At 46.4% G+C, this 118,029-nt stretch overlaps 2 protein-coding genes across 4 annotated transcripts in view; one reads left to right on the top strand and one right to left on the bottom strand.

Annotated features, from left to right (window-relative positions):
* The window catches only part of LOC146020938 (anterior gradient protein 2-like), a 27,440-nt gene extending 9,506 nt beyond the window's left edge, over positions 1–17,934 (top strand). Inside the window, exons 2-8 of one of the 2 annotated variants that reach the window (XM_083154592.1) lie at positions 10,044–10,214; positions 10,449–10,512; positions 12,411–12,463; positions 13,436–13,512; positions 14,487–14,550; positions 15,609–15,692; positions 17,064–17,934. In XM_083154592.1, coding sequence (XP_083010718.1) covers positions 10,049–10,214; positions 10,449–10,512; positions 12,411–12,463; positions 13,436–13,512; positions 14,487–14,550; positions 15,609–15,692; positions 17,064–17,113 — 558 coding nt within the window. In that variant the 5' untranslated portion in view covers positions 10,044–10,048 and the 3' untranslated portion in view covers positions 17,114–17,934. Of the gene's footprint in view, positions 1–10,043; positions 10,215–10,448; positions 10,513–12,410; positions 12,464–13,435; positions 13,513–14,486; positions 14,793–15,608; positions 15,693–17,063 lie in introns of those variants that run through there. The other variant, XM_083154591.1, reaches the window with a different exon arrangement.
* A 6,794-nt stretch (positions 17,935–24,728) lies between these two features.
* USP40 (ubiquitin specific peptidase 40) lies at positions 24,729–99,299 on the bottom strand. Of its 2 annotated transcripts, none has more exons than XM_083154588.1 (32): positions 99,145–99,299; positions 94,995–95,220; positions 90,547–90,614; positions 84,171–84,281; positions 77,198–77,362; positions 76,132–76,278; positions 75,031–75,174; positions 73,743–73,871; positions 66,325–66,411; positions 64,551–64,661; positions 63,295–63,568; positions 63,124–63,205; positions 45,759–45,930; positions 43,748–43,832; positions 40,475–40,545; positions 39,207–39,526; positions 38,810–38,936; positions 38,654–38,711; positions 38,120–38,170; positions 35,047–35,135; positions 34,381–34,467; positions 33,965–34,001; positions 33,296–33,363; positions 32,280–32,354; positions 31,795–31,900; positions 30,387–30,481; positions 28,588–28,706; positions 28,340–28,405; positions 28,009–28,219; positions 27,679–27,774; positions 27,497–27,591; positions 24,729–26,237 (listed from the first exon to the last, which is right to left on the bottom strand). In XM_083154588.1, the coding sequence occupies exons 2-32, from the start codon at positions 95,197–95,199 to the stop codon at positions 26,150–26,152; spliced, it is 3,639 nt and encodes a 1,212-aa protein (XP_083010714.1). In that variant the 5' UTR covers positions 95,200–95,220; positions 99,145–99,299; the 3' UTR covers positions 24,729–26,149. The 2 variants fall into 2 exon arrangements, with proteins under 2 accessions (XP_083010714.1, XP_083010715.1); XM_083154589.1 differs by having other exon boundaries at positions 66,325–66,408; positions 99,145–99,298.
* Positions 99,300–118,029: the final 18,730 nt, after the last annotated feature.

Here is a 118,029-nt window from a genome sequence, read left to right as displayed (position 1 = left end):
TCCCCCTGCAGCGCAAATCCCCACCTTTGCATGCGAGAGGATGTGTACACTTACACATTTCCTCGCACGCGGCGAAACAGAGGAGAAATCATTCGATGGTCGCCGACCATCGAATGATTTCTGCAGCCTTCGGTCTGAAAAGTAAGTCAATACTTATATGCAGATAGCCGCTGATCTCCATTTTCGGGGTGGGAGCTGTTGTCATGTGACATCAGCCGCACCACCCTGAGCAGGCATCGACACTCCTCCGTTTCCAAGGGAACAACCAGCATTTGCATGGGGACGCCCATAAACCGCTGGGCGTTCCCCTGCTCCAGCCCACTTCCCTCCCCTGAGTGAATGCCCTGGTGAGTGTGATACTCGCTGACGGTGTTCGAACAGGGGGTTTTCACATGCGCATATTCGCTTATGCTTCATAAACGGGGCAGAATTCGCACCTAACCAAATGGGTCTGAATCAGGACCAATGTGTGATGAAAATATAAATACCATTATAAAGACAATTTTCTAGATGAATTATATAATAACATAGTGAGAAACATATACCCTAGGGACAGAAAGTATCTGCTTACAGAGTATCATATTATCAGCGTGACAATCGTTACCTACTAGTGCAAACAAAGATTAACAACTGACACAAGAGATGTGTAAGAAAATGATTTTACTTACCTACAGTACTTTTGGTTAGCATACAACCGGAAAACATTGGGCGGTATTCAATGACGCTGGCGTGGGGGGGGGGGGGGGGTGGGTGGGGGGGGGATTTGGGGTGTCTGCAGCGAGGTGGCTTGTTTTTGGCCATCCTCCCCCTTTAACCCCCGCGCCGGCCACTCACCCTATTCAACGTTCCGGGGGAATCCTCGTTGATTCCCCCGAACGGCGAGGTTCGCAGCTAATGCAGGGAGCCGTTTCCACCCTGCTGTACAAACCCAGAATTTCATACCTTACAATCCACTGGGGCGTGGAGGTAAAGTATAACAGTGTGCCGAGCACAGCGAGCCATGCGAGGGGACGCAGTACACTGATACAGTGTCCATGTCGACTTTGAAATTTGGGACAAAAAAAATGATAAACTGATGTCAACCTTTTGACTGTCGACCTTCCCATTGTTGTCCTAATGTGCCAACATTCCAACCCTGTTGACCTTACCATGTTGACCTAATACCCAGTCAACGTTTAGTGGTCAGCCTAATGTATGTCAACCGTCATACAGTCGACCCTAGGACCCATACCTGTTCAAGGCCACTGTTGCGATTGGGACAGACGGTGTGAGCCATAATGCTGAGGAAAAGTGATGGGCGTTCCTGAGCAGTGACTGGGAGGGGACTAGAAAAGAACGTACCAATGGCCCATTCAGGGGGCGTGTTAAGGGAGTGTTGCGGGCATGTCAATGCAAACAGCACCGCCATGTGGGCATCTCAGTTCTTGCACATTTGGGTGCACAAATGTACCTAAGGGGAAGAGTTTGTAGAGGCATGTGCGCAAAGATGCGGACAACCGCCAATATCCCTGCAGCATCCGACTCAGATCTTCTCACACATAAAAATGATTTAAAAAAATTAAAACACTTTGCATCTAAGGTATGGCTGGACAATAGGCCTCCCTCCAGCTGCAGTTGAACTACACATCCCAGTATTTCCTACCATTGATTTAACATGCCCTAATAGCAAAATTGTGGCAGATGTCAAGTCCCACTGCAGCTTATTTCCCCATCCGTGATCTAAGGTCTTATAGAAATTATTCCCATGCATTACTAACTATAAAGCAGTGGTTCCCAAACTCAGTCCTCAATGACCACTAATGCTGGGTATACACTGGGCGATATATATCACTGGCAGTGGTGTAGATAGGTGCCACGGTGCAAGAGCATGTTTTGCAACCCCAGCCCTAATTTGTAGTGCGCAGCAAAAAGGGGGTGCAGCCTAACATTATACCACACCGTAATGCCCATTGCACATTTTAGCAAATGGTACTTGTGTAGTTTCACGGCAGCAGCTTATGCTACATTTGAAATTACGTTATTACCATAGCCCAATGGCTGCCTTACTTGTGTAGTTTCACGGCAGCAGCCTAAGCTATGTTTTCAGCTTAGTGTAGGCTGCCGCCGTGAAACTACACAAGTAAGGCAGCCATTGGGCTACGCTGATAACATAGCTGAGGCTGCTGCCGTGAAACTACACAAGTAACTACCATACTGTTGCCAGGAACTGCAGGCGTCCCTGGCAAGCCTAGTGAGTGCCTTTCACACAGCGCTGGCGCCCACATGATCCCCTCTCCTGCGGAGAGGGGATCATGCGGGCGCCGACGGAGAGGCGCTCCATCTGTATGAGACACAGGAGCATCTGATTTACAGCAAGAAAACTGATGTGATCAAGATTGGGCTGATTAGCAGCACATGTGGCTTCCTGATCAAAGTGTTTCCAGGGCAGGAGGTAAATTCTCTTGAAGGTGGAATAGCTGCCCAAGTGATAGGCCGGGGTGAGGGCTATGGTAGGAACCACTGGAGCATTCTGGAGAGGTTTTACTATGCTCTGACACCTGTATTGCATACTTGCATACTTTTCTCCACTCCCCTCCGGGAGAAGCCCAGAGAGGAGTGAAAGGGGGGTGGGATGAGGCTATGGGATGGATCCTATTAACCCCGAAGGGTGCGAGTTGCCATTCTCACGCTGAAAACAGCACCCGAATTAACCCTAACTCGCACCCTTCGCGGGGCTGAATTCACTGAAATTTGCTTGCACCCCCTATGGAGGTGCGAGCACTTTTCAGCAATTTCATCCCGCCGTAAAGGGTGCCATCATCTGCACCCTTCCAGGTTAATAGGATCGACCCCTATGTGTCAGGGGGCGGGGTGAGCTTGACATCAGCAACCCCACCCCCATGACAGTCACCAGCGGCAATTCACAGGTCCACTGATTAGAGGAGGGGCTGAAATGACGCAAAAGGACGTGATTTGCACCATTTTAGCCCCACCCCCTCCCCGTGGACCCGCAAAATTTGGAATTTTATGCAGTGGGGAAGGGGCTACGGGAGTGATGTGGGAGACTTGCCCACCTTCCAGGGGGCTCCAAGGGGGACCTAATTTGCGGGAGCCTCTCGGAATGGCAAGTATGCTGTATTGCAGTGCTGATTTACCTGCTAGAAAATACAATGAACTAGATAAATAACAGCTCATATTTGGTCAGTTGCTATGGGCAACACCTCCTCTATTTCCAAAGTGACCAGTTCTTTACTTGCCATGTGCAAAGCAATGATTACTGCAATGTCCTGGAAACTGACTTGTACAAATAAAATGTCCTTAGGCTTTTGTTAGAATACTTCCAGCACACCTATCTGCCTTTAGGATTCAAATGGAAATATGAGAGAGATTTATGAAAGCTCGGAGAGAGGTAAAGTAACAACAATCAGCTTCTGTCATTTGAAAAATAGAAGGAGCTAATTGTTCGATACCTTATCGTTTTCCCCAAGCTTTAATAAATCTCCCCCCATATTACAGGAAACATTCCTCTATCACAACTCTTCCAATACTTTCCTGAGTAGGTCTCTCCCAGATCACTATGAGAACACTTTTATCAGGGAAGTTTATCTGCATCCTGGTCCCTGAGCTTAAAATGACTGTGTACTTAGTGCCCAGCCAAACGGAGCCGTGTGCTCCGCCCCACAGTGCACCTGTAGCTGTTATAGAATGGGGATAATGGGGTTCTGCTAAATAGGTCTGAGGTCATACATTAATAGGACTGATATGAATGGCAAATATAGCCGGCACAGTGCGGCATAACTGGTGGTGTTTTAGCAATAAATGATGATAAAAAATAATAATTAACGGACTGGACAAAAGGCAGACTACAGAATGTGCATCCTGTATAATGAAAGGCTAACACGGCTCCTCGTCTCTATGGGGGGAATTCAAGGATCCTGCATGCCGAAGGCCACTAGATGACGCCTGGCAGAGCAAGTGTTGCTCCGTTTGGAAGTTTCAGAATTTTGATGGGCTGGTAGATTGTATAATTAACAGGGCAAAAATGTAAATGCTACATTTGCATATAGAAAAAAAAAAATCTCAAATGCATTCATAGTGAATCTGACTGATAATGCTAGTTCTACTGGGTCCACTAATGGCGCATAGCCCATACAGACTATGCTATCCCGGTAGCCGCCGAGGGGAGGGGGCTCCGGGGGTCATGTTGCATTCTGTTTGCAGGTAAAGGCATAGACACCGGGCAATATAATAAATGATATCGCTCAAAAGGGCCAAAATTACTGATATTGTTCAGTATATCGGCCAGAGTGTACACACCTTTACATTATTAGAACGCTGGGCAACTAATTCAGCAAGGCTGAGGGATCATTCACCTCCCAATGGGACTGCCTGCCTTGGGTGACTGACAGTCACAGTGAAGCCAATGCAGTCTCACAGACAGCATCTGGCTTCTCTTAGGCTGAGCACAGTGGCGGATGGGGGGGGGGGGGGAAGCAGCCCATTGGTTAAAAACCTGCCACTGCCATACACACTAGCCGATCCTCGCTTAACGATACCGACCGCGGGTGGTCGATTGTGCTTATGCATTTATTACTTTGTGTTTAACCTTTTTCTATCCACTTATTTAAAATGAATATGTTTGAGCAGCCTATACTATAGACCTGGGGTAGCCAACTCCAGTCCTCGAGAGCTACCTACAGTTAACATTTTCCAGACCTCCTCACAGAACCACAAGTGAAGTAATTAGCTCCACCTGTGGATCTTTTAAAATGTGTTAGTGAGTAATGAGTGCACCTGTGCAGCAGCTAGGTTGTCTGGGAAATGTGCACTGTTGGTAGCTCTTGAGGACTAGAGTTGGCTACCACTGCTATAGACCATATATAGGCCCTTATTCTGGTTGGTGCGGCCGGAGCCGCACACGGTGCTCCGGCCGCACAAACCAATCCCCGCCCACGAGACGGATCGCCACGGCCGTCCGTACACGGACGGCTGGCGATCCGCATAAAAATGGTGGGGCGTACGCCTCCACCATGGTGGGAGCTGCCCCCTGCATTCGATGGTCGTCGACCATCGAAGGCAGGGCCGCACGCCACAGCAGCTCCCGCAAGCTGAGACCACACGGACAATCGTCCGTGTGATAGCTTGTATGGGGGCTGAGAGCTGACATCCGGCGACGTCAGCTTTCCGCCCCCATCAGTGGCGTCATACCCTGATTAGCATGCATACGCCCCGCGTTTGCATGGGAACGCCCATGAAACGCGGGGCGTATACATAGGGAAATGAGGGTATGAAGCCCCTCACGCCCCTATACGCCCCCTTTGCGGCGGACGAAATACGTCTGCGGCGAATGGGGCTGCACATGCGCAGATTGACCTCTGCGCATGTGCAGACTAAAAACATCGGCGGTACGGCCGCACGCGGGCCGTACCGTCCGATTCAGAATAAGGGCCATAGTGTTAAATATTAATAGTGTATTCCATACAGTATCCAGTATATAAAAGACTAACGTTTTACACACTGGCGTAACTAAGCCACCGCAGCCCCCGCCATGGCGGGGAGGCGCAGAGTAACTATGGGCGCCTGGGGGGCTGCGGGGCTATAGTTACATGCTGCGCTGCTGCCCGGCCGCATCTGCGGTCACTGCCCGTCACTCGCTCCCGGCGCCGGCTCCTGCTGATAATGAAAAATGACACTTAGAAAATGGCTGCCCCCCGTATTGCAGACAGTTTTGGCAGCCATTTTCTAAGAGTCACTTTTCATTATCAGCAGGAGCCGGCGCCGGGAGCGAGTGACGGGACAGTGACGCAGATGCGGCCGGGCAGCAGCGCAGCGGTGACTGAGGGAGACAGTGACCGGCAGGTATGAGAATGGGGGGGGGGGGGGGGCGCCGAAAAAATTTGGCGGGGGGGCGCAAAATATATAGTTACGCCACTGGTTTTACACTAATGTCCAGGGTCGTTACTAGGTTCTTCTGCCACTTCCCCAGGCTCCCACACTTGCTCCAATGTGCTGCAGTGGGAGATGTGGAAACCCTCTCCAGAAATCGTGCTTTTGCCACTGAGTGTGGGCGTATTAATCTACTATGGTTATGCAAGCATAGGAACCCACTACTGGGATCAAAGTGATCTTTACTATTAGCAGATTTCAGGGCATTTTCTAAGTAATCTGACTAGATCGCTTTGAAAATGCCTCTACATTGCTCCCTGACTATAGGCCATAGCTATAGCGATGCACGGCATTATCGCCCGGCGATTAATATCCAGCATGCAGATTTATTTATTTATTATTTATTTACAGTTTCTTATATAGCGCAGCATATTCTGTTGCGCTTAACAATTGGAAACAACAGTGATTAAACAAACTGGGTAGATACAAACCGACATGGAGGTAGGAGGGCCCTGCTCGCAAGCTTACAATCTATAGGGATAATAGGAGGGATACATAAGGATAGAATTCCATAGCATGGCAGTCCCATCAGACAGTCCTGATGGGGTGCAAATAGATATAACTGCTATTGGTGGATGTGTGGGGTTCCTGAATATAATAGGCTTGCCTGAAGAGGTGAGTTTTCAGGGAACGCTTGAAAGTTTGGAGGCTAGAGTAGCGTCTTAATGTGCGTGGGAGGGCATTCCATAGGGTGGGTGCTGCCCGACAAAAATCCTGCAAGTGTAAGTGGGAGCGAGTAATGAGTGTGGATGAGAGACGCAGATCTTGTGCAGAGCGGAGAGGTCGATGGGGATATATTTGGAGATAAGCGAAGAGATATTAATCGGTGTAGTCAGAGTAATGGCTTTGTATGTAAGTAGAAGTATTTGATATTGAATGCGGTAGTATACAGGTAACCAATGGAGGGACTGGCAGAGCGGATCAGCAGACGATGAGCGTCTTAAATCTCTTAATCATCTGTCAGGGTCAGTGGTCTCACCGGAGAACACCGGCCCTGACAGATCGCTCAGCACACAGCGCTGACACATCACTGTGTGTGTGTAGGACCCTTACTAATGCCCCTTTTACACCCAAATCCTGGATCCGACCCAGTATTTGGAACACGGTTCCAAGCCAGGTCGGATCTGGGATTTGCACTGTTTACAATGTGGTTCCGCTCCGCAGTGTAAATGGGAGCGACGCTTGGAGATGTCATCATCTCCAAGCGTCGGGACCGCCGATCGTTGCGCTGGGGGCAAACCCAGCACCAAGGTAAGCTGCTGGGCTGCCCCCCGCCTCGGTGCACCCCCCCCCCAGCCCCCGTCCGTGAGGTGAATGGATGCTGCACACAGGCATCCACTCGCCTCTGCTGCTGTCTGCACAGTACAGCAGACAGCAGAGGAGGCTGTTTGCGCCACCCCCCCTCCAACCTCTATACAGGGCGCTGCGGTCCGGAGGTTGGGCTTCCCCCATTGCTGTAAACGGGAGCCGGGTCGGATTACCCGGTGTACCCGTTTACACCCAGGTCCTGCCTGTGCTCTACCCTGGTCAGGACCTGGGTAGAAGTCCCATGTAAAGGGTCACGGGTTAACTCCTTTTACACTGCTGCTGACCCGGATCCACGAGGGAAGAACCCAGTGTTTTTGCGGTGGTGTAAAAGGGGTATTAGAGATGTTAATTCTGGGGTGAAAATCATGAAGGGTTTTAAATAAACCCCACGTGTCTCTAACACTATTGCATATAAGCACAGAACTTATGAATCGCACAATCACTGCTTTCAGCCAATAAGTTTGAGACACATCCAGGACTTAAAGTCAGTGCCGGGTGTGTCCCTTGTCTATCTCAACTAAACAAACGAAAACAACCTAAAGAAAAAGAGAAAGGTGTGATGGGGGCAGTTCTATGCCGGAGCTGATCTTTGGGTTGGGTCAGTCCTACTGCCGGGATCAGGACATCCTGGTTTTAAAGCTGACGTTGATCTCTGGCAGTGCTGGGTATAAATAGGTCCTCACCAGCCAGCTGCAGTACTGATTATCTTGGTGCTCTCCTGACACTGCCAGAAACAGCCAACAGCCGCCAGGTGAGTGACTGCGAGAAACACAAAGGTAACCCAGCTACAGACAGGTACACTGGTTCTCTGATGCCCTTCGCTCATTGTAATTATTGTCTTACATTGCCTACAAAGTGCTGTGTAAACTTGTGCCTTATGCATACAAATATTATAGCAAATATCTGCAGGGCTCAATCAGACAGGTAACTGGGTACCACATGTAATAATGCTGTAGGGCCAGCCAGCCATAGATAACAGGCAATGCCCCCAGTCCTTCCAGATTGGCATTTCATTATGGGTGTTAGAATATAGGATGTAATAGTAAAAACATTATCAGGTTATACCATCCTTTTCTTATGTGGGACAATATTAATTCCATGTTATTTTATACCATCATTTTCTATACAATTTTTTTTTTTTTTTTTTACCGTTTCTCTTTTATTATATGTAGAACTGATTTATTAATGGCTAAGAATACTGATACTTATGACTTTTGCTTATTTTTCAATGCCCTCTCCTGCTTGCTGCCTGTTATCAGTAGTAATAGCCTTTATCGGGGCATTCTGCATTCACTGCAAGTACCACAGTTGTCCGACAATGGCAAATGCCATCTCATGATGGCAATTGCCGGTGGTGCCATAGCGGTAAAAAATTGTTTGAAATTGTGTATATAGTTTTTGATTTGTTGTCAATATAGAAATGGAAATCAGAATCCCTGCAAACCCCAGGCAACTAAGGCCACTGCCAATATAGATAACTATATAGGCAGTGCTGCTTGTCAAACTGGATAGTGCGTACGCACTTAAGCGTAACGGTTTCCGATACCCTTCAGTGACATCACCGGGACCCGGTATACATGTGAATGGGTGGTTACAAAGCCAAAATTGACCTGCATTTTCTGACAATGAGGGGGGTCATTAATGATGCGTGGGAGTGCGCATCATTAATAATATTTTGTATACACACTAGACTTTTAAAAAGTTTGATAGATATGTCCCTTAGGGGCAGAGTCTTAGAGATAGATAAAGCACACAGAGATATAGTACCAGCCAATCCACTCCTAACTGGCATGTTACAAGTTGTGCTTGAAAATTTACAGGAGCTGATTGGTTGGTAGTTTATCCCTCTCCACTTTAAAACTCTCCAAAATGTAGTCCATCTCCCCCCCAATTTGCTGTGGAAAAGGTATAGAAATTGCACTGCCTTGATAAAAAAAAAAAGTTTGTGCTACAGCATATACACCATACCTACCCTCCTGGAATTCCTGAGAGGGCCCCACCCCCTCCCCGAAGAGCCGCAAACCAAGGCATTTAGCGGAAAGGGGTGAGGCTTAAGGGCTGTCATGCCACAAGCCAAGCCCCACCCCTGGAAAAGCTGCAAAGATTCTCCTATCCAGGCTTCTTCCAGAGAGGAGACACGTAAGGTAGGCAATAAGGTGTATCATATACACTGTACAATGGAAACACTTTTTTCCTTGGGTTGTACTTTAGGGGTTATTCAGACCCGACAGCTGCCCTGCTAAATTGCAGTGTCCTGTGATCGGGTATACGCCACCCAGACATAGTGAATCCGTAAGCATGCGTAGTTGTTCAATAATCACCAATCACATGCCTACAATCAGGTCTGAAGAAACCATACTTTCCTACCTTCATTGTCTCCCCTCTGGGAGAAACTTTCTGAAGCTTTTAAGGGGCGGGATCAGGACTTGCCGTCATTAAGCCCCGCCTTATTCTGCTAAATGCCCTGATTCGTGGGTCTTCGGGGAGGGGGTGGTACTAACTTACGCGATTTGCAGTGAGGGTAGGTACTGTAGGTATGAAATAACCCCCTATGTTGGGTGCAGATAACTGCTGTGCCTACATGTGCTTGCCTCTATTGAGCCCAACAAGGAACAGTCAGCAAAGGGGTAAAGTGAAAGGGAGTCCTCAAGAGGAACAGATGTGATATAAAGTTTTAGGAATTATTTTCTTTATATGGACTACACTTCTGCTGCATTCTGTATGAACATTTCATTACTAGGGTAAATTACTGTACTAATCCAACCAAATACAACTGTTGCAAACTGAGTAATATTCTGTCTTCCATTCAGCCACCATGCAGTCCAGCCTGTCCATCTGTTGCCTCCTTCTCCTGTGCTCGGTGCTAGCAGAGGCCGCCACAAGAAAGCCAAAGAAGCAAGCGGCAGCTGACGTCAACACCACAGCTAAACTCGACGCAGAAGCCGACGCAGGTGTCACTCAACCCAAAACCCTTTCCAGAGGTAAGTGGCTTACGTTTATGATGTACGGGAGGCAGTGGCCCTTCCCGCAGTGTAACATGGTTTATTTTATAATGCAGTGTACAAAAACAGTATTACATGGAGAAGTCAATGGGATTTCCCAAGCTTTGTATAATGGACACATTTGCGTGCAATGTTGACAGATGATGTTACGCTGGATCCCGTGACTAAACAAATGAATAATGTCTATTATATGATTCTATCTCTAATCTGCAGGCTGGGGAGACAGCGTTGAGTGGGTTCAGACCTATGAAGAGGCTTTGGCCAAGTCCAGGGAAACGTAAGTATTTATTTACAGGTACTTTTATAGTGCAGAATATTCCGCATTGCAATTGGAAACAACAGTAATAAAACAAACTGGGTAGTAACAGACCAACATGCGCCCTGCTCGCAAGCTTACAAACTATAGGGCTAATAGGAGGGATACATAAGGATAGGATTCCATAGCATGGCAGTCCCACCAGATTACAAGACAGTCCTGATGGGATGCAATTAGATATAAATGCTACTGGAAATTATGTGGGGGTCCTGAATATGATAGGCTTGCCTGAAGAGGTGAGTTTTTAGGGAACGCTTGAAAGTTTGGAGGCTAGAGGTGAGTCTTAATGTACGTGGAAAGGCATTCCATAGGGTGGGAGCAGCCCGAAGAAAGTTCTGTGATTGCAAATGGGATCTAGTAATGAGTGTGGATGACAGATGCGGATTTTGTAAAGAGCGGAGAGGTCTGGTGGGGATATATTTTGAGATAAGCGATAAGATATATGTTGGTGTAGTCAGGTTAATGGCCTTGTATGTGAGTAGAAGTATTTTACTGTATATTGAATACGGTAAAATACAGGCCATCAATGGAGGGACTGGCAAAGCGGATCAGCAGACGTTGAATGTCTAGCCAGGAAGTTCAGCCTCGCCGCTGCATTCAAAATGGATTGTAGCGGTGAGAGTCTATTCTTAGGAAGACCGGTAAGGAGGCTATTGCAATAATCAATGCGTGATATAATGAGTGCATGGATTCGAGTTTTTGCAGTGTCTTGTGTAAGGTACGGACAAATTTTGAATATGTTTTTTAGATGCATGTAACATGATTTAGAGACAGATTGAATGTGGGGAATGAAGGACAGTTCAGAGTCCAGGATGACCCCTAGGCAGCGAGCTTGTGGAGTAGAATTGATTGTTGTGTTCTCAACAGTTATTGAGATATCAGGCTGGTAACTACTCTTGGCTGGTGGGAATAGGAATAATTCTGTTTTGGAAATGTTAATTTTGAGGTGGTGAGAGGACATCCAAGATGAAATTGCAGAAAGACATTCAGAGACACGGAGCAATACTGATGGTGACAATTCAGGGGAGGATAGATATATTTGAGTATCATCAGCGTACAGATAATACTAAAAATCAAAAGAGCTGATTAGTTTGCCAAGAGAGGAGGTATAGACTGAGAAAAGCAGAGGACCTAAGACTGAGCTTTGTGGTACTCCAACTGACAGAGGCAGTGAGGCAGAGTCAGATAAGCAAACACTGAAGGAGCGAGCAGATAGATACAAACCAGGAAATGGCTGTGTTTTGAAGAACTAGGGGGGTTATTCTAGTCCATTCTTTCTGTCAAATTCCTTCTTAGATGGACAAAACCATGTGCACTGCGGGTGGGGCAGATGTAACTTGTGCAGAGAGAATTAGATTTGGGTGGGGTTTTACTTCAAAGTGAGATCTATATTGCAGTGTAAAATAAAGCAGTCAGTATTTTCCCTGCACAGAAACAAAATAACTCACCCAAATCTAATTATCTCTGCACATGTTACATCTGCCATCTAAGAAGGATTTTGTCATAAAGAATGAACTAGAATAAACCCCTAGGTATTGCAGTGTTTGTTGAAGGCAGCAGAAAGATCTATTAGAATAAGTAGTGAGACACTGCCGTTAGATTTAGCAGTGGCCAGATCATTTACTACTTCATAATGCTGCAAAGTTATTGGGTACAGGCTGCAGTCTGCTGAACTGCTGGCATTATCCCTGTGTACCGGACCCACCATTAATTGTTGTTTCCCAGCATTTTGAATGGAAAGTTCCTGCCCACCTAATACTCAGATAGAAGACGACTATTCTGTGCAGCAAGTGTGATCATATTACTTCATGAAATGCAAGCCCTTATTATTCATTGATTTTTTCAATTTCCATTTCCAGAAAGAAGCCTGTTATGGTGATTCATCACCTGGAAGACTGTCCCTTCAGCCAAGGTAATCCAGATAGCATTTGGTCATTAGGTGGCTCGGTTGACAGTCAATAGGTCGACCACTATTGGTCGACAGGAAAAATCTCAACATGCATCTCGACAGGCATTAGGTCGACACAATCAATAGGTCGACATGACATTTTTGTTTTTCCACCAATAGGTAGACACTGTCCACCTAATATACCACCATAACCAATCGAGACATCTCACCTCTAGAAAGTGAAAGCAATTTTTGGCGAGATTACCAATGGAGCATGCTGACGTGGTCAACCATAAAGCATAAGCATTACACGTGTGTTCTTATGTAACTCAAAAAATGATGCAATTCTAATTTTGTACATATTAAGGGCCAGATATACAAAGTCTTGAAAAAGTGATAAAGTGGAGAGTAAAAAAAGTTCCAGACGAGCAGCCCCCAACTGTCATTTGTCAAACAGCCTGTAATATGACAGTTATGAGCTGATTGGCTGATATTTTATCACTCTCCACTTTATCACTTTTCGAGGCTTATGGGGCCTACACACGTGGCAATTTAGATCTCTTAGAAAACGCCCCTGCATCGCTCCGCATATAGGGCTAAAGCAATAGCGATGCGCGGGCTCGCACATGGCTATCGTCCTGGCGAATAATGTCCAGAATGCTTCATTACCGGACAGGGCCAGTGTTCCCACTAGAGAAGTTAGACAAAGGTCAGCACTTACCAATAATCGCAGACACGAATGTACAGTGACAGGATATCCCTACACCAGGCATGTCCAAACTATGGCCCTCCAGTTGTTGTGACACTACAAGTCCCATCATGACTTGTTACACTTTTGCTATTAGGGAATGCTAAAACTATTGCAAGGCATGCTGGGATGTGTAGTTTCACAACAACTGGAGGGCCACAGTTTGGACATGCCTGCCCTACACCATTACACAATGCTATCCTGCACTGATAGATATACAGAACTCTCTCTCCTTCTCCCATATACAGAACTGAAGACAGCATTTTCCTCTGACGCATTTGCACAGAAACTGGCTCGGGAGGACTTTGTGATGCTGAATGTGGTGGTGAGTTTACAGAGACTTCTCTAAAATATGAACTATGCTCACGTGGTGGATGGAGGAATTACAGTGCTTTCCGTTGGTACAGACGTGGGGATGCGGACAGAAAATAGGAGTAAAACATTTATTGAACTCTGTGGCGGAACTTGTGGGTGGTGAGGCCAGGTAGAGAAATATAATTTGGGTCCTCCTGCGCCACCCCAACCCAAGTTCAATGTATGCAACATGATAGTGGGTGACAGGGAGAGGCAGAGTGTGACAGGGTGAGGCAGAGTGTGACTGGGGAAAACAGAGGGTGACAGGAGCAGCAGTGGACCTGGTAGCTCTCAGGGGCCCTGGTGCACTGCACCTGATGCACCAATTGTAGTTCCGTCTCTGATTGAACTGCATAATAAGTAACAATAAGTCAGAAATGGAGGTGACGTCGCACACAGCAAATGTGCCGTGTTAAGGGTTATGGCATACCTCCCAACTGTCCCATTTTTCACGGGAATGTCCCGCTTTTTGGGATGTTCCCGCATACAGCCAGGGGCCGGCAATGTCCCGTGGCCTGTGAACGCGGGGGGGGGGCATTTGAGAGTCCCCACTTTCACTATCTCCCCAGCCCCTCAGACTGAAGAATAGACACTGTGCATCTATTCTGCAGCCTGAGGGGCTGAGGACATAGCCAGCAGCTCAGAGAGCCACTAGCCATGCCCCCACAGCAGCGAAAACGGGGTCCCTCTAACAGGCTGGACAATGTTGGGAGGTATGTTATGGGGCGAGATGTACTAAGCCATGACAAGTTATAAAATGGAGAGCGATAAACCACCAACCAATCAGCTCCTACCTGTCATTTTTCAAACACAGTCTATGACATGACAAGTAGGAACTGATTGGCTGGTGGTTTATCGCTCTCTTTTTTATCACTTTTCAAGCTTAGTACATCTGGCCCATGTTGAGATGCACTAAGTTGCTCATGTACATCTCATTCTTTTCAGCACCCTGTGGCCGATGAGAACCAATCCCCAGATGGACACTACGTACCAAGAGTCATGTTTGTGGGTGAGTCCTTCTTACAAGTAGCCATCTTTGTGGCTTCTACATGCCCCTTTAACTACAATGCTGTTTCTCTTTGTTTCTTCTTATTCTTTTATGTGAAAATCAAAATGGCTGTCCATGGGATCATCAGTAGAAACTAATCAGCTTTGATCGCAAGAACCTCTTGCACCCACATAGATGGGAGTTCTATGAAATATGAGATGGTGCCCATCAACCAATCAGATTCGATTATCTTCTGGAAGGTGTTAAATGTATAGGTAGTAGAATCTGATTGGTTGCTATGTGTAACATCCTATCTCAGTAAATTTACCCCACAGTATAAAGTGTGAGGGGGGTGGTGTGAATGGTCTAAAGCAGCGGTCCACAATAAGAAGGTCAACACTAGAAGATCAACGGTGTATATGTCGGTATGCATTTAGTCTGATATTGAACATGTTGACACAAAAATGACAATAGGTGCTTTTTTTTTGTTCATTTTAGCCTATCGCCCACTCAAAAGTGTTGACATGCTCAATTATGACCTTTTGAATATATTGAACTTTTACCAAGTTGACCGAAAAGGAACACAGTTGACCTAGCACCTGTAGACCAGTGTTTTTCAACCACTGTGCCGTGGCACACTAGTGTGCCTTCAGCTTTTCTCAAGTGTGACCCCAGATCTCAAAATGTCCACACCAGTTTACAGCCACCGCCTCCAACTTCAACTGTTATTTACCGGTCTCTTGTATTCATGTGAGGATGAATGCATTGTAATTTTGTTACCCGTGGGGATGTGTGATTGTTTTTTTTTTTTTTCATATGGGGGCCAATGGGTTTTTGTTTCGCTGTGAGGGCCTACTGTATGTGTTTTTTCCCTGTGGGGGTCTGATGGTGTGCCTGCTGTAGATAGTCTGACTGTAGACCGGTAACATGGATACCAGCTGTGAGAGCGGTGAACTCAAACCAATTGTTTGCATTCAGGGCGGTCTTTTCCCATTGCTTTCAGTGTAAGATAACTATCATGTTTCCTACTGTTGTCATATGCCATCTCTGCCTTTATTAACATGGTGTCTGTTCTACAGATCCATCAATGACTGTACGGACAGACCTAGCTGGAAGATATTCCAACAGAATGTACGCCTATGAAGCTGGAGATATTCCCGAGTGTAAGTATATAAGGAGGGTTGAAGTTAAAGTGAACTAATGGAGCCTACACACGGGGTGATTTCAGGGCATTTCATGCACCTCCATGTGTAGGGGGCCATAGCGATGCCATAGCCTGCCAATTAATATCCAGCATGCTGGATAAATCTACTTAAGCACCGGTCAGGGCCAGTGTTCTCACCGGAGAACACGGTCCCTGACAGATCACTCAGCACACATTGCTATATGCTGAGGGATCTAGCATCATTCAGATCGCTCAGCAAAATCTCTACGTTTGTAGGCCCCATAAGTCCATGCATGGATCTCAAAGTTGACCACTTCATTGTCATTCTGTTCGCATCTGGTGGCAAAAAACTATGGACTCACAGAAAAGTATGTTTCCACTGTGCCATGGCGCTGTTAGTACAGAATGGCAAAGATATGGGCTTTGGTGCAGATTTTTCCTTAAAGTTGTCGCTGTGAATACGACAACTTTAGCAATATGCCCGCACCCCTCCCCAACCCATAAAATGGACCATCTTTGTAAATCTGAATAGCCACCCACCAGTCATCGCCAGGAATATGTGCATCTGAGATTGCAACTGTGACCTTGTACAAACACAATTAGATGTAAAAAAGAGAGAATTGCACAACTACCTGTATATCTGGACCTTCACATAACGTGCAAAGCAGGTCACATCTGTAGCTCTTTACCTAGTGCTGGATTACAACAGGGGGCAGAATAAGAAATAATTGGGTCTGGAGTAAGAATTAAATGTACACTCGGCCCCTTCCCCCTCCAAGACCTCAACTTTAAACAAATTAGTGCCCCTCTCATACAGCCCAGGTACATCCCTGACAGGTGAGGCCTACAGGTGTACAGATGAGCTTGTACCTGTCATTTTTCAAACACAGCCTGTAACATGGCAGTTAGGATCTGATTGGCTGGTCTTTATCACTCATCAACAGTGGTTCTCAACCTCAGTCCCCCCTAACAATTCACGTTTTCCAGGTCTCCACACAGAATTCCAAGTGAAGTAATTAGCCCCACCTGTGGATCTTTTTAACATGTGTCAGTGAATGAGTGCACCTGCTGGGAGACCTGTAAAACGTGAAGTGTTGGGGGGTTCTGAGGACCGAGTTTGAGAACCACTGCTCTACAAGGCTTAGTACATCTGCCCATCTGTGTGCCAACGACCTAACATGAGGAGGAATCATGTCATATTTCATGTTTTAGCTGATCAATTATAGATCTACTATATATATATATATATATATATATATATATATATATATATATATATATATATATATATATAATGTATGTAATTATTGGTTTATGAATGTCATATATCTCTGCTGAAGTCTAAATCGTAATCATGGTTTCTCCATAGTGATCACAAATATGAAGAAAGCCAAAATTCTCTTACACACCGAATTGTGAGTGCCTACTCACGGAGTGAATCCTCCAGTGCAGTAAGGATGACTATGACGCACTGATCAGCACCACCAACAAGACCCAAAGAGTCAACTCCAACCGCTATCATATGACACAGGGTTCTGAACCAGAAGAACTCCGTTACCACCCGCCTTCAGTATAACTAGTCATTCCACCTCTCCTTAAGGACTAGCAGCCATCATTCATGATTACACAGAATACTGCTTGGCTGACCAGTCTGCCTTCTCTTTTACTGATCATTTGGATGTTAATTTGCACACTTCCATTTATGCGTGTAGGTAAATCCAAAGACCCATAGCAAACTGATGAAGCTGAACCTCCTGTTTGTTTGTCTTAGTACTGAGCAAACACGGTAACACCCATTGGTCAATATTAGTATTCCTGCCATAGGACCTCGCCATCCATGCAGACGCTAGCTCTAGGCTAGTAGTAAAGATTAGGCAGCAGATCTGCTCTGTTATCCACTGTATCTACCTATACAAATTCTAAAATGCTCTTTGTGCTACTTGCTCTTACAGCCTGGTAAATGGAGGCTAAATGATCTGTACAGATATTCTGCTTCTATAGGTCAAACAATGCTGAGCCCAATTTGTCCATGCTGCCCACCTCCTGCAGGCAGCAGGGCAGGGGGGCAATACTCAAACTGCGCATGGAAATCTGGGGCATCGTCTACGAGCACCTGGGGATTCCTGCTCACACTTCTTTGCACACCTTCAAATCAACAGGTCACCTCTGTAACTTTATACATTTTATACAAAATATTTACTAATTGTTTGTAACATTAAAGAAAATGTGTTTTATCCAAATATTTTGTGTCTTCCGTTAATTTGCTTGTAGACCGTTACGCAGACTTCATTGGAGGCTGTCTCCATTTAGGGCAGATCTCTACGAGTTGTGGCCAGATCTGCTTGTATTGGGTAAACTTCTTCAGCAATTGGCTTCAGTGCTGCTGGAATTAGGTTGATGATCCTGTTTAGGGTGCCAGTCGGGATCCCGACAGGCATTTACCTGACGTCGGGATCCCAACTGTCAAAACACTGACAGCCGAGTTCCCGACGGCCACCTGCTATTTTCCCTTGCGGGGGTCCACGACCCCAATAGAGGGAGAATAGAATAGGTGGCTCGCACAGCGAGCCCGCAAGGGGCTTAGTTGTGCTCACCATGCTGTCAACGACCGCTGACATCGCTGGGGGGAAAGCCACTGAGTGCACACTGTGCCGCTTTCCCACTTCCCTGTGCCGTCAGAGGGGGAGGAAGGCTTTGCATAGTGCAGTGCTATGCAAAGCCATCCTCAAAGCAGCTCATCTGCTGGTGATACCAGCAGATGAGCGGCTTTCCTGGCGATGATTCGGGAGCACGCAGCAGCACTCACTGCCAGGGCATACACACTGGGCGGCTTTGAGCTGAAAGCCGCTCAAATTTCCGTTTTGAGTGGTTTTCAGCTCAAAGTCGCCCAGTGTGTATTGGCCTTTAAGGCCCCCATACATTAGGCCGACTTGTCCTTAGGTATTTTGAAAATCTAATAGCCGCCACTGCACTGCCTGTCCCGCAGCGCTGCTATTTGTGATCACAAAAAGCCCGGCCAGGTCAGTGTGTGTGCTAATGCTCAGGGACCCGCTGCCCGCCGTGCTGCTCCCGGTCAGTCTGCATGCATATGCCTGTCAGGTGGGCAGGCATATGCATAGCATACAGGAAGGTCGGCCGTGATCTTATGTACTGACCGTCCGACCTCCCTGATCCGGTCTGATGCGCACGGGACCGCGCATCGGATCGGATCAATGTCACACAACTGCGTTATCGGCCCAAAGTGCCGAAATCGGATGAAATCGTCCCAAAATCGCATAGTGTATGGGGGCCTTTACTCTCTCTAACATTCGGTCTTTCCCCCTCACTTGCTTCCCTCACTCTCATTCCCTCTCTTTCCTTGACACCCCCTTTGTCTGTCTCTTACTCCCCTCACACTTTCTCCTGATTTTTAATTGTTTGTGCCAATGGACGTGACATACTGGGCACCCATTACTCATCGCGCATGTTGTGCCAAAAATCGGTCTGTGCTGCCCGTATGTCATTTGCCTAGATGCACCACTGTTTTCTGACGTTAGGTGAGGGCAGAAGTTGTGAGATGCCCTCACAGCATTTTTTTATCTTTAATTTACTTAGGTTTAGGTTATTTTATTTCAGCTGGATTGAACCCTCGTGGGTTCACTTCGCTGGCCACACTTCAGGCACAGAGGCTCACTGCACTTGCCACTGATTTATATTCCCCCTACAAGTAAATGTGGACCCAGTAAACGATGGGAAGTGGATCTAGCTGTAACCATGAACCATACTGTACTTTATGACAATTGGAGTAAGCGATAATCTGCCTTGCAAAGGAATGCGCCCATTGGCAAAATTCACGGTATGGTAGCGTTGCAGATGACCCTCCGTGTGGTGGAGAAAAACATTGGTGGACGCAAGCTGCCCAGAAAACAGTCCAAACGCTGGTAATTGTCGCTCATTGCTAACAACTGGTTTGTCATCTAACCATAGGAACAGTAATTACCATTCCATAGAAAATGCTATTTTAAAGTTTACTCTCTTCTCCACCATTTTAAGATTCATTTGAATAAATTTCTAATATATTAAAATAACTACACGCAATGAGTATTACCATATATGTCATATAGAATATGCAAACATTGTGGAGAGGCAGTGCAGGGGACAGACAGTAAATTGAAACTGTACAGATCAGAAATCTACAGGGTACACTGAATAGCTGTCTCCCCTCCTGCATTCTGCAGGAGACTCCCTGAAATAGCAGCAATCTCCCTCTCTCCCTCATTAGTCTAGCAATCTCCCTCATGTCACCTAGCCCACATTACACTGTTACATTTTTTTTGGGGGGGGGGGGGAAGGAATGAGAGATAGATACATTTACATTGAATCATCAGCACGATTTCCCATCACTTTAGTATTGTATCTCTTACTAACTGCTTTGGGGCTCATCTACATTTGGATATAAGTCATTTTAAAAGATTGCTCAGATGTAGCAGTACACACCCACGCTTCTAGGTGCCATGTTCACAATCTCTTTTCACAATCTCCCCATATATGGATCTAGACACGCCCTTTGGGAGGAGCATGACACGCCCCCTCAATGGGACGCTTTGCAAAATTCTATTACCAACTATAACCTCCCTGAAACTGTTTTTCAAAAGTAGGCAAGTATGCACTAACAGAATAGTTACGATGTCCGGCTGACACCCTTCTATAGATACATTGGGAGACCTTGACTAGTCACATAAGACCCAGACAGCTCTCATACATTGCCAGCACTGATATGAATACAGAATGCACTAATCCAGGCCTAGCCGACTTGTGGCTCTCCAGCTGTAGTGAAAGTACAAGTCCCAGGATGCCTTGCCACAGTTTTGCTATTAGAGAATGGTAAAACTGTGGCAGTGCATGCTGGGATGTGTAGTTTCACTGCAGCTGGAGAGCCACAAGTTTCCCAGGCCTGCGCTAATCTTTTACCTTTGACAGACAGAGTTTTACATAGGAACATAGCAGATAAGATCGAATAAAGTCATTTGTCCATCAAGTTCAACCTGTTTAACTAGACTCATTGGACTAAATCCTAGATATTATCTCCCCCCAGGATTGTGCACTTTGATACCATCATCGACATTACCAGTTTGTTGGATATGGCCTCTTTTAACCCGTTGACCTTCCCACTAGACCATAACTTGCAGATTATAGCCCTGAATGTTATTGTCCATCAAGTACTTGTCCAATCTGATCTTACATGTATTTAATGTACCTGCCCTCACCACCTCCGCTGGCAGGCAGTTCTACACCTTTACTGCCCTCTCTGTACAGAATCCCCTCCGCCTAACAGCACAAAACCTTCTTTGCTCTAGCTTACTGTAAGTGGATGCCCTCTGGTCTTGGTCACTGACCTTAGGGTAACGAGAGTGCTTGATGGTGCCTTATATTGCCCCTTAATATATTTATACATGTTAAGCATTCCTAGTTTGGATAATCTGTCTGCGTAACCCGTGTTCTCCGCCCCTTTTATTAGCTTAGTTGCCCTAGACTGAACATGCTCCAGTTCAATAATGTCTTTATTGTAGTGTGGGGCCCAGAACTATACTCCAAGCTCAGGATGAGGCCTAACAAGTGCCCTGAAAAGTGGCCTAATAACATTGTTGTCCCTTGATTCTCTACCCCTTTTCATACACTCTAGTATCCTATTGCCCTAATTTCTAGCGAAACCATATTATAGTCGCTGTTGCCCAACGGTTCAATACATTTGGTGATACTTTTTGTGACTAATTCAGTAAGGCTTGCTAAGCAGCAAACATTTGCTGCTTAGCGAGCCCTGTAATGTCTGCCCCCCCGCCGCAATGCGAATGGATGTTACCCATTTGTAGGGGAGCGTACGGGCCAAAATTCATACGATGGTCGCCGGCCATCGAATGATTTCTGAACCATCCGTAAATTAAAGTCAGTCTAGGACAGGGGTGGCCAAACCTGTCCTCAAGATCTACCAATGGTGCATGTTTTCCAGGCAACCTGTGGATCATAGTAGGAATGAATGCAGCATGTTTAAAAAATGTGACAGTAATGACTACAGCTGTGCACCAGCTAGGTGATCTGGGGAATGTGACAGTTAGTAATGACTACAGCTGTGCACCAGCTAGGTGATCTGGGGAATGTGACAGTTAGTAATGACTACAGCTGTGCACCAGCTAGGTGATCTGGGGAATGTGACAGTTAGTAATGACTACAGCTGTGCACCAGCTAGGTGATCTGGGGAATGTGACAGTTAGTAATGACTACAGCTGTGCACCAGCTAGGTGATCTGGGGAATGTGACAGTTAGTAATGACTACAGCTGTGCACCAGCTAGGTGATCTGAAAAATGTGACAGTTAGTATTGAATACAGCTGTGCACCAGCTAGGTGATCTGGGGAATGTGAGTTAGTAATGACTACAGCTGTGCACCAGCTAGGTGATCTGGGGAATGTGAGTTAGTAATGACTACAGCTGTGCACCAGCAAGGTAACCTGAAAAACGTGGACCGTTGGTAGATCTCGAGGACCGGTTTGGCCACTCCTGGTCTAGGATGACTTTTAATGGCGGAGAACGGGCAGGTGCTGACGTAATGTAACGTCCAGCGCCTGCCCTGTGCAGGGTCCGGCCCGCGTATGTTCGGATGGCGATGTCCAGTGTTTTGCTGGGCGCACCCTCAATTTTTTGGGGGAAGCCCAGAAGACATTGGGCATCCCCATCCGACATTCCCCTGATCTCTTAAGTGTAGTAAGGCCCCGCCTTGAAGGTGTGGATCGTATTGTCGACCCGATTTAGGTCAACACCATTGGATCGACAGGCAGCAAGGTCGACATGGGACAATGTCGACTTGGGTTTGGGTCGACAAATGTGTTAGGTCGACATGGGTTAGGTCGACAGGTAGTGAGGTCGAAATGGTTTTTTTTTCACTGTTTTTTTTACCCGAATGTCGACACAGTCGGAAGTCAACCGCAGCTCCACGCATCGCTCGCTATGCTTTGGGCATGGTGCCTCTCTGCACTCGGCTCACTATTTTATTCTCCCACCACACAATAGTGGATGGCAGGGCATGAAATACCGCCTGTCGGCACATGTCGGCTCAAAAAACAGTGAAAAAAACCCATGTTAACCTAACGCATTTTTTTACCTAAAACCATGTCGACCTTGTCCCATGTCAACCTAGACACCTGTCCACCTTCATCCATGTCGACCTAGAACCCTGTTGACCTTGTTGCCTGTCGACCCACCGGTGTCGATGATACGATTGTATCCCCGCCTTGAGTAGGCTCCTCCTGTAACAAACTGATCCTTCAGAATGCTCAGAAATCCCCCGCTTCTGGTTGATGTGCTTGTCACATTGTCTAATCAACATCTGGGCAGTTAAAATCCCCCATATTTATTACCGGTCCACTTTCTGCTGATTTACTGATTGTGCAAGGAGCAAGGCCTCATGTGATTATTTACTATCTGGTGGTTTACGGCATCATACCCCTATAAGCAATTTACCTGTACTGTTACTCTCTCCTATTATCTCTGCCCACAAGGCCTCAATATTGCCCCCCATTATTCCCCAAAAGCCATATCTTTTAAAATTGGTTTTAGATTTGATCTAATGTAAAGGAATACGCCACCTCCCCTTCTTTTCTCCCTATCCTCTCTGTAAAGCGTGTATCACACAATGCTTAGAGCCCAGTCAGGTGTTTCATTCATCACCATGTCTCCGTTATGCCTATTAAATCATATTGTTCCCTAGTGGCCAGCAGTCCCAGTTCCCCCATTTTGCCTGAGAGGCTTCTGCATTGGCAAGCAAGCAACTCTGTTTCTTTCCCTCCTTCACACTTGGGTGTATGTTATTTTTGGAGTAAGGAGAGAGCAGAGGACACCGCTCCTATCTGTAACTGAGGTGCAAGGCAACACACTATTCAAATACACAACTTACGGACGGAATAATGACACCATACACGCTGATCTTGCACATTTCAGATTTTTATATTGGAACTTCTGCAGAAATGATTGAAGTGTTGGCGGTGTCTCACACACACATGTATTGCTTCTGACCTCTCAGCTGTGTCTTACACATACAGTATATATTGCTACTGATCTCTCAACAGTGTAATAGAGTTTTCTACATTCAGACATCTTTAACCATCTGGTCTCTACTTCCCTATATCAGTTATTACCGGTATTAATGGCCTTGCTTTACTGTACTTGGTTTCCAATGAGTTGAGGTGTTCTGCATCGAATAGACAGAGTTGGTTTGTTTTAATTGCCCTTGGATATGATACAGCTCAGCTCTGTTCTGGGCACGGATTACAAACATACCATGCAAACAACAGTCTCATGTTATAATCGAGTACCGAGAACACCCATATACAGACACAGGGAACATGTAAAACAAAAGTATTTCGTAAATAAAAAAAAGATGCAAAAAAAGGTGAGCAGAAGAAAATAAAAGTTGTCTGAAGGCGGAAAACCCCTTTGATGCTGTTGTCAATGATAAAAATGTATACCATAAAAAGAAAAAGTAAACAAACGGTTTGATTTACTATGAGTCGGTGGGTACGTATAACTTATTGAAATAAAAAAATAAATCAAAGAAATCCATATATATGCACATACATGGCTGTAACTCAGAAGTGCCCCTGAGTACAATTAGAATTCAAACTTGATTATGGAATTCTCAGGCTTCTACCCCTTCTACTCCAGTGCTCGCCTCTCGCCTTCACCCCCTACTAACTGAAAAACAATTTGCAAATTCCTCATCGGATTTCATGCATACAGTAACATTGGGGTTTATTCTAGTTCATTCTTTCTGACAAAATCCTTCTTAGATGGACAAAACCATGTGCACTGCAGGTGGGGCAGATGTAACTTGTGCAGAGAGAATTAGATTTGGGTGAGTTATTTTGTTTCTGTGCAGGGAAAATACTGACTGCATGATTTTACACTGCAATATAGATCTCACTTTGAAGAAAAACCCCACCCAAATCTAATTCTCTCTGCACAAGTTACATCTGCCCCACCTGCAGTGCACATGGTTTTGTCCATCTAAGAAGGATTTTGTCAGAAAGAATGAACTAGAATAACCCCCATTGTAAGAAAGAAACCGCTATCCTCAACGTCCCAAAGCCATGTATGGTGCTATTAATAGAGGTATGGGTCATAGGGTCGACACCACGAAGGTCGACATACATTACCACTAAAAGGTCGACACATGAAATAGGTTGACATGGTCAGGTCGACACATGAAATAAATTGATATGGCTAAGGTCGACAGGGTCAGGTTGACAATGGGAAGGTTGACAGTCAAAAATACGACATACGTTTTTCACATCTTTTGTCCCGAATTTTGACTTAAGTCGACATGGACACCATACCAGTGTACCGCAGCGCTCGGCACACTATTGTATTCTCCCTCCACGCCCTAGTGGACGGTAGTATATGAAATACCGCCTGTCGGCACAAGTCTACTAAAAAGAACATGGAAAAAGTCATGTCGACCGTTTGAATGTTGATCTAATGCTTGTGTTGACCTTCCAACCCTGTCGACCGTAGTCAGGTCTACCTATTTCATGTACCGACTTAACCCCTGTCGACCTTTAGCGGTTGATCTAATGTATGTTGAACTTCATGCATCGTGTCGACCTAGTGGCCATATCCCGTCAATAGGGAATACAGAACTTACTGACCATGTTCAGATTCAGAAAGTATTTTTACAGCAATTGGTTTAAATCAGAAGTTAACAATTTTTTTGGTTATTTCACTTTTCACTTGACAGCTCTGAGTGGGGTCGTATAACTGGCCAATGGCTGGAGAGTCTGGTAAAGGACTCAAGCAGCAAAGGACCTCCGCAAATGTTACTTGATAAATGGGCCAGTCCATAGGGGAGGTCGGAGCAGGTGAAGGCACAGTTAGGAGAGCCCCATAGGTGGAAAGAACTTGTCTATCTGCTGCCATGGAAACCATGGCACATGGGTACAGGAACAATAACTCCAAAAGTGCACATCTGCCAACAATTGCTTGTAACCGTTAGGATATTGTGATGTAACCGATTTCCTCAATAAAAAGTGGGAATGGAATCCTTCAGAATACAACGCCATAAAGAAAACATTACATGTATTGAAAGACGGAGCGTTCCGGTGAAATACAGCAATGTGCTTTTCTTTTTATATCCCAGAGCAGCAATTTAAGGAGAACAATTAGATGTGATTTGCATGAGATAATGAGTAGCGAAGGCACCTCCACAGGGTGAAACGTCCCTGGCTGTTTTGCAGCAGAGGCCAGTAACAAGCACTTCTATACACCAGCAGAAAGTAGTGCTATACCCGATTATGACCTCCAGGGGGAGATATAGAGCTATACCACCACATCACACTGCCTTTCAATGACAGCAAATGCTCATCCCTGAGATTAAGGGAAACTATATCCCATGACTATAAACTGCAATTAAGAGAGCATATAGCCTTTGCTATCTGAAGACTCCGACCCGGATGGACAGCGATGTTTCCGTCTTCCGGCCGCTTGGACGAACCTTATCATTGCAAAACGGTTGTGGACTGTGAGAGTTAAAATAAAAGAAATGAAGAAACAGAGAGAAGCAGCGATAAAAAGAGAGCAAGAGTGATAGAGAGAAAGAGCACAAAAGAGAGAGACAGAGAAAAAGAGAGAAAAAAAGAGAATTATTTCAGGCAGCGTATTAATGGCGATCAGTCTTAGAAAAACACGCAAAAAATAATCTATAAACTAACTAAAAATCAGTGGAACCGCTGTTCTCTACTATATATGTTGCCGCCACATGACACCAGCGCCCGCACCCCTTTTCGGCCATCTCTGACCAGGATAAAAGTATAGACTTTTATCCATGAACAGAGGAAAAAAAGCGACCATTGAATGATTTTTTCCTTCGCGCAGCCGCATGTGAGTGACGGATTCCGGTGACGGCCGTAGTTCGGTGTTTACCTGCTCTCTAGGCTGGGAAAATATGCAGCCTGGATAACAGGCCTGAATCACCCCCAATGTTTCAGGAATGACAAGACAACATGCCGGACAATACAGGGAAATTTTTCTTAGCATCTCTAGTGTATAGAGCAGGCATGTCCAAAGTATGGCCCTCCAGCTGTTGTGAACCTACACGTCCCATCATGCCTTGCCACAGTTTTGCTATTAGGGAATGCTAAAACTATTGCAAGGCATGCTGGGATGTGTAGTTTCACAACAGCTGGAGGGCCATAATTTTGACATGCCTGGTATAGAGTGTCCTACCACGTGTGGTGTCCACTGCTGGTGACGCACATTGCCACTATGATAATGTCTGTATGTGGCAGGCAATACTAATTGCCGACATGCTCCCGCTTTCCAAGGTAACCGATGAACCCTGGGTCAGTGTGCGTCATCAGCGGTATACACCACTTAGTGTTCTCCCCGCATGGTGAGCCGGAAGGTCCAACATACACTAGACTTTCAACATTTTTACTGTCATTCATGTTGCCTTGATAAAAGGACGTGTAAAGGTGCGTACACACGGGGCGATATATCACCGAGCGATATATCGTTCAATGCCCCCTTTTCATTGGCGACCAGAGATGGTCGCTGATGAAAAGAAACCTCTGCCGCTGGTGCCGCAGAGGCAATCAGCTGGTCCAGCGATTAGAACGGGGCAGAATACGGGAGCGCGCACGGGGCACACTCCCATCACTGGCAATATGGTCGCCAGCGACCATATTGCCTGCGATATTAGCAAACATCGCTGCTGTGTGTACACGGCTTAAGTCCTGTAACCTTGGTTACAGGACTAAATGGCCTGTATAATCCTTACCCCTTCTTATTGTTGTCTTCAAGCTGTCTCTGTCTCTCCTTGGCAATATAGTCCGTCTCCGAGCAGAAATCCATCCGGTCATCCAGCAGCAGGTTCTGCCAAAGCACAGTTGGGATTAACGCTTTAATGCCCACATAAGTGTAAATCAACTTTTTTTTGTTCTAATCAAGGATGCTACTCACCTTCACCCCAATAATGTCCCCATCCTTTATATAATAGGGCGCCCCCTGCAGGCTCTCCGGTTTCTTTTTCTTTTTTTTCTTGGAAACTTGCTGACTCTAACACAAAAAGATCAATGCAGTCAGATGCTCGGGGTGGACACAGGAAAACATCACATTGTACGTTTTGGCTTTGACATAAATATAGGTTCAGATACTGCAGAATGGACATTTCCATGCTTGCTACAGGTTGTACATTGATACATATATGAAAGTGTCACTAGGATCCATCTCTCTGCAGTACAATGTCATTCCATAAGACTTTTATATAACGACAGCCCCAATGTCACTCACCCAGCTGGATATTGGGAGCCATTCGTGTTTGTCCGGAAAGTACTTTGCGATCTCCACTTTGTCAGCAGGCAGTGAGCAATGGCTGGCGATGCGCTGGCGCAGAGCGGGGGCTGTACATCCACGGGAGATATTCCAAGCAATGTCCATTGGGGGGAAGTAGCGGCACTCCCCTGGGACAGAAAGCTGAACCCTCAGTAACAGATCCTGGGGGCTGGATGGCAATGAAAGGAATGACAGTAGTAGATGTTATTTATTCGCTGCTTTCTAGGTCTCTTACCCAACCAAATGCTGCTTTTAGTTCAGCAGCACTGCTGCAAATCCCAGCACTCACCCTAGGAACTCCACCGTGCATAGGGGCTCCACGCACAGCGTAGTCCTGATCCCCAGTTTGTAGTCGCTAAAAACAGAAACAAAAGAGGTTTAAAATAACCCAGACTGACACACACACATAAATATATATATATATATATATATATAAAAATATATATATAGATGATATACGCAGCCTGGTTTTAGCCTTATCTAATGCTATTAGATATTATTAGACACTTAGCACCTATTAGGTGATATTTTACGCACCTCATCCGCCGTTGATTACAGCGCAAAACTTTTCCCAAACGTTTATTTTCCAATGTCCAGATACGAAGGAACTCAGGCGACGGAATCCCAAGGGCATCAAATACGGCCAATGTCATGATCTGTGCAGGGAGGAGATTGTGAGTTCACATGGGCTGAAACATTACAGTTATTAATCCGGAGCCCACATGGAAGCAGGAACCACATGATCTACATAGGAATGCAATTACTTTATTTCAACTATATGGCAATACACATTCACAGGGCATGGGTACACATGTACTGCATGTACGGGGCATGGGTACCCATTTATTACATGTTCTGTGCATGTGCACACATTTATAGCATGTTTACACATTTATGGCATGTTCTCTGTATCTGAACACATTTATAGCATGTGCACATATTTATAGCACGAGAAGGGCATATGTACACATATATGGCATGTACAAGGTGTGTGTGCATATTTATGGCATGTACAGGGTAGGTATACACATTATGGCATGTAAGGGGCATGTGCACACATTATGGCATGTACGGGGCCCCTTGCACACATTATGGCATGTACGGGGCACGGGCACACATTATGGCATGTAAGGGGCACGTGCACACATTATGGCATGTACGGGGCACGGACACACATTATGGCATGTACGGGGCACGGGCACACATTATGGCATGTAAGGGGCACGTGCACACATTATGGCATGTACGGGGCACGGACACACATTATGGCATGTACGGGGCACGTGCACACATTATGGCATGTAAGGGGCACGTGCACACATTATGGCATGTACGGGGCACGGACACACATTATGGCATGTACGGGGCATGTGCACACATTATGGCATGCACGGGGCACGTGCACACATTATGGCATGTACGGGGCACGGACACACATTATGGCATGTACGGGGCACGGACACACATTATGGCATGTACGGGGCACGGGCACACATTATGGCATGCACGGGGCACGGGCACACATTATGGCATGCACGGGGCACGGGCACACATTATGGCATGTACAGGGCACGTGCACACATTATGGCATGTACGGGGCACGGGCACACATTATGGCATGTACGGGGCACGGGCACATTATGGCATGTACGGGGCACGTGCACACATTATGGCATGTACGGGGCACGTGCACACATTATGGCATGTACGGGGCACGTGCACACATTATGGCATGTACGGGGCATGTGCACACATTATGGCATGCACGGGGCACGGGCACACATTATGGCATGTACGGGGCACGTGCACACATTATGGCATGTACGGGGCACGGGCACACATTATGGCATGTACGGGGCACGGGCACATTATGGCATGTACGGGGCACGTGCACACATTATGGCATGTACGGGGCACGTGCACACATTATGGCATGTACGGGGCACGTGCACACATTATGGCATGTACGGGGCATGTGCACACATTATGGCATGTACGGGGCACGTGCACACATTATGGCATGTACGGGGCATGTGCACACATTATGGCATGCACGGGGCACGGGCACACATTATGGCATGTACGGGGCACGTGCACACATTATGGCATGTACGGGGCACGTGCACACATTATGGCATGTACGGGGCACGTGCACACATTATGGCATGTACGGGGCACGTGCACACATTATGGCATGTACGGGGCACGTGCACACATTATGGCATGCATGGGGCACCGGGCACACATTATGGCATGCATGGGGCACCGGGCACACATTATGGCATGCATGGGGCACCGGGCACACATTATGGCATGCTCTGCACACGTGCACACACCTGCATCTTCAGGTCTTGCAGAGAAGCATCTCTGGATATCTCCACATGGTGCACAAAGCAGAGGTCGGGGTCTGCACCGTCCTGCACAGACACATCTGTGACAACAGCAGAAACCAGTGAGGGAATGACTGACAACGCACTTACACAGTTACATGAAATAATATAAACCACTGGCAAGAAACAAAGGGGCAGATGTATCAAACCTTGTAAACTAAACAAGTAGAGTGTGTATAGTAACTGCACAACTATGGTCTAACAATCACACAGATGTGTGTGCCGTGAGACACACAGGGCCTGATTCAGAGCCACACACAATCCTCACGCAGTGCTGATGCTCATGCAGCTATCGCGTTAGCATCACCAGAAACTCCAACAGCGCAGACAGTACTTGGAGCCGACACACAAAGGTGCAGCCGTAACAGAGACGCGCAGTATCGTACACGACTCTGCAAAGGGATGGGCACCTCTAGGTGGCGACAGGGATGGTTTCTTAGTGGACGCATGGTGATGACAGGTCTTATAGGAGTGTTGGTGGTTGCATACACCAACGCCCAGCCAGCCGCCCACACAGGTCATGATACACAGATGGAGGCAATGCACCTGCCACAGGGTTTCTGCAAGACACATGGAGGAACCCCAAACATGGACTTTGCAAAGGCATTCACATAAAGATCAGCAGCAAGTGTGGGCAGTGCGGATGGTGTAATGGTTCGCATTACTGCCTCACAGCGCTGAGGTCAAGGGTTCTATTCCCACCATGGCTCTAACTGTGCTGTGCTTGCGCGGGTTTCCTCCGGGTGCTCCGGTTTCCTCCCACATTCCAAAAATATACTGGTAGGCTAATTTGCTCCCATCAAATTAACCCTAGAATGTCTGTGTGTGTGTACATGTGGTAGGGAATATAGATTGTAAGCTCCACTGGGGCAGGGACTGATGTGAACGTTCAACTATTCTCTGTAAAGCGCTGCGGAATATGTGTGCGCTATATAAGAAACTGGTAATAAATAATAATAAGTAAGTGTACCCTCGTACACCTCGGTTTCAGGCTCGATGTGATTAAAAACAATGTACGGGGCGGGGCCTGTGTGTGCGCCTCAACTGTCCTCTAATTTGCAAACACGCAATTACTAACCCTTTCAGTGCCACCAAGTGAATTTGTCAAAATAGGGGTGAAAATTGGCAAGCAAACATTTTTATTAATCAAAACGACCGTTATCTTATATAACATTTATATATACAACATTTTTTATTTATTGGATTTATATAACAAATGTGAGCGACGCTGGGGTTTTTAGCGGATATTTTGCACATCTCTCCCGGAGACGTTGGCACTCAAAGGGTAAAATCAAAGACACGGAAGATAAAACATTGAAGATAACTTGATAAAATGAATACACTTTACTTTTACCTTCTGACTGGGTCGGCGGCAGTGTGACCAGAGGGGGGACAACGTGATTGAGAGAATTTTGTTGTATTTTAGGACTGTACAACCATATAGGCAACTTCAGGAAACCCTGTGAAAAAGTAACAAAAAGATGACAAACCAACACAAAACGAGTGGATAACAAAGTGTTACGGGGGTGTCAGTGGTATGGATTCTTGTTCGGTGCCATCTTAATGTATAGGCACAGAGGCTGCCGAGCAGGGCTGCCTGGTGGTCCCACAATCAGAGTGGCCAGGCAGCATTACCAACCATTCTCTAAGCCTGCAGCAAGACAGTAAATGGTTGTCCGCATGCTGATTGGTGCATTGCTGGAGCAATCACTGTAGGGAAGCCTATAGAGAGATGGTGCAGAACCATTGGGGGGCAATTTATGATTTTTTTTTAATTGGTTCATGTAAATGTGTGTGTGTGTACAACGTCTACAATGTTGCTAACAACAGAACACTCACCTTGGGGGGCAGTCTTCCCTCTGTTATAACAAAAGTATCTCCAGATCGGATATTTAGGTCCTTCAGTGAGGAGTCCTGAAAACAAAAAGAGTTTGACATGGAAACCGTATCAGTGTACGGCATCCGCTCGCATCGTCATGCTCCGGGCACTATTATATTCTCCCTCCACACCCTAGTGTGAATTTATTTAAAAAAGCATCAGAAAAAATAAGTGGGTACTCAACGTTTCCGTCCAATCAGGACCATCGTCAGGTCATCTTATAATGCACAGCATTGACCACACAGCATCTCCTACAGCTGTGCCTTAGAAGATGAAAAGCTGATGGTCTGTGGGACTCTTGCAATGGTCCTGATTGGACGGAAGCGTTGAGTACCCCTGATTACCCCCATATTTTTTCTGATGCTTACTTAAATAAATTCACAGTGGTTTTTATATGCAAACTTAAAAAAAATATCCGCAAAAAAAACGCAAAAAGTGCTGCAAAAAACCATAGGGTCTATAATACAAAGTGCATATAGCGGCACTCAGAGGAATGAAGACAACTCAGTCAGAAGTCAATGTTATCAACGTTTTAATGCTTGTTGCATTTCCATCAGGAAACAAACAAAAAGTGAACATCTATCACAAAAATAAGCAAGATTGACCAGGGATATCTATCAGCGATAATTGCATAATTGTAAAATGTCAAACAATATCGATAGCAAATGTTCTGACTATAAATAAGAAATAAAACTATCGATATTGTTTGACATTTTACAATTATGCACAATTATCGCTGATTGATATCCCTGGTCAGTCATGCTTATTTTTGTGATAGATTTGATGCATTAAGGTATATTAGTTACTATTGTACTGCATAGCGGAGGGGTTGCTAGGCAACGCAAGTAGCGTCGCCTGGACACCCGTGTCGCAAGATGATGATGTCCTCATGTGAGCCCATCACGAGCGGGAAACCCGGGTGACACGGCAGGTTCTGCGGTGTTGGTGAAAGAACCAACAATACTCTGTCACATACCTCGTCGCTTACAGCATCTCCAGCTTCATAACACCAGTCCATTTTTCTCAGGTGCCACCCAGTCTCACCTAAGACAGAATACACTTATTAACGGCCCTGGTCCCTTAACAAAGATGTACTGGAACTTGGGAGTTACAATAAACTTTTAATAAGAACAATCTGTTCTACGCCTCTCAACTGTAATTGTTGTCAATTTACATTCAGGAAATAATGCTGATGAAAGATAACTCCATGATAAATGTATGTTCCATACCTAAGAAGGCCCAAAAGATGACTCGGGGCCTGATTAAAAGGTGGGCATTAGTAAAGCATCAGACAGAAACACCCGATGTTATTGCCAGGAGGCGATTATTGCGACTATGACTATTATGGTGACTGGCGTGTTGGTATCAGGGACTGCGTTGAAAGACGCAGTTCCACTGGCAATAGCAGCCATGTTCCAACCACAGGGTTGCTGGAATGTCCAATGGTGCTGCTAATGGTCAATCATTTCTGATTGGTGCTGTGGCCAGTGGGCGTTCCAACATGATGCCCACCAGCCACAGCATTAGCATAAACACAGTAGCAGATGCGGCCCCTGAGTTTGCAAGGTTTGCACACAATATGGCACCCCTTATACACCCACACAAACCACCGCAAACCGGAAATGATAAATGTGACAAAACTCACCTGGTAAACCCACTCTTTGCAGCATGTTTGCTAAGCACTGAAAGAAAAGAGAAGAGATGAGATAGACAGAGTAAATCAATATCAACCAAGAGCGATTTCAAATCATTCAACATCAACCGTTAGTAAATATACTCCTTTACCAGGTACGCAGGTGTCATATCAAATCAGTCAGTCAGTCTCCTGACACATCCTACGCAGTCCAAGATGCATTTCACCAAACAAGACACCTGGACCTATCAGAACTCACAAGACCTGGCGTTCCAGTAGGGGCAGTTTGGTGTGACCACAGCAATGTATGAACACAAATCTGTACTCCGCCAGGCATATGTGCTGCCAGATTTTACAGAAAATATCACAACCCAATGATACATTACGGGCAGGATAGACTCTGAAACAAGGTGGATAATGGTAAATACCTCTTTTACAGTTAGCGTTTCATCCAGTATAATCTCTTGCTCATGTCCCTCCTGGAGATCAGTGCCGACAATAAAAGACAGGAAGACCTGTGGATATATAGGAAACAATCCTGCATTATCTGGGACTTTATAACAGTACTAGATGTATTTCCATGCAGTACTCCTAGATCAGCCAAACCGCACAGATCAATGATGAGATGATGCCTATTTCCTACTATGGGCAGACTAGTAGCTCTAGATCCAGCTTGGGAACCAGCATTAGTTGGATCAGACAAGCTAGAAGACATGTATGGGTAACAATTGCATGGTCGCCGGATGACCTCGCCAACTGTCCGGCAGGTTGTTCTACATCAAGCATTGGCTGCCATTCTGTCTCCCAGTAGTGCCCCAGGTAAAGGTGCCCAATAGTAGTTATGCAGTACTTCAGCCACCACCCGTGTTTCTCCAGTTCCCACCAATCCCTCGGAATTGGAGTGATGCGCTATGATTATGTATTTGTCCGGATAGATTGAAGTGAATGAATATTGAGTGTGTTGAGATGTGTTAATGCTTTATTTTCAGAATACATTTTATTCCTACATGAATCAGCTGTACATACATTCAGTTATTTCACTTTATTATCACTGTGAAAAAAATAAATTAATCAGTTGTGTGGTTAATACCTACCTCTGAGGTGCGAGGCGCTCTCCCCCGACACAGGCCCAAGATGCCCCCAGCTTTAAGCTCTGCTTCCTGCACTGTGACATGATCCAGAACTGCAAGACAAGACACCAGGTGTCACCGTGCCAGGCTTCTGTGCCACTGACCAAACATAATGCCACATGTTCTTTTTATGGTACTTATTTCCTAGCACGGCGCCCATCGCAAAAGATTGTATGCCTTAAGGTGCCCACACACGCACCGATCCCGGCGGTGCGATGCTGTACGATGGGGTGCGCGCTCCCGCGGCACCTCATCGCACAGTACAAAAAGTATGTGCTGCACATACTTTTTGTACTAGCTTTTTCTAGCATCGCATCGCATGCACATCGTATGCACAAGGCATACGATGCGATGCTATGTGTGCTAGTTAAGCCCACAACGCACGACGGGATCGGTGCGTGTGTGAGCACCTTTAATTAAGGCATACAATCTATACAATTGAAAAGATTTTTAATTGTATGTACAATATCGCATCTTATGGATCTCATCTTATGGATCTCATGGATCTTATGCATCCATAAGATGCATAAGATCCATAAGAAGCCATAAGATAAAAGATCCATCAACACCAACCCGAAGTGTGGCGAGCGCAGCGGCACGCGTCCTCTGACCTTTACATACCCACACTATCCACGTCGGCGTGGAGTTGATTTGATATAGTGTGTCGAGCGCAGCGAGCCACCGAGCCCGAAGCATGGCGAGCGCAGCGAGGGGGCGCGTAATACCTGTGAAGTAATGCGCGTCCCCTGGCGGGGCTTGCCACACTATATACGATCAACTCCACGCCGACGTGGATAGTGTGGGTATGAAAAGGTCGGAAGACGCGTACCGCCGCCGCTCGCCACGCTTTGGGTTGGTGTTGATGGATCTTTTATCTTATGGCTTCTTATGGATCTCATGGATCTTATGGATGCATAAGATCCATGAGATCCATAAGATGAGATCCATAAGATGCGATATTGTACATACAATTAAAAATCTTTTCAATTGTATAGATTGTATATCTCGTCCATGCACAAACACATAAGATGCATGCAATGCCTGCGATATCGTCCCGACACATACAATCTAGGTCGTGGGCGCCGTGCTAGGAAATAAGTACCCTTTTTATAAATGCAGAGTTGATTCTACAGTAATTCTAACATTAGCATGTCGACATTTCAGATGTCAGCACTGTAAACATGTTGACATTCTACAGATGTTGGCGTAGCGGAATCTGCAGAAGGCTGTAAAAAAAAGGCACAGAGAGAGGCACGGTGGTGAGGGGCGGGTGGGTTTGCGGGTACTAATTACTTGGTTCTTGACAACATTGGAAAACTCAGAGCAGTGGACAAATCTCCTCTTTGCAGAGTGTGGTGCTAATATAGTATTTTCCATTATTTTTATCCATGGGGGGGGTTCCCAATTTGACCATACCCCCTTCAGTACCTCCCCAATTTGACCATACCCCCTTCAGTACCCGGGCCCCACAGCTGTTTCAACCCCCCTGGCTACAGAAGCAGGAAAATCCATGCCAATAACTTCCAATGATATGGGGAATCGTGAAAGATACATAGACTATGTAGGATGTGTCCTTAGGCAAACCTTGGGCAGCATTGCATCATAGCAGGTTGCTATGCAATATATTTAACCCATACAGTGCCAAGGGAATTTGTCAAAATAGGTGTGAAAATTGCAAAGAAAACCATTTTATTTATCATGACCTATAATGCTTACCGTATATAGGAAAATTTATCTTTTTTTGTGCATCATTTCATATTTTAATTTATATAACAAATGTGTGCGACGCTGGCATTTTTAGCGGATATTTTGAGCATCTCTCACAGATGTTGGCATTTAAAGGGTTAATGCCATTTACACATATGTACTTTTGTGGATAGTTTTATTGCTACAGACAGGAAGCCTTTTGATGCCCTGTTCTTCATTAATGTCACTAGTACACTGGCATATATTGGGCAGGTAACCTTAACCTAGTGATACAAAAATTACAGCTAGTGGGTCTAATTCAGGTCGGCTCAATAAGCAGCAGCTGTTTTCTGCTTAGCAAGCACCTTAACGTCTCCTTGCCCTCTAATGTTTTTTCCTGCCTTCGGAAATAAAAAAAGTCAGTCTAACTGACTTTCATTTCCTCTGCAGATCGCTGAATATGGGGCGGGCGCTGACTTCACTTGACGTCTGCCGCTCACCTCCAGCAGGCATTGGCCCGCCTGCGTAACCAAGGGAATGTCCAGCCTTCTCATGGGGACGCCCATAGAATGCTGGGAATTCCTCTGCTCTGCTCAATGTCCACTCCCGTTCATCTCTCTGCAGCGAATGGCTAGGCGAGTAACTTGTAACTTGCGGGAGCCAATCGCTGCTGGGGTTTGCAGATGCGCAGAAATGCTTCGAGGCTGGGGCTGAATCCGTTAAAGGTTGATGTAGAGCAGCGAATATCAACCTTTTTACCGTGCGGCACACTAAATAAGATTTCAAAATTGCTATGGCACACCATGAGATCCCCACATGGCAAACACATTGGCCCCCACAGAAAAAAAACAACAAACAAAAATAAAATACATTGTCCATTTACATGAAAAGAAGAGACCAGTAATTAACAGTTGAACTGGTGGTGGCTATAAACTGGTTTGGGCATCTCTAGATCTGGGGGCACACTTGAGAACAGCTCAAGGCACACTAGTGTGCCACGGTACGGTGGTTGAAGAACAGTGATATAGAGGGTAAGCCCTCACCATTAAAAAATAAAATAAAAAATTAAATAGTTTGGGGAAAATAAATATGCAACAAATAAAAAATAAACAGCATGAAAGAAAATATATAAGGTCGTACTTTGATTTCTGAATCGCATTTTGCCAATCCCGCCCCTGCTTCCTCATGCAATCACTGTACTGCAAAGGCCAAACAAGAGAATTTTTGATACCAACCTTTGCTCTACTTAGGTTTTTTTGGTTTATTTTGTAGCACATTCTATTACTGTGTGTCAAAGAAATGATAATACATTTACAGACAGACCTGCTGTATAGTTTCTTATAGATCTCACCTGGTGGAAGCAACTTCCCGCTTCTATGTAATGGTCTCAGACAGGTGCCCTCTAACAAAACAGACCAGAAAGAAATAAAACTACAAGCTGTGAAATGTTACACAAAGCAACAACAAGGTTAAATTGAAACTCATTCAATTTTGAGAACATTCAGAACAGCAGCAATAGCAGCATCAGCTCAACATTCAAATAAGGGAGACACACCCACTGCCAGTGAATTAGTCTGGAATGGCAGTTGGTGGCAGTGGGTGTGGCTCCTATTTGAAATGAATTTGAAATCCCCTTACGGTGCCCATACACGTTACAATTATTGTATACAATATTGTATACAATATCGCATCTCAGTTTTGCGATGAGATCTAGTACAAAAAGTATGTGCTGCACATACTTTTTGTACTAGATCTCATCTCAACGCAAATCCGAGATGCAATATTGTATACAATAATTGTAACATGTATGGGCACCTTAAGTATAAAAAGTACCAGTAGAGGGCATCTCCACCGGATACGGTAATAGCAACACCGGGCTTCTTACCACAATCCTCCTGCAACTCCAGCAATTCCATAGCTTTACTGCGGATCTCGAACACAGTCTGAGGTCAAAGACGAGAAAGATTATGGAACATAAGGATCATCTCAATTTATAGAAGACAAGTTATGATAAGTAACTTGTGTTTGATCAACAACTCACAGAAGCAGAGTCTGCAGGAATCTGAAGAGTTTCCTTTTCCTCCTCCGTCCTGCACCAGTCCTGCACCTGAATGTAGTGAACGTTTGGGTCACCGATGGTCTCTTTCTCTGTGGCAAGTGCCATTTCTCTACAACACAAACACAGGGTCTTCTGAATCAACTACAATTTACAAATGGGTTGTTCACAGGAAGATGGGAAGGAGAAGAATACTTTTGAATTCCTTGAAATAAGATGAAACTGAATATTTTGACTGTGGAAGGAGAAGAATACTTTTGAATTCCTTGAAATTATATGAAACTGAATATTTTGACCGTGGAAGGAGAAGAATACTTTTGAATTACTTAAAATAATATGAAACTGAAAATCTGACCGTACTACACGTTTATTGCTTCCTTACCCGTCTTCCTGTGAATCCAAAAGAAGAAGGGAACTGCCATCTTTAAGCCCCAACATTTTGAGGGTTTTGTTCATATCTTCAATGGCAAAAACACTCCAACCCTCACTGGTCTCTGAGGACGGTGAGCACAGCAGAGACTCCTCGGAGGGGCTACCGGCCAGCTTCTCCTGTACCACTCTCAGCTGAAAGTTGGATGGGAAGACTCTTTGACTCTCCGAGTATTTTGGCAAAGAGTTGTTGCTTTGGGATTTGCGTGGACGCATGATGGTTAGAAGCAGAGGAGCGCAGTCTGGACCACCTTGGACTGGCAGTCCTCCCACCTGCTCGGCAAATACCAGATATTAACATTAGGCACGGAGGCATTTGTGATGAAACAAGCAATACAATTAATTGCCCTTTACAGATGCAATAGGTCCAAAACTTTGTATATGTTGTAGTAACTTTATTGCAACATGGTTATCATGTAATTAAGTTACATGTTATTCAATTCACTAATAACCCTTTGTCTTTAGTTTGGAATACGCTGCTATTCTGTATCTGGTTAATGGAATGACTACAGTATGTCTAGATTGACAATCATTGTGGTTGACCAATAATGTTCGAACACATAGTTAGATGCCTAAAATTGGTCGGCATGGTCTAGATCGTCAACAGAAGGTTGACTCAAGCAAAAGGTCAATGGGAACATGGTTGACAGTGACAAGGCAGGACGGACGGTGTAGTGGTTAGCATTACTGCCTCACAGCACTGAGGTCATGGGTTCCATTTCCACCCTGACCCTAACTGTGCAGACTTTGTATATTCTGCCTGTGCTTGCGTGGGTTTCCTCCGGGTACTCCGGTTTCCTCCCCCAATCCAAAATATACAGGTAGGTTAATTGGTTCCCAACAAAATGAACCATAGAATGTCTGTGTGTGCGTGTACATGTGGTAGGGAACACAGATTGTAAGCTCCACTTAGGCAGGGACTAATGTGAGTGCTCAAATATTCTCTGTAAAGCGCTGCGGAATAGGTGTGCGCTATCTAAATAATTGGTAATAATAATTATAATACTGTCAATCTAGGCGCTGCCGACCATTTGTATGCGACTAACTAGATGCGTTCGACCATTACTGGTCAACCACGTGTTTGTCAAATCAGACATCGTTCATCCGCTATACCACAGCCCTGCACTTCATACTCTCTTGTGGGACAGCGAAGGAAAACGAAAACACATGCGAAACGTCTCTTAATTAAGCGGTTATTCCATGCACTGATCCAGTTCTTACCTGCTGTCCATCCCACAGAAATATGTCGCAGTTGTCTGTCACACCGGCACTCACAAGATCCTGCTCTGCATCTGAGAACACCGAACAGTAGAAAATGAATCGCTGCACATTTTCCAATGTTAGTAGTTTAGAATAATTAGAAAACGGTGGTAAAGATGCAGCCATTTACATTCACCCCGACAGCGCACCTTGTCATCCCATCTCGGCGTGCCATTCGCCGAAAATGAAACGCACGTGCGATCCATTCTTGGCAATTGGCCGCACGAGTGTGCAAGACACTCGCGCATCCCTGTCTCAGTGACGAGAAGACACGGCGTGCTATCATGATGAATGAAAATGGCTCCATCTGTATGTACTAGTATTTCTCCTGTATTTTCTGGAATATCGAATCTTTGTCGGGCAGAAGGAAGAGGACCACTATCTGTGGTTAGCTTATGACCGTACTAGTAGAGCTCAGTGATCGCCAGTGTGAGCGGAGTGGTGAATGGCCAGATCTCATTCACTTGAATCACTTGTGTAATTACACTGGGCAGAGATCCTGTTTGGTTAGAGCAACAGGATCATCCTTGTAAAGCCACCAATCCATGAATTATGTATCATGGTATAATCCCCCCCAACATATTTCAGTTATTGGTCCCCTCTCTGCCTTTAGTTTATTTTTGTCAGAAAGAAGATAGAGGAACGCTCTATATGACAACATTTTACTCACATGGAATGTAGGAGGAAGTTTTAGCAAATATTCTAATAATTTAAAAATAAGATCTGTGTTAGCACAGAAAAAAAAAGTAAGGAACCAAAATTGAAAACTACTGTAAAACAAAAAACATGTCAGAGTCCAACAGGACACACTAGCAAGTCCGACAGGGTCATCCTATGGTGGATTTGGGGAGGTGAGATCAGTGTGGATGCAACTACTCCAGCCATCCACAGATAGTCCGATTAACTCTGGAGGTGCATGATGGAATAGGGGTCATATAATTGGTGCAAGATACCAGGAGCGACAAAACGCGTCAGAGAGTGCCTGCCCTATACCCACCTACCAATTTGGGATTGCAGTCCGGACCAGCCCTACAGGATTGAACTCATTTGCCGCCCTATCTCAATCTGGGAGGCCATCTCACCTCTGGTGCACCAGCAAACCTTCTCCTGCTATAAAAAGACCCACCATTCCTCAAAAATATTTTACCAGTGAAACCGGTTATTTGTGCCAACCTTGGGCCGGGTCACTCTGGACTTATGGACGGTGTGACCCGGCCCAAGGTTGGCACAAATAACCGGTTTTATATATTAAGATTTAAGATATGTATTAATACTGTGTGCTATTATCATTAAATATTTGTAAAGATCATCCAATTTATTTATTGACCAAATCTTGGGTATTATCCCTAAAGCGCTGCTACCCCCCCCCCCCCCCAACCTTTTTTTCCAATTGTTGCAAGAAGCCTGTGCAGGTGGTCTGATAGAGAGAGGAAGACCTCTTTCAAAATTAAGGGGCATGTAGGGGTGGAATCAGGGAGGACCAAATGGCACTTAAGAGGCAGGTGATCGAAGTCTATTGGCTTGGGGATTTAACAGCCGTGTGATAGATTTCTGAAGGAATGGGGGAAATCTTTTGTGGCATTTTAGGGGTATGGCATGAAGAAAGTCTGATTGGCTAATTAAGAGAAGTGGAAAGTCTGGGGAAGATCTCATTAGCCCTGAAGGGGCATTTGGGGGATTGATAGCATGACGAGATCTGGGACCCACATAATGCTGAACTTATGGGATAATTGTGCTTACAAAAAAGATTTCTGGGTACTTGTTTCCTATCTGGGCGCCCACTAAGTTAATTGAGCACCATGCTATTCTCTGTAGTGAAATCTGATCGCATCGCATCGTACACATACACGATATTGAACGATGCGATGCGATGCGATGCGATCCGATTTCCCATAGGAAACAATGTTAAATGGCTCAATTTAGCCAAATTATCATAGGAACAATAGTAAATGGGCCAAAAACACCCCTGAACATTGAAATGTCCCCCCAAAAGTAGTTGACGCCACCCCGCCATCAACGTGAACCCGAAGCGTGGCGAGCGCAGCGAGCCCGCGAGGGGCGGCGGTACGCGTCCTCCGACCTTTTCATGCCCTACTATCCACTAGGGCGTGGAGTGAGAATAGAATAGTGTGGCGAGCGCAGCGAGCCACCGAGCCCGAAGCGTGGCGAGCGCAGCGAGCCCCGCGAGGGGACGCGGATACCTTCACAGGTAAACGCGTCCCTTTGCGGGCTTCCCAGGTGTCCGCGTCGCCATGGACACCTGGGAAGCCCGCGAGGGGACGCGTATAACTGTGAAGGTATCCGCGTCCCCTCGCGGGGCTCGCTGCGCTCGCCACGCTTCGGGCTCGGTGGCTCGCTGCGCTCGCCACACTATTCTATTCTCACTCCACGCCCTAGTGGATAGTAGGGCATGAAAAGGTCGGAGGACGCGTACCGCCGCCCCTCGCGGGCTCGCTGCGCTCGCCACGCTTCGGGTTCACGTTGATGGCGGGGTGGCGTCAACTACTTTTGGGGGGACATTTCAATGTTCAGGGGTGTTTTTGGCCCATTTACTATTGTTCCTATGATAATTTGGCTAAATTGAGCCATTTAACATTGTTTCCTATGGGAAATCGGATCGCATCGCATCGCATCGCATCGCATCGTTCAATATCGTGTATGTGTACGATGCGATGCGATCCGATTTCAGTACGGTGCCGTACGTAGAAAACCTGGGCGCCCAGATAGGAAACAAGTACCGATTTCTGTTTGTTATGTGACCATACCTGCTGCGGTTTTACCACCAATGTGAAGGACCTTCATTGTCCTGATTTTCCAGCCAATTGTTTATCATATATGTGAGTGCTAAACATAATCCACTCTCTAACCTCCACCCGCAATTTACTTTCCAACTGTAGAGGGCAGCACTATAGTTTCTCATTCAGCACAACTTCCATCTACAGGTCTGATAGGCAAATATTGATTGAATTTAAATACAACAATCAGGGGTAACTTTACTAAGATGGGAGTTCTACTGAAGGTGGTATGTTGCCCATAGCAACCAATCAGATTCTACTTCTTATTTGTTTAGAAAATATTGGTTGGTTGCTATGGACAACATCCCATCTTCAATAGAACTCTCATCTAAGTAACATTCCCCCCCCCCTTTGAATTCTGCATAACATGACATTTGAGTGGTCTGTACAATATATTGGTTTCCCTAATTCCTGAACTGCTGGACCTTTAAACACTTACCACACAGGTCCTGGAAGACATGTAATCCCGCAGGCAGGAGCTTGGCGATACTCAGTACATGTCCTTCTACAGACTCCTCCAACAACTGCAACACAAGCCAAGGCAGCAGATTAATAACATCCCCCAAACATGGTAAGCAGAGGGCCACAATACTATATAGATATATCCCTGACCGATTGCTCAGCACAAAGCACTGTGTGATCTAGTATCGCTAAGAACGCTCAGCAGAATTTCCCAGTGTGTAGGCCTCGTACTATTCACTTTGGTCATCTCTCAAAAACAGGAAAGAGGATATTAATCCGTTTGCTATAAACCCCCAAAACTAGCAGCAGAACGGAGTTACAATACTGACTGTAAAGCACATATTTTAGGAGTTCATTGCAAAGGGTATGGATCATAGGATTGACAGCAGCTAGATTGTCAAGTATTAGGTCGACACCACTTGGTTGACATGACTGAAGGTCAACATGGGGTTTTTCATAATTTTTTAAAATTTCCGCTCACCATGCTTCAAGCACGGTGCCTAGCTACGCTCGGCACACCATTTTATTCTCCCGCCACGCCCTAGTTGATGGCAGGGCATGAAATACCGCACATGTCGGCTCAAAATAAAGTTAAAAAAACCATGTCGACCTTTGACTGTCGACCTTCCGCATGTCAAACTAATGCTTGTGTTGACTTAATGACTCTGTCGACCTAACCCATGTCGACCTTCAGTCATGTCGATCTAGTGGTTTTGACCTAATGCTTGTAGACATAGTGACCGGATCCCATTGCAAATGCTGACAAATAACTTCTTCCTTTTTTCATTATTAAACAGTAATTAAGCTTCACAAAAATATCAGTTCATATGTTACACGAGACAACACGTATAATAGATATACTGTATTATACTTACTTCATTTGAACATCAACAAAATTATAATTTATTATTATAATGATTTTTCCTGCTAATGAAGAGGATAGTCTATGGGCGAATGAAGACATTGTTTGACTAGAGTGGAAATTTGATCAATAGTTGGTTTTACTCAGTCTTTCCCCTTTTGCATTCTCTCAATAGTTAGAAGTGTTTTTTGTCTTAATCCCTGACATTATGGTTATTGTGCTTCTCTTCCTCACATTTCTACATGATCTGCCTCACATTACATCTCCTTCATTGTTCTGCGTCACAAACCTGCGATGTACTCTACCCCTTGGAGTACTGCATGATGACCGCAAACAATCATCTCCAGTGTTATCATCACTGGCATTCTAACCAGATGTTGTCATGGTAGGTGGTCATGCTCCCTGTTGCTATCAGCAAAGAGCATGGGTTACTTCTTGTCATTGTTCTCTAAGTCAGTACAGTGACTGTTGCCTGCGGTTAGGCTATGCAGCTCCTAGTCTACGCAGCTTGGGCTCAGGAAACAACAACACTACATATGGAATACACTTGTATCCCTTTCACATCGCACAAAATTACCGGGTTCATGCCGCTCCGACACGGTAATTGGTGCGATGTGAAAGGGGTTCCCGGTTACAGCTAACCAGTAGCAACACGGCAATACGAGCCGGGTAAAAAGAAGGGTTCTTACTGGTTCGTTGCCGTGTTGGTGTGCTGTGTGAATCGGGTTGAGCGATCCGTTTCCCGTTCACACTATGGAGGAGGCAGCGATTAGAGCAGCGCCAGCTCTAAGTGCTGCCTCCTCCCCCACCCCTGATGGCACTCTGTCCGTCTGCCTCGCCACCAGAGGACGTCGGGGAACCGGCAATATTGCCAGTTCGCTGATGCAATGTGAACAGACCGCACATGCACGGTCGCACAGGGACTGAACCGTTTCTAAGTCCCGGTGCAACCCTGCATTTGCCGTCTGAAAGCGGAATTGGTAAAGAAAAGTAAAAACGGATACAGTAATCCATAGAAAAAATAAAAAGGCAAAACCACAATAGCAAAGAGAGGACGGCAGGAAGACAAGGACAGAAGCAGGGCATACAGTGTGGGGGGTTATAGGCATTTACTGTATATGATTACCTGAAAAACGGTTTGTCTCAAGTCGCTGACAGTCCCTCTCCGATCCACACTTAAGTCTAAGTTACTGTCTCCTTGGGAGATCACTGGATGTAGAGCTCCATTATCAAACCGATAGCCGGACGCGAGGTGAAGACGGACGTTCATGCTGTTGGCTTTTCTGTCAGACTCCACCCTGCACAGGCCAGAAACATCGTCATCTACCATAATCTCTTTCTTTTTTTTTTTGCAAATAGATTTTTATTGAGTTTTAAAAGGAAGTGACATAAATTGAGAACTTTATGTGTATAGCTATTAGAGGAACAGAATTTGCATTGGGATAGATATACATTTAACAACTTTCTGTAAGTATCATTTGCATAAGTAGAACTTGCACGCTCTAACACATAAATCGAAGTGTACACCAGAATGGCGTAAAGGGTGTCAGACAGGAAAAAAGAATGACAGCTGAGGAGAGAAAACAACTAGAAAGGCATAGAGGGGAGAAGAGAAGAAGTAGGGGCTGTGTCCCCCTGGGAATTTAATCATATGGGGGTAGTAAAATATATAGAGCAGGTATAAGAAGTGCTTTAGACTAAAGCTTTATACTGTTCTGATTCCTTGAAGGTCAACCAAGGCAACCAAGTTGTGGTAAAGGCAGTGCGTTTAGAGTCTAATGAGGAAGTGAGATCGTCCATGATCATGTAGTGATCTAGTCGATTACACCACTCTTGTATGGATGGGGGTGAGCTAGATTTCCAGTGAACCGGAATCACTGCTTTGGATGCACTAAGTAGATGACGCAGTAGAGTGTTTTTATATGTTGCAAAGGGCCTACGGATAAGATTGAGTAGCCAAAAGCTGGCACTAAAGGGGAGGTTATCCTGTAGAATAATATTAGCAGTGTAAATTACTAATTTCCAGAAGGGTTTGATGATGCTACATTCCCACCATATGTGTAAAAGCGTGCCTGGCTCACTACCACACCGCCAACATAGGTTTGAGGTCCCTGGGTAGATTTTTGCCAGTAAGCTGGGGCAGCGATACCACCGTGTGAGCACTTTGTAATGGGTTTCAGTTGTTAGCACATTTAGGGAAGAGGAGAAAGTATTTCTCATAATCTCCGACCAGTCTCCCTCTTCTAACGAGCCCTGTAGTTCCCTTTCCCATTCTAACATAAACCTTGGCTTAGCTGGGAACACCTCCTCAATAATTAGTTTATAAATGGTTGAAAGAGAGTGACGAAGGTAGGTCTCAGCTATGCAAAGCTTCTCAAATGGTGTAGTAGCTCTTAAGGGTCTTCCTGGCAAGCAGAAGGTTGAGAGGAAGTGTTTAATTTGTAGGTATTTCCAGATCTCTTTGTTTGGCAATTCATAATTTTTTTGAATATCCGGAAAACTCTGAACGCCCGCAGAGCCAACCAGATGAGCTACTTGGGAAATGCCCCTGCCTCGCCAGAGTCGAAATGAGGGCTCATTACAGCCTGGGGGGAATTCTGGATTGCCAAACAAAGGCGTAAGCGGTGAAGGAGAGGGTGAGATAGAAGTCAGAGAGCGCATGCGTTTCCAGCAAGCAAACATAGGTCCAGTGAGTGGGTGTGGGCTGTGGAAAGATTTGTTACGCCATGGGAGATCAGATTGAGAGCACGGGACGGAATTTAATTCTATGTCAACCCATTGTTTTCTGTGGCCTGTGTTACACCAGTCCATTATCCTAGTTAATAGGATTGCATTGTAGTATGTGTAAAAATGGGGTAATTGGAGTCCACCTGCATGTTTCCTTTTAAATAGAATTTCGTGCTTAAACCTGGGCTTGCGCCCTGCCCAAATATAGTCTCGGATTTTCCGTTGGAGAGCCAAGAACCATGATCGGGGGACGCCGATAGGGAGCGTTTGTAGGATATAAAGTATTCTAGGTAGAATGTTCATTTTAATCACTCCGATGCGCCCAAACCACGAGATTCTCTTTGACCCCCAAGAGGAGAGCTCTAGTTGCAGTTTAGAAAGTAAGGGAGGGAAGTTGTGGGCGTATATTTGGGAGATGTTTCTAGTTAGGTTTACTCCCAGATATTTAAGATGGGTGGGGTGCCAAGAGAAGGGGGAGGAGGATTTCAAGGCCTGCACACCGGCTTCATCTAATGTGAGATTAAGGGCGACTGATTTAGTCAAATTAACTTTGAAATTTGAGAGAGCTCCGTAGCGACTAAACTCCATCAGCAGGTTAGGGATAGATGTTAACGGGTTGGAGACCACTGCAAGGAGGTCATCGGCAAACAGGGCTAATTTGTATTCCTTACCTCCCACCGACAGCCCACTTATATTATTATTTTTCCTAATGGCCCTTGCTAGAGCCTCCATACAGAGAACAAATATTAAAGGGGAAAGGGGGCACCCCTGACGGGTTCCATTCGAGATGAGAAAGGGTTCAAAAAGATCTCCATTGACCTTTACTTGTGCCGAAGGAGTTGAATACAGAGCCTTGACTCTTTGAAGGCCAACTGGACCAAGACCCAAGTGCTCCAGCATTCCACTAAGAAAGTCCCAATCTACCCTGTCGAAAGCCTTTTCCGCATCAGTAGAGAGCAGGATGGCAGGTGTTTCACAACTAGGGGCTAAATTAATTAAATCTAGTACTTTTGCAGTATTATCTCTCGCCTCCCGTCCAGGGACAAATCCCGCCTGGTCGGGATGGATGAGAATCGGGAGAAACTGCTTAAATCGGTTTGCTATGAGTTTTGCGAATAATCTCAGGTCTACGTTCAACAGGGAGATAGGCCTGTAGCTGGAGCACTGGGTCGGGTCCTTACCTTCCTTCGGGATAATTGAGATGTGCGCAAGGAGAGCCTGAGGGGGAAAAGGGAACTGGTCCGAAATCTGGTTGAATGTGGCTTTCATTAAGGGGGAGAGTGTGTCACTAAAGATTTTATAGTATTCTATTGGATAACCGTCTGGGCCAGGGCTTTTGCCATTGGGCGTAGATTTAATTGCAGCCTCCAACTCTTCAGTAGAGAAGGGTACTTCGAGGGCTTCAATATGTTCTGGTGACAGCCTTGGGAAATCAACTTCTCCAAGGTAGTCTTTTATAGCGGACAACTTAGAGGGGTTGGGTAAGTCACCTTGTGTCTTATTTAGGTTATATAATTGGGAATAAAATAGATGAAAGGCAGAAGCAATCTCTGCAGTGGAATTACAAGTGCGACCTTCCTGGGATTTAATAGTAGGAATAAACGTTGTAGCACGTTGAGCTCTCAGTGCCCTGGCTAGTAGCTTACCCGGTTTATTTCCCCAGAGAAAAAATTTGCTACGGCATTTGCGGGCCTCCGTCTTCAATTTCTCGGACATGAATGAATTTAATTCCTTGCGAGCTTCTAAGAGTTCCTGGAGGATGGAGGGGGAGAGAGCAGACTTATGAAGAAGTTCTAGGGAGTGAATTTTCTGAATTAAAGCCTCTCTCTTTTCTTTACGTTGCTTATTTAACCGCGCACCCATTTGAATAAGTTTCCCCCTAATCACACATTTGTGTGCCTCCCAAATCACTGCTTTCGGAGTCTCATCGTTGTCATTCAACAGCAAGTATTCCTCTAGGGCCTCTCTAATTTGTTTTTGGCATATAGGGTCTTGTAAAAGTGAGACATTCAGTTTCCAGGAGTACTTTTTAGAGTATGATGAGGGGAGGTTAAGGGTCAATGAGATAGGTGCATGATCTGTCCAAGAAATTTGGCCAATGTCAGATTTGGAGACTAAATGCAGAAATCTATGCGAAATGTAAATATAATCTATTCTTGTGTATACTTTGTGAGGGTGAGAGAAGAAGGTATAGTCCTTAGTGGAAGGGTGTTGAATACGCCAAGGATCGATAAGTTGGTATTCGTGTAAAATTTTTCGGACCTTACGGTGTAGTTTATCAGGGCTTCGTTCATTAGGACGGGAGGAGTCTAACCTAGGATCCATTGTCCAGTTGAAATCCCCCCCACATATCACTGTGCCGACCAAGTAGGGTTGAGCTAGGTTTAGTACTTTGTCAATAAAGGCTGGTTGGTGGTTGTTGGGGGCATAGATATTTAGTAGGGAGAAATCACAGTTAGATATCTTGCAATTTATCAATAACGCTCTCCCTGGGACTAATGGGCGACATACAGCCTCTGATATAGTCGTCTGGCGAGAGATCAAAATTGCCACTCCCAATGTTTTCCCTAGCGGGTTATTAGAAAAGAAACTAGTCGGAAAATTTTTATTCCCAAAAGGAGGAGCTTTCCCCTCTTGAAAGTGCGTCTCTTGTATAAACGCAACATCTGCTTTTTCTAGGTATAATTCCTTAAGTGCGCGGGACCTCCTCTCTGGAATGTTTAGGCCTTTGACGTTTACAGAGACAACTTTAAGATTAGCCATCAGGGAGCAGAAAGAGCAGCTCGCTCAGGGAGACCAGGGGGGCACAGCAAAGTAAAGAGGGAGAGAATAAAGGATAGAAACAGAAGAAGAGAAAGTATTGACATAGCTGGGATAAAGCAATGTAAGGCAATGAAAGAGATTGGGATGGCAAAAACATAATCACTGCTCCTAATCCACTGGGTGGGACTAAAACCAAGACCACCACTGGGCCTAGGAACATGTTGTGCAGTGCACAGGGGGCAACAGGGGGGAGAACGAGGCCTAGCCCCGAAACGACGGTCCGGATGGATGCATCACATATTGTTATAATAATACAAAAATACTAGAAATAAACTGCTAGAGACCAGTATATAGGGGAAATCAAAAGCGTAATCTAGGAGGTATCAAGGTAACGGGAGGTATGTTTGTGGGTCATATTCCCAATATCTAGTCTCAATAGACCATATAAAGAACATATAGCAGTTTTGTCAGTCTAAGCGAGGGTCAAAATAGTGACAAAAATTGTTCCGATAAGATGTATAACTAAGCCAGCTAGTGTAAACTGGGACATACTAACCCAAAAACGCTCTCAGAAGGGCCGTAAGGGACCTTAAAAATGTAATACAAAAAACAACAAAAAACCTTGAAAAACCACAGAGTTAGTGGAATGTAGTTAGCCAACAGCTGTCTCCAGATGAGTTTCAAACCGGTATATGCCTAGGAATTTCTGTCCATCTTCTCCATGTAAGGGAAACCTGTATTTGAGCAGAAAGTCTATTTTCACGTCTTTGCTTGTGAAGATGCGGCAGAGGGTGATGGAGAGGAAGCATGATTCCGAGAGTTGAGTCTAGGGGATTTTTCCACACGTTGAAATGGGAGGTTAGACGAAGGGGCTTGCGGAGGAAGCAACTGAGATCTGAGAGAATGCCAGTCTGGCGTCTCCACAACTGGAATTCCCAAAGAGGAACAAAAGGAAGGTACTTCTTCTGGGTGACGTAAAGAGGCCGTTTTCCCTCCATGTGTTGCTGTGATGCTAAATGGATAGCCCCATCTATATCTAATATTCTGTTTGCGCAAAACATCTGTTAGGGGTTTAATATGGCGACGAGATTGGAGTGTGAGCCAGGAAAGATCCTGAAATATCTGGATAGAGTGGCCGTTAAATTCAAGGCCATCCGAATTTCGTATTTTCCTCAGGATTTCGTCTTTTTGGGTAAAATAGTGAAGTCTGCATATTATGTCTCTCGGGCGCTCTGATTGTAAGCCTCTAGGTCGCAGGGCCCTATGGGCTCTGTCAAGAGTGATTGATTCATTGGGGTCATTTCCTAGAATTTCGTTGAAGATTTTGGCTAGGACATCATGTAGATTTTGTTGGGGGATATCTATATCGAATTATCAAAAAGAAACAAACACAAACTCGTATCTGCACTTCCACAGTTCCCACCACCCCAATTGGATAAAAAATATCCCTAAGGGTCAGATGCTTCGTTTAAGAAGAAACTGTTCCGAACTGACCACTTATGAGGAACAATCCAAGGATCTCAGTAGAGCTTTCATAACACGAGGATACCCTGAACCCCTGGTTGAAGGGGCTAGAGATGAGGCCAAAAAATATGATAGAGATTCCCTATTAAAAGGAAAGAATCGGTATAATCATAATAATGAAAATACAGAAATCCAACATAATGATGTAAATAAAATTGCATTTATCTCAACCTTCAATTCTCAATATAAAGAGGTGAGAAATATCATTCAAAAGAACTATAATATTTTGAAACAAGATAATACATTAAATGAAATTCTCCCCCCCAAACCAACCTTCATTTATAAGAAAAATAAATCCCTTAAATCAATACTGGCACCGAGTGAGCTAAAAGTAACAAAAACTATCAAAGAAACTAACCCAATAGAGTCACCTATGATGTGGCTCCCCCAAAAGATCACAGGTTGTTATAAATGTGGAAAGAACTCATGTATAACCTGTGGGTTCATACAAAATAGAACCCTGAACATTGTGCTTGATATGGATTCAAAACCCACTGATATTAGGGGGTTCATTAATTGTAGTACGACCTACGTGATCTATCTCCTCACCTGCAGTTGCGGACTACGTTACGTGGGTCGTACGACAAGAGCTCTTAAAATTAGATTTTTGGAGCACCGTAAGAACATTTTAAATAAAAATCTCCTACACAGTGTGTCAAGGCATTTTGTAGAATGTCATGATGGTAACCCAGCAGGACTCAAACTCCAGGGCCTTGAACATATAAAAGCAACAACCCGGGGGGGCAATAGATTTAAAACACTTTGCTGTCAAGAAATCTATTGGATATTCAAATGTGACTCATTATTTCCCAAGGGATTGAACGACTCAATGGAATTGAACATCGTCCTATAATTTATCATCATATACATATACCCAGCCCCTCCTCCTGATTATGGTATTCACTGTGCGTAGGAGAATTCCTTTATAAACTCCAAATTCTTCATAAAAATTATCATTTTCCTACCCCTTATGACCATATCTGTGTAATTTAATCCCTCCCCCCCGTTATTTTCTGTTTTTTTCTCCTTTTTTTTCTCTCTTCTTCCTTTATTGTTATGAAAATATCCCTGGATTATCTATACCCTTAATATCCTTTTCAGTGGGTTTACAGAATGTGTTAATTTATCTTCAGAGTGTGTAAATTTTATTTATTTACACCCTTAATATCCTTTTAGTGGGTGTACAGAATATATTCACTGTTCATTATTATATAAATACTCCCTTGATGGTATTTATGTTGAATGATCTCAGAAATGTAGCCCGATTAAATATACTATCATGTGATCTCCTGATTAAAACCAGGATAATGGTGTACCCAATTAAGCAATTTGGTTGATTATATGAGTAGAAATTTATATTAGACACAGATGAAATATTCTCTCTTCTTTTTTATATGCATCCATTTGGGAGGTTATATATAAAATTCCTTCCCAATTATAGCGTTCCACCTCTCGTACGTTTCCGCGTTCCAAAGTACATATTCATCTAAACAAACGGAACTGAACATACATAGTGATGCACTTGTCATCATCTGGCACGCAGGAAATGGACTGAGCGGTGGAACGCAAACATTTCCCGGACCACGAATAGGTGGCGGGGAATCAATATTCAGACGGACCGATGTGCTATGACATCATTTCCGGCGCTTCTGGTCTCCGGAGTTAGCGTCCGCAAATGGACGATCAAGGAGACGGGGGCTAGATCGGCAAATAAGAGGTATGCACGCGACCCCCCTCTGATATTCTACTAAGGTTTTAAAGGATTATCAAAATCCAATAGATGTTTATTCACTGTGGAACATAAGTAATGTTTCACTTCCGGGACACGAGTCTTAACGTAACGTCACTTCCTATAAATGATAGGCTGTGTGTACGAACATAAAAGGTTCCTTATAAAGATCTACAGTGTACATTATTCTTTGCTTATTAAATTTTATTAAGGACAATATGCTGTAATGGTTTTTGTGGGTTTTCTGGAAATCCCTTTGAAATGTTATGATGTAAATAATCCGGAAATGACCCGGAAGTATAATCTCGTAACTAAGTTACAATTTATAATACAGTCCATCTAAATGCTTTAAAGTGGTTTATCATGCTATTTTTAATTCGATATCATATGGGAATTGTATAATATATTTAGTTCTGTCTCCGAGCATCTCTTTGATTTTATTATTTTTGAAATTACAAGTGAATCAATTTTGTATGGTAATTATCCACCAGGAAGTATGGGTATAAATACCCCTAAGGCACACTCATATAGACACCTTGATAAAGCTGACAGGGGTCAGCGAAACGCGTTGGTGCCTAGTGGATTCTCACCCAATACCTGCCTGCTAAACTTTCTGGACCAGAGTTCGTACTACCAGGGAGAACGTACCACCACCATTCGGGATTTACAAAAATTTCACCGCATCCATCGTTGAGGTCTTACCTTCCGTGGGTATTACCTGCCCTAATTTAAAGAAGGACTTCATCCAAATAACCTCCAGCGGCCATTCCCTCAATTGTGGTTCACATATGGACTTCTCCACACGGGACTCTGAATCATCCAGTGCAGGTTATATGATATACCTAAATCCACTCTTATCAAGTTTTGCATTTTTAGAATTAATTTTTTTATGATATAGTTTTATATCCGGATAAATTGTGATTTATGTGTCATTAAATTTGTTATAACTTTTTATTAATTGATTCACTTGTCATTGATTGTTGAAATACCCCAGCGCTGCTAGTTTGTTTTTTCTTCTGTGTATTTTCCCAAGGGAACTGACTACTCCCTATATAGCAGCTGCTTACCTTTGAGAGAACAGCTGGTGGAAAGCGCTCCCAATCAACTTCGGTTGATTTCTCTTTTATCTTCCGTAATCCCTCTGATCCTGAGGTTATTCCTCCGCCCCCTGTTGTCGATATCATTAAGGTGATCCCGAAGGGATTGGATCTCCTCCGCTTGTAATCTAAAGGTGTCTGCCAGAGCTTTGTGAAAGGTATTGACCGCCTCACCTGAGCTTTCAAGGTTTTCCACTCGTGCGCCCAGCTGTGTCAAGTCTTCTTTTATCCCGGCAATTTCTGTGTGGACTACATCTCGTAGATTTTTTTCCAAAGAAGCGAAGTCTTCCTTGGTGGGGATATCCGACTTAGTAGGGAGAGTCTGTAGTAGTTTGTATATCTGTTGGATATCAATCGTATTTGGCTGTATGGACACAGACGTGTGTTCCCTCAATTCCGACGAGTTCTCTGATAAAGAGGAGTGGATCGGGGAGGCAGGAGGTGGCTCTGTTGCCATGTCTGAATTGGTTTGGGAACGCAGATATTTACGAAGATCAGTGTCCACACGGGTGTTCGTAGTGCTTGCTACACCCTTTCTGCTCCTACTTTTCCTATGACTCATGTATATCTAGAGGACAGTAGGTGGACTGTAATGTAATAGGTGGGTCTCAGCGGGAGGAACCCTCTCTGCCGTTGACAGTAGTATCTGGTCTCCTCTTTGTTACAAAGTTAACGCTGCTAAAGAAATCCACATTCTAGACTAACAGAAGAAGTTGCATCTCCATTGGTGCATACATCTAATAAAGGAACCGCCGTGACGGAGGGCAGCCGCCAAACCCCCCCAGGGTGGCCTTAGGAAGGCATTAGTAAGCAGATTGATTCTTCATTTTAGAACCTGAATCACTTGTTTAGGGGGGACAGGAATATACATCGGCAATACCGGACAGCAGGAGGACCGCTCCGTGGGGTACCGAGTTAGGAGTGAAGTCACCGTGAACCTCCAGCAGTTTGTTGAGTAGTTTTCTGGCAGTAGAGAGAAATTCTGGAGTTGCAATTATTTGTTAGGCCCACAAGGTGGCGCTCCAGGCTTACTTATCTCCAGTGCTTATATACTATTGGAGATATTGTTCTCACTTTCTGATTAGTGCAGGGCAACGTCCTTTAGGTCCTTTATATCTTTGTGTAAATGGGAGTTGGTATCTGACCCACCAAATAGATCAGGGTATATCAGTATATTAGGTGGGGGTATATCCACAGATATTTATACAGGCACTGCTCAGGGGGAGCCAATCCCAGGGACCCGATATGATGGTATGGAGAGCAGTTTAGGACTATGTCTATATATACAATAGGTCCCAGTGATTTAAGGGGAGCGCTGGGTAGCAGGTCAATGGGCTATTATAGTAAGGCACAAAGTGCCACTTACTGCGCTCCTAGGGTCAGCAGCTCAGCAAAGAGGATCAGAGCCCTGTAGTGACAGGGCTCCGTTTCCAAGATGGCCGCCGCGTCTGTGTGAAAGGAGGCTTTTAAGCCAGAGGCGCCTCAGCCGGCGGCCCCCGCAGCCCCAGAGGCGATCTTCAGGCAGCAGCCTGCCCTGGGGTATCCAGCAGGACGCCTCACTTATCTGGGAGAGGCGCTGCAGGTTCCGGCGGCCGCCGAGCGCCAAAACGGCTCCCTGGAGCGGCACCTCGGGAGGCTGTAAAAATCGAGGCCCCGGCTTCACCTTGGGGAGTAGGCCGCAACCTGCAGGGACTCCTGGAGTGTCCCCCGGCTCCGCAGCTCAACTCCACCGATGTCGGAGGGAGTATACAGGTACCCTGTGATCTCTGGGGTGTATTATAGCTCTCCTGGGGACTTATAGAGGCTCTGGATATGGAGAGCTTCAGTGACCCACGTCCATTCGGATCAGCATCTAGGCCACGCCCCCATAATCTCTTTCTGTATATAAAACACTTATGTAAGGACCTGGAATTGGTCATTCACAAAAGCTGACCAAAACACAAATGCAAATAAATGCCACTTGTGATCACGTCCTAATAAGGGAAGACTACACAGAAGCGGTCATCTGCTGAGAGAGACATGACTCCCATTGTAAGGACCAGGATGGATCCTTTTTGTCATGGACTGAAGTTCTCAGAGCACAACCGTTCAGTAATGCAAGAAGCACTTGTGCTGAGGATTATTAAGAATATCCATAACTAAGGGGGATATGCAGCTGCGAGGCTAATCTTCCTCACCATACGCTTATCGTCTGCAAAGCTTCGGTTTCAGTCACTCCATTGGTTACCTGTATTGTACTATATTCAATATAAAATACTTTTACTTACGCACAAAACCATTAACCAAACACCAGCGTACATCTTCTTTATCTCAAACTATCTCCCAACTCAACCTCTTTGCTCCTCACAAGATCTACGTATTTCATTCACACGCATTATTTGCTCCCATTCACGACTGCAGGACTTTCTTCGGGCTGCACCCACTCTGTGGAAAGCCCTCCCAAGCACAGGACTCTCCTCCAGTCTCCAATCCTTCAAGTGTTCATTGAAAACTCCCCTTTTCAGGCAAGCCTATCAGATTCCAGAACCAGCCAAACAGGGATTTTGTACTTACCGTAAATCCTTTTCTCCGAGTCCACAGGTGTCACTGGAGTTACACTGGGGAATAGAAGGCGACCACAGGGAGCATGGGCACTTTAAAATAATTAATCAGTGTGACCAACTCCTCCCCTTCTACTTCCCCTCCCAGGCAGTCATAAAGATCGTGCCCGAAAGGGAGCAGAAAGATATAACACACATCCGAGAGGAGGTTCATCACAACATAACATCATTCAATACGTATAGTAGAAAAAGAATATATATGTATGAAAAAACAAACACACACACAGAGTCAAACCAGACGAGACAGGTGTGTAATAACCATGTTTAAATAACCCTGACAAGGGAAAACTCCAGAGGTTACCCAATAGGAACCTAACACTGAACGTAACAGGTGGAGAACAGCGCTGAGGTGGGCGTCCAGTGACACCTGTGGACTCGGAGAAAAGGATTTACGGTAAGTACAAAATCCCTGTTTCTCCTTCATCCACTAGGTGTCACTGGAGTTACACTGGGGACGTCCCAGAGCTTTCAACCCGGGTGGGTGAGCGCTGAGATCCTCTTAAAACAGAGCGGCCAAACTGAGAAGCTGGTGCCGCAAAGGTATCAAACCTATAAAAACGCACAAAGGTGTGCCGACCTGACCATGTCGCAGCACGACAGAGCTGTTGCAAGGAGACCCCACGGGCAGCCGCCCATGAAGGACCCACCGATCTGGTGGAGTGCGCACCTATGTTAGTAGGAGGCGTCTGAGCCTCAGCAAGGTATGCCTGACGAATAGTCAGACGGATCCATCTGGCCAGCGTTTGCTTTGAAGCTGGCCATCCACGACGCACTGGGTCGTAGGTAACAAACAAGACATCCGTCTTGCGAAGAGAGGCCGTGCGAGAGACATAAATCCGCAGGGCCCTCACCACATCCAAAGACCTATCCTCAGGTGAAGCCTCTGTGAATGCTGGAACCACTATGGGTTGGTTCACGTGGAACGCTGAGACCACCTTTGGAAGGAAGGAGAGACTGGTACGGAGCTTTGCTCTGTCCGGGTGAAACTGGAGGAACGGTGAGCGACAAGAAAGCGCCCCCAGTTCCGAAACGCGCCTGGCCGAGGCCAGAGCCAAAAGAAGAACCACCTTCCAAGTGAGATATCGAAGATCCACCTCTTCTAACGGCTCAAAAATCGATGACCTCAAGTACCTGAGGACCAACTCTAGGTCCCAGGGAGCCGTAGGCGGACGAATAGGGGGCTGAAGCCTCAGCACCCCCTGGAAAAACGTGTGGACTTCCGGAATGAGAGCTATACGTTTCTGGAAAAAAACTGAAAGTGCTGAAACCTGCACCTTAAGTGTATTCAGTCTAAGTCCAGAGTTTAACCCCTCCTGTAAAAACAGGAGCAACCGAGCCTTCTTGAACAGAGTAGAGGACACTCTGCGTCTTTCGCACCACGCCACATAGGATCTCCAAATACGATGATAGTGTCTGGAGGTGACTTCCTTCCTGGCCCTCATCATTGTAGGTATCACCGCCCTAGGGATACCTGCATGTCTCAAGATGGACCTCTCAGCAGCCACGCCGTCAAATGTAGATGTCCTAAATCTGGGTAGATGAAGGGACCCTGACTGAGGAGGTCCTCTTGAAGAGGTAGCGGACACGGCTCGTCGATTAGAAGATCCGTCAGGTTGGTGTACCACGAGCGCCGGGGCCAATCCGGCGCTATCAGAAGCGCTGTTACCCCCTCCCTGCGAATGCGCTGTAATACCCGAGGTATCAGCGGAAAGGGAGGAAAGAGGTAAATGAACTGGAACGGCCAAGGGGCGACCAGAGTGTCCACCCCTGCGGCCTGAGGATCTCGAGTCCGCGCGAAGTATGTTGGGAGCTGGAAGTTGTGGCGGGACGCCATCAGATCCGCCTGCGGACACCCCCAACGATGTACTAGGGACTGAAATACCTGAGGGTTGAGGCACCACTCCCCCTGGTGGGCATGTTGCCGACTTAGAAAGTCGGCCTCCCAATTGTCTACTCCGGGGATGAACACCGCTGACAAGGCCTGAGCATGATTCTGAGCCCAGAGAATGATCCTGCTTACTTCCTTCATCGCCGCCTTGCTCCGAGTGCCGCCCTGTTTGTTTATGTAGGCGACGGCTGTGGCGTTGTCGGACTGAACTCTGATTGCTCTGCTCCGCAGCAGGTGTCCCGCCTGCAGAAGAGCATAGTAGACTGCTCTGAGTTCCAGCACATTGATGGAGAGTAAGCTCTCCTGCCTCGTCCATAAACCCTGGAACTGGTGTTCCAGCGTTACCGCCCCCCAGCCTCGAAGGCTGGCGTCTGTGGTGAGGAGAGTCCACTCCCATATGCCGAACCTCCTGCCCCTTTGCAGGTTTTCGGAGTTGAGCCACCACAGCAGAGACAGACGGGCTCGAGGAGACAGGGTCACCCGCTGCTGAAGATGCAGGTGGGACCCTGACCACTGGTGAAGGAGACACAACTGGAATTGGCGCGAGTGGAAGCGGCCATATTGTACCGCCTCGAAGGAGGACACCATCTTCCCCAAGAGTCTGGTGCAAAGGTGCACCGTTACCTGTGGCCGTCGCAAGACCGACCTGACCAGGACCTGCAGGGACTGAACTTTGTCGGGTGGTAGAAAAACCTTCATCTGCTGGGTGTCCAGAATCATCCCCAAAAAGAGAAGACGTTGGGACGGCTGTAGCTGAGACTTTGCAAAGTTCAGAATCCACCCATGACTGATGAGAGTCTCCTGGGTGAGTCGTATGTTGGACAACAGGGCCTCCCTCGAACGATTCTTCAGAAGAAGATCGTCCAAGTAGGTGAAGACCCTGGGGGCCGATGAGAGACCGAACGGCAGGGCCTGGAACTGCCAGTGTTGTTCCTGTATAGCGAACCGGAGGAAGGCCTGGTGAGGAGGCCAGATGGGGATGTGCAGGTATGCGTCCCTGATATCCAAGGATACCAGGAACTCTCCCTGTTCCAGTCCCTGAATCACCGACTGCAGGGACTCCATCTTGAATTTGACCGCTTGTAGAAACGGATTCAAATCCTTTAGATTTAGTATAGGCCTTACCGAGCCATCCGGCTTCGGCACAAGGAACAGACTGGAGTAGTATCCCTGAGTACGCTGATCCTCGGGTACTGGTATCACAACTCCCGTTGTCCGCAGCTTGTTGATTGCTGACAACAGAAGTTGCGCCTTGTCTCCTGAGACTGGGAGACCGGTCTTGAAAAACCTGTTTGGAGGGACTAACCTGAAATGGATTTTGTAACCCTGGGTCACGAGATCCCTTACCCACGAGTCCTGACAAGACTGCAGCCAGATGTGACAGAAGGACAGCAGTCGGGCCCCGACTCTGGGATCCCCCAGATGAGACCGTGGACAGTCATGCTGCTGGCTTTGAGGACTTGGGCTCCTGGACAGCTGCCGAGGCGCCTCTGCCTCGTCCTCTGGAGCCTCTAGATGGAGCTCCGCCTCTGGAACGACCTCTGAATCTGGTCGAAGGCCGAAAGGACTGAAAGGAGGGCCTTTGAGGGGTCCTGCGTGTAGCTGGAGGAGCCGCTGAGGGAAGAAAGTGGGACTTACCCCCCGTTGCTTGGGAGATCCACTTGTCGAGCTCTGGCCCGAAAAGAACCTCCCCATTGAACGCCAGGGCCTCCACAGCACGCTTGGACTCTGCGTCAGCCTGCCATTGGCGTAACCAGAGAGCTCTGCGAGCTGATATAGATAAGGCCGAAACCTTGGCTGCAACCATGCAGACGTCAGAAGAGGCGTCTATTAGATAATTGGATGCCTCCTGGATCTGTTCAGCCAGCTGAACAATAGAAGCAGGGTCAGAGCCCTCACGGACCTCTGTTAGGATCTGAGAAGCCCATACCCCCATGGCTTTATTTACCCAGCACCCGACCTGGGCCGGACGCTGAATAATTCCAGCTGCTGAAAAAATGTTCTTAAGGGTTACCTCCAACTTACGGTCAGAAGTATCCTTAAGAGTAGTTGCACCCGGCACCGGGAGAACCGTCTTTTTGGACAGTCGAGAGACTGAAGAGTCCACTACTGGAGGAATCTCGACCCTCTTTCTACCCTCTGGTGGAAGAGGATAAGCAGCCAGAAACCTCTGAGGTACCTGGAATTTTTTATCAGGATGATTCCAAGCCTGCAATATATGTTCATCCAACTCCTCCGCTGGGGGGAAGGTGGGTGACTGCCTTTGTCTCTTTCCAAAGAAAGAAGGACGAGCAGGAATGTCTGTGTCATCTGACACCTTGCAGGCAACCTTTACCATATGTACAAGGTCCTCCAGACCTGGAGTGGCTGGGGCCGGCTCTTGCGTAACTAACGCCTGAGCCTCAGGTTCCACATCATCATCATCATAATTATCTGGAAGGGCAAATTCGCCCTCCTCCAGATCAGGCATATCGTCATACTCCCCAGAATCCCCAGAGGGCTGTAATACCCTTTTCCTGAGTAAGGTAGGGGGATTTTGCCTAGAAGATGAAGCAATGGCGCCCTCTGCTGGTGTCAAGGCCTTTGTTAAGCTCTGCACAGCAGAAGTCAAGGAAGCCTGTTGAGTTCTGGAAGTTTCTCTGTCCTTTTGAGCTGCAGAGAGCTCGCAAGCTAAACGAGACATCACATCAGCTAATTGTGAAGCCCAAACAGGGGTATGAACGGGGGACTCTGGAGCTGGGGGTAAAGCAGCGCATTTATCACATACAGAGTCTCCCTCCTTAGAAGGTGTAAATTTAACAGCACACTTCTTGCAAGTAACCCTCTTGGAGCTACCCCCTGCCATGGTTCAACAGAACACCCAGCAATCACCACACACTACCAGACTGATCACAGATAGTAGGTATAGGATAGGCAGCAATATATTATGCTGGAAGGGAGAGACAGTGAAAGTAAAAGAGCTGTCACAGAGCTTTGTACAGCGCTATGGCATATACCTAGGAGCGCTATAGCTCTAAGTTTGAGACACAGCCCAAACTGTCTCCACCTAGCTCTAATCCCCACTGTAACTCACAGACCGGATAGAGCGTTCAGCAGGACGGTCACCAGGGGACAGGAATCGCCCAACTGCAGTCAGGATAGATCTGCAGCGCAACTGTGGAGCCTCCAGCAGCGTGTTCAAACGGCGCCAAATGTCCAAGATGGCCGCCGCGACTTGCAGGAACGCTGGGGTATGCCAAGGCCTGCTGGGAAGTACCGCGCGGTAACTCCGCCCCCCGCCTGGCAGCTCCGTCACCCATAATGGCGCCAGGTTTAAAAAACCCTCTGCTGCACCGCCGTTTGTGTCCCTGACCTTCCTCTAATAGGAAGGCAGGGTAATACTCACAGTGCTGCGGCCATGCCGTCGGCGGTGGGGCTGGGGGAGGATCGGGTGCACGCTACGTGAGAGCAGCGCCCGTTACAGCTCCAGAGATGGTGGTCTCTGTCAGCCAGGGAGCCGGGCGCAAACCCTTAAGCAGCAGCCGGCTCCCTCCGGCAGGCTCCCACGTCGCAGGCAGATAGTAGCAGCAACTATCTGCCTGTCCTCAAAGGCAAAACTTGCTGCTTTATGCCCTAATTATCAAAAAGCCCAGGAGATGAGCCAAATGTGACCTGCTCCCTTTTGGGCACGATCTAAGACTGCCTGGGAGGGGAAGTAGAAGGGGAGGAGTTGGTCACACTGATTAATTATTTTAAAGTGCCCATGCTCCCTGTGGTCGCCTTCTATTCCCCAGTGTAACTCCAGTGACACCTAGTGGATGAAGGAGAAATAACCTTTATATACCGTACCTATCCAATCACATACGCACTGTACAGGCCACACATATCCTCTCTCGCTTTCTCTTTCACACTTTTTATCCTCCCGACCCCTGGCCAAACTGCTGGGTCACCATATCATACAGCACACCAGGAACCTTTGCGTGGTGAGCGCACGCGGTTACGCGTCCTCCCGACCTTTTCATACCCCAACTATCCATGTAACCAGTGTGGCTACTAGTTGGCTGGTCTAGTGACAGCTATAAGCAATAGGTCTGAGTACTCAAGGATTGCTGGTTAGGGGTGATCAGTACATTGTTATACATTATACAGGGGGTGTAATGGGAAAGGTGAATGGTAAAACCTGCCTCTTGTTCTGAAGCTCCTCATTTTCCTGGTCCATCTGGCGTAACAGGTAGTCAGGGAGTCCAAACCGTACGTTACCTTTTGCTACAAAGAAACACATAGGTTCTGCATATTACACACCCTGGCAGCGTGATATGACCGGAGATGTATAAATGCACCCTACATTGCGTTACCTTCTCGTGGTCTCTTCAGTTGGCTGCTGCGGTAGAACAGCATGTAAGCGCTCTCCTTGCCCTGGAATTGCTTTTCAATGTCTCTTTCTTGGATGCACTGCACTGAAGAGTCATTGAAGTCGAACCAATGGCTGGCGCCTGGCTTCGGGGCTGTCGTCTTTCCTGTATTGCTAGGCTTACAACATTGAGGATCAATGCCATTTACTGTATGGGCTAAGCCCACCAGCGAACCGTCTGAGCTTAACTGGAAGATGGAGGGGTGACTCTGTAGGAACTAAGGAGAAACAGCTCACTCAGCGAGGAACACAGTCAGCGAATAGTTAGATGCACAGTTTCTGTTAGATGGATGCAGCAGCTGTTTCTGCACAATAACTAATTACCAGACTGAAGGCCAGATGCTATATAGGTCTTAGAGAAAATCAGAGTGTAGGGGGAAACAGGTTGGGGAGGGGGAGTGAGGATGACTGACACCTGCCCTTTAACCACTGGCGCCTTATAATCAGTGGGACAGATGCACAGTGGGTAGCTAAATTGTGGCCCCATCATGCCGCAGGTTAGATTCTGAACTGGCCAGAATCTGTGTGCAAGTTTGTATGTTCTGTGTGTGCTTGTATTGAGTTTCACCAGGTGCTCTGGTTTCCTTCCATTGGTAGGCCACTGACAAGTGTGTGTGATTGTGTGGTACATACAGATGGAGCAGGGGTGCGCATGCATGAGACGCTCGCCCCGTGGCTACGCTGCCTGCCACCTCCCCCGGTGCCCCTCGCCGCTCCACCGCCCCCCCAATCCCTGCCCGTCTCCCTGAAGAGGAGATGGACAGGTTGCCGCCGCGCCGTCCTGAAACTGGGACACGCGTGCGCGTGAAACGCTAGCGTGTCCCAGTCAGCTGGAGCGCCTCTGCGCCGGCGATCACCAGCGGAGACATGCTGGCAATCCCCGGCCAAGGATCAGAGGCGCTACATCTGTAGTTTAGACTAAGTTCCAAAGGGACATGGACTAATGCCGATGTCAACAATAGTTATATACAGTCGCCTTAACAGAACTATAAGGACTTGTTGCTACTTAATATGTGACAGGCATCATTACTGGGGGGGAAACCCACTGAGGCTACCCAGTTTGCCTGAAGGCCCCTTTGTGAATAGACCAGACACATTTTCTCAGTGCAGCCCTATCAGATAACTCACTGCAGATTTCCAATTTCCACAAGTCTCTTAGTAACCATGTTCTATGTTCTTACGCCTATCTGATGTTTGTACCTTGCGGAGGACTCCGTGCTGTTTCCGGTACACCTTGTTCCAGGAAGATCCGGTGTGTTCCAGAAGTCTATTACTCAGCTGATCAACAGGAACCATTTTATCTACACCCGCCTAGTAAAGGAGGAGAGCAAGATTATGAGAGAGGGTTCAAGGTTCCTTATCTTAATAAGTAGCTATGTGTACCTCAAGAAGCAGTAATGTGTTCCATAATAAGCAGTAATGTGTTCCATAATAAGCAGTAATGTGTTCCGTAATAAGCAGTAATGTGTTCCATAATAAGCAGTAATGTGTTCCATAATAAGCAGTAATGTGTTCCGTAATAAGCAGTAATGTGTTCCATAATAAGCAGTAATGTGTTCCGTAATAAGCAGTAATGTGGGTACTTGTGTATTTTGGCGGCGCCCCCGATCTCCATCGCGCAATGTTTAAATCGCATCGCATGCCATGCACCCGATGGCATGCGATGCGACGTGATTTTTACCCCCTATGCGATGAAAGATTGTATAAGCACCCTAATGGGTGCTTACAATGTTAAATGCACCCCCACGCCACCCCCCCACTATAAACGTGAACCCGAAGCGTGGCAAGCGCGGCGAGCCCGCGAGGGGCGGCGGTACGCGTCCTCCGACCATTTCATACCCCCACTATCCACGTCGGCGTGGAGTTGAGAATAGAAAGTGTGGCGAGCGCAGCGAGCCACCGAGCCCGAAGTGTGGCAAGCGCAGCGAGCCCCGCGAGGGGACGCGGATACCTTCACAGGTATCGTAGTCCTCTCGCGGGCTTCACAGGTATCCGCGTCCGCTCGCCTCGCTGCGCTCGCCACACTTTCTATTCTCAACTCCACGCCGACGTGGATAGTGGGGGTATGAAAAGGTCGGAGGACGCGTACCGCCACCCCTCGCGGGCGCGCTGCGCACGCCACGCTTCGGGTTCACGTTTATAGTGGGGGGGTGGCGTGGGGGTGAATTTAACAGTGTAAGCACCCATTAGGGTGCTTATACAATCTTTCATCGCATCGCATTGTATGCCATATACAATGTCATACAATTTCCCAATTGTATGCCATTGTACAATATTGCGCGATATCGCGTCGCATTGCATACTATCGCATGCGTTATGGTATGCGATGCGATGGGCGCCGCCAAAATACACAAGTACCGTAATGTGTTCCGTAATAAGCAGTAATGTGTACCGTCAAGAGGTAGCAATGCGTACAGTAATATGAAGGTATACTATATAAGCAGTAATGTGTACCGTAATAAGTAGTACTGTGTACCGCAAGACGTAGTACTGTGTGCCTTAATAAGCAGTAATGTGTACCGTAATAAGTAGTAATGTATACCATAATAAGTAGTAATGTGTACCATAATAAGTAGCAATGTGTACTGTAATAAGCAGTAATGTCTATCGTAATAAGTAGTAATGTGTACCGTAATAAGTACCGTAATAAGCAGTAATGTGTACCGTAATAAGCAATAATGTGTACCGTAATAAGTAGTAATGTGTACCGTAATAAGCAGTAATGTGTACCGTAATAAGCAGTACTAAGTACCGTAATAAGCAGTAATATGTACCGTAATAAGCAGTAATGTGTACCGTAATAAGCAGTAATGTGTACCGTAATAAGCAGTAATGTGTACTGTAATAAGCAGTAATGTGTACAGTAATAAAGTAGTAATGTGTACCGTAATAAGCAGTAATGTGTACCGTAATAAGTAGTAGTGGACACGGTGGAAGATTACAGCCCCCAGCCCTGTGTATGGAACCCACATACCTCTGCAATAACAGTGGCAAGAATATCAGCAGCACAGTCCTGTTCTTCCCCGGTATCCTCCACTACTGTCTTCTTGTTCTCTGTCTGCTTACAGATCAATGGGGGACAGGATCATAAAATGTAATTATCCGATTCTTTTCAAAATCACCAGTGGACAAAGTCCACCAATCAAACATAACAGAATAACTGACATAAAAGAGTTATGTTAGTACAACAGTGACTGATAAATTAAATCAATCAGGTGCATATGAAACCAATATAATAATATTGAATACAAATAATAAAATATGAATACAAATAATAAAGAACTAATGTTCATATCCACGTTTAATACCCACTCGAATGAAATACGTGAAATCATAAATAAGAACTTTAATATCCTGAAACAGGACTCACTGCTAGTAGACCTCTTACCAACTAAACCTCGCTTTATTTTTAAGAGAAACAAAACACTACGCAATAATAAATAATAAAGAACTAATGTTCATATCCACATTTAATACCCACTCGAATGAAATACGTGAAATCATAAATAAGAACTTTAATATCCTGAAACAGGACTCACTGCTAGTAGACCTCTTACCAACTAAACCTCGCTTTATTTTTAAGAGAAACAAAACACTACGCAATATGCTAGCCCCTAGCTTCCTTAAAACTATTAAGAAAGAAGCAACAGAGGAACATGCAAAGATGTGGCTATTACAGAAACCTAAAGGGTTCTTTTAGTGCGGGGGTAACAGATGTATAACATGTGACTATATACAGAATAAATCCAGTTCCAACATCACAAATAAGGAAGGCAAACAGTACAAAATCAACTCGTTTATCAACTGTAACACAAAATATGTGATATATTTATTATGCTGCCCTTGCGGCCTAAGATATGTAGGTCGCACAACAAGAATGATTAAAGTACGGTTTCTGGAACACCGCATGAATATCTGTAATAAGGTCCTGTCACACAGTGTGTCACGGCATTTTGCGGAGACTCATGCAGGTGACCCCAGAGGCCTGACTCTATTGGGCCTAGAGCACATATCAGAAACCTCTAGGGGGGGAGATAGGTTCAAAAAGCTGTGTAAGCAAGTCTTCTGGATGTTTCAGTTGAATTCCATACATCCAGAGGGTCTGAACGAAGCAGTTGAATTGAACTCCGTGATATAAATACAACCACGGACATAAGTATGTACCCTAACCCTCCCCATACATTAAGCCCCCCCCCCCCCTCTTCTTCATCTCTTTCCCTCATCCTCAACTCTAAAAACCTAACTGAAGCGAGGTCACCTCACTGTTCTTACAATATTAACTTTAGACCCATTAAAATACAATACCTCTGGAATGTATAGAAATTCTTTCATAGAACAAATAATACCTCTAATATATATGTTTTTATGCTTTCGCATCTTTCTACTCAAATGCTCATGTATCCATGTATTCATGTACGATTGGTTAACACATATATTATTTAATTGTAACTGTCACCCAATCTCCCCTTTCCCAACCATATGCATAACCGGCATATAAGTATCCATGTATGCTTGACATGCAGTAGCAATATAAGTAATAGCTTGTTTTCCTAGTATGTATAATATTGTTTTTGTTTCTGCTTTTATTTATATATATATATATATATATATATATATATATATATATATATATATTTTTTTGTTGGCATAACGCCAAGGTTTTTAGATAGCTCTGTAATAGACTCACCCAATTCCACATACTTCCGGGTTCTTTTGGACCGCATATGCGTTTCAAATACAGATGTCCTGTCATGGATGTACAGACAGGAAGTCCGTGTTTCCCGCAGAAGGGGGAAACCGGAAGCAGCGGCACCATGCCAAACTTACTTTCACTGCCGCGTTATCCACTCAGGCTGCCTGTATATATAAATATAGCCAGCATGTGGGAGCCACTAATTACAGCTTAAACGCCTCCAGTGTGTATGTTTAACACCACACATCAGCGCAGTAAAAAGAGCTGTGCGGGTCATATGCGTTCCACCCGAAACCAGAAGTATACAGCCAGAAGTCAGGTGACGCCGGCTTCGAACTGAAAAGTATGTACTTTACTTTTTATCAGTTTAAACATATTTGCAATACTCGTTTTAAAGTATAAACCTACATTTTTATGAAAGGTTGGTCTCCTGCTTAGTATGGTATACCTTTATTATCTAAATTTGACTACAGTTAGTTGATTAATTTTGTACAGGTGTACACTGATGCCTAATTATTGAAGACCATGTGCCAAACAAGACCACCTTGAAAAAGCTGCTACAGGCAGTGAAACGCGTCGGCGACAGGCACATTGCCATTGCTTTTATTATTTGCTGCTATTCCGGATACTATTTGGGTCAACAGAAAGTGCTCTTTTTGTCCAAAAACGGGACAGTAACAGCTCCCCGGAAACCTTCCAGCTCCACCTAGGCACGGCATCACCTTCTGGAGGAATGCCACCTCTTTAAAGACCGGCCATAGAAAGTGGACATAAACAACGCTTCAGATATTCCATTGGGACGGGAGGCACGCCACCCCCACGACTTAATTGGAGGAAGCATATACATCCCATCCACATCTAAGCTTTTGGGCCCATAAAGCAGGATTGAGCCATTCATCACTACTAAGGTGACGTTACCCACCATTAATTTCACCGGAAGCAGCTATTTTTAAATTGAACAATTAGTATATTTAATTGGTTCCTTTTATCAAATATCTTATCAATTGTGTTTATGTATAAATAAATGTACACCTTTTTCATTTAATATACCTCCTGTCATCAATACAGCGCAACCTACATTTTGCTTTTTTCTTTGCCCATTTAGGGGTTGACACCCCCTTTCTTTGGTTGCTGCAAGGCAGAACAGCACATACAGGCGCCCCATCAGGAGCATTTGCACCTGACCCCCCTCTTTTTCTATTCGCATATGAAACCAATAACTGAAATCACTCCCATTACAGTGCTGTACTCAACATAGAAAAAAATAGGCATCAAACAGTTACTAATGACATTATTAGAAGGCTCAGACAATGGAGTTTCTGTCCAAGATGGGGAATTAGGTACTTGTTTCCTAGCACGGCCACAATCTTATGGATCGTATACCTTTAAGTTAAGGTACACGATCCACACGATGGACCCGATTTCCTTTGAAATCAGGTCCATTTGGCCGGCTAGGACACAATATCGGGGGCATCGCGTCGGTCGGGACCATTAACATTGGTCCCGACGCAATGCCCCCGATTTCCCCATAGGCTTCAATGTTAAAAAATATTTTAACATTAAAATCGTGTCGGGAAAGGTAAAATATCGGGGGCATCGCGTCGGTCGGGACCATTAACATTGGTCCTGACGCGATGCCCCCGATTTTTCCATAGGCTTCAATGTTAAAATATTTTTTAACATTGAAATCGTGAGAAAATGTGAAAAATGTGAAATGGGCCAATATGACCCATTTCACATTATAGATGTCCCCGTCGTCACCCCACGATAGACGCCAACCCGAAGCGTGGCGAGCGCAGCGAGCCCGCGAGGGGCGGCGGTGCGCGTCCTCCGACCTTTTCATTCCCCTACTATCCACGTCGGCGTGGAGTTGAGAATAGAATAGTGTGGCGAGCGCAGCGAGCCACCGAGCCCGAAGCGTGGCGAGCGCAGCGAGCCCCGCGAGGGGACGCGTATAACTTCACAGGTATACGCGTGCGCTCGCCACGCTTCGGGCTCGGTGGCTCGCTGCGCTCGCCACACTATTCTATTCTCAACTCCACGCCGACGTGGATAGTAGGGGAATGAAAAGGTCGGAGGACGCGCACCGCCGCCCCTCGCTGCGCTCGCCACGCTTCGGGTTGGCGTCTATCGTGGGGTGGGGTTTACGGCGTTAAATTTGGGGGGGTTGGGAATATTTTACATTGAATCCAATGTAAAATCGGGTCCCAGGGACCCGATTTACATTTCATTCAATCAAAAAATCGGGTTTTCCGACACGACCACCCCGATGTAAATCGGTGTGGCCGTGCTAGGAAACAAGTACCGGGAATTATACTACAAAGAGCCAAACAAACCAATATGGTCAGCACAAATTGCAATACCCGGATATCTACATTAATATAACAGTTATAACACCGGACCAGTGACTCTCCGGCACAAATAAGGGTCACCTTTTATTAAAACAAATGCTAACCAAAAACCTGCACCAACAATTGTCCCAAATGGCTTTAATACATTTTGCAATTTCCATTTGCACTTTAGGGCAGAATAATGAAGTTTGATTGAAGTAATGAAAAATGGTCAAACATGCATGTTATAAAGATGGTGTCGTCACCTCCTCACAATGACAATTAATTTAAGCAACAGGAGATTTTATAAGGCTCACTACTCAGGAGGTGACATACCGCCAGTGACCACTAGAGGCCACTCGACGGAACAAATCACTCCATTGTGTGCTAAAAGATGTCATTACAGAAAGTGAAAGCTATTTTTGTAGGGACACTGATCTGTTTCAAACTTGCTGGATATGGAGAGAGGGCGCTGTAAAGACAGAGATCGGAGGTAGGAGCAGATAGGGACTGGGGGTGGGGTGAGGAGTTTGTGGGCTAAAAACTGACACAGTGCAAAGTGAAAGTACATTGCAGAAGCCGTCATTTTGAAGGACTTTTAACTAGTAATAAAATGATGGCCCCATCTATCCCGTAAACAGTCTGATTTGATCCTTCATCCTGATAGGTCTACAGTGTTCTAGAGCAGTGGTCGCCAACCCGTCGCTCGCGAGCTACCGGTAGCTCGCCTGAGCGAAACGGGTGGCTCGACCACTGTGCCCTCCTGCCCCCTCCCGTGTGTCCATCCGCCCGCCCTCCCGTGTGTCCGCTGCCTGCCGCCCGCCCATGTGTCCGCTGCCTGCCGCCTTCCAGAGGGGGGCAAAGAGCAGCCAGCCCCAGCCCCATGCAGAGTGTCAGCCAGGCAGCCACACCACAGGTACTAGCGGCCAGCCCCACGCAGTGTCAGTGGCTGGGTATCGGCCAGACCGCCGCAGCCCAATGTCTCCCGGCAGCCTGGAGCAGCCATCCCTGTGCGGTGAGTGTCAGAGGCTGGGTGTCAGCCAGACAGCCGCAGCACTCGAGCTCCTGGAAGCCTGGAGCGGCCAGACCCGCGCGGTGAGTGTCAGCAAGCCTCCCATCACTGGGAGGCTGACTGCTGTGCTCAGTGAGATTATGTGCAGCATATTGTGCAGGGGCATTACAGTGTGCAGCATATTGTGCAAGGGCATTACAGTGTGCAGCATATTGTGCAGGGGCATTACGGTGTGTGGCATATTGTGCAGGGGCATTACAGTGTGCGGCATATTGTGCAGGGGCATTACGGTGTGCGGCATATTGTGCAGGGGCATTACGGTGTGCAGCATATTGTGCAGGGGCATTACAGTGTGCAGCATATTGTGCAGGGGCATTACAGTGTGCAGCGTATTGTGCAGGGGCATTACAGTGTGCAGCATATTGTGCAGGGGCATTACAGTGTGCGGTGTATTGTGCAGGGGCATTACAGTGTGCGGCGTATTGTGCAGGGGCATTACGGTGTGCGCCATATTGTGCAGGGGCATTACAGTGTGCAGCATATTGTGCAGGGGATTACAGTGTGCAGCATATTGTGCAGGGGCATTACAGTGTGCAGCGTATTGTGCAGGGGCATTACAGTGTGCAGCATATTGTGCAGGGGCATTACAGTGTGCAGCGTATTGTGCAGGGGCATTACAGTGTGCGGCGTATTGTGCAGGGGAATTACGGTGTGCGGCATATTGTGCAGGGGCATTACGGTGTGCGGCATATTGTGCAGGGGCATTACGGTGTGCGGCATATTGTGCAAGGGCATTACGGTGTGCGGCATATTGTGCAGGGGCATTACAGTGTGCGGCATATTGTGCAGGGGCATTACGGTGTGCGGCATATTGAGCAGGGGCATTACGGTGTGCGGCATATTGTGCAGGGGCATTACAGTGTGCGGCATATTGTGCAGGGGCATTACGGTGTGCGGCATATTGAGCAGGGGCATTACGGTGTGCGGCATATTGTGCAGGGGCATTACGGTGTGCGGCATAGTATCAGGGTCATTGGACAAATTCCGGGAGTTTTTTTTTGTCTTTTTTTGTCTCGAGTAGCTCATGGTCAAATAAGGTTGGAGACCACTGTTCTAGAGTGTCTGGGTTGACCCTTAAAAGGTCGACGTTGACAAGAGATCATAGTGTTCCCGCTAGGCTGTTTTGCCCAATTTTTAAAGGGCAAAATGCGCCCTGCCCCTCCAGCAGCACCCCGCTAAAAGAGCCTGCTGCCTGTCTTGCTGGTGTGCCCGGGGAAGCTCCAGGCATCGCAATCTCGGCGGTGCTAGGCTTCCCCGGCAGGTCAGGGACTTCGGCGGGGCCAGGTCTGCCCCCTTGTACGACGGTGGCAGCCCAGGCACGCCCCCTTTAGTGACGCGGCAGCCCAGGCACGCCCCCTTTAGTTATGCGGTGGCCCAGGCAAGCCCCCTTCAGTGATGCGGTGGCCCAGGCACACCCCCTTTAGTGACATCAGTGGCCCAGGACCGCCTACAATGATGACATCGGCAAGCCCGGTCCACCCCCTTTGCACTGCCCCCATGCAGCGGCGCCCTGCCCCAAAAAATTCCTAGAGGGAACACTAAGATCAACATGCACTAGGTCAGTGATAGCGAACCTTAACACTCCAGCTGTTGTTGAACTACACATTCCAGCATGCCCTTGCTACAGTTTTACTATTTCACCATGCACGGCAAGCTGGGATGTGAAGTTCAACAACAGCTGGAGTGTCAAGGTTATCCATCACTGCACTAGGTCGACAGAAGGTTGACATTGCAATGGTCGACACATAAAAAGGACGACATGAGTTTTTCACGATTTTATACATTTTTCTAAACTTTTTCATACATCAACATCCATCGAGTGCAGTGCGTGCGGAGCAAAGCAGTATGCCTGAAGCGAGGGTACCTGCTACACTAATTGACGGTCCTTGTCGAAATCGGCAAAACATTTTTGAAAATCTCATGTCTCCTGCTTTTTTCCATGCGTCAATCATTTTCATGTCGACCTCTTACTTGTGTCAAGGTTTATCAGTATCATCCTGATGCATGTTGAATTAGGCACTGTAGACTTTTCAATCCGCACCCATCGGAACAGGAGGATCTGTGCCTTCTCCCCATCCTCCTCCAAATGTGCTGGGGTCAATGCTTCTCTCTCCCTCCCCATTCATTGTACAGTATCATTAGACCACACTGTTCAGGTCATTTATATATGGAGGTTTAGATGCTCGGCCCTTTTACTGTAACTTCATCACTTATTCTAGGACCTATTCGGACCTTATAAAACGTCTCTGGAAGACAATCAGCAAAATCCCTGTCAATGAAAGCTCAAAGGAACCTACCTGGCAATTCCAGTTCCCCAGCTCGTCCACATCGCGGATATAGGCATGATAGTGACCCCCATAACATCCACCCTTGTGTATGATAACAGAGAACAGCTCATAGGTTTGCTCAGAGTCCTCCAAGTGATTCTACATGGGAAAGGATTGGTAAAGAGACAGGAAAATAAGCAGAACAGAAAAACATAGAAATAACTCTTGTAATGAAAGAAAAGCTAGAGATTAGGATTGTCAAAGGAAACATCTGATTAGATTCTTGATTGTTTCACAGAGCAATCCCCCTAATGTATCCAGATCATACTGAAAACCCTGCAGTGGTATAAACCCCAAGAAAAAGAACATTTTCTAATTGGGTAGTACGGATGGTGTAATGGTTAGCATTACTGCCTCACAGCAATGAGGTCATGGGTTTAATTCCCACCATGGCCCTAAGTTTGTATATTCTCCCCATACTTTCCACCAGTCGATGAGGCTTCTCCACTTACACACAATCTCCAAAAGCCAGAGGGTGTGTGAGTGGTAGAACAAATCCCAAGCCTCTGGGACAGACTTAGGGATGGCTTTGTCGGCATTAGGACCCATTGGCGGAGGTGTGGGTGCGACAATGTGCTGTTTCAGCCTTCCCCTTGTGCATTAGTGAGTGCAAGTCCTGGAATTCCCACACACATTGTACGTGGGCAACGTAGTTCCACCAGTGGTTCTAGATAGTCCACCAAGGGGCAGGATGGTGACCACCATCAACATCTGCGGCACTCTATGGTAAGCCTAGTCTCTGGCTGAACATGCGCTCTGTGCAAGTGGCTGTGCGACTAAGACAAAAGTCAGTGTTATCGAAACATCCACAAGACGGCCCTTTTTATTTGAACTTGTTCAAGCCACTTTCTAGACACTGCGTGGGGTTTCATGTGAATTAGCAAATAATCAATCAACTGCGTAAACATCAGCCATCAGTTAGCGTCGACCGCTGTATCCAGTCCTCAGCTATTTGTGGCATCTGATTGGTCCACCCTCTCGAAGACCACAACTGCTATGTAATGGTGCAAGTTTGTGAAGCGGCAGTGTTGCTGTATCCGGTAATCAATCTATGAGACTTGCAATCCCCGCCAAAAAAACTAGAGGCTGTGGTCACCTTAGTACAATCTATTCTGCAGGGGGTGGTGAAGCATCAATAAGGTTTCAGGCAATAGAATCACACATGAACTTGTACCATTTGCATGCACACATTTTGTAATGAAGTATTAGTACATTGAAACTGTTATCCTGACCAAAATACCAAAAAAATCTCTCAAACCTGCTCACAAAATGGCCGGATGTTGAGTCGGGTGGGGAAGGTGTATCGCGACGTCTCCTTGTACCGCTCACATTTTGTGAAGTCAAAGTTGAATCTCAGCAGAGAGATGGTGAGGAAGGCCGGTAACTTTCCCAGCTTGGCGGACTGCAGGAAAGATAGAGACATACAACAGTAGTGGGTGGGAATGCAACGTACATTTAGGAGGTCATTCTGGTTGACTCAGTCCCCGACGTGTTCGCGACGGGAACCAATGTTTTATGACTGTGCATATTCGCATGAGCAGACTTGCATAGTCTTCATTGTGCTCGCACGCGGGGTGGGGGTTGGAGGCGGGCAGGGGATGAAAGCATGTGAATGCCCTGCGTTTGCTGGGCATACCCATGAAGACCAGCCTCAGCCTCGTGACCACAGCCTCATAACCGGAAGTCTGCAGCGACTGACTTAGATTTGCGCGCACTAGAGATATAATTTGATGATCGGCGACCATGGAATGATTTGGGGCCTGCAAATGGATGTATACAGATCGAGCCGGCCTTAACTTTGCAGGGCTGGCGTTTCTGTCGCCAATCCCGCCAGCGGCCAGCTCCCGCCAGGGGCGCACGCGCGCATGAGACGCTTGTGCGCCCCGTGGCACAGACCTTGTCCCAGGTCCCTGCCACCTCCCCTGGTGCCCCTCGCCGCCCCGCTGTCCCCCTAACCCTGCCCTTCTCCCTGAAGCCGAGACGGGCAGGGACCCGCATCGCCACCTTCGGGAGACTGGGATGCGCGTGTGTGTGACGCACACGCGTCACAGCCTCTCTCGCCGGCGCTCGCCAGCGCAAGGGATCTGACAAGCGCCGGCCAAAGTTAAGGCCGGCTCCATCTGTATGCACAACATCCATTCGCAGTGCAGCAGGTAAAATCGCTGTGCAGCAGGGCGAGCATTCGCCGCCCCCCCCCCCCCCCCCCCACAGCGAACTAAGGCTGCTTAGTGAGCCAACCAGAATGACCTCCTTAGTGCTTTAATGGACCAAGAAGTCCATCAGTGATAGAACAACATAGAATTCAGAGTGTTATTGAATAATACCAGTGAGTACGAATCAATGACGCATTCTCAGCTACCTTAGCAGCAGGGACAAGCTTGTCACAGGCTCCACAACGGTACAGGTTGTCACCCTCAAACATTTCTTCTTCTACATACATGTTACATAAAGTCTCCTCCAGGCTATTCATGTCATTCACGGCTACTGTAAGGTCAAGGAAATCTTCCTGAATGTAGGTAGAGAAGGAAACAGGTGTTATTAAGGGTCCAGCAGCTATGAATGGCCTTTAAATGTTTTTCATTTAACATCTAGCTTAATATGTATTAATAATCAGCTCATATTAAACCATATCACACTGCATCCATACATGCAAATTATGCAACAGTGACCTCACATACAGATACGTCCTCATACACCATACGGTCTTCTGTACATCTTGGGTCAAACTGGCATCAGAGAGGCAGCAAGACAGGAAAGTGCACCAGAGACGCTGGGATGCCAGTTTAACTGCACAGAAATTAGTTTTAAACACATACAAAGGGCCTGATTCATGTATGTAAAGCAAAAAAAGCAAGCAACTGGGCAAAACCATGTTGCACTGCAGGTGGGGCAGATTTAACCAGTGCAGAGAGTTCGATTGGGGGGGGGGGGGGGGGGGGGGGCGTGTGTTCAAATGGTTTAACATTTGTGGGTTACATGCAAAAGCAGCCAGTATTTACCCTGCACAGAAAAAAATATAACCCACCCAAATCCAGTTCTCTATGCACTTACATCTACCCCACCTGCAGTGCAACATGGTTTTGTCCAGCTGTGTGCTTTTTGCTTTACTTCCGAGCATGAACCCAGCTCAAAATCGCAAATGAAGGATAATGGAACTCAGCATGACAAAAGCCACCGCGTTGTAGGACTTCGTATACAGATTTGAACTCAGTCACACATCAACCTAATCAGTGTAATATTGCAAAGTAGTTTTGTTATTCCCAGTACCTTTATTTCGCGAGTGAGAAAAACCTGGTACCTGGCATGCTGTTTGGGCTCATGTGCAGCTGCAGCATACGAGATCACAGATCATATAGTTCCTACCTGGTTCTATAGCAACACTTTACTGACCCTCCCTGCTCCTGATTAGCTGTAGCCCATCTCACCTGCCGCTCACTGACACAGCCGCAGTCCTGACACTGTATACGGTTCACCACTGTTCCATGATATAAGTTCTTGATGAGGTTGTGGCCAGTGGTGCCCTCCAGGGAGCTTTCCAAGGCACTGAACAAAATACGGTTTAACTCCTGGACATCTTGCTGGCCGGCTTCCTACAGGGAGGGAGCGGGAATATGAGCAAACAAAAAAATACAATTAAAATGTGGAGGGTAGAGGGGAACGTTTAACAAGACGTAAATTTAAAATAAAATAAAAATTGGGACATTTTTATTGTTTTTTCTGTAGACACAAAGGAGTGTGAAAAATTCCAGGGTGACACAACAATGTCTAGCAACATCAAGTACATAAAAAACAGAGAATACAATCAACTTCGTTGCATTGCTAAATGACTTAGAAGAACAAGTGAGAACCATGAAAAACAGAGACTGCCTGGGAGGCAGTTCAAGTTTAACCTAGGGTGCTGGTGCTCTCTCCCACTCCCACTACCCACTGTAAAGCTGTGGCCCCTGATGTCTACCGAAGGAGAAAACAATATTGTTAATATTTGTAGAGTGCAGAATATAGAAGTGTACTATAAAACATTTATGTGAAAGCAAGCCTAATGTCCATAAAAAATGGTTTTGGAAAATTGTCTTGGTTGGGGAGGGGGGGGGACCTAATTACCTGGGACAGTGCCAAGTTGTCTATATGGCCTCCAATCTGTTCGTTCAAAAATCTTGAATATCTTAAGAGTTTCAATATTCAAGAGCCCCATCTCTTATAAAGTGTTTTAGCTCCTACTTCCAAATCGACCAAAGTAGTTTGTCTAGCATAGCATAGCAGTTTAAGAAGAGTGTTGTTTAGTTCACCAAGAGTTGATTAGAAATCCAGTATTTTAATATCAGTTTATTCGCGAGTGTGATAATAATAGTACAAAAAGTTACTAAAGCTTTCTGAAAACAATATGCAACCAAGGTCGGAAGTTTGCAAGAAGAAATACCAAAGGTTCAAAAGACATATTTATAGAAAAAGATGTATTGATGAAATTGAGTACTTTATACCAATATCTTTTTACTTTTCTGCATTGCCAGATTTGATATATAAACTGAACTAAACAAGCAAATACCCCAGGGGGTAAATCAGGCGCAGTTATGATATATAAAAAAGGAATGAATTTATATAGATATATAACTCTAATCCACAGCTCAATTTGCTGTGGAAAAGGCCAATAGGTCTTTCTAGCAATACAAAATACAACAAGATAAAAGAGAGCGCACTGTGTTGATCTTTGTTATTATTCTTTACTCAATATTATTTAATACAGTTATTATACAATAGAAATTGAAAAACTAAAAAATACATACATATACAATAAAATAATGGTTCCGACTAGCACCACTTAAAATCCATACTGGTATTATGTTGCCAATAATAGGAAAGTTCTCAAATTGGATAATGGCAATATGAGTGTTCCCCTTTAAATTACAATTGTTGTAGCAGTTTTTAGTTGTATAAATTCAATATTTTTATGGTATATATTACCGGCTGGTGTACGTGATGAAATTGCGGCAGAGATCCAGTGCTTTTTGGTGTCCGCTTCCACCGGTGTTGCTCCGATGGTAAGGGAGCCGGTACCGGGAGCAGACACTCCAGATGCAGATGGTGGCCGGTCTGCTGGCAACCAGCGTAGCCCCGATGTTGAGGGAGCCGGCGCTGGGCGCCGACACGGAGATGGAATGGTATCTCTCACCGGGAGCAGGCACTTGGGAGCGAGTGGTGGCCGGTCTGCTGAACAACCAGCGTAGCCCCGATGTTGAGGGAGCCGGCGCTGGGAGCTGACACGGAGATGGAACGGTATCTCTCACCGGAAGCAGGCACTTGGGAGCGAGTGGTGGCCGGTCTGCTGAACCACCAGCGTGACCCCGATGTTGGGGGAGCCGGCGCTGGGAGCTGACACGGCAGGATGATAGCTCTCACCCGGGTGTCTTAGATGGAGAGACGCCTCTTAGCGCTGCTGTGCCGTTGGAGCAAGGTGGAATCAGTCCAGCTGGATTGGGAATCGGGCAGCCAATAGATGGTAATTAGGGCTGTATCAGATGGGAAGCGGGTGTCGGAATAAGATAGACCCTTGACGCGTTTCTCCGTCTGTGGTAAATCTGATGGTTTCCTCAGAAGATGGTCTATCTGTTGTCTGACCAGGTTTAAAAAGGTGAACTATCCAATCAGTGGAAAACATCAATTAGATTGCACCTGTGGGTGCACCTGGTCAATCATTAGTCAGGTAATCTGAGCATGTATTTCTGTGTATGTATATATATGTATGTTTTAAAAGTTTGCAATGGTCCGCAATCCACAGAGCTCCACAGAAATACATGCTCAGATTACCTGACTAATGATTGACCAGGTGCACCCACAGGTGCAATCTAATTGATGTTTTCCACTGATTGGATAGTTCACCTTTTTAAACCTGGTCAGACAACAGATAGACCATCTTCTGAGGAAACCATCAGATTTACCACAGACGGAGAAACGCGTCAAAAGTCTATCTTATCCCGACACCCGCTTCCCATCTGATACAGCCCTAATTACCATCTATTGGCTGCCCGATTCCCAATCCAGCTGGACTGATTCCACCTTGCTCCAACGGCACAGCAGTGCTAAGAGGCGTCTCTCCATCTAAGACACCCGGGTGAGAGCTATCATCCTGCCGTGTCAGCTCCCAGCGCCGGCTCCCCCAACATCGGGGCCACGCTGGTTGTTCAGCAGACCGGCCACCACTCGCTCCCAAGTGCCTGCTACCGGTGAGAGATACCGTTCCATCTCCGTGTCAGCTCCCAGCGCCGGCTCCCTCAACATCGGGGCTACGCCGGTACCGGCTCCCTTACCATCGGAGCAACACCGGTGGAAGCGGACACCAAAAAGCACTGGATCTCTGCCGCAATTTCATCAGTACACCAGCCAGTAATATATACCATAAAAACATTGAATTTATACAACTAAAAACTGCTACAACAATTGTAATTTAAAGGGGAACACTCATATTGCCATTATCCAATTTGAGAACTTTCCTATTATTGGCAACATAATACCAGTATGGGCTCTAAGTGGTGCTAGTCGGAACCATTATTTTATTGTATATGTATGTATTTTTTAGTTTTTCAATTTGTATTGTATAATAACTGTATTAAATAATATTGAGTAAAGAATAATAACAAAGATCAACACAGTGCGCTCTCTTTTATCTTGTTGTATTTTGATATATAAACGTTGGCGAGCTAAATTTCTTAAACATATCTTGGGAGATATATGCCCTATGAACAATTTGGCATGTACTTCCTGCATCAGGGACGTTCGAAAAAGCCACATAATCAGACCCGTCATATATACGTTAACAGGCCAGGTACATCAATACAAATTTAACGTTGTGTTGAGCCAAATGTGAGCAAATTGCTGTGAATTCCGTCCTCGCCCTAGTCAGTTCTGCAGATAAATCTTGCAATATAAACAGGCGGTTGGATTCCAACATTATGGGAGAAATTTACTAAAGGAAATGTGTAAAAAATAGGTGTATTTGTATCCAGAAATACACTTACTTTTGACATTTGCTATCCCGAAAATACGGCAATTCGTATTCGTATTGATAGCACATCAATACGACTACGAATTGCCGTATTTTCGGGATAGTAAATGTAAAAAATAAGTGTATTTCTGGATACAAATACACCTATTTTTACACCTATTTTTTACAAATTTCCTTTAGTAAATTCCCCCCTATGTCTGTGTGACGCCACCCAGAGCACTTTCTATTGTAAGTAATTAAGGCTCCGAAAAAATACTACTCTGGGTCTGGAATCCTGTTTGCTCTCAGGTCCAATCCTGTGGGCTCGCTCCACAATCATATCTTTGCAAGAATCTGGAATATTCAGCAAAACCGGTAGGGTATGCTTTATAAAGTCCAGGAGAGCAGGGCCTTTTACTGATTCAGGGAGGCGCACTATCCTGAGATTATTCCTCTGAGACCTATTTTCTAAGTCATCTAACCCATAGCTTGTGCTGTGCCTTTGCCTGTTTAGCCTGTGTAGACTGCAGGTCAGAAACGTCTCCACATAATGCTCCCACCTGACACTCTGTGTCTTGCATTTTTTGAGATAGAGAATCAAGGGGCAGATTTATTAAGCTCGGTGAAGTGATAAAGGGCCTTATTTTGGTTCATTCTTTCTGACAAAATCCTTCTTAGATGGGCAAAACCATGTGCACTGCAGGTGGGGCAGATGTTACTTGTGCAGAGAGAATTAGATTTGGGTGGGGTTTTACTTCAAAGTGAGATCTATATTGCAGTGTAAAAATAAAGCAGTCAGTATTTTTCCTGCACAGAAACAAAATTACTCACCCAAATCTAATTCTCTCTGCACATGTTACATCTGCCCCCCCTGCAGTGCACATGGTTTTGTCCATCTAATGCTGGGTACACACCAGGACGACTAGGGCCCGATCCCCACAATCTCGATCCAATTCCGATCAATTGGATGTAGATTGTGTGCTGATTGGGCCCTTTTCTGACCTGCTGTGGACCGATACCGATCCGATGCGCGGTCCCGCGGGTCGGTCGTTATTGAGATCCTACCTGCTGCAGGTAGGATCTCAATGACGACCATACAGCCGGGTGCGGGTCGCCATCGGATCGGACACGCTCACGGTGCACATCGTGAGCGGGTCGTGCCCCCCCGCGTCACCGTGAGCGGGTCGGACGAGACACTGACGACCCGCTCACGATGTGCATCGTGAGCGGGTCGTCCTGGTGTGTACCCCGCATAAGAAGGATTTTGACAGAAAGAATTAACCAAAATAAGGCCCAAAGTGTCTGTTTTTTATCACCGGCCAATCAGCTCCTAACGGTGAAGTTACAGGCTTGGTTTAGAAAATGACAGGTAGGAGCTGATTGGCCGGTGATAAAAAGCAGACACGTTATCACTTCACTGAGCTTAATAAATCTACCCCTTAGTCTCTTAGTTATATCAGCAGTCTGGGCAGTTCGGATGGGGCCAATGGCAGCCTGTATAGCTACTACCATATCACCATAAGTGAAAGGGGTATCAGGGGCAGGAAGCACCGTGGATGAGGGAAACAGGGTCTGAGGCACTGCAGCATTTGCAGGAGATGAAGGAGATGATGGATGGTTAGGGGTATCATCGCCGGCAGCCACTGCGGTCAGGTTTCACATGGTACCTCATTTTACAGGAGACGCCGGTGCCGATCTGCAGCTTCGTGGAGTCCCCCAGGTGGTCCGGTTACAGGGCATGGACGAGTATAAATACTCGTCCATGCGGTGTTGCAGTTTTCCTGGAGGATTAGCAGGCCTGGCGGGTGAGTTTGAGAGGCTCAGGGAGTGCACGGAGCTAAAGCACTGCACTCCATAAATAACATTTTAATAATAAAAATACAAGTCTCCATTACTTTATTTGCATATTACTGGCTTGTATCCTTAGGGCTGTTTCACACAGTACGGTTCCTGCCGCACGGTGAAATCCCGTACGGCCAGGGAGCCGTGCCGCACTCAGCAGTTGTGAATGGACACTATTGTGTCCATTCACACGGGACGGCCACGGCCCGGCCGCACGGCTGCAGCCGGATCCCCCCACTGGAAGGGACGGCTGCCGGGCTGTGGCCATCCCTGCCATTATAAAATTCTGAGTGCGGCGCGGCTCCCTGACCGTACGGGATTTCACCGTGCGGCAGGAACCGTACTGTGTGAAACAGCCCTTAGGCTAGTTTCACACACTCCGGTTTTGACTGGACGGCAAAAAGCCGGACACACTTTGTCCGGCTTTTTGCCTGACAGTTGTCTCTTTCACATGCACCGGCTCCGTGAGCCAGTGCTGTGTAAATTTGAGGGTAGAAACTGAAGTGACGTCAGTTTGGTGGCTGTGGAGATCTAAAACCGGACACCAAATGACCGGTGTGTGTGAAAGGCCCCCATCGCCCTCAGCACACACTGACCTGTGAGGACGGGACGGCCACGGCACGGCAGCCGGACACTGCAGTGGTAAGATCCGGCTGCTACCCGGCAGCCGTGCCGTGACGGTCCCGTGTGAATGGACACATAGCTGTCCATTACACACGGCAGGGACGGCACGGCTTTTACACACACGGACAGTGTAAAATAGACCTTACTCTCTACAAGGATACCTGACCCTCAGTGTCCTGTCCGCTGGTGCAGCAAAGTTTACATACCATGTACTTGTCCTACATTTATCTTGTGCTGTAAGCCATTGTTTTCCTATTTGGTTCATTTATTTTTGTGGCGTCATATAAATAACAGATAATAATAATAATACGTTTTTCGTCACTAGACACATTGCTTAGACTGGCGTGCCCTGCAGGGAAGAGGAGAGGGGGGGGGGTCCTTTTGAACAACAATACATTTAATGAAAAGGACACAGACCATCTTTTCTATGTGTGTCAAAGGGTATACGGTCACTGGGTCGACACTATGAATGTCGACATGGTTGGAAGGTCAACTCAAGCATGTCAACAATGAGAAGGTTGACAGTCATGCGGTTGACAAGAATTTTTCAAATTTTTTTTTAGCCGACTGGCGGTATTTCATACCCTACCATCCACTGGGGCGTGGGGGGGGGAATATAACAGTGTGCTCAAAGCATAGCGAGCCATGAAAGGGGACGCGGTACACCGATACAATGTCCATGTCGACTTACGTTGAAATTCGTAACAAAAAAAAGTGAAATATTCATGTCGACCTTCCCATGGTCGACCTAATGTTCGTGTTGACAGTACGATCCTGTTGACCTTAGCCATGTCGACCTATATTATGTGTCGACCTAAACCCTGTTCACCTTTAGTGGTCGACATAATGTATGTCAACCCTATGACCCATAACAGTGTCAAATAGATTTGTATAAACAAAACTTAGAACATAACCAACACAGCCATCTACACAATAAATAAGGTAGACAGAGAAACCTCATTATCCCAGCCAAAGCTGCTGGTCAGGTCCGAGGTGGACGCCGCCTGTTGATCCACCAATAGGAGCTGTGCAAAAAGTTGCTGTAACTGCAATGGAATGATCCGAACCTGGAAGTATAGATGTACAGTAAGTGAGGATTAAGCTATGAATGGATTAGTTTATGGATGCACATGTATGTGACGTAATTATACACAGCCAAGCCATAACATTAAAACCACTGACATTGATTAGCTCGTTAGAATGGCATCTGCCAGTAAGTGAGTTCTTGTGGTGGAAGCAGGAATAATGGGCGAACGTACTGATCTGAGAGCTACTGTAGCCCAAGCTGATAAAGTTAATGTTTGGTATGACAGAATGGTGTCAGAACACACATTGTTCAGCAGCTTGATGTGTATCGGGCTGTATGGCCAGAGACCAGTGACAGCTCCCATACAGACTCCTGCCCACCACAGAAAGTGCCTACAGTGGGCTAGTGAACATCACAGCTGTACGGTGGAGCAGTGAAATAAAGCGGCCTAGTCTGATGAATTACACTTTCTTTTATATCATGTGAATGGCCGAGTGCATGTGCCCTTTTTATCCTGGGCGGTCTCAACTTCTCAAGGCTGCATGTGTCACAGCTGGGAGAAGAGACAGACAGTAGCCACCCAGCATGTTCTGCTGCTGCCGCCATTGCCCGGCACACTAAGCAGACACAGTAATCATCCCCACCCGGCATGCCTCGATCCCTCCCTGCTACTCGCCCGTGGAACCTGACAGCAGCAGTCTGGTGAAAGGTGACAGGCTGGCACAGTCCCGCCTCACAAGGCGGCGGCAGCAGCATGCTGGCATGGACCAGGGGATGCAGCGGAGGTGGCGGGTGCGCAGCTGAGCAGAGTGACCTCTGACATGACGCTGCGCAGCCGCACAGAACGTTTTCAGCAGTAATAAGGGATGAAACGTGAATGCGCATTTCAATCCCGGGATTGGAGGCTCGAATCCCGGGATTGAAATCCCAGCCAGAAATCCCAGGATCCCGATTCTGGGATTGGCATCCCTACTCCAAATTTACAGGGCTTAAGGCCCCAATACACCAGTGCGATATGGCCTGTTTTCATCTGATTCCGACGGATCAGTCTGAGAAATCAAATGAAAAGTGACGACTAAATCGCATGTGTTTGACATCTGATCAGATCTGATGTGCGTTCCCGTGCACATCAGATTGGAGTCAGAGGTCGAACCTGCAGTGCACAGGATAAGTCGGAATCTGATCCATCAGCAGCACATCGTGGGTGCTAAAAAGGATTGAAAATGACGTTGAAACATGTTGGAGGTGTTGAGGGCACCAAAGTAACCAGACGAAAGGAAGGCTCTTCCTTCAGTTTAAGAACACCTGGGTACCATCTTTTTCTATCCTGTAATAGAACCTGCACTTCAAATCTGGTACGAGGCTACCCTCATTTTAAAATTTGATATATGTGTTAATTTGTCACATTAAAAGTTGACACTTGAGAGTTTTCCCATTTTGTTCACCCCATTAACATGATCTGATGACATAAAAGATACTCTGATGTGTGTGATCTTTACTACCGTTGTGTAAGCCAGTGTGAGTATCATTCACCAATATATGTGTGAGCCTATGGTTGGTGACGGCCTCTATTGAAAGATACCTTTATGAGCCTTGGTACATCTGATCTTATGTAAGATACACGTAAGCACTATTCACTCACAATAGTGCAAAATAGAGACGTCCTTCACTGGAAGGGTGTGGAATTTTTTTTCAGAGAGAATTTTATCCATACTGATTATGGTTTACATGTGCCGGTGGTTGCCCTGAGGATCCGTGAAGTTTTGAACACACGCCATTTATCCTTTGGAGTTACATGTGAGACTGTTGGGCGTTTTCAGTGATTGTAGAACTGTACTGGTTTTACGATGACTTGCAGCATAAGGAGCGCTGGGTCTCTAGCACCCCCTGTATTTATATACTGATTGGTGCAAGCTTTCTATCAAAGTGTGCTATCCATTCTCGCCGCTATCCTGACGGAGTGCAAGGATGCGTTCTTCCATATGACATGTATCACTAATATGAAATGCTACCGAATTAGCTCTTCCCTGGGTATAGCATAGACACTTTAAATAAAATTGACTGTGACTAACTCCTCCCCTTCTACTTCCTCTCCCAGGCAGTCTTGAGTAATTGTGACCGGAGAGAGCTGAAAGAAAACACACTTCCGAAGAGAGGTCAGAAAGAAAGAAAAACACAGTGGAAACAATCACACAATGACCAGGAAGGTCCAGCATACACAGAGCTGGAGCAGAGCCTGGCAGGAACTTCAACCAAGTAAAGATAATCTGAAAACCTGAACAGCGCCAGGTGGGTGTCCAGTGTCACCTAGGGAATCGGAGAAAATGATTTAACAGGAAGTACAAAATCCCCAGTTCTGCTTCATCCAAAAGGTGACACTGGAGTTGCAGTGGGGCCATCCCGGAGCTCCCAACGCAGGGTGGACAGCACTGGGAACTCCTAAACACAGAGCGACCAAACTGCGAAGCAGAGGCCACAAAAGTGTGGTGGATAGACACCCCACATGCAGCCACCCTTGAGGTGCCCATCGAACATATGGAATGTGCATAGATGGAAGAAGGTGGAGTCTTGGAGACAGCTAAATAAGCCTATAAAATCTTCAGGCAAATCCACCTGGCCAAGGCTTGTTTGGTAGTTGGCCAACCAGGACGGGTGGAATCATAGAGGACAAACAGAGTATGACTTGCGGATAAACTCCGTCCTGGCCACATCGATATAAAGAGGACATACTACATCCAGAAACCTGGACTCCTCAGAATCATCCTGAAAGGCCGGAACCACATTGATTGATGTGAAAGGCAGTCACAACCTTCAGAACGAAGGAAATGCTTGTACAGAGTTCCTCTCGGTCCTCAAGGAACACCAAAGAGGGTGGGCGACAGGACAAGACGCTTAGCTTTGACCCTCTTCCAGCCAATGCTAAGGCAAGTAGCAAAACCTTTTTCCAGGTAAGGTATTTTAATTCCACCTCTTCCAAAGGTTCGAATAAGGAAGATTGGAGGAAGGCCAAAACCCCATCCAAGTCCCAAGGAGCTGTGGGAGGCTTGAAAGGAAGTTGAATTCTCAACATGCTCTAGAACAAGGTCTGTACCTGAGGAAGAAGGGCCAGTTTCTTTTGAAAGAAAATAGAGAGGGCTGAGACTTGAACCTTCAAAGACCCCAGCCAGAGGCCGGAAGAAAGACAATTTTGCAGGAAGAGGAGAAGACGTGCCAACTTGAACCTCAAGGGAGAAACCCTACACCCCTCCCACCAGGCCACGTAAGCTCTCCATATACGATAGTAATGAACCGACCTCACCTGATTTCTATCTTTTATCATGGTTGGAATTAAAGCGGCCGGGCTGCCTGCCTTTTTTCAAGATGGACCTCTCAACAACGATCTCATCAAATGAAGATGCCTCAAGTCCAGATAGATGAAAGGGCCATGAGACAGCAGGTCGTCTAGCAGGGGCAGAGGCCATGGCTCGTCTATCAGGAGATGTGCGAGAATCATGTACAAGAATCGGTGGGGCCAATCTGGCGCTATCAAGAGTACGGTTCCCTGTGAATGCACTGTAGAATCCGAGGAAACAGTGGGAATGGAGGGAAGAGATAGATGTACTGGTAGTCCGAGGGAGCCGTGAGAGCATCCACTGACACTGCATGTGGATGCCTTGTTCGAGCACAATACAGGGGCAGTTGATCGTCATGTCGATCTGTGGGCACCCCCACCGATGTACCAACCTCTGGAATGTCTGCGGGTGAAGCCACCACTCCCCGTAATGGACATCCTGCCAAGTGAGGTAGTCGGCCTCCCAATTGTCCACACCAGGTATGAAGATAGTGGAGATAACCCCCGGTGTAAACAAGAGCAGGATTCGACTGACCCCCTTCATGGCAGCGCGGCTGCACGTGCCTCCTTGCTTGTTTATGTTGGCCACGGCGGTGGCATTGTCAGACTGCACTCTGATGTCCTTTTTCCTGAGTGGAAAGTCTGCCTGAAGCAGAGCATAATACACTGCACGGAGTTCAAGGACATTGATCGACAGCCGAGATTCCTCTGGAAACGGTGACCCAAAGTGACTGGCCCCAAGCCTTAGAGACTGGTGTTCATGGTAAGGAGTGTACGGCTGCAAATGCCGAATCTCTTGCCCTCCTGTAGGTTCGTGGAGTTGAGCCACCATGCTAGAGAGGATCGAGCTTGTGTAGATAGGGACACTCGCTGGTGTAGGTGTGTAGTTCAGGGGAGGTTATGAGCCTCTACTGGACCACATAATCCTGGCGCTTAATACTAGATTTGGGTGTAAAACAAAATTGTGTTAGATTAAATTCAGACCAGCTGCTGCAGGCATCTAGAGAGTTCACCTGAGCTCAGAGAAAGGGCAAAAAGACTAGAACAAGAATTGTGATGCTCTGCGCTGCTATAGATTGGTAGTAATTATAGTCTGCTGATCAAGAATGATGAATCCGGACACACTGTATATATTATACCATTTTTATAAAAAGTAACAATAGTAAAATAAAATTTCATACAGAAAAATACATGAGATAAAATATAACATATATGGCTCTAAGTAGGGCTTCAATGTTAGGATAGCACTTAAAGAAATATGGAGTCTCCAGTAATAAATGGGTTAATGGTACCAAGGTAATTTTTCTTTATAGTAGCAGTATAGCAAGCGGTGGTAGCCTATGTGTTAGCAAAGTTAATAAGCCGGTATATCAATATCAACACTCACTGGTGTAGGAAAAGATGAGAACCCGACCGCTGTCGAAGAAGGCAACGTTGAAATGGTCGAAACCGAAAGCGAACACCATCTTTCCGAGCAGGCGTGTACAAAGAAGGAGGGAGACCTGTCGGTGTTGCAACACCAGACGAACAGACTCCTGAAGGGATTTTATCTTGTCCAGAGGTAGGAAGACTCGTCGGAGGACAGTGTCCAAAATCATCCCCAAAAACAACAATCTCTGAGTAGGCAGAAGGTGAGATTTCGGGAGATTGAGTTCTTGGTGCCATTACCTTGGTGAAAAACTTGGGGTGCAGATGAGAGGCTGAATGGCAGGGCATGGAATAGAAAATTATAATCCCATACCATAAACCGCAGGTAGGCGCCCCAAGTTTGGGTATGTGCAGGTAGACATCCTTGATATCGAGGGATACCAAAAACTCCTCCCGCTCCAGACCCACAATCACGGATTGCAAGGATTCCATGTTGAAGTGGGCCACGCTCAGGTATGGATTGAGGTGTTTCAGATTGAGAAAAGGCCTGAGCGAGCCATCCGGCTTTGGCACTAGGAAGAGGCTGGAGTAAAATCCCTGCATTCTCTGTGTGGCCGGGACTGGAATCACCATACCCATGTCCTGGAGTTTGCCGATAGCCTCCTGCAATGATTTGCTTTTATCTGGAGAAACTGGCAAACGTGTTGGGAAGAACCTGAGAGGGGGGTGGTAACAGAAAGTCCATCTTGTAGCCGAAGGAAACCAAGTCTTTCACCCAAGTATCTTGACAAGAGTGGGACCACACCTGTCTGAAATGCAACAGACGTCCGCCCACCTTGAAATCCCCTAGGTGTGGCCACGAGGCTTCATGGGGCGGGTTTAGAGGAAGACTTAGCTTCATAGTTTTCTGCTATCCGCAGGAAAAGGATAAGATGAGAAAACCTCTGAGAGCCTTGAAATTTCAGAGACCCCAGGGGGAGATCCGCTTCTATCGTGTGCACACAACAATGGCTGCCGCCTCGTGCATCTGTAGCCCCTATGGGGAGGGCGCTGAGGTAGCCGGAAGCTGTACTGACAAGTGGCGGTCACTCACACAGTGCTGCTATAAGCTCCGCCCCCTTATAAATAGCGCTCTTTTAAAAAATGCCTTAAATGAAAACCCATGCATTTACCTGGCCTCCCTGCCAGCCGGGAGCCAGGGTATAAGGTACGTATACCCTGCTGTGCTGGCCGGTGGCGGTGTGGCTGAATGTGGTCCGCGAGGCGCGCTGCATGCAGTGGTGTCCGGATCCTTTCGGACAATGATCCCAGAAGCCAGGGACACAGGCGCAGCTGCGATGGGTCCCCCTGGCAGTGCCCTCGTCGCAGGCAGGTAGGGGCAGGGTGCTACCTGCATGTCCTCTTGCTGATTGCAGATCACTAAAAAAAAAACAAAAAAAAAAAGCTCCCACAGGGCACAATCAAAGACTGCCTGGGAGAGGAAGTAGAAGGGGAGGAGTTAGTCACAGTCAATTTTATTTAAAGTGCCCATGCTCCCTGTGGTCGTCCTTCTATTCCCCACTGCAACTCCAGTGTCCCCTAGTGGATGAAGGAGAAATAAGAATACCTTGGAATTTGGGACATCTTTCTCCTCCAGAGATCCAAGCTCTTCAGGACTCAAGGCAAAAAGGGCTTCTGTCAAAACACAGAGACACCAATGACTACAGTATACACCACTAGCACTTAGACAATTTAACAAAGAACATAATGTAATCAGAAGTATTTTCGATTGTTGCGGTCGCGTCAATGAGCCTTAAAACAATCACTTACAAAACATTCAGTAAGGTGACTTTATATGTATATGCCAGCTGCAATGATTATTATTATTATTAGAATTTTATTTATAAGGCGCCACAAGTGTTTCGCAGCGCCGTACAAAGGAACAATACTTGGCATAACATTGAATAAATAACAAAAATACAGTACAAATAAAGAGCGCCACAGATCAATACACATTACAGCTTAAATGTAAGTAGTGAGGACTCAAACAACATACAACTAGAGGCTTGAGGCCAATGATGGAGATGAGTATGCAGACGAAGATGGTCACTGAGTGTTTAAGTATAGGAGAGCTGTTCGTGAAATGTGAGGGGAAGAGGGCTTTGACAACAGGAGGGAAGAGGGCCCTACTCGGAGGAGCTTACAATCTAGTAGGAAGGGGAGACAGACAGATTACAAGAGGTGCAAGCGAGTGGGTGGTGGTTAGATAGCAGGATGTAAACAGGCAAGGGGTCGGAGAACCAGCTGGTTTATGCAGTGGAAGGGTACGCTTTGATGAATAGGTGAGTTTTCAGTGCCTGTTTAAAGCTTTGCAAGGTCGGGGAGAGTCTGATGGAGCTAGGGAGTGCGTTCCACTGAAGGGGTGCAGCACAGGCAAAGTCCTGTACTCTAGCATGGGAAGCAGTGATCAGGGTGGAGGAGAGACGACAGTCGTCAGCCGACCGTAGAGGGCGGGAGGGTGTATGAATGGAGATGAGGTTAGAGATATATGGAGCAATGGAATTAGAGATGGCCCTGTATGTGAGTGTGAGATGTTTGAAAAGGATTCTGTAGGGGAATGGAAGCCAGTGCAGATTTTGTTGAAGGGGAGTGGCAGAATTAGAGCGGCGGGAGAGGAAGATGAGCCTGGCTGCAGCATTGAGGACAGATTGGAGAGGAGCCAGTTGGGATTGAGCGAGGCCGGTGAGGAGAACATTGCAGTAGTCGAGCCGTGAGATGACCAATGAGTGGATGATCAGCTTAGTTGCACTCTGTGAGAGAAAGGGCCTGATGCGAGCAATGTTGCGTAACTGGAACCGGCAAGAATGGGCCAGGGCTTGGATGTGGGGTGCAAAGGAGAGGGAGGAGTCAAGAGTGACACCCATGCAGCGGATTTGGGGAACGGGGGAGATGATGGTGTTGTTAACAGTGATAGAGATATTAGTAGGGGGCATTGCTCTGGGTGGGGGAAAGATAATAAGTTCGGTTTTGTCCATATTCAGCTTCAGAAATCGCTCAGACATCCAGGTAGAGATGGCAGAGGCAGTTGAAAACTTGAGAGAAAACAGTGGGGGACAGATCAGGAGAGGAGAGGTAGATTTGGGTGTCATCCGCATAGAGGTGATATTGGAAGCCAAAGGAGTTAATGAGTGCACCCAGAGAGGAGGTGTACAGAGAGAACAGAAGGGGGCCAAGGACGGAACCCTGAGGGACCCCGACAGGAAGGATGGAAGGTGGTGAGGTGGAGCCAGAGGCAGAGACTGAGAAGGAACGGTTGAAGAGGTAAGAGGAAAACCAGTTGAAGACCGTGCCAGAGAGGCCAATGTTTTGGAGTGTGTGGAGGAGGAGAGGGTGATCCACAGTGTCAAAGGCAGCAGATAGGTCCAAAAGGATAAGCAGGGAGAAGTGACCCTTGGATTTGGCTTACAGCAGGTCATTGGTGACTTTCACTAGGGCAGTCTCAGTGGAATAAAGTGGGCGCAACCCAGATTGAAGGGGATCAAGGATGGAGTGGTCAGACAAGTAGCTGGTGAGACGCCTGTAAACCAGCCGTTCTAGTATTTTAGAGGCAAATGGGAGAAGAGAGATAGGGCGGTAGCTTGTGGGAGATAAAGGGTCCAGGTTTGGTTTTTTAATCAGATGATTTTTTAATGATCAGATGATTTATATTTAATTATTCAGTTATATACCCATATGTCTCTAACAGGGCAATCCACATAACTCATAGCAACCAATTATATTCTGATACTTTTCCAGAACAGTTAGCAATTAGTTACAGTACATAACATTTTAGCGACTAGTTTTCATAAAAGTTCCCAGCGGCTTCTACTCTAGTTCTTCCAATCAGGGAGATTAAATTAATCTCTTATGTACTACAAGTGTATGTGGACACCTGAGTAGAACACCCATGGCGCTGGCCCGCCCTTTACTTAGTATAATCAAAGCATCTAATCTTCTAGTAACTCGTCTCTCTAGATTCTGGAACATGATTTTCAGTATTTGCACACATTCGGCCATAAGAGCAGAGTTTGGGTACAGATGTAGGGTGAGGAGGCCTGGCTAGCATTTCCAATTCATCTGAAGTGTCGGGGCCAGGGGTCGGAATGTGAATTTTTAATAGACCTAGGGGGTATTCAACCCCCGCCGCTATTTCCGATGGAGGAAATAGTGGCAGGTGCCTATTCAATGCGGTCTCGTCCGACAGCATTGAAAAGGCAGATCGACAGAATGGGCCCGACTTTAATAAGCTGTCGGACCTGTTTTGCCGAGAACGGCCGTGAACTGTTGCGATTACGGATGGATCTCGACAATCCCCGCCCTTTTGCACGGGTACGCCCCATTTTCGCCAGCACATGGGTCATTGAATCCCGCCTGGTGATTTGCGGTCCAGCAAAATGAAAACAGGCCAGGGTCAAGGCTGTCAGGACATAACAATAGTCGTGACCTGGAATTGAATACCACCCCCAAGACTTTGCAATGCTGAAACAGGAAAGGGATGTCCATTAGCGCCCGGCGGTAACGCTTTGAGAAGTCTTTTTGTTGCAGACGTTTCACTTCACAATGAATTAGAGGAGGTCTAGCAGGGCAGAGATATGGCAAACTGACTTGGGACGGTGGCATCCTATGAAGCTCAAAGAGCTTGTAGATATCTCCAACTCACCAGTTTAAGTTTGAGTATAGAGAATTCTGGCTGTATGCTTCACTGTACGCACCCATTAGCGAGGTGTGTGTCTGAAATGACCGAACACTGTAGACGTGGTATCCACATACTTGTGGTCATGTAGTGTATTTACACTTTAAATAATAAGGCAAATAAAACCATATAACCCAATGCACTGTTTCCTGAAATAAATCATGCTACGGAAGATTTGTTTTCCACTATACTGAAATTGGGTTTAGTTCTAGGCTCTTTCTGGGTAGGGTTTGTATATTATATGTGTGTGTAATAATGTACATGGGTTTCCTCCAAAAACATACCGGTAGGTTAAATGTATTCCGGAACACAACTAAATGAATCCGTGTGTACCTATAGGGAATACATAGTGTAAATGATGCTGGAGCAGTGACAAAGAGCAGTTTAAAAACATTTTTTTTTCTATTTTTTTTTTTTTAGAAAGAACCCATATTCTAGCACAGGCCTGGCCAACCTATGGTTTTCCAGCTGTTTTTAAACCACACATCCCAGCATGCCTTGCTACAGTTTTAGCATTTCCTAAAGGCGTGCTCTAGCATGAGCCTCCATATCCCGGGGTCCACCAAAAATACCTTATAGAAGTAATGTAAAAACAGAGATGTAACTTGATTCCCAAATAACTATAAATAAAGTCAGAGGCATATATACTAATACATAACATCTTACTGATCTAGACTATGTAATTGGTATAGATGTTTTAATGTCAATATGAAATTAAAATACTTATTTTTCCAATGGCAAATTGTTCTATGTCTATTCATAAACTAGGCTGTACACTAAGGCCTGTATTGAATGCTGCCGGCGAGGAGTTTAAACGGCAGGGATCGCAGAAAACCAGCGTTCCTCGTTGTTTAACCCCCGCACCAGATGCTCACTCTATTCTATGTTCCAGAGAAGTCCTCGCTGTCACAGGACAGTGTGGATTCCCCCAAACAGCGAGGCTCGGGGCTAATGCAGGGAGCCCGCTGCATTTAGCCACGAGTCTCGCTGCTTCTGCGGCCACATACGCCGATTACCCCTCGCTCCAAAAACGGAGCGAGGGGGAAATGGCGTATGGGGGGGGGGGGGACGGACGACAACAGTCGAATACTGACTGTGCGAGCTGTGACAGCGAGCAGGCAGCCCTGCTCGCTGTCACAGCTCGCCCCCGGCATTGAATATACCCCTAAATGTTAAAGCAGTGAATTGGGAGTGGGCAGTATACTTTAGGTGTCTAGCTAGATGTAATGCGGTTATTTAATCCAGGATAACATGTTTTTGCATAGTATTCAGCAGAAAATGGGACTTATATGTATCTTCCTTCATGTAAATGCTAGCATTGCTGTAAATAATTTATCTCATACCTCGGAATTCTGGAGTATAAAGAAGTGTCTGCAACAGAGAATTAAGGTAGCAGGTGCTGCCCTGGTTCCTCAGGCCACTTAGTCTGGTCTCTCCCCGTGGTTCCAGTATTTCGGAATCTTTGGATTTGGATTTCCTGCCATTAGTGCATGTGCTGTTTGAAAGGAATGAGAAGTCCTCTTCTTCTTCAAACAGATCACCAAACATGTCTGGTCAAGAGGCGTAAATCTGCAAAATATATAAAAAATACATTATAGGCACAAGTAGATAAAGGAGCCACAAAGCAGCTACAAAGGCCTAAAACCAGGGCAGCACAGACGGTGTAATGGTTAGCATACTGCCTCACAGCGCTGAGGTCATGGGTTCTATCCCCACCATGTGTTATATATACGGGCAGTACGGACGGTGTAATGGTTACATTACTGCCTCACAGCGCTTAGGTCATGGGTTCTATCCTCATCAAGTGTTATACTGTATATACGGGGCAGTACGGATGTTGTAATGGTTACATTACTGCCTCACAGCGCTGAGGTCATGGGTTCTATCCTCATCAAGTGTTATATATACGGGGCAGCACAGACGGTGTAATGGTTAGCATTACTGTCTCACAGCGCTGAGGTCATGGGTTTAATGTCCACCATGGCCCTGACTGTGTAGAGTTTGTATATTCTCCCCATGCATGAGTGGGTTTCCTCTGGGTACTCCCTCCCACAATCCAACAATATACTGGTAGATTAATGGACTTCCAATAAATTTGAATGAATGTCTGTGTGTATATACATGTGTTAGGGAATATAGATTATAAGCTCCACTGGGGCAGGGACTGATGTGAGTGTTCATATATACGAATGTTCATATATATGCGCTGCGGAATATGTGTGCACTATATAAATAACTCTTAATAAATAATACCAACACACTACATTATTTAATTATTACTATTTGATATTCTGTCTTGTACAGTAAAGATAATAGTTAATGAGTGATAATGGGATCTCAACCATCCCTTCCTTTCTGACACACTGAGGGGTAGAGATGGGATGTCCCCAATAGCAGCCACATTCCACTTCCAATGCATTTGACATCTTCTAGAAGATAATACAGCTATAGATAATAGAATCTGATTGGTTGCTATAGACAACATCCCATCTTCAATAGAACTCCCATCTTAGTAAATTTACCCCTGAGTGAATTTCTGGGAGAGCGAGGAACAAAACCCACGATACAGGACCGATCCAAAGATCATCTGAAGAAGCCTCTGCCCAGTGAGCTCAGGCATGGTCCATTGGGTCAACCAATATTAGGTCAACATGCATTGGGTCTACCACTGAAGGTCGACATGGCTAAGGTTGTCATGTTTGGAAGGTCCACACTAGCATTAAGTTGACAATGGCTAGGTCAGAAGTCAAAAGGTTGACATGGGTTTCACCCTAGTGGATGGCAGGGGCCTGAAATACCGCCGGTCAGCACTTCGGCTCAAAAAAAGTGAAAAATCCATGTCGACCTTTTGACTGTTGACCTAGCCATTGTCGACCTAATGCTTAAGTCCTCCTTCCAACTATGTCGACCTATCTCATGTGTCAACCTAAGCCATGTCGAACCTTCAGTGGTCAACCCAATGCATGTCAACCTATTAACCATATACCGTGAGCATCCCTCAGGGAGTAATGGTACCGTATTGTAGGCCTTGAACCTTGGGCAGGGACACCGGTCATGCCTCACAGCACTGAGGCCATGGTTCAATTCCCACCATTGCCCTAACTGTCTGGAGTTTGTATATTCTCCCCATACTTATGTGGGTTTCCGCCGTGTACTCCGGTTTCCCCCACATTCCAAAAATATACTGGCAGGTTTTTTGGGTTCTAACAAAAAAAAAAATGAACCCTAAAATTAGTGTGTGTGTGTGTACATGTGGTAGGGAATACAGATGTAAGCTCCACTGGGGCAGGGACTGATGTGAATGTTAAACTATACTCTGTAAAGCGCTGCGGAATATGTTTGTTCTATATAAGAAACTGGTAACAAATAAATGAGTAAAATAAGTTAGTGGCTTAAAATAAATGCTTATGTTTAGGGGTGACACAACTCAAACAAACAAAGGTTTTTAAAGGAGCTGAGACACGGTGGGGATCAAGATTTGACATATACCAGTTATCAAACTCTGTCCTCAGTACCCCAAACAGTTCGCGTTTTCCAGGTTACCCAGCAGGTGCACAGGTGTATTCAATATTCACAGAGATAGTTATATACAGGTGAGGTATTATTTATTTGTGATTCTGTATGTAGTCATAAAAAACACAGACTGTTTGGGGTCTAGAGCAGTGGTTCTCAACCTCAGTCCTCAAGGAGACCGAACAGTGCACGTTTTCCAGGTCTCCACACACAATCAAAAGGTGAAATAATTAGCTCCACCTGTGGTCTTTTAAAATGTGTCAGTGACTAATGAGTGCACCTGTTCACCTGCCAGGTGACCTGAAAAACGTGCACTGTTCGGGGTCCTTGAGGACCGAGGTTGAGAACCACTGGTCTAGAGGACAGAGTTTTCACACCTAGTGTTTATTCTAACACCCGCTATCTTTGAAAACCCATGCAGTTCCTGTTCCCTGCCTGGGGTGTCACGGTCTGCTGTTGTGTTTCTAGCACAGGTCTGATTTGATATGCAAAGCAGACTTGTGCTAGAAACACCACAGCAGACAGCGACACCCCAGGCAGGGAACAGGAACTGCATGGGTTTACAAAGATAGCGGGTGTTAGAATGAACACTAATAACCTATACTATTAGTGCAGGCTTTCCCAACCACGGTCCTCAAGGCACACCAACAATGCAGGTTTTGTAGATATCCAGGCTTGAGCACAGGTGACTTAATTAGTACCTGAGTGATTCTGATTAAACCATCTGTGCTGAAGCCTGGATATCACTAAAACCTGCACTGTTGGTGTGCCCTGAGGACCGTGGTTGGGAAAGCCTGTATTAGTGGGTCATATTGTGCTCCATTCAGCTGCACTTTAGCAGGGAACATACAGTACAGGACAAAATGTTTTTATTTCCCTTGAATAAAGCACTGCTCTTCACTGCTAATTTAATGCAACACCTTACACATAGGGTTCTTGTGTTATAAAGGGCAAAATAAAAAATACTCTCCTGTCTGGATAATATAAAATTGGTGCTGTTGTTAAAAGAAAAACAAAAACAAACACGTAGATTGATATAAGCAGACTGAAACAATAAGTTAAAGTTGCAAGAGGGAGGACATGCAAACTAAGTTGACTGAAGGTGGTAACACACTTGGAGACGGAAATAATATATTGCTATTTGCGAATGACTTTATACCTTCAATTGATAATTTAATAAATGTATTTTTCATTTGAGAGAGAGAGAGAGAGAGAGAGAGAGAGAGAGAGAGAGAGAGAGAGAGAGAGAGAGAGAGAGAGAGAGAGAGAGAGAGAGAGAGAACCAGCCAATCAGCTCCTAGTGACCATGCTAAAGGCGGTGTTTGAAAAATGACAGGAGGAGATTGGTTGGTACTTTGGGCCAGATGTTTCAATCTTCAAAAAGTGAAAAATTGGAGAGTGATAGACAACCAGCTCCTATCTGTCATTTTTCAAAACCAGCCTGTGACATGACAGTTAGGAGCTGATTGACCTGCTGTATATCACTCTCCATTTTTTTTCACTTTTTGAAGCTTTAATCACTCCCCAAAACTTAGTGCATCTTCCCTGAAATTACGTTAATTGCAGAATTGAAAACCAAAGACAGCTACTGATTTAATGCAATTCAAACCCCCCAAGTACTGTAAAGGAAATCCTAACAATCCACTGGTACAGTAACGTGTATTTGCTACCAATACCTCCCCCTCTCTCTATTTACTGAACAATAAAGCTTACATGCGTTATTCTTGTATGGACACGTTCTATTTACAAAGCAATCAGCTGATTGAACGTGTAATGGTCTGCAATAAAATAATATTGAGGAAAAACTAAGTGAATGCATAACCTAATGTATAAGGAGTTGGAAGGCATGCTTCAGTTACACACAAGAGCTAGAAAGGAGGCGCAGTCTTGATGTTGACTATGAATATGAGATATACAAAACAACAATAATCTTAATTATGGCAGGGATCTGACCAGTAAAGCTGCAGGAACAAGTTTTACCTGCAATCAACCGAGCCCAGTGGGATGAAATGCTCCCAAGGAGGAGATCTGCTACCTGGGAGTCGCCATGTTTGTTGTGGATGCTTCGGCTCAGTGAGGGCTGCTGGGATGTGTAGTCTTTGCAGTACGAAAATTAGTAGCATACATCACCGCGAAAACTACGAATGCAGGCATGCAGTGCGGTGCGCCGGGTTCAGGAAACAAGAGCACGCCTTCAAAACGGAAAACTTTATCAGGAAAGAATAGCACAAACTACAAGCAATCACTAATCAGATTCATTAGCTAGTATACCATCTCCTTATTTGTACGTTTTCCTATGGGGTTGAGGAATATGATAGGATAAAGTGTTATCAATTATGTGCTAAATGACCTGTTGCTTCTACATATACATATCATGTGATATGCTTATGTCATAACTCCCAACATGACCCTCTCCAGGAGGGACACAATGCTCTGTTTCTGGAGGTCCCTCTTTATTTATGATTGCTAGCACCTGTGTCATGCTTGCCTACACTCCTGGAATGGCCGGGAGGTTCCCGAAAATCAGGACCCCCTCCCGGCCCCCACAGAAACGTGGGCAAGTCTCCTGCATGCCCCCCAGGGCCCCGCTCCCCCCAGGAGCCGCTGGAAATAACTGCCGAAATTCGCGGGTCCGTGGGAGGGGGCGGGACTAAAACAACGCAAATCGCGTCATTTTGCATCATTTAGCCCCTCCCCCTACTCGCGGATCCTCGAATCGCGGTGTTTGCATGGGTTGGGGGCGGGGCTTTGAGTCATCAGGCTTGTCCCCGCCCCCCGACCAGGCTTCTCCTGGAGAGGCAACTTTCAAAGTCGGCAAGTATGACCTGTGTGCATGCTTGCCTACTTGACCCACTCCATGAGGGAGAAAATGCTCTGTTCCTGGACTTCCCTGGTAATGTATGATTGCCATCACCTGTGGTGAGCTAGGTAATTAATAAGAAAGGCGTTTCACCACAGGTGATGGCAATCAAGGGATGGCTATCAACGCATCTTCCAACGATGGCAGTTTATCCAGGAACCATCAATGGCTATAAACCATTCTATCCGCAGCCATCGATGGTTCCCACCATCGTGTACTTGCGCATGCACAGAGGAAGAATGGGGCGGCCGCCGCTGTGAGGTGCGCGCATGCGTGACAGAACTATACCTGACGCGCTGGATAAGGTTTCTTCTGCGCATGCGCGGCGCACGCATGCGCAGAAGAAACCTTATTATCCAGCGCGTCAGGAGGTTAGTTAGTTCTATCGCACATGCTCGCCCCTCGCGGCGTCCGTTCTTCCTCTGCGCATGCGCAACTTCGTAGACGATGGGCACCATCGATGGGCACCATCAAATGCAGTAGACCGGCCGGCTCGGAGTGAGTGATGTGAGACGGAACTGCAAGTCTACTTGTCTTGTTTCCGGGGGAGTGGCGTATTGGCTGCTCACTTCCCCGGGCTGCACTGAGAGACCAGAGGCAGGCCACCACCAGTGCGCGCATGCGCACAAACAACTTCAAGAGACAGTCCCGACTCCCAGTGCCGCTGCGGCTGTGCCGCATGACATAATTCATCAATTCAGAAAGTGAGTCACAGTCTAGGTCTCGGAGTAGCCGGGCAGCTGGCAGGGGTAAAAAAAATATATAATATATATCGACATCGGATGCCATCCATCGATGGCATCAAACTATTCGACCCTCGCCTATCGATGCCCAAAACATTGAGGTCCCGACCATCGATATTTTAGGGACATCGATAGTCGATGGCCATCCCTACAATCATACATTACCAGGGAAGTCCAGGAACAGAGCATTTTCTCCCTCATGGAGAGGGTCAGGTAGGCAAGTATGCCTATGTGGAAAGACCTTTTTTACCCATTACCCTGTTTAAAACAGGTGATAGCATTCATATTTGTCAGATACCGACACACACGCACAAATAAAAAAAACTCTTTTCCGCTTAACTAGGGATGGCCATCGGTGCAGATGCCATCGATGGTTACCATCGATGGTGATTCTGCACCCAGCCATTGATAGTCGTAAACTATTTGATGGATAACCATCAATCGTTTTAGCATCAATAGTCATCCATTATAGTTGACGGAATGACCCGTGGGCCAATCAGAACTCGGGGGCCGGACTTCTGGGTGTTGGGGGGGCAGACCTATGCTCAGTGTCCCAGCACCTTGAAAAAATAAATAAAAAAAGAAACATCGGTTCTCCTTTGCCATCGATGTACAGAAACCATCTGGTTCTCCCACATCGATGGCAAAAGTATTTGACATCGGCTGTAAACCATCGATGATTTCAAATCATCTATGGTCGATGGCCATTCCTACCCTTAACTGCAGCAGACGCTACATTTTTTTGTGAATGCACAAAATATAGGGTTCTCAATCCCAAAGTAGAAAATAAACTAATTAAATAAACTGCCCTTCTTAATTAATAAATTGGCATGGAAGAATTATCACAATAAAGGTACTTAAATGTCAAAATTTAATATAAATATTTTTGGTACTCTTTACCTAGAACGGCGCCCATCGGGGTGATCGCGGGATCGCGGGCAGTACATAAACGGCCGCGACGCGATGCCCGCGATCACCGCGATTTTCCCATAGGGAACAATGTTAAAAAGCCAGATTGACCGCGATTTTGCATTCAATGCCTCAATGCCCGCGATTTTACCATAGGAATCAATGTCAAATGGGCTACAGAGCCCAAATAGGCTCAATTAACCCTTAAATGTCACCCCAATTTTTTGACGCCACCCCACGATCCACGCCAACCCGAAGCGTGGCGAGCGCAGCGAGCCCGCGAGGGGCGGCGGTACGCGTCCTCCGACCTTTTCATGCCCTACTATCCACGTCGGCGTGGAGTTGAGAATAGAATAGTGTGGCGAGCGCAGCGAGCCACCGAGCCCGAAGCGTGGCGAGCGCAGCGAGCCCCGCGAGGGGACGCGGATACCTTCACAGTTATACGCGTCCCCTCGCGGACTTCACAGGTGTCCGTGGCGACGCCGACACCTGTGAAGCCCGTGAAGGGACGCGTTTACCTGTGAAGGTATCCGCGTCCCCTCGCGGGGCTCGCTGCGCTCGCCACGCTTCGGGCTCGGTGGCTCGCTGCGCTCGCCACACTATTCTATTCTCAACTCCACGCCGACGTGGATAGTAGGGCATGAAAAGGTCGGAGGACGCGTACCGCCGCCCCTCGCGGGCTCGCTGCGCTCGCCACGCTTCGGGTTGGCGTGGATCGTGGGGTGGCGTAAAAAAAATGGGGTGACATTTAAGGGTTAATTGGGTCTATTTGGGCTCTGTAGCCCATTTAACATTGATTCCTATGGGAAAATCGCGGGCATTGAGGCATTTTACATTAAAATCGCGGTCAATTAGGCTTTTTAACATTGTTCCCTATGAGAAAATCGCGGTCATCGCGGGTACACGATTTTGATGTACCCGCGATTTACCCGCGATGCCCGCGATGACCGCGATTTTTTACCCCCGACGCCCGCGATTCTGATCGCGGGCGCCGTTCTAGGTAAAGAGTACCATATTTTTTATATACATATGTGATGATCGGTCATACAATTAATTCTTATAAAAATAAAAATACAGAAAAAAAATACATTGTATAAAAGTGAATTAATATACCCTACGGGGGTATGGTGAATAATGGAATCGATAAGGTATCATTGTCCTTGTTGTGGTTATTGTAACTGAAATAGTACCTCTGTGATAGAATTCAATCAAATATGGCACAGGTTCTCAAAGTTGGTCCTCAGGACCCCACTCAGTGCATGTTTTGCAGGTCTCCTCACAGAAGATTTGGCACTTGAAGTGGATGCGATGCGATGTACTGCACTTTGCGGGTGCGATGCGATGCAATGAGATGCGATAGTAGCCTTTTTTTTTTTTTTAAGTTAATAGGTACTAATGGACATTGCATTGCATCGCATCGCATCGCATCGCATCGCATCGCATCGCATCGCATGTACTCCTGTACTGTACTGATGCAATGCGATGCAATGAAGCACAAAAAGTACTGCCTGCAGATACTTTTTGTGCTTTACAATATTGTACCTGCGGGGACGCGCATCGCATCACATCCCCGCAGGTACACCGTGCGATTATCGCACATGCGATGCGTTTTGTACTTTAAAAGTGCAAAACGCATGCGATAATCGCAGCGAGTATGGGCACCGTGAGCAAAATTTTTGTCTTACTATCCGGTCTTAGCACAGACCTTCTTTCACCAGCACACTGCATATACTGAGCCGCTTACCACATGGAGTAATCCAAGAAAGATATCTGGGGCTCTCTGGTATAGCGCTGGCGGTTTATGATGCAGTGTGAGCCGCACCGTTTGCCCAGGTCTTTAATATGGGGAGCGATGACAGCTTAGTCATGCAGTGAGGCATGTGTAGATAAGGCTGATTTTATCTGTTTTTTTTTTAATTGATTTTTGATTTCTATCAATGATTATCAATTTTCTGAAATCAATTTTAAACCAAAATCTGAATCCGAACCAAAATACTTGTGGGTGGTTTTACCAAAACCAACAGTAACCACGGGATGATGAATAAGAGCAAAAACCAAAACAAGGATTTAAGATGTTCTCTGCAGCTTGTGATGTCCATGCACTATGGGGTTTATTCTAGTTCATTCTTTCTGACAAAATCCTTCTTAGATGGACAAAACCATGTGCACTGCAGGGGGGCAGATGTAACATGTGCAGAGAGAATTAGATTTGGGTGAGTTTTTTTGTTTCTGTGCAGGGAAAATACTGACTGCTTTATTTTACACTGCAATATAGATCTCACTTTGTAGAAAAACCCCACCCAAATCTAATTCTCTCTGCACAAGAAGTTGCAGCGGGTTGTTAAAATGGCAGAATGGATTGTGGGGACCACGCTACCATCGGTGGAAGCAATCCAGAGGAAGCAATGTTTGCGTCGAGCAAATAAAATCGTTAGGGATCCTACACACCCTGCGCAGGGCTTATTTACGATGTTGCCGTCTGGCAAACGCTTTAGATGTCTTAGGAATAGGACTGCTAGATTAAGGAATAGTTTCTTCCCTTCAGCTATTTTAGCACTGAATAGCGGCTAGGTTGGTTAGATGGGCTTGACTTGCTGGGTTTTTAGGAGGATGGATTTTAGGGAGTATTGTCTTAATGTAGGGTATGTTATCTTATATTTTTTTTTTTTTTTATGTATGAATTGTATAATTGTGTATGTGTGGCACCCCGCAGCGGGTCCCACTAGGGAGAGGCAGAGAAGGGGTTAACCCCTCTCTAGGTGCCGGCGCCGAGGGAACAGGAGGCGGGACTTCCCTGATTGAGAGACAGGGCGAGGAGTCCGGCCGGGATTGGAGGAGGCTGGCGCGCAAAGGTGCATGGGGGAAGCAGGAAGGAGGGGGGTCTGGTGTGCGCGGCGGCGGGAAGAGGAGAGCGCCGAGCAGCCTGCAACAGGGAGAGCGGGTGAGCAGGGACCGGAACGCTGAGTGGCATCAGTGGCCAGCGTCAGCGGGCGCCAGCAATTTGACTGGGCAGGGAGTGCAATCCGGAGGAAGGCACTCGGATCCAGTGCTGCAGCGGGGAGAGAGAGGCGGCCGACAGGGAGAAGCTCTGTGCGCGGTGCACGGTGCCCCCACAGGGAGACAGAAGAAGCGGACGGAGCTACTGTGCCAAGGGACCAGGAGATCTGAGGCCCAGGTATCAATGTCGGGACGGGCAGGAGCCTGCAACGTGATCCGGCTAAGCAGGTACCCCTACTGCCCACCACCGCAGCCCAACAGACACTCTCACTGCCCACTACCCCAGGCAGAACCCCCTGTCTCCACTACCAGAGGCAGGCATTCACCCCGCCAGATCTCTCCACTAGGATCTTCCCCTAACCACCCACAAGTCCCACTCTCCTTACTAGGGAACCTACCCCCACCTAACGCCACCAGAAGTGGAGCAGCCACTGGGCACAAGGGACAGCCCGCAGGTAGTCAGAATTGACTCAGTACCTTTCCCAGACAGTGGGGTAAAGTACCCACCTCACCTACACCCACGCGGGGTTGAATTGGACTTTTATTGTGCAACTAGGCGGCTGGCTCTGTGCCAGAGGAAACATCGCCATCTTGTGGCCAAGCAAAGGGATGGTTTGCCTTTTGTTAGAAGTTAGTAACCCTTTCATGGAACCGGCGCGGCCGCCCCATTGTCAACAGCCCCTTGCTCTAAGGGAAGTATAGGGAACTTATCCAGGCTATTGATCCGTAGGAAGGCCTGTCCTAAGCGGAACCCAGGCTATTGATCCGTAGGAAGGCCTGCCCTAAGCGGAACCCAGGCTATTGATCCGTAGGAAGGCCAGGTTCTTCTGTTAGGAACCCTTTTCCCCGGGAAATTGCACATCCCTGCCTGTGTACAGGCCGAACCCTGGACTCGGCTCCAGGACAATACTAGGGTACCGATATCATCTCTATTATCGTGTTCATTATATACAAATAGTAAATTGTACTGTTAGTACCGTTGAAGGATAAAGCATATAGTGAAGCGACGTCATTGGTAGATTGTAAAATCGACCTTACAGTGAAAACCCAGTTGTGAGTTTTGAGTGTTACCATTGGTCCACATAGAGTAGGTTTAACATACCTGTTTAGCAAGAATAAGTAAACTGAAAGGTTCTAGAGAGTAAGTTAGTTATTTCCCTGGAGACGTCCAGAGTAACCATGATGTTACTTTACTGTGTAAGTTTTTGTCCAATGTAGGTTAAAAGTCTGATTCATGCCAAAGTGTGCTTGGTAGGGCATGGTTGTCATGTAAATGCTAATACACTAAATCGCAAGTAATAAATCTATTTCTGTTCTTAAAACCGCACCCGACTGTTGCCTCTTCTACCCCGGATAAAGATCTGAACCTAACCGTGCACTTCACATTTGGCGTCATACCGAACAGGATCCGGGTCAGGTTGGGGAGGCAACCGAAATAGGAAGATGGAACAATCGCCAGCGCAACTAACAGCACCAGCACAAGGTGAAGCGATACCAGCACCAGCAGGAGATGCGGCACCAGGCAGTGGACAGCAAGACCAAGTCGCCGCAATGCCATCTACATCAATCACACTCCAATATCATTTTGGGGCGTCGTGGTTACCCAGCTACAGTGGGGACACAAACAAGCCACCAGGAGCTACATTCTTGGAATTCAAGAACAGAATGGATTGGACGTTCCTGTTATACACCCTACAGGAACAACAGAAAGTCCAAATATTGATAGGGCAACTGACAGGACCCGCCCTCCGCGAAGTCATGTTATGGCCACCCGAACACAAGGAAAAAGTAGAGCAGGTATGGAAGAGACTGTCGACAATATTCGAGACGAAAAGCCTCCTGGAATTGAAACTAAAGCTGTACGGGAGAAAACAACAAGTTGGAGAAACACTAAGAGACTACGCCCTCAGCTTGCAGGAGATGCGGAAAGCAATCCAAGCAGTCGACCCAGAGGAAATGAAAAATGCTGACGAAACGCTGATGGCCCAACTTACGGAAGGGGTGGCAAAGGAAAGTATGCGTGCGCAACTGAGGTTACTCCGTCGACAGATGCCCTGGAAATCGTTCATCGACTTCAAAGAAGCCGCCATCAGGGTAGTTGGCAACCAGATCGAGCGAGAAGTTGAATACCCCGAATTATTGGGCTTTCGAGAACAGCGGAATCTCTATGGGCCTACAGTCACCAGCCCTGACAGGACCAGAACAAACAAAGACACAGCTGTACAAGGTGGACAGAACCTTCTAGAAGACCGGCTTCAGACGCTCAGCAAGCAAATAGAAGAATTGACGGCAGGGATGGCCGACATGAAGGGAGAGTTGTGGTGGCCCCAATACGTGGGACGATGCCCGAGGATTAAAGTACTGATCAACGGGATAGAGACGTTGGCCATGGTAGATACAGGGTCGCAAGTATCCACAATACAGATATCCACTCTGCAAAAATACTGGGGGAGAGAAACATTAATCACACCGCCCCCCACGCAGTTGCAACTGGTCGCTAGCAACGGTTGGGAGATCGCCTGCGCCGGATACTGGGAGGCCAACCTGAAGATCGGGAAAACGCACTTACCCAAACAAGGGTATTTGGTGACTACCGGTGGAGAAGGAAGGGTGTCCCCCATCATCCTGGGCATGAACATCCTAAGAAATTGCCCTGAAGAACTAATTGCGGCACTGAAGCAAGAACTGTTCACCCAAAAACAGACTGAGCAACGAACTCTGCAACACACCATCTGTGTCCAGTGGAGTCAGGCGGGAAGGAAAGTTCTGGCTACACAAGTACAAGGAACCGTCAAGTGGTTTAATGTCCAAAGTGGGTATGGCTTCATCAACAGAAATGACACGAAAGATGATGTCTTTGTCCATCAGACGGCCATCAAGAAAAACAACCCCCAGAAGTTCCTGCGCGGTGTTGAAGATGGCGAGACAGTGGAATTTGATGTGGTGGAAGGGCAGAAGGGGGTGGAGGCAGCCAACGTGACTGGCCCTGGCGGTGTACCGCTTAAAGGAAATCGGGTTGCTCCCAACAGACGTCGGTCCTGCAAATGTTTTCACCGGCCAAGGGGAGACCATGCCACAGAATCTAGTGGGGGAGGCGAAAGTACCAACCAAATGAGCAGAGGAGAGAGAGTGGAGGAAAGGTCCCCTCTACAAAGACCCATCCGGCACAGACATACACCTCCAGCCTTCTACAGATGCCCCTTGAGTAGGAGAGGCAGCACAGCAAACCGGGAGCACTTAAGTTTAAAGATGTCGCGTGAGGACACGGACATGAAAAGTGGGGGTGAATGTGGCACCCCGCAGCGGGTCCCACTAGGGAGAGGCAGAGAAGGGGTTAACCCCTCTCTAGGTGCCGGCGCCGAGGGAACAGGAGGCGGGACTTCCCTGATTGAGAGACAGGGCGAGGAGTCCGGCCGGGATTGGAGGAGGCTGGCGCGCAAAGGTGCATGGGGGAAGCAGGAAGGAGGGGGGTCTGGTGTGCGCGGCGGCGGGAAGAGGAGAGCGCCGAGCAGCCTGCAACAGGGAGAGCGGGTGAGCAGGGACCGGAACGCTGAGTGGCATCAGTGGCCAGCGTCAGCGGGCGCCAGCAATTTGACTGGGCAGGGAGTGCAATCCGGAGGAAGGCACTCGGATCCAGTGCTGCAGCGGGGAGAGAGAGGCGGCCGACAGGGAGAAGCTCTGTGCGCGGTGCACGGTGCCCCCACAGGGAGACAGAAGAAGCGGACGGAGCTACTGTGCCAAGGGACCAGGAGATCTGAGGCCCAGGTATCAATGTCGGGACGGGCAGGAGCCTGCAACGTGATCCGGCTAAGCAGGTACCCCTACTGCCCACCACCGCAGCCCAACAGACACTCTCACTGCCCACTACCCCAGGCAGAACCCCCTGTCTCCACTACCAGAGGCAGGCATTCACCCCGCCAGATCTCTCCACTAGGATCTTCCCCTAACCACCCACAAGTCCCACTCTCCTTACTAGGGAACCTACCCCCACCTAACGCCACCAGAAGTGGAGCAGCCACTGGGCACAAGGGACAGCCCGCAGGTAGTCAGAATTGACTCAGTACCTTTCCCAGACAGTGGGGTAAAGTACCCACCTCACCTACACCCACGCGGGGTTGAATTGGACTTTTATTGTGCAACCAGGCGGCTGGCTCTGTGCCAGAGGAAACATCGCCATCTTGTGGCCAAGCAAAGGGATGGTTTGCCTTTTGTTAGAAGTTAGTAACCCTTTCATGGAACCGGCGCGGCCGCCCCATTGTCAACAGCCCCTTGCTCTAAGGGAAGTATAGGGAACTTATCCAGGCTATTGATCCGTAGGAAGGCCTGTCCTAAGCGGAACCCAGGCTATTGATCCGTAGGAAGGCCTGCCCTAAGCGGAACCCAGGCTATTGATCCGTAGGAAGGCCAGGTTCTTCTGTTAGGAACCCTTTTCCCCGGGAAATTGCACATCCCTGCCTGTGTACAGGCCGAACCCTGGACTCGGCTCCAGGACAATACTAGGGTACCGATATCATCTCTATTATCGTGTTCATTATATACAAATAGTAAATTGTACTGTTAGTACCGTTGAAGGATAAAGCATATAGTGAAGCGACGTCATTGGTAGATTGTAAAATCGACCTTACAGTGAAAACCCAGTTGTGAGTTTTGAGTGTTACCATTGGTCCACATAGAGTAGGTTTAACATACCTGTTTAGCAAGAATAAGTAAACTGAAAGGTTCTAGAGAGTAAGTTAGTTATTTCCCTGGAGACGTCCAGAGTAACCATGATGTTACTTTACTGTGTAAGTTTTTGTCCAATGTAGGTTAAAAGTCTGATTCATGCCAAAGTGTGCTTGGTAGGGCATGGTTGTCATGTAAATGCTAATACACTAAATCGCAAGTAATAAATCTATTTCTGTTCTTAAAACCGCACCCGACTGTTGCCTCTTCTACCCCGGATAAAGATCTGAACCTAACCGTGCACTTCACATATGTATTATGTATTGTCTATGTGCTGGATTACGGTTGGATGTAAAAACTGAATTTTGTTGTCCTAATAGGGGCAATAACAATAAATGAATCTAATCTAATCTAAGTTACATGTGCCCCACCCGCAGTGCACATGGTTTTGTCCATCTAAGAAGGATTTTGTCAGAAAGAATGAACTAGAATAACCCCCTATATCTGTTGATCCTGTATCACAGGGCATTTCCTCAAAAGTATAATAAGTGTTTAGGACTCATCCCTTATTGGGAGTGTTTAATAACAGGCACGGGCATTTATTCTGGTTCACTCCCAGGGGGGGGGGGGGGGGGCAGATGTAAGTAAGTAAGTTTTATTTATATAGCGCACTTCCTCCAACAGGAATCAAGGCGCTTGTAACATGTGCAGAGAGAGAGTTTTTACTTCACAGTGAGATTTATATTGTAGTGTCAAAATAAAGCTGTCAGTATTTTCCCTGCACAGAAACAAAAATAACTCACCCAAATCTAATTCTCTCTGCACAAGTTACATCTGCCCCACCTGCAGTGCACATGTTTTGTCCATTTGAGAAGGAATTTGCCTTTGCGAGTGAACCAGAATAAGGGCCACTGTCTGGTCCCTGCACATGATTACCAGTTCTTGCACTGCCGCTTTAGTCACCTTTGTGCTATACACTTGCCTTAGAACCCATGTCTCTGTGACATAATACCTTGCTTTTATGTATGCATGGCAAACATATAGATTAACAGTAAGTTAATCAGCAACAATTTTTCTGATGAAATTCCCAGAACATCCACCAGATAAAAAGAAATTATCCAGGTCCTTTCTGATCATCTGCAGAGATGGAACCCCTTATTTTCTCCGGTTCTTCTGTCCTCCTGATCTTCCTAGGAATTCTAAGGCAAGCGGATGGGGGGAAACTGCTCGTTGTCCCTATGGATGGTAGTCACTGGCTCAGTATGCGTCCTGTGGTGGAGAAACTGGCTCAAAATGGACATGAAGTGGTTGTAGTAATGCCCGAAAACAGTTTATCTATAAGTGGATCGAAGTTCTACACCATAAAGACCTTCGCTGTTCCATTCACCAAACAAGAGATCGAAGCACAATTTGAGAAACTTGGAGGCGATCACTTTACGGTACCCTCTTATTTCCCCTGGATTGCTATCACGATGCTTGACGTCATGATGAAGGCCTTCGATATGGTCTACACAATGTGTGAGAGCCTTTTACTCAACCAGGAATTAATCCAGGAATTAGGTCGCGAGAAGTTTGACGTTGTATTAACTGATCCATTCTTACTGTGTGGAGTGATACTAGCAGAACATCTTCAACTGCCAAATGTGAATTTCTTACGGGGGCTTCCCTGTCTTTATGATTTTGCAAGTGCCCAGTGTGATACCCCACTCTCCTATGTGCCCAGATTATTTAGTAAGAACTCTGACAAGATGAACTTTATAGAACGTGCAGAGAACGTCCTGGTCAAAATGCTGGAACCCTACTATTGTGGGATTGTTTATTTTCGCTTTATACGGTTGGCATGTGACGTCCTGCAAAAAGAAATTACAACTGTCCAGCTCCTTAGCAGGTCATCCGTCTGGCTACTGAGATACGATTTTGTCTTTGAATATCCAAGACCAGTAATGCCGAACATGGTTTTCATTGGTGGCATCAACTGCAATCAAAAAAAGCCTCTAAGCAAAGTAAGATTCAAATACATGTTTGACATTGATGAGCTGATTCTAAATGTCATGTACTGTATTGCTGTGAACGGGTGCTAATTATGAGTTATTGCATACAGGCCTTGATTCTGGTTGATTTGGAAATTCGCAGCTTACTGAGTCCCAAAGGGCCTGCCCCGCTGCCCCACCGAATCACCACCCCCGCCGCCGCTGTACCCCCTCGCAACCATGCAAGAGGATGTGTCATGAAGACATCCCCTCTTATGTCCCGCTGGCGGAGAGATGATAAGATGGTTGCCGACCATCAAATGATTTTTTCAGGCCATGCAAATATAAGTCAGTGGAGACTGACTTATATTTGCAGCCATTTTGCTGAAGACAGGGTAGGCACACCTCCTCTTGCCCGAATTCCCATGGGAACGCAATGCGTTGACATGGGCAACACCCGGGCCTGCTACCCCATTCCACCCACCCACACTGCCCCATGCGAATGGGCCGGTGACTATGTAAGTTGCTGAGTCCATTCGCCCAGGGACCCTGCAGATGCACATAAAATATTATGCACATGCTCAGAAAGAAAACAGTGCTCCCCGTGTGAACTAGAATGACCCCCACAGTACCTGAGCAGATAGGAATTTGCACATCTTTGCGTATGTCCATCCGAACCTGAGTGGGTATCACTCCCAGTTTTTGAGTAGGACCCCACAACCATTGAAAAGCAGGCAGATCTGCCGCATCTTGGCCACATCCTAGTGAAGCTGGTAGGATATAGAGATAATCACAGGCAGATGCCACGGGGAGAGGGAAGCGCTACATTTATGTAATACATGTAATTTTAGCCCTGCCCCCTACCCAACAGACCCTCGAAGCATGGCATTTTGCTGAGGTAGGAGTGGTGGCTTGATGATGTCATAGCCCAAAAAGTTCAGAGGCATATTCTCTCCGGGCTTCTCCCAGAGAGTAGCAAAGAAAAGTAGAGGGGTATGCCTCAATTCACAGAAAGAAATTCCGCATGACTCTTATGAAGGTACAGTGTATATGTAGGGATTTATGACTTCATATTAATCACCACTGCCTTTTCTTCCAAAAACAGAATAATTTGGTTGGTATTTAATTGTTATATTGCAACTGATCTACCATCTATAATGACAGGAAATCGTAGGGCGATATTGAACTGATTTTTTTTTTGCACATATCGCGCTAACTATGGTCAGGTTTAGCAACGCATTTGTGCATTTCAACTCACCATCCCTGGGGATAGTGAGCTGAACTGCTGTAGAAAAACAATTGAATAGTTAGAATTTAGTTATACGAGCATTCTAGTACACTGGCATTGGTTCCCAACCTTTTTCTCTCCTGTACCCCTTGATTAAGCTTTTTTTTTTTTTATATTTGTTTATTGATTCAATAAGAGTTACAGTACAAAAAAAAAAACATAGAAAAAAGCATTTTTGCCTTACATGTACAGACAAGAGTAAATAACAGAGGAGTGACACAGTTATCATACACACATTTTATAGTCCAACCAGGTATTTATCCTTAGGTGTTACCGTGAGGGGTGCCTCATACGCCACGAAGGGTTAGGGTCATGTGTACACATTGGTGTTAAAAGGGTGGGTGGCCCAATTGGAGGTTACTCATATTATACCAGGTTGTTAAGTGAACCATTTGTCTGATTCTGTCTCGCTCTATGGGTGTTAGGGTAGGGAGGTATGGCAGCCATGTTTCGAAGAATTTAGGTGCTCTTGACTCAACATCTAGAAGACATTCGATCCAGTCCATCTGAAATAAGAATTTTAGCTTTGATAGCATGAGTTGGTAGGGAATTCTCTCCGTTTGAATCCATTGTGATAGGATAGTTTTTTTGCTAGCTGCTGCTATTTTGGCTAGTAGTCGTTTTGGTGGGTGGGCCCTTCTGGGGGTGTGGTTAGGCGGAAGTATGTTCCATAGTGCCCATGAGGCTGAGACCTTAAATGGTATGGAAAGTGTGTGAGTGATATATCTTTCGGTCTCCAGCCAAAAGTCTTGAACCATGGTGCATGTCCACAAACAGTGGTATATATCTGCCTCCGGTTCTGAGCATTTGAAGCAGTGTGTGTTGTCTGAGACCCCTTTTAGGTATCTGAGTTTGGGTGTATAGTATGCCCTGTGCAAGATCTTCAGTTGCATTTCCATAAATGTGGTCGAGAGGAGTTGTTTGTTCAGGGATACGGATGACTTGATTATGGTTTCTAATGGAATATCAGGAAAAACCTCTCTCCACCTACCCATCCCCGCAGTGACTTTGGAAAGGTCTAGATTTATGCGGGTATGGCGATATAGCAATGAGGTGGGGACTCGACTACCTTTTCGATGTATGATCATGACGTCCAAGGACCTATCTGACTTGTTTGAGGTTAGCTTGGGGAGTGTTTTTAATATGTAACTTCTTGCTTGGAAGTATGCAAACATAGGTATGTGGAGTTGCGAGAATCCTTCTCTCAGTCGGGTTAAAGTGAGAGGTGTCTTGTGGTCTTCGTCTAAGAATTGATGAATGGACCTGAGGCCTTTAGAGTGCCATAGGAGAAAGATGGGATCTGGTCTCCCCCCCTGAAATTCTGGGTTGTGTATCAGCGGTTGGTGCGGTGAGGTGTTTGACGGAAGGTGTAGTTTTTTCCTTATGGCTCGCCAGGCTAGATAAGGTGATTGTATGAGAGGGTTGGTCTTGAGAGATCCTGGGAGTTGGGAGTAGGGTGTGTGTAGTAGGGCATCTAGGGTGAGGTCTTGGAGGAATGACTGGTCTATAGAGTTATAGGTGTAGTTGTCCACCCCTCCCAACCAATCCAAGGCATAGCGTAGGTTAGAAGCTAGAGCATATTCCTGTACACTGGGGAGGTTGATACCCCCACTTAATGTTGGTTGGATGAATTTCGTTATTGCTCTGTTAATGTTTAGGATGTCTTGTTTTCGGGGGAGGAAAGGGAGCATTTGTATTACATACAACAGTCTGGGGAAGGAGACCATTCTAAAGAGGTTTGAGCGCCCTATGTAAGATAGTGGTAAGTGTTTCCACTTGGTGAAATCATTTTGCATTTGGGTTATACAACGAGTATAGTTTAATTCATAGAGGTTCGCTACATCTCTAGAAATCTGTAGTCCCAAGTATTTGAGTTGTCCCTGGTTCCATCTGAAGGGGAACGAAGTGCCCCAATGAAGTTGGGCCTCGGGGTATAGTGCTAGGGCTTCAGTTTTTTGACAGTTTATCAGAAAGCCATGGAAGGTGGCGAGCATGTCCAACAATCCGGGGAGGGCCATCCTGGGGTTGCTTACATACAATAAGTAATTCCAGGAGACCCGATCAAATGCCTTGTCGGCATCGCAGCTAATTATAATGGCCTCCCGGTTATTCAGGTGTTTAAATTTGAGCATTGCGGCTATGAGAGTGCGAATGTTGTGGACTGACGTACGGCCTCTAATAATCCCGTTTTGGGCACGGTGTAGTATTCTGTGTAAGATTGGTTGTAATCTCTGAGCTATGATTGCGGTGAAGATTTTTAGGTCTACGTTTAGGAGGGAGATGGGGCGATAAGATTGTACTAGGGTGGCGTCTTTGCCGGGTTTCGGGAATACCACAATTCTAGCCGCGGTGAAGTCTGGAGGGGGTGGTGCGCCTCTTAGGATAGTGTTGTATAGGTTAAGTAGGTGTGGTAGCAGTTTGTCTCTCAGCATCTGATAATATTCGGAGCTAAACCCGTCCGGGCCTGGGGACTTGCCTTTCTTGAGTGTTTTAATAGTAAGCAGGAGTTCTTGATCAGTGATCGGGGCCGTGAGGGATTCCCTTTCCTCTGTAGTGATGGTCGGGAGTTGTGCCATCTTTAGGAATTGCTCAGTATCTTGTGGTCTGTCTGGTGTTTCTCTATATAGTTGTGTGTAGTAGTTCTGGAAAGCTGTGGAGATGTCTTTAGTTCCCGATATCAGGGATCCGTTTGGTGAGGCTATTTGCAGTATATGCAGAGGGGAATATTGTGAACGAATGAGGTTAGCTAAAAGTCTGTCTGTTTTGTTGGAGCTCCTAAAATATTTATTGCGGGTACGGTCATATGAAAATTGGGCTCTCTCTGTACATAACGTATCATATGCACGTTTTGCTTCGCTATATTGTTTACGCGTGTCAGCTGTGTCCGAGAGAAGCATGCTGTTGTAAGCTATAGCTAGGTTCCCACTATGCTCGGCTATGGTTGCGTTGAGTTTTTTACGTCTTCTAGCTATGTATTCTATCAGTTGGCCTCTGATTACCGGTTTAGAAGCTGCCCAGAATAGTTGGATGTCTTCCAGATGCTGACTGTTATCTGAGGCATATGTGAAGAGGGCGTGTTCTAGGTGTAGTCTGAAGTCTGTTGATTGAGCTAGGTAGGAGGGAAATCGCCAGTTATATGATGTGGTAAGTGGATCCTGTAGCTTGATGGTGAACCAGATTGGGGCGTAGTCTGATAAGTCTATGAGGTCAATTCCTGTATCTACTACCCTTTGATATAGTGTGTTAGAAATTAGCCATAAATCTATACGGGACCAGGTGTTGTGTGGGTGTGAATAGAATGTATATTCCCTAGCAGTGGGGTGTTGGCATCTCCAGGGGTCACATAGCTGCAAAGAGTCGGTAAGGAGCGTGATGGGGGAGGTTTGGGTCCTATCTGGTGCTACAGATCTCCCGCCCGATCTGTCTAAACCTTTTGAGAGTACATTGTTAAAGTCTCCACCAAGTATCAGCTCTCCTTCTCTCCAGCTCAATAGTTTGGTGTAAAGTGAGGTAAAGAAGGGAGCATTTGGGGTCTGGGGGGCATATATAGTAGCTAACGTGTATGAGGAGTTACAAATTTCCAGCTTAATGAATAGGAAATGGCCCTCTGGGTCCACCCACGTGTCTTTAATAGTATAGGGTAAGTGTTTGCGGAACAGGATCAGCACTCCCCTACGCTTAGCTGTGTAGGATGCTGCTTGGAACTCATTGATCCAAGTATCTCTAAGTGTATTGGGGTCTTTAGTGTCCCAGTGTGTCTCCTGGAGGAAGGCCACGTCGGGGTGTAGGCGCTTTAGTCTGTTCACCACCTTGCGTCTTTTGATCGGTGAATTTAGGCCCTCTACGTTCCAGGAGACAAACTTCAGCTGCTTTTGTGTCCTGGTTGTGCTATTAGTACATTGCTGTGTCATTATCCTATACCTGCCCTAGGATGTAACCAATTAGCTATAACGCTCTGAGATCCCCTGTCTGTCCCAGCGAGCAGACCATGGGGTGTGGTTATAGGCCTAGGGCCCCTGTCTGTACTTGGCGATACCTTTCTAGTACTGTACACAACAATAACTGTAATAAGGAAGAACAAAACATTTTGTAAATAGTTTTTGTACCAAAAACATGGTCGTTGGGGTCAGCACGTGTATGTAATGGCGTGTAGGTGTCCCGTAACCGGAACGACACCCACTGACCCCAAGCACCAGCCATCTATAGAACGTGTATCGCTGCCAATGGTTGCTGGCATTGGCTTGGTTTCCCAGCACCCAGTCCGTCCCCCCGGGAAGGCCTTCGGGGGAACATTTTGCAGGTGTGAACTTACGTTGGCCTTTTTAGGCCAGGGGTTTACAATACAGAACAGGCTTATCAAACATTTCTGAACCAATGCAATACAATACCAACTAGTGGTCTTCAATCTCCTGGCTGTGAAAGCTTTGGTTTGGATCGGTGTGTCCCCAAACGGGGGTGTGTTTGTCAGCCCATCTGGTCTGTGTGAGAGGTAGGCTCGGAGGGAATGGAGTCCAGGAAGTTTGCGGCTGTTTGTGGAGAGTCCCAGAGATATGGTTTCCCGTCGTAGATGATTCTTAGTTTAGCTGGGTAGAGTAAGGAGAATCGGAAGTTCATCTCATGGAGTCTTTTGCATATAGGGGTGAACTCTCTTCTTTTCGACGCCACCAGATAGGAGAAGTCCTGAAAGAGAAGTAATTTGGCATTTTCATAGCGGAGATCGGGGTGTCTTCTATATGCCTCCATCAAGCGGACTTTATCAGCATAGTTTAAGATGCGTAGTATGACCGGTCTGGGTCGGTCGCGGGGTTGTTGGTGTCTGTCTGGACCAACTCTATGTACTCTCTCCACTATAATTGATTCTGTTGGTGAGACACATCCCAGGGTGCGTGGTAGCCACTCTGATACTAATGGCATCAGGGCTGCGTTCTTGACGGACTCTGGAATGCCTATGATTCTGATGTTATTCCGTCTGTTTCTGTTCTCCATGTCTTCCAACCTTTCCTGCATTATTGTTATCGTTTTCTCCTGGGATGCCATAGTGGTTTTGACATTGTTTAGCTCGTCTTCCAAGTCCGAGACCCTTTGTTCTGCCTCTGACAGGCGCTGGTCTTGTTGAGCTATTTGGGCCAGGGCTGTGTCAATGGATTCTTTGATTGGGGCTAGCTTCTGATCTAGCAATGCTGCTAGAATGGTTGTAATTTCACTTGTAGTCATATCTGTCTTGGGTGGGGTGTGGACGCTGTGTGTCTTCAAGTTCTGCAGAGGCCTCTCCACACTGACTTGGTGATGGAGGGGTTGTGTTAGGAGGCGGGTCTTTGGACTTTCCTTTTCCCTGTTGTGAGGATTTTTGTCCTCTCTGGGGCTTTGCCATGTATTTGTCCATCTCCAGCACCCTGCCTGTCCAGGGAAGGGCACGGGTGCTGTGGCCTCTTATTA

The sequence above is a fragment of the Crinia signifera genome, chromosome 7 (genome assembly GCF_055691185.1).
Source record: "Crinia signifera chromosome 7, ASM5569118v1, whole genome shotgun sequence".
Classification (NCBI taxonomy): domain Eukaryota; kingdom Metazoa; phylum Chordata; class Amphibia; order Anura; family Myobatrachidae; genus Crinia; species Crinia signifera.
Note: the sequence above shows the minus strand (reverse complement) of the source record. Positions and strands in the feature narration are given on the sequence as shown.

What these genes read in the sequence shown, in the direction of transcription:
- USP40 (XM_083154588.1), bottom strand. Translation starts at nt 95,199, where the DNA reads ATGTTTGGTGATCTGTTTGAAGAAGAAGAGGACTTCTCATTCCTTTCA. An exon ending in AGCTTGTCCCTGCTGCTAAG is followed by an intron (nt 75,175 to 76,131) that starts GTAGCTGAGAAT and finishes TCTTTCCTGCAG; the next exon opens with TCCGCCAAGCTGGGAAAGTT. An exon ending in TGCAAGACCTGAAGATGCAG is followed by an intron (nt 28,707 to 30,386) that starts GTGTGTGCACGT and finishes CTCCCTGCACAG; the next exon opens with ATCATGACATTGGCCGTATT.